The 144179-nt window shown below is 47.6% G+C and overlaps 4 protein-coding genes and 2 long non-coding RNA genes across 9 annotated transcripts; 2 read left to right on the top strand and 4 right to left on the bottom strand.

Annotated features, from left to right (window-relative positions):
* The first annotated feature begins 999 nt into the window (after positions 1-999).
* LOC125945589 (uncharacterized) lies at positions 1000-13773 on the top strand. The gene is made up of 2 exons (XR_007467032.1): positions 1000-6635; positions 7053-13773. It is a non-coding gene; the product is annotated as an uncharacterized LOC125945589 (long non-coding RNA).
* On the bottom strand, positions 10093-41169 carry LOC125945588 (uncharacterized). 2 transcript variants are annotated; one of them, XR_007467031.1, is made up of 3 exons: positions 39854-41169; positions 36961-37097; positions 10093-19616 (listed from the first exon to the last, which is right to left on the bottom strand). It is a non-coding gene; the product is annotated as an uncharacterized LOC125945588 (long non-coding RNA). The 2 variants fall into 2 exon arrangements; XR_007467030.1 differs by lacking the exon at positions 10093-19616 and adding an exon at positions 24316-24422.
* LOC119453272 (G-protein coupled receptor Mth2-like) lies at positions 27691-46259 on the top strand. Its single transcript, XM_037715297.2, is given in 4 exon segments — positions 27691-27863; positions 41559-42178; positions 43876-44649; positions 44651-46259. Coding segments are annotated over 3 exon segments (2394 nt in total). The 5' UTR covers positions 27691-27863; positions 41559-41563; the 3' UTR covers positions 45656-46259.
* Positions 46260-49887: 3628 nt separating this feature from the next.
* Positions 49888-105429, bottom strand: LOC119453273 (transmembrane protein 94). Of its 3 annotated transcripts, none has more exons than XM_049667680.1 (22): positions 105258-105429; positions 101987-102166; positions 100466-100688; positions 95379-95578; positions 93315-93436; positions 92406-92499; positions 90522-90620; positions 87957-88204; positions 86361-86598; positions 84704-84787; positions 82736-82806; positions 81714-81849; positions 80913-81031; positions 77148-77310; positions 74301-74509; positions 73250-73427; positions 71126-71380; positions 69842-69984; positions 66821-66918; positions 64919-65012; positions 59708-59872; positions 49888-58452 (listed from the first exon to the last, which is right to left on the bottom strand). In XM_049667680.1, the coding sequence occupies exons 1-22, from the start codon at positions 105279-105281 to the stop codon at positions 58380-58382; spliced, it is 3216 nt and encodes a 1071-aa protein (XP_049523637.1). In that variant the 5' UTR covers positions 105282-105429; the 3' UTR covers positions 49888-58379. The 3 variants fall into 3 exon arrangements, with proteins under 3 accessions (XP_049523637.1, XP_037571226.1, XP_049523636.1); XM_037715298.2 differs by having other exon boundaries at positions 80913-80995; positions 95379-95581; XM_049667679.1 differs by having other exon boundaries at positions 95379-95581.
* A 23510-nt stretch (positions 105430-128939) lies between these two features.
* Positions 128940-133761, bottom strand: LOC119453275 (V-type proton ATPase 16 kDa proteolipid subunit c). Its single transcript, XM_037715301.2, has 3 exons — positions 133713-133761; positions 131211-131467; positions 128940-129268 (listed from the first exon to the last, which is right to left on the bottom strand). The coding sequence occupies exons 2-3, from the start codon at positions 131409-131411 to the stop codon at positions 128951-128953; spliced, it is 519 nt and encodes a 172-aa protein (XP_037571229.1). The 5' UTR covers positions 131412-131467; positions 133713-133761; the 3' UTR covers positions 128940-128950.
* Positions 133762-137334: 3573 nt separating this feature from the next.
* Positions 137335-139638, bottom strand: LOC119453276 (V-type proton ATPase 16 kDa proteolipid subunit c). Its single transcript, XM_037715303.2, has 2 exons — positions 139232-139638; positions 137335-138180 (listed from the first exon to the last, which is right to left on the bottom strand). The coding sequence occupies exons 1-2, from the start codon at positions 139477-139479 to the stop codon at positions 137967-137969; spliced, it is 462 nt and encodes a 153-aa protein (XP_037571231.1). The 5' UTR covers positions 139480-139638; the 3' UTR covers positions 137335-137966.
* Between the last annotated feature and the right edge of the window lie 4541 nt (positions 139639-144179).

The raw sequence follows: 144179 nt of genomic DNA on the forward strand, positions 1-144179 counted from the left end.
CGGAAAGTTCGGCAGAGTTGGCAGCTATGCTGACCGAGTGCAACATTTAAGAATAATTAACGATTTCCATCAAAGCCGCGACGACACCGCGCAACATTAATCTTGTTTGTTTGTTTGTTTGTTTGTTTGTTTGTGTCTGCGTGTGTGTAGCCTGTTGCCAACGGCTGGCAGCTTCCGCGCTGTGCGCCATGAAAAATGGAACTAGCAGGTGGTCTTTGTCTTTTTTACTCTCCTGACCGGAATTTCCGGGTTCATTTGTACTGACAGAACGACTGAACGAGCCGGCGACGGAAGTAGGAAGAGATAGGAAAAAAAAAAAAAAAAGAAGAGAAGGAGATTAACAGAACGGTGTATACACACACAGTGCTCATTCTCGGGGGCCAATTAGAGAGGCTCGGAAACGAACGACGTCGTTAAAAGAACCGAGTCACGAGACAATGTGCGTTCCAAATCGTGTACAAAGGAGACGCGAGAGTAACGTCGCCGCGCGCCGCGATAATATTTCTTTCCCTAATGAAGTTCCTTTCGGTTCCCGGAGTGCCTGTTTTAATTTTACCATTCGTCTTAGCCTCGTGAGCCGTGGGCTTTGTTAGCTTTTACGAGAACGATAATAGAGAGACTGGTCTGGGATTGGAATGTCATCTTTGGAACACCGCGGCAACGATCTATTTGGATTAATGTATACACGGATCTTGAAGCAGTACCCGAACTAAACTGTCGGCTTTGAATTTTTTTACGTTAGATGAAGGTCCTGGACATCGGAACTCTAGAAAAAATAATGTCGAGCCTCAGATAATTCTAAGTAACTCACTGTAATATCTTTTTATACGAGCCAGTTTCTGTTTAGCTTCCCAGTAGGTGTGTGTGTGTGTGTGTGTGTGTGTGTGTGTGTGTGTGTGTGTGTGTGTGTGTGTGTGTGTGTGTGTGTGTGTGTGTGTGTGTGTGTGTGTGTGTGTGTGTGTGTGTGTGTGTGTGTGTGTGTTCAGTCATGTTGCAGGATATGGTCACGTGGGAGCGGAACATAGTCACGTGTCGGCGCTTGCTCCGGTTCCCTTGGTCGTCTGTTACGCTGCTGCTTCGGGCCGCATAACGGTTAGCAGCATAGCAGACGACCGAGCGTACCAGATGGAATGCCAGGACGTAACGACGTTATGTTACCACGTGACCACCTCCTACGTCATAATCGAACACACATCCACAGCTCACCGGTAAAGAAACCGAAGATGGTTCGTAGATATAGGGAGCCTTGAGGAAAAAGCCTGTCGGAGTGCATCAAATCTTTATCGCACAGTGTGCTTCCATGTGTCCGCTCTCATCTCGACTTTGCCTATCGCGTGCGGGCTTCGTTTATTCACCCGCTGTTGATTAGTGTCGTTTTCATGTAGTGGCTCTGTGGTCGGGCGCAGTAACGAGAAAGAAAACAAAAAAGCACGTCTCGTTATTTTTCCGAGGCCCTGCTTCCTTCGTTACAGTTTCCTCTGCGGCTGCTGCGGCGATAGAGTGAGACGCGCGCGTATTCACCGGTCTGGCGCCCACGGCGACTTCCGGGCGTGACGTCACTTCCGCCGGAAGAAGTGCGCGAAGGCGCCGTGGAAGTCGCCCGATTACGTTTCGTATACACGCTCGCGCCTTCTTCGGGCGGCGGTTGCAAGCTGCTGCACCCATGTTGTTCGCAGGAGACCTTGACACGGCCGCGGCGCACTTGTCTGCACGTCCGTATCTTCGTTCTCCAGGACATTTCACAAAGTCGACGGAGCCAGCACGTGTTGCGTATTCATATTTTTTTTTTATCGCACCGCACTTCCGAGAAGGTGGATGACCGATCGGCCTCGGAACATTGCAGGGGCGGCAGCCGTTGTAGACTCTTTCGGTTCTATATAGCCTTTTTTTGTGTTTTCGTTGTTGCTTGAATGAGTACTAAAGAGTAAAACTAAATCAGTGTAACGCTATAGTAAAGTCATACAAATTCATGTATCTTGGCGGAATAAGGTTTGTTATTACTGGAGTCTAGCCAATCACATTATCACGGCAAAAAATGTTGGGAGGCCACAGCGGTACCAGAGCTTCGTCATGGATAACCGAAGGTTGTCTTCGAATTGGCTTAGGAACTCGCTGTTGTACGTAGCCTAGTGGCTATGGTGGTGTGCTGCTTAGCTCGAGGTCGCGGTGGCTGCATTTCGATGGGGGCGAAATGCAGAACACGCTTTTGTACACCAAGATTTGGGTGCATGTTACAGAACCTCAGGTGGTCAAAATTAACACCGTTCGGCCACGTACGCACCACTGTTTTGGGTGGCAAGTATCGCGGACGCTAAAGAGAAAGGTTCAAATTGGCCAGCATGATGATGGTGACGATTTATTGGCGTCCCTTTTGAGGCGGCGCGGTGACAAATAGTCACATATAGCCTGCTTGGGTTTCTCAGGTATGCTGCTATACGTGCTTTTCGTTCTAACATTTTTGTATACATATTTTCAATCATTTTTCTCTTCCTCAAAGTTTCTCTTTCTACCTTGTACCGCTACCTAGGCCTGCACCTATGCCAAGAATGTTCTGCAGGCAGCGGCGCCTGACGGCGAAAGCAAGAAACGCAAGGACATTCGGTACCGTCGATATTGCGGAGCAGACGGTGAAAAAGCGATGCCCGTCTGTTTGCTGAACGCGTAACTGGACCAACACGGTGTTACCTCTCGATACAAATGTTCAGCCGCACCCAGTGCGCTCAATTCGGCGCGTTCGGTGGTGGCCGCTGCTGGCAGCGTATACGTACTATATGGCAGTTCGAAAGCGTACTTCAAAAGCGAGCGCGAAGGGGCCTCGTGATTGACAGTGTAGGTCACGGGCAACGCCACCTCGCGTACTCGTTCGAGATGGTTCGCGTCGAAGGTGTACAAGAGCGTTGGTGGGGGAGGCCGACGGTTCGAGAGGCGTCGACGGGAGCAACGACCTCGGCCGAAGCTCTTCCATCTGGATTCGCTTTATTTGTGTGCGTGTTTTTTTTGGTTTAGTGGGGTTCTCCTGAGCAAACGTGCCGAGCATGGGCGACCTTGCAAAATCCTCTCTGCTGACAGCAGTCTGGTCTGTTCAGCTGCCCCGGCTTGGCTGCGAGAATGGATTATTTCTCTACCAAGACAGATAAATCTTGCAGGCAGAGGCAGTGTTATAGAAGTAGTAGGAACGCATTTGGCGCACTACCAATACATAGAGAGCACATTCGTTGCAGTCGTTTGAAAACAGTGCAACGCTTTCACTGTAACGTTGCCGATTGGTCAAAACTAGAGCGCAATTACGTGCAGGTGGCACGTTTTCCGAGATGACAGACGACCCGACCTGAGTGCTGTAGCCTCGCCCAACAAAAATACGTCTGCTTCCGCTTAGGGTTCTTTCTGTATACGGGCACGTCACAAAGCTCACCGCCGCTTCCTCGGCCATCTTTGAGAACTCCTGACCGAGAACCAGATACTATATGCCGCGAATCGGACGGGTCACGAACAACCCGGTATAGACGACTAGTTTAAGCAGACGGTATATTTGCATCGCCGTATAAGATTGGCGTGAGCTCTAGCGGAAACCGAGAGATCATTCCGGATGACTGCTTAGCAGACGTAACGTTTTTGAGATACAGTTATAAATGACAACGTCCTCGTCTGCTTTATCCGTGGAAATCGAGCAGACGATTCAGGATTTTCGTCTGCACCGTCGCATGCAGCCTGTGGCGCAACTAGTTTTTTTGCGCGGCCTTGCTATGCCTGTCATGCAGGTAACTTCCTTGCTAAGTGTCCCGGGCACGAGCCTGCCGGGTCACGAATAAACGTGCCGACGGGTTTCTATTAGTGTGTGCTACTGGAGGAGAAATGCGTATCATTTGTTTCTGTGTCACTATACGCATGCGCAATGGTACAACCTTAAGCAGATGAATGTTACGCGGAGATGGAAATAAGGCTATGTATGCGTGTACTGTGTGCTCCCTTCAGGGAACGTTGGAAGTGCCCGACGAATGGGAGACTGAAACAACGGTTACTGAAATCGCAATGACCGACCGAAGTGTCCGCACTGTCTATCTTCACCTCCGTTTTATAGACTATCCCCTCTGCCTTCAGCGTCGAGGTAACAGGTTGCTTTGTAACGAACGGCGCATAATAAGCAGACGGGTGGATCTTTCGGTGCAGAAGTGAGCCGTCTGCATCGACCGAAATCGTTAATCTTAATGGTAATCAGTTCCGCATTAACAGTAATCATTATGACTCGTTTCTTGTACTTTAGCGGTCGACAAGCACGGTATATCAGGTAACGTTAGGTTGCATTTAGACAACCACGAGCAGCGACAGCGCCTAACGACAGGCGGCGCTTATTCTGCGTTCCGCTGCGACGTGGTAAAACTGTGCAAAACGCGGTCCCGAAAACGAGTACTCGATTTGTATACAAAGTGAGGAGAGGCACGATTCAGCGTTCTACATCTGCCGTATTGATAATAAAAAATAATAACATATTGCGGTGTGAGCGACGCGAGTGGTGATGTAAGCGGTACTCTATATATCGCATAGCTACCAATCTCAAGTTCTGAAACTGCCGCAGCCAGGGTATTGAACGCGCGACCTCTTTCTGGGCAACAGAGGACGTTCGATAGCACTCGCGGTGGGTAATTACGGCCGAGGATTGCCCATAACTCCGTGTGGAAATGGTTCTCTTCCTGAAAGGCGCCGTCAGTGAGCCTTTACGACGAAGCAAACGGCAAAATGGAATCGGCCGCGGATTGAAATATTGTCGCCCGACTTGTTCCCGAGCGTGTACATACAGATTTCCAGCCCGTTCAAAACGTTTCCTGTCCGGCGTCTCGGAACAACCATGGCGGCGCCATAAACTCGCCTCCTTGAGCAATCCTTGCCGACGGGTATAGCGTGCGCATCGCTAAGTACGGAACGCACGAATTTCAGGCACCCATCGAAGCGGGTCACGACCGCAAGATCGTGCTGTTGCTGCGCCTTGCCGTGGCCGGAATAAGGTACAACATGGTGACGTCTGCACCTATCTGTAGGAACCGGGAGATCGAACAACAACGCCATCATGCGGCAGGTGCGAGCGTGGCCATCATCATCCATCGCGACGGCGTCATTATAACGCGCTCACCGCCACCACCATAACAACCACTGCTAGCGTATACTCCTGGTTGTAGAATCGCGAAACAAACAAAACAAAAACAAAAAAATTATGAAAGAGCCCGCCTTCCTTTCGCTACATCGCCGTCTGCAAGGCATGTTTTTGAACGACTACACACATTTGTCCGTCTGCTCCGGCCAACACGGAACAATCAGAGACAGGCGTTTGATTTTCATGTCTCGGAAACAACTGCTTACAGGGGTCTCCGAAGCTGGCGCATTCGACCTTGCGGCGCCATCTTCCTCCGCTAAATATACTGGGCACGAACTTCTCAACGGGTCACGATCAATCGTGCCGCTAGCGACTTCTCCCCTTGCTCACCCCCCGAGCAGACGCGATGAGGGGTCAGCAGCGACGTCGAACCAAGAGATTACGTCACGACTGGCGGCGGCGTTCCCAGCGACCCCTGCCGGCAGTTGTACACAGCGCGTCCTTCGTTCGAACGCGTGTTTCTGGGCTGTGTGCGTGCGCACGCTGAATCGTACGTATATACTTTGGATTGGCGTAAGAAAAAAAAAAAAAAAAAACAGAATAGATAATAAAAAGGCAAAGCCAAATTCTTCTTTCGCATGGGCCCCGATACAAGCTACACGGAACGAACACGTCCTGTTGGTCGGCGGTCCTTTTTCTCGAAGAGAGATTGTGGGTCGCGAAGAACCTCGTTCGGAAGTCGGAAGTTGTAGCAGACGACGCTTGTTGTTTGCAGTGGCAGACGACGACAAGATGGCGTGCCGGGTGTAGACGGGTAGCTTTCGAGATGGGGTTCGCCGCCTTCCCGAGCACATGATCGAGAATGGCGAGCACGTCACCTTACGTTCTGCGTGAGGGTCATGATGTTGCACTTAGGAGGCGGTGGTGGCGCGCACGCTATCGTTGATATTCTTTGCTTTCGGTTTTTTTTTTCTTTTCTTCTCACAGCTGGGTTCTTGTTGCGTAGATACTGAGGCAATCGAGAGGGCGAGGAATTCCAGCTGTGTCGAGTTAGAAATATTCAAGGGAGATGATAGTGCATGGTACCGTCGGCTGATACTGTTGGCTTCCCAGCCGATAAGCAAAAGCTTGTTTTACAGCTAATGAGTGCTATTTTATTTTATGGATGTATTTATTTCTCGTTCCCAAGAAGGTCGCATTGACACGACGCTCGTTTTGTCGCCGACTGCAGGCAAACGTGTGGCTTTGTTGAATTAAATAACGTACGCGTCCACATGTAACTATTCCCACCGCAGAGATACAAGAGGCTTTTATTGAAATAACCAGTTTTAACATCGCGGAGACCTCAAGTTCCCACAGTACGGTAGTAAATGCACTGCTCTATAACGAATCAAGAAAAAATTTACAGATAAATAACAGAAAAACCAAGTAACACAGTCAACAAGCAGCTTTATCATCGTGTGAGAGGTTAAGCTTCCGAACAGTGCGTGCGTTTGTGCCTAGTCCTAGTCGGCGAACACACATTTCTCTCAGAGAATATTACTAATTCGTAGCATTAGCCTGACTTCTGCCCTTTGGAAACAGGTTCAATGAAGCAGCTTCAATGAAACCATGCATCACACCGAATAACGTGCTTAGTTGCTTTTTTTGCGCGCGCACGAAAGAAAGTGCTACGCTTAGTACGAAGGAGTCGTTGAACAATCCAAAACAAGTTTGTGCACAAACAGTAATGCTTTGTTAACTTAATGCCATTGATTGACAGCCGCGGGTAAATTGGCGGCAGCGAGATGTCGTCTGCGAAGCGTAGCAGACGCTCTAACTCGCCACCAGCGCTAGCGTAGGCGCAGGCAAACAGACGACATATCATAGAGTTTCTCACTAGGGGGAAATCTGGCGCCACCGTCTATGGGAGTTTTCTAACGAGCGCTGTGCCGTCATGGGAAAGAGTGGTATATGGGTGTGCGAGGCTTGTGTTGGCTGGTGTTGTACGATGCTTCGTCTAAAACGTGGATATGGCTGCACATTATAATGGGTTCGTAAAATAAAATCTTCATAAAGGGTTTTCGTTCACCCGTATTACATCTCTCGATAAAGTTTACTCACCTACAATTTATAATCAAGCGAAGAGACGCAAGAACAGACGACAAACCGTTCCACAGCGAGCGCGAATCTGGTCGTCTGTCCTCCAGCTTTAGCGGCCCGCTGATACATCTTACGTTTCATATCATTGTACATCCAATCACGAGTACTCATAATTAAACAAAAGATGTGTTTGTGCAATAATAAAGCTTGTACAGCTATTTAAGTGCTGCTTTAGTATAGGAAATGAATCATTGTGACAGGCGGAACGATGCTAGCCAGGCGCGTCTTGAAGGTGTCCTGGCTCTCCGAGAACGATGTCAATCCGAAGTCACGATATACCGGCATTACCATGCATACCACAGCGCAGCAGCGCCAGACTTCTCTCTAGGTAATATAGTGAGGAACTCTATAGACGATACAATTTCGCTCACGTTGAGAAGAAACTGTGCATTTTAGCACACGGCAACACGGGCTTTTCCAGAGGGAACCAGCGTAGCCGATTCCAATGCTTATTTGTCCGACAAAGGGCATTTGAATGCGGGCCGGGTGCAAGAACGTCAGGTATACTGCCAACCGTTGTTACTCTTTCTACAGGCGAGTCCTTCTTGTTTCTATTGAACATGCGGCACAACTTAAACTTACGCAGTCTTTTTTTTTTTTTTTTCTTGGGTGACGTGCGACAACACATGCATTACCCTGACGTCACCGGTTAGCTTTGCCGTGGTCACCCTTCTCGAACGAGGAATGAAAATACGGTTTTCTCAAAATGCGTTGAGCTGAATGTCGTATAACCAACGCAGGTTTTCCTCTTTTAAGAAACGAACGAAGTCGCTAAGCCGCCATCATTAATCAGTCCGTGGGAGCATAATTGAATGAACGCGCTCTTCGAGGCCGGTTATAAGCCGAGCGTGCCTATAGGTTTCACTATCACAGTGCCCCTCTCATCAGCGCCCCCCCCCCCCCCCCCCCCCTCCTTTGCCCTCCGTTCAACCAGTTTCTTTTTTTCTTCTGTTCGTATCGGCGTTTGTTTGGTTGTTTACCGCGGACATTCCGTACCTATACCCGTGAGTGTAGTTTGGCGCCAAGCAGCAGCGAAGTTTTCTCGCTCAGAGGGATTCTGTATTCAACACACGTAGGCGATTTTCAGAAGCCACGCATACGCTTCCAAGTCGTGCAGACATTCAGGTTTAGAAGCACGCGTCTAGTGCCAGTGCCTAAGGTAAAACGATTTGCGGAACAAGGAATAAACAAAAGATCTTCGCTCGACCGACTCGCAAGTTAGAAGCGCAAGGCAGATATGGCTTTGGAACTTTCGAAAATTGACTGACCAGGTAGCCAGACCATCAACATCATTCATTAGTTGAATATCCGTAGTATGCAGGTACCCGTGATTTCTGTGTGTGCATGCTCTCGTATGCATGAGAATTTTTGGATATACACGCATAATTATGTAAAGTGCCTCTGTTACGTCATATTGTACGTAACCACTGTGTACATTGTATATATTCAGCGTCACCTTATATAATGTAACAATTAGTTTATGTGTAACGGTGCGTTTCTGTGGGTCTATGTGGTTATATATGTTAGTGAAGCCACGTGGACTAACATTTCTTCGAAAACGTGCCGTGCATACTATACTCAGTACTTTGTATATGTTATCGTCCGGGTGGAATTGTGCCGTCATTGCGACTCCAAAGTGTTCATATCGTCTTTTGTCGAAATAAGCTTTTTCTAAACAGATGCATCCGTTCTGTAGAGATGATTGGCGACTTGAATGCGATTAGCAATCTTTCTTATGGGTGCTGCGTAATTTTTGATGGTATGTTTCATACGATAATGATTGTGAAGAGCGACCCAAGTTGGTCCGACCGTTGATATTCTAACTCGGTTCCCTCAACATAGCCGCCCGATGACCCATCTGTTAATGGACTACCCAGTGCCCAAGTTAGCGGGAAAAAGGTTAGGCGTGGACATTTATACATACCTAGAGACATAACGCAAACTTTGTGAACGTTCCAAAGAATGCTAATCGCATTAAAATATACGCACTACACACTGTGGGAATCGATGTTATGCGAAAGAATTTTGTCGGTAGCTGGCTACCGAGCATTGTTTGGGGTTACGCAAGGCAAATCCCCTGGTGGACCAACTTGTTTGTGTCATAGTTGCCTGCAATAATTAGTGATTGCGTGAACCTCTATGGGTTGTGTAATACGAGCAACCACGTTGTGTGCAACGACAGCTGAAGCAAGACGGTGTCTGCATAATTTGTACTGCGACCGTTTTGTGCTCCGGCCGTTTTGAGACATGCCGATTGGCGAGTTCTGCATAGGTACTGGACGGGCGTATAAGCGAGTGAAGCACGGATTGTGACGTCATCAGCGACGTGATATCCGGGACGTCACAAGCGACGTGCCGGCGCTCGGGTTTTGGCGAGCAATTCAGAAAGCGTTTAATTTTGACCTTCATTTTCTCTCCTAATAATCAATCTACTATAGCGAAACAAACTATAATGGTGTCTTGAAGAAAAAACTTATCAGTATTAACTAATTTCGTGTTCAGAAGAGTGCTCCGAAAATTTGCGCTATACAATTTTAGTTCAGATCCGTACGAACAAAAAAGATAAAAAGCGAGATAAACCATCGAAGGATGACTATCAAAGTCAAAAGACAGCTTCTTGGTAACCCTCCTGATATATGCTACTGAGGACACTTATTGACTAACTCTACATATTGGTTAATATTTTGAGTTGTGTAGCTGATGTGACGTTGCACTGGATTCAGAATCGGCGCCCGTTACAAACCGCATTTTAGAAGGCTATAGCGAGGACGCGCGACGTGTACGTGGTATCGGGATGGGCACACCGAGTTGGAAGCTTTTATTTTTCTTTTGTTCCCCATATGCCTTGTGGCAAATCCTCCCGGAAAAAAAAAAGGAAAAAAAAAAAGAGTCACGACCCTTGATTACGCTGTATCCGAGAGCGACCCAGTTAAGTCGGCCATAGCAGCCATTCACGCAAAGTGGAGGGAAGCGTCAAAGAAAGCGTCACTTAGAAAAAAAAAGTACCGCAGTTGACCTTTAAGTGCAGTCTGCATAGTAAATTTGCGTAACAATACCTCTGCTCTGTCCTGCCATCCGCGAGCTGGTCAGCGCGAACAGGATGGAAGAGAACTCGCGTCCTTTTAAAGAACGACGACGAGGTACCCGAAAACGGAGAGCCATTAACGCCAACGCGTTCGAGTGAACGGCCGATGCATGTATGACGCGCTGACTATACGGCAGCCCTTAGTGCGTCTTTAAGAGCATTTGTTATCTTTGTTCGTCGAGCTTGCTCGAGTCAAGCGCGCGTGGCCGCGTTTTTACTTGGTCGTCACCCCCGAACGAATGTGGGGCACGGTCAGTGCTTAAATATCTCTGCTTCGCTCTTTCTTTTTTTATTTTCTACCCTTTTCTCTAGCTACGAACGAAGATGTTATCGTCTTCACCGTGTCATTTTTTTTTTCGCGATGCCGATTGGCTTCTGGTGTTTTTCTTTCGTCTTCCGTCTTCGCAGCGGCAGAAGGAGCACTTCGGAACAGACGACAGGTTGATGAGCAGACGAAAAAGGCAGGAGCAGTTCGGAGCATTTGAGGCTTCGGTGCAGACGACAGGTTGGCTATCGTTTTGAAGACGCACAGACGACGCATTTCAGAAGACTAATGCTATAATTAGGCAAATTACGAGGCGTCGGTGAAACGACAGATATCCTGAGCAGACGATGGCTTGACTGCTAGCGACGATCAGCTGAAATGGGTTGCGTCGGCGAAATGGAACAGACGACGCGCCATAGCTCCTCTTGTTTTCATGCTTATGTCCAAGCAAACATCCTCGCTAGTGACACACTGAGCTGACTTTCCTTTGAGAGGAGACGATAGATTCGCTAGCGATCTGACAACGACCGAGAAGCAGGGCGACGCACTCGGGTGATTAATAAACTGGGACAGCTCACCGCGCGGGTCGAACAGACGATAAAGCCAAAGTGTGCGTATACCATAATCTTGACCAGAGGATGGATGAAGTGCGAACGAAGTCCCAGGCCCAGGCGACAGTTAAGGCTTAGATAAAATGGGTTGGGAGAACGGCAATCAACGCAGACGACGTCGTCTGGCGAAAGCGCAGACGAATGCGTAAGCAGCAACGCACCCGCAAATGTCGTCCGCTAGCGTGACCGCAAACGAGATCGTCTGCGAGACTTTTCCCACGACGTTGGCCGTTGATGACAGCTCGGAACGAGCTCGTTGCAAGACTCGTAAGCGTGCGAACTTGGGAATGCGATTGCGGACATCTTGCTCGTCTGCATCCAACGTGGCCTTCTTCGCGTTTCTCGGCACGAGTTCTTTCTTTTCATTCGGGGCTTTCTTTGTTCGTCGGCAATCCTTGGCCCGAACACGAAACAGGAGGAAAAACAAGGGAAAACGCTGCGAAACTGCTTTGACCCACAAAAAGGAAAGGTGATCATAATGCCTCCCCGCGGCCAACCAACCTACTTTACTTTCAGTGGATAAAATCCAGCATACGACACAAACACCGAGGTTCTAGCTGACGAATAGTGTCTCACACGAAATGCAGGGAAACGAAATGCGCCGGCTACAAGCGACACAGCTGCAACGCGATCGTCTGTTCGCACAGAGATGTCAAAGCGGGCAGCATAAAAAAAAAAAGAAAAAAAGAAAACGAACTTATTCGTCAGAAAGTTGTCAAGAGTCTGATATCTATATCAGTCGCGCTTGACGAGTCAATGTGAGAGTTTCCGTTCCACAAAACGAGAGTACGAACTGCGATGTCACTTTCACATACGGCAGGTGTATATGGCGTACCACGCGCCGCGAACCCATTGCAGACGTGCATGCGCCGTCTGCTACTCACAATACTAGCGCCGTCTGCTACTCACAATACCAACGTCGTCTGCATCACAAATTACGCAGCGTGGCCGCATACGAACATCGTCCGCACAACAAAGGTACTATACAGCGCGCCTGCTCCCTCGCACTTTACCCTAATCACTCTGCCTTCTTGGTATTCCAATGTCCTCCTGCTCTTGTTTTCTCGTGTTCATTCCTTTAATGGAATACGTTATCGCGCGCTAACTTGCCGAGGCCGAAACAGCGCGCCGGACAACGCCCATCGCGAGTCGGTCACACTGACCGCGCATCTGAAATAAAGCCCAGCCACAGCTTTATGGCAGAGACGCGTGGAAGGTGGCCCTATTAGCAACCCCTTCGGGGCTTCCGTATACCAGCTAGGCCTAATGCCTTTCCATTGTTAACGACGTATAGGCGGCGCGGCAGGCCTATCTTTTAGAGTGTGCATTTCGCGAAAGGCGTGGACCGCGCCTCCTTTGGCAATCTGCCGCGCAGGAAACGAAAAAAAAAGAAAAAAAAAGGGGACGGACGGTGTTGTTTCGTGCCGTGCATCAGCGCAAATGGAGGGTGTGCGCATGCCGCTGACGACGCCTTTGTGGTAGCAATCTGGTAGGCCTAACGCGAACGCCCCCACAATGGTGAAATGAAGCGCGGCGTGAACTTCCCACCAACACACGCCGACGCGCGCTATATGCGGAAACCGGGAATCACGAGCTGTAGTGTCGCAAATTCCTTAGAATGCCATTCCGCTTTTTCCTTTTCTTTTTTCAAAGACGAGTAACGTGTTACAGGGAAGTCAGGTTTGAAGATTTGGCGTGGTTACGCAATCCGCGAAGTCTCACTTTTCCCCCGTTGCCTCCATTTTTGTGGCATCGCATGTACGTACTATCCTGTAAGAACCCGCGTCACCTTCTATATAAGCAGCGCCTATAACAGTGAGACATTACATTTGTCTCTGCAACCTGCTAACTCCTCAGGTACCGCGCCTTCTTGCAAGGATATGCGGCTTCGGTATAGCTCAATGGCTATATGGCATTGCGCTAATGATTCTGGCCGCATTCCGATGGGGGCGGAATGGAAAAAAAAAGCCTTCGTGTACCGTGCGTTGGATGCACGTTAAAAGAACCACAGGTGGTCAGAATTGATCCATAGAGAGTCCCCACTAAGGCGTGCTTCATAATCAGACCGTAGTTTTGGCACGGATAAATCCAGAGTTTATTACGCGGGTCCTCTTCTGCTCTCGGCGTGTTCTCGTCGATTGCGATCTCCGATAGGTGTCGTGCCGTGTCCCCCGCTGCAGCGACACCTAGTGCCTTGAGCATGCATTTGCGCAGTGAGCGGCTGTCTTCACACCAGTGACGCTACCTGATATGTACACAGCCGCGACCGTGCCAGTTCTACTTAATATGCGACCAAATAACACTCTTGTTATTATTATTATTATTATTATTATTATTATTATTATTATTATTATTGTTTGATCACGTGAGACCAATAAATACTTAAAAAAACAATTGTACCGAAATATAACAGGAGAACCTTGTTTGACGTGCCAATGTGATCGGAGAAAACAGTATACTGTAAGTGCGATTTTACGGTAATTTCGTGGTCTACGACCTTCTATCGGGCCTTCGCGTTGTGGGCAGTACGCAGTTATAATTCCTCCCTCGAAAGTGAAGAAGAAAAAAAAAAGAGAGAGAGAAAGCCGGGGCAAGTTATCCTGCGAAGCATTCCACAAGCTCGTCTTTCCGCACGCTATAAGAGACTCCAGCCATTTAAGTGCATCTCACGAAAGCCTGGACCGAGATCGCCAACGCTTCCAACACCGACACTCTTCCGTTATATACTGCACGACTTCGTAGATCACCCCATTCTATCTATTCCTTTTTTTCCCCTGTCTCCATATCGTACATCTCGTGCACGACTCCGCGTATACGACACCGTCCGCAGAGAACGACACGCTTTCTTAAAAAGGGAAACCCAGTAGGCTTGTGTGTGCATTCATATACCTGCAGTATGTGGCCTATACCGCGCGTACAACGCTCGGGTGTTTTCTCTGTAGTAGTTCAGACGCGAACGCGACTCCTGGTTCGCACGCATCATTAGCGATTTACTCTTTGTATCCTTCTTTCTTTTTCTCTCTTCTTCTGTATCTCAATGACCTGCCATATATGTGCCTGGTATGCGCGCGATGCTCGTGCGAAAGGAATGGCCTGCCGTTCCCATTGTCCGAATCGTACACTGTATATAGTACGTGGCCTGCGCTTCAAGAGCTCCGTTTGGTGCGGTGGTTCTTTCCTCCTGTTCTTGCCTGGACGTGGAAGGTTCAATGAACTCGAGTTAGTTCCTGCAACTTATAGTAACGTCAAAGACTGGGCTAGTTAACGGCCTCTGCACGATTCCGAAACGTAAGCCGAAGGACAGACGGGAACAAGCGCAGAATGAAAATGAATAACGAAGGAAATTTATACGGAACATCACGGCTACGGCGACTGCATAAATGCGCATGGACAAGTGTCCGTATAATTGCTATCGCAATAAACGAAACTCCAAACAGCGCAGATGAAATGCAAACGAAAACACAATTTGCTATCGCCTTATATACCACGCGTGTTCCCGTATAACGCGTTACATTGGCTACTTTTTTAATTTTGTTTAGGCAGATTAAATGTTCGTTTTAGTTTGACTTGAAACGCCGCGTAAACACTTCTAAGACAGTATATACCACACCGCACAATCCAAGCCAAAATCGCTAGCTGTCGGGTCTCTCGCATGTTCGGTTACTAAATGACCTTGAGACCAAGCAAAAACCTTGTTTTGGTCGTGCCGATTAACCCAAGTGGCCACTTAGTCCCGATATACTGGACGGCATTACGAGTAACTATGATCATTCGGGAAGAGTGCGCGAACTAATTTACACGGCGCGTGAACGGCCCGAATAATATGTTGTCACCGCTCCAAGTCAAGGTGCACGCCGTTCGGCGGCTGGTTGTTGCTGCTGGTCGCTGCATGCGCGCACGCATAATGTACACGCTCGTGTTGTGCACCCGGACAAGCTCCTGACACTCGGAAAAAGACGAGGGTATTCCCACACGCCGTTGCTGCCGCTTCCTGGATTTTCCCCCAGCATCGAGGAAGAGTCTCGACGACCTTATGCTATACCGTCTAGGTTATACGAGTATACTCGTAAAGCCACCGAGGCCGCGGGCTCTTTCCACAGGCTAGATCGAGAGTTTTAGTTGGTCGTCAAACATATTGCGCTTCGCGGATTGCCGGAGGCGCCAAACGCTTACCAGACAAAGAGGCAAATCTCTACCAGGCAAACACGGAAGTATTATAAGACTGCAGTAGCCATGCTTATTCTAATTCGCTGCTGGTGCAAATTTCGGCAGCGGCGTAATCGCGGACGCGTTGCCTTTTTAAATATTTTTTTTTCTCGAAAAGAACATTAGCGGAACACGAAAACGGGTCTCTAAGGCTTTGTGGGTAGAGAAAGCGTCACAAGAAGTCACTATACCAGCGTCCGGTAAACCCGGTATTACGCAAACGCCATTGGAATACCGGACACCGGAATTCCGCTATGCATTGCACACCGGAATACCGGACACGTTAAAACTCTGTCACGACGCAATCGCAGGCCTCTCTGCTCGGTCTGCGTATAATTCATCTCGCGCTGGTTAGCATTAGATAGTTCTATAGGTTGTCCGCAATTGGCGATTTACCGGTTTACCGGAGGGAGCCGTGGACGATAGATGTAAAGCTGGCATCTTGTGCGGCCTTGTTCAACTACAATGTGTTTGAAACATTTTTGTGTCGCATGATCGAGTATGCTCGTCGAAGGAAAATCATGAAGGGACTTCGCGTTAACGATTATGTCGGAACGCCTTGCACCAGCAGTTAAGCAGCATACGGCGGGTTACTGCAGCATTTGATTTGTGTGCTCTCTAGTTAAAGCCTGCGTCACAAGATCTCGCCAGCAGCGTCGCGGCTACCGTGCACAATTCCGGTAAACCGCAAATGATAAGAAGTCGAAAGGGCTGATTAACAGCCAACTGTACCGAACTTCTTGCGTTGGCTAAATTGGTGAAAATATAAATGAGTAATATATACTATTGAAGCAACCTTAGCGAAGCTTTAGGGCTGGCTGTTTATATATATAGTATTATTAACAGCCTTTGAATAGCATCTAAGACGACGCGGTATGGTAGTTAGCTAATACGACGCAAATCCTAAACTATGACCACCGTCACATTCAGAACACCGGGGCCTGGTCTCGGAGGCTATGCCCAGGCCACCACCTGGCTTTCAACGAGCGGTAATGATACCATTTTTTAAATGCGTGAGCATTTCTATGCCTACCCAACGAGGAAACCCGCCCGTCCGTCACGTAAGACGATCGCTTTCAAGATAGGGCCCCCAGCAATCAGCGAATTGACCTTCGTGCTGCCTCTCGCTTCAACGCGAACTAGGCGGCGAGAACGCAGCGCACGCGAAACTTATCAGCGCTCGGCGCACTCTGTCCCCGATCGCAGATGGCTATCAAGATAGGGCCCGCGCGGCCGCACCATACGCAGTCTCCAGGCCGGAGTACGGTCGATCACGGTTCATGATGGTTCGACGCGGATGTATAAGGCGCTAAAGAGCGATAACTGCTTATAATGATCGGAACGTCATCAGCGCACCTGGCGCCGCCACCTGCATTGCTTGCGTCATCGATTCACCTTGCCTTTAGCAATTCGTGTCGCCGCAGCGTTGTCGTTCATACATGGTCGGATCAATGACACCGGGCTTCGTGGAGATGAGTAAGTGGCACAATGCTTACGCATACTTAGAGAACTCTCATAGCAGTTTCTGCGTGATGTTTTTTTTTTCTTCTGTGTATAAAGCGCTCTAGCGATCTTTTTTTCGTTTTTTCTCAAGCACAAGCTTTAGTGCGGACGCTGCCCTATATTAGTGCTGTTTTAAACTACAGCCCTTCTTACGCGGTCCGAAATTTCGTTGCAGTCGGCCTTTAAAATTTGCCAGTTGCAAAGTAATCTCACTCGATCTCGATTTGTTTAAAGGCCCTGTAAAGAGTAATACTAAGATGAGCTGCTTTAGTAAATTACGCGTCTGCAGTAACAAAATAAACACTGGTGCCGCGAAAGGAGGCTGAGCAAGCCAGAAAGGACGCCACAACGAAATTTGACACCGTGCACGGCGACGCTGCCCAGAAGTTCCCGCACACCGTGACGTCATATATTCTGGCGGCATTTTCTAGGGTCAAGTACACTGTTTATCCATAAAGAAGAACTAAGTCGCATATTTAGGACATTAGAGACACAACTTAGTAATGTTCAAAGTACATTCCCTGCGCCAAACCGGCGAAAATACGAGAAAAGTAACGTCGAAATTCGTGACGTCAGACCGAGGAATACCGGCGCGGAGGCTTCGATCAACGAAACCCGGTAATACAACAGCCACCGCCTGTTCTTTCAGTGGTGCAACGATACGGTATAGGGCTCAATTACACGACCGCGCGGACCTGGTAGACATTTTTCATTCCCGCAGGTATCGTATCAAAAGAACCGCCCACGTGACGCGCGTTCTAAAAGCGTCTCCCTGACCCGCGCGGTATTTAATTGAGGCGCCGCGGAATCTCCTACTTTTCGGAAATAGGTACGGATAAGAGTTATATATAAACAGAGCAACGGCAAACAAGCAAAAGAGAGAAAACGAAAAACAAATACAAACACAAAAACACCCTCTTCGCGTGTGGAACGCACCTCGGCAGATGTGCAGAGCCGATAGCAGACGACACCCACCGCCGAATGGGGCCGTGCCTGGCGTAGCAGATGAAAACCCGTCTGTCGGTCGCCGTCTGGTTGCGTGGTTGCAGACGACACGATAGCGGGCGGGTACTAGCAGACGGCACGCAATATCTTGCGGGCCCGTGTTGGTGCGGCTATTTTTGGGGGCGAACGGCGTCGTCCCTAGCGCGCACGCCCCACACAAACGCGCGCTTGTCTGACGTCATGCTACGCCGAGCAGGTCCGGCACGAATATGTCTAACTGCCCGTCGGGACCAGACCAGGTAAATCCGTTTGGAAAAACGCGCTTAAGCTGAGGCAATCTTGAATCTTACACCGTGAAGAAGAGCAAGTGGTCGTGTACGAGCGAGGCAGTTCTCATTCTTTTTTTTCTTTAGTTGCCACCACTCGCGGACCCGTGTCAGTATACCGCCGCCTCAAACGAGAAATGCAGACGACAGGAAAAGAAACGTTAGAGGTGCGCATATGGGCAGACGGACGTCGTCTGCAAACACGGAGAGCAGCAGAAGTGAAGGGGAAAAGAAAACACAAACACAAGCGAAAAAACTCGTTTTCGCTACGTCGTCTTTCGCCGACCACACAGGGCATGCATCTTCGCCGTATCCGTTCCTTGATTCGTACAACCTTGCTACGGGTTACGGTGGATACGCCAATTACGTCAGCGGAGATGGGTCCCCATCCGGCATGGGATGAATTAGCCGCGCATGGCGTAAGGACTATACGTCCATCAGTTGGAGCTATTTGTGCAGCGTAGCAAGAAAAAAGGTCACGAGAATCGGTATACGACGGGCAATAAGTGTTTGGTCCGAACAAATACTTATTACCGCGCCAATCCGTGTTGGGGCATATGACGCACTGGATAGCGGAGCAAACAATCCGTAAGCTAAGATTGGAGCGGAACCAGCGGAGTCGCATTAATGCCTCGCCTACGTAAACGCGTGCGTCTTATTTTAGTGGAAGTTGCAATTGAGGCTTAGACGCTTGTTTCGCCAGTTGTTTACAGTACGCGGAACGATAACAAGGTGAGCCAAGGCTTAGAAACCGATTCCTGTAGAAGAAGATGTGAAATTCACTGTCCAAGCCTGCAATGTTAACCGTTAGTTGAGTGGTTTGTCTATGCATACGTTTATTAGCAGTAATTGGAGCACATTCGACGCGTAATCTGCGCTTTCTTTGGAATAAGAGGATAAAACGGCAGAAAGAGATTAAACGTGGCAAAGAAAAACAAAGCTGCTTCGAAATGTTGCAAGCAGCGACTACCGCTGAACAGCAATGGCGGTCTTAAGAGTAGGTATAGCGGGTGGGAAGCTGCAGGGTGCGGACAACGCTGCCGACAAAACCAGGGGGTGTAATACGAGAAAGCGTCGCATTCCTTCGGTTTCACGGTCGCGCGGCGGCGGCGGCAGCGGAACGCCGGTGGCTGCGTGAGAACGGCCTGCATATCCTTCCAGTGACGCATAAACGCATTTCTTTGTGTTTATTTTTTTATTTCCGCGGCTAGGAGAGAAAGGTCACGGCCGACAGAACAGGACACAATGGAGCCGTGCTCGCTTCCATGCGCGACTACCGCTTGCAAGAACAGGGCGGGATGTTCCGCGCAAGACAAAGATTGGAGATCGGACCGTTGCAGAGAGAGGAAATCGGATTCCCATTTCCGGTTCGACGTGCGCGCTAATCTGCGCTGCGCTCATTTATTCGTCCTCAGTGTAGCGTGACAGAACCGGCGGTGTCCTCCTCCTGCGAAAGAAATAATAAAGAGCGTTGAAACAAAGAAAGAACGCGAGGCCTCCCACGAAGCCGTCTGTTATCCTCGCAAAGTTCAGTTACAGACGACAAGTGTATATGCTTCCATCGGAAAGCCTGTTCGGCTACTTCTGCGACAATTACTCCCGGTTCAAGTGCAGACGACAAGTCTGCTTCCATCGGAAAGTCTATTCGGTTACTTTTGCGGCGACAATTCCTCCCGGTTCAAGTGCAGACAAGTCTGCTGCGTACCCGTTGACATGCTGTTGAAACGAAGCCTTCTAGGTGTCTTCCTTCTACTATGTGGGTGTTGGCTGTTGACTGCTGTCTTGGCAAGTATACTACCACTGGGGCTCCTGTGAATGCCAATATTCTTGACCAATCCCCCAGAACCTGTATGTTCCACCGATTACGTTCCAAAATAGACAAGCAGAAAAGAGACATGAAGTGAAGAACTTTGGCAACAGAAGCAACCGAGTGTGGAGAAAAAAGTGAACAAAACGGTTCCAGAGCGTGCATTCAGCGAGAAGCGTTGAACCTCATAGAAGTGATGACATTTCCAAATGCTGTTGTTTCTGGATACTCAATATATTTATTTATCATTTGTTTGGTCAATACCCCTCGTGGGCATGCGCCGGGTTAAAAGGAATTAACATGAACAATTTTTTTGGCACACATCGAAGAGAACTTCGATTATCACTGATTCACACATACGCGCGGGATATGCCGATTTCTGGCGACTTACGGTTCAATTACAGACGACGATCATGCTGCATTTCTTGACGTGCAATGCTATTTGGCGACGTCTGCTAAATTTCGTGTCAATCTACACGCTAGAAAGATTTAGGACGGATGACTACGGTGTGGTTACAAAGGCCTGATCCATACACCTGATCATACATCTGATCTTAGCTAAAACGGATCCTCAACAAGGAAGAGTTGGCAGAGCGATGTCGTATGCATGCCGAAAGGGCTCGATAACATTTTACTGCCTCGCAAAAAGGTTTATCATGCGCAAATAAATACATGCTCACCGGCAGGTGCGAGTAGCGAGGGCCTGAGCGATCGGCGGGCAGCCATCTTCTATTCCTTTCGGAACGCGGTAGTATGTGGCTATACAGAAAAATTTTTCAGTTTTGTTCGGCGTATTAATGCATTTTTTTCGCTAACACGCCAGTTTGACGTGGTGAGTTTTCGCGGTTTTGTGAGGTCGTGTGACAGACAGGCGAAGTGGGCGTAGCCAGAAAACATTGGACCAATAGCAGAGGCCTAATGGTGAAAAGGCGTCGAATCAGGAATGATTATTTTTCTTTTGTGCGGTTTAATCATGCATAATCAGTGTGTACACGTTATATCAGATGGGGAGCTATCGCGGTTTTCGTGACGCCGCGTGACAGACAGGCGAAGTTGGACACAACGTCTGCGACAAAAGTGCTGCCATTAATACTTCCAACGTCAGACGCTGCAGCGCTCTTTGCAAGCCTTGCTCGAACAGACGTAGCTCCTTGTCCTCGCACGACAGGCCAAAATACATGTCGAGCTGCTCTGCGTGTCTGAGTTGTATTTGACACAAACGAACGGCGGCGTGAAAGGCAGCCGCCTCGCTCTTGCTGTCATGCGCACTGCATATACACACAAATAGTATACGCAGTAACTTTTGACGCGTCCGTCAGTCGACTGTTGCTAGAGTTGCTTTATGTTTCCACTAAATTCAATGGTTGCGCATAGGAGTTCACGCTTGACGAAGCACGCCGTGAAATACCTCTAAGGTGTCACGTAGCAGCAGGCACGGCGTTATCCATCCAAGTCAAGGAAAAACGGGGAGGCTTCAGGAGAGCGTAAATCATCAGAACGGTGTCGTTTGCTCGCAGCCGAAAGAGACTGGATGTCTCCGAGAAAGAAAAAAAGAAAATGGAAATCACACAAATATGGCCGCTTGTATGACCCTCAAAGCAGTGATGGGAAGCCTTCTGGGAAGCAGAAGTCTGCCACGTCAACCACAATCAGTGTCGTCTGGAGCTCGAAAGAGTGGCAAAGCTCTCCAAAAACGTGGAAATAATAAACAAAACTAAAAAAAAAAAAAAAAAATAAGAGTACGTGATTTCCGCATGAAGTTGTACGCTGTTTGCAGAAATTTTTAGCTTAAAATGAGTGTTCATGGGGGGGGGCACTTACAGATAGCTCAAGTGTGCACCATGTTACAACATCACGTCGACTCTCTAACTGCTGTCGATGACGTCAGTTCCCGTACATATCCTGACAGGAAGTGTGTTAGATACCACCCCCCCCCCCCCTTCCACACACACACGAGGACGCTGTTTCTGCGTTAATAAGAGGCGTCGTCTGCATCAACCCAGATCGCGCACGCGTGCCTTCTGCTTGGTGGTGTAGGCCTAGCCACTTCCGATCCACCCCGCAGGCAGAGATCGTTTAACCGAGGAAGTGGCGCAACCTCGTCCGCGTTGTAGTTGCCGTTCTTGGTTCTGTGCGGCCTTAACCGCAAGGCGGCGGTAGCAACAGTCCCCCGCCCCCCTTGCGAGGAAACCTCAATTAAAACGATCCACGGCTTCTCGGAAATGCGAGGGCGCGAGCGCTCGGTGGCATTTCTTTATCGCAGCCACCGACCGCCACGCGCAGCAAAGATCTCTCGTCTAACTAGAACCCAATAGGGGGCGGCTACGTAGCTTGTCTTTTCTGTTTCCATTCCGCCACCGGAGCTTACTTACCCCCCGCTTTATTAAAGGAGCAAGACGACAGGCCATTCACTCCGGGCTTCTTTCATTCCTTCTTTCCCTTCATCGATGAGAGCATCGTCCATAAAAGAAACAAAAGAAGGCACTAGTTATTATTATTTTTTTTTTCACTTCGCACACTAGCCCGGCCGTGCATCGCTGGGCGCGAGAGGAGCATCACACGCCTGTTCGGCCGCCCCCCCTTAAACGAGGCCCCCCTGAATATAGCTAGCAAGCAGCCAGGCATGCTTGACTGTGCGCGCCCGCCGTGGCATAATCGCTTCTCAAAGCGGATGTCTGCGCCGGGCAAGATTTGGGTCACGGGGTTTCTTCGCCGCCGCATCTCCCCCTCTTTTTTTTTTATTATTTCTTTTTTCCTCGTGCTTGTTTCGCATAAGTGTGGTTCTTTGTGTGTTTCTTTGATACTGGCACGTAAAACCCCAGAATTCAATTGTTTTTATTTTTCTTTGATAGTCGTACCGCTTCGCAAGCGACTACTCGCCTTCGCAAGTTTTTTGAGAACTGCTCGCCCGGAGAATATCCCGAGAGAGGGAGATGGAAAGAGAGATTGGGAAAGAGGATGGAATTCATTTGAAGATCTCCCGCGGTCCATACACTGTGCCCTCTCCCACCCAACTCCTCACTTTCGGTCACTGCAGTCGACTCGGAGGTGTACGTATGCGGCCGTGCACCTGTTGTCAGGACTTTCGGTTTCCTCGGCTTTTGTAGCTCGCTATGCGTCGTGTCTTTCTAGCTTTTTTCACGCTTATACTGGACGCCTTCCCTCCCCCCTCAACCCCGCACTATGTAGAAAAAATGGAGAGAAGGAGACTTAAGTTAGAAAAAAACACTTCTGTTACACGCGTGCGACGGTGTGAGGAGTGCGTTCCGTCGTTCTTCTGTTTTCGGTAGCGAGCGTCGTCTTCTGATCTCGTGCTTCGCCGTTGTGCGTCTGCACCCCCCTTTGTTGTGTTTCGCGCGTCGTCTGCTTTGGTCGTCTGGGACGCCTCCATTAGGGTGCCTCGATGCCCAGCGCCGCTGGCATCGAGGCACCCTAGCCTCCATTGGCTCCGCGCGCCGTCTACTCTGGTCGTCTGCGACGCCTCCGTTGGCTTCGCGGTCGTCTGCTCTGGTCGTCTGCGACGCCTCCGTTGGCTTCGCGCGTCGTCTGCTCTGGTCGCCTGCGACGCCTCCGTTGGCTTCGCGCGTCATCTGCTCTGGTGTCTGGGACGCCTCCGACAAGCCCGCTCGTCTGCCAGCCGGTTACGTTCACAACAGAGCCTTTCTTTCCGAGTGAGTGGGAGAAATCTGTCTCTATTGATCCGATGCCACCTGTAGTTTGATAAGGGAGACACAGAACGGCGTTTGCTTTTGAGTCAGCGTTAACAGCGTAATCTTTCCTCTGTCTAGGGGACGCGCTTTTTGTGAGACAGCTGGACCGTGCGACTTGTGCATGTGTTGAAAACGTGTGTTGTTATTGTCTGCCTCGGTTTTCGGTGATCGCAGGAAGACGAGGGGGGATATGACCGACAGATGTCATCATGGTTTTACGCTATCGGACAGGAGTATATAAGAACGCAAGACGCATGCAAAGAAGTTTGGGTTTTCGGGTCCATTCTCGATGACGGATGCACCCGATCGCCTGCGTTGTCACACCCTGTTCATGGCACTTTATTATTATTATTATTTAATGCGATGGTTGACTTCAGAGTCTACCGGTTGCAGACTTGTGCATGAATTATGTCCAAGTCCTATGCAAACAATATAATAGCATAGAAATAGTAATGTTGTCCAGTATACAATATATATATATATATATATATATATATATATATATATATATATATATATATATATATATATATATATATGGCTTGTGGCCCCCTTCTCGAGATATCAACGATGATATCTAACAATTTCACTCACCGTGATCTCACGTGCCTTCCCCGGTGCTTCTTCTTTTTCCCTCTTCATTTTGTCTGATTTCTGACTCCCCGTCTCCGCACATTTGCCTCTGGGAAAATGAAATGGGCACGTTTCGAGAAAACACCCAGGTGCATGCTGGGTTCTACAAGAGAGAAAGAAAAGGAGGTATATCCAAGGAGTGCCGACGCGGGAAGTAAGCTTGACTAGACAAACTAATAATTTCACGGCACCAATCCGCGGCAAGCAGACCGTCGGAAGAGTCGCCGTGCTGCCGACCATGTGATTCGATATGTTCCGGGCGTTATGTTCCGATATGTTCCGGACGAATCGTCGCCTAGCCCGTACGGCGGAGCCGTACGGGTAGGGTGGCTAGAATAGTACGGGCCCGCAACCCACCAAGGTCAAGCTGCTGGGGGGGGGGGGGGGGGGGGGACTTTCGCAGATGTAGGGGCAGGGTCTTTCCCATGCCCGGCGACGGGCCGATGGAAAGTTTTTACTGAGAAGACCTCTTGACTGGATACACCTCCTGTTCAAAGCCTCCGTGTCAATCTTTCCCGGCCCAGGCTTTCAGCTTTTGTCACGTGCACTGAAGCTTTTTCGTTCCCCCAGCTGATTGTGCACCCTTCCTCTTTTTTTTTTTCTTCCTGTCAAAAACACGTGCTTGGTGGCCACCCTGACCGTGCTGCTTCACCGTGACCCCCCCCCCCCCTTCCACACACGCACACAGACACTTTTTGGGGCGGCGGTGGGGGAGTCCTCCCTAGCCACCGGTTCATGAGTCATACAGCTGATTCCCATTTTGAAACTCGTTGGAGACCGAGCGCTAACGCGGCGTGAAACGAAGGAAAACAAACGGGCGTGCCCAAAATGGCTGAAGACGGTGAAATAGAGGAATGGAAGTGGGGGAGGGGGGGGGGGGGGCAACCGACTGAAGGGGCCACACAGCTGATACCAGGTTGGGGGTGTTTGTTCTTCTCTTGCCATTCTTTCGCCCATTTTACCTTTCTTTCCGCACTTCGGTGCTTTGCACCGCCGAAATCACACCAGGTGAGGGGGGGGGGAGGAAAGGGGGTGGTCACGTGTGCCTCCGTCGGAGAGTTGTTTTACGTCTGCTACGCGATGTCCGCGAAGGGCTTGAGTACTTCAACTGCCGTTCTTCAACGGCGTTTGAATATAAGGGGGGTATTAAAGACTTTAAAGCGTGTAACGGGAGATCTCAGGTGCGTTGTGTTTGCCGATTATCTTAGAGCGCAAATTCTGTCCCGCGGCCGGCATCGTGCTAGAAAAAAAAAAAAAAAAACGACAGAAAAGCAGATAAAACGAACGTGCGCACCAAATATCTGACGCACTTCGAAAGAGCGCTCGGGTAGTCTGTTCTACTTCTTCGTCTGGCAAACTACTCCGCCGACGCTTTCACGTTCCCATCAACGCAAACTTCACAGCGTGCGTGAGCAGCCTGTGCACGAGAAGCAACGCTATGTCGTCGCCGAAGGTGCCAAGCTTAAATTCGCCTTTCGAAGAAAACCGCAATCCCCCAGACGGCCAACTGAACAAAAAAAAAAAAAAAAAAAAAAAAGAAAAAGAAAGAAAATAGAGAAAGGTTCCGCTGCACTCGTTTGCAGGGCAATGCTCCCCGCTGTGCACATTCATGAACACCTGTTCTCGGCGACAATGGACGATCTGTAAAGAAAGTTGACGAGCGACAACTGTACACCCCTCTAGACAGAGTTGCCGCTCTGTGCGCAATAACCTCATCCCCTCCCTTTCGAGGAAGACTACCAAAGGGCATCTATCTATCGTTTGCTGCTATCTATCGTGTTCACCGCTTTCGACGACCAACCAATATTGCTTCGTTTGGATGTACCCACCTGTGGCGGATCGAGTCAGTCAGTCGAGCTGACCCAGCAAGACCCGATCTCGCTTATGTGAATCTTGTCAAGTCATTTTACAGGGACAAGTCGGCCCTTGCAAGCCTTGGTCGACCGAACTCTAGCCTCGACGGTGTAGCTCGGTCCGATCTGGTGGCGTTTGCATGAACCAGACGACGACCGGTTTTTCAGCCCCAAGAAGCCGCCCCGACCCGCCGCTTTTGATGAGTTCACGCAAACGTACTTTGATGCAGTGGACGACGACACACCTGCGGTGCATTCATGTTATCCTTGTGACCCCGTGCCACCCGAATCGGTGACCCCGTGCCACCCGAATCGGCGACCCAACCAGAAAAGGGGAAAACCGTTCAAGCACGTCTCCCGATATTACTCCGTGGCATATTTAAGTGGTCGTTCCCTCCGGACCCGTCGAACGTGGACGCCCCATTTGTCAAGAGCGCGAGGTTGTTCCCTTTGTTCACTCTTTGTACTCGCATTGACGAGAAGTGTCTATGTCACTTCAAAATGGCGCTGCCCAATCTCCAGCCCGCCGTCTGCTTCTGGGACGTTGCCGTCTGCTCAAAGTGCAGACGGCAAAATTGATGAGTCAATTATGTCCCTGACAGTGACTAAAGAACAACAGCCTCGAATGAAGCTTCGAATGAATGAAGGCAGCGTGAGGAGCGATGAAGAGCGAAAAAACAGGCACTGCTTCAAACGTAGCACAGCCTCTGAGATCCGCGCAAGCATTTCGCACGATTGCCTTCTGCGGGTTGGACGTGGGCACCTGATTTGCCAGTAAGCGACAGTAATGTGTTCCTTATTCATTCAAATCGCACGCTCTCCTGCGGCTGGACCGGAATACTAAGCGGAAGCTGCCTTTGGACTCATTGTTCCATTCAAGTCATTCAAAGTGAAGAGCCGCGCGCTCACCGGTGAAACTCCGCAACCCGGGGGCCGCTTTTAAACGACTGACCCACCGCACCCGCCCATTACGAAACTCCTCGCGTGTACGTCGCGCGACCTTGCTTGTGGATCGCCTCCGACCGTTCATTCATATGCCAGGGAGGTCGTCCATATTTAGAAAGGGGGCGAGTGAAACTGATTTTTATACAAGCGCGCGCATTGCCCGCTACGGCGGCAACCAGCGGTAGTAGCAAGGGCGTAACGCCACCGATACCACACCAACAGGCGCATACACGCACACACATTCCGAAACCTTCGCAGCGCGTCACTCAAAACAGTCGTTGACGTAAGAACCGCTGCGGTTGTCCGAATGGCCGGCGCCTCTTTCGCGCGGGAAAACGTAGTCAGTAAGCAGCCGAGACAGTTGGCTTCTCAAAACGTCGCGGGCGCGCCTTTCAACTGCAGACCCGTACGTGCCAAGGCGGAAGTCTTCCAAGACAATAGCTGGGTGAGGAGGGAAAAAAAAAGAAGGAAGGCGAGGTGGGGGGGGGGGCTTGAATTGCAAGCCGGAGCTATAATTGCTTCCGCGCCGCTCTTCGCGTGCGCTTGCGTATTGATTGGTGCGCCGGTGTCCGGTGTAACATACATACCCGGGCTCGCTCGCGGCATATTCGAGTCGACGCTCGGATCGTACGGGGCTAAGCGCGGCCCCTTCCCGTGTGCTGTGGTTGTGCGCGTGTGCTTCATCCTTCGAGGACTCCGCTTTATAAGTGATCGCTTCGTGGTCCGTCGCAGCTCGCACGATATCGGTGAGTTATAAGCTACGATGCTCTGATGAGAGGAAGCTTGGCGATCCTAACAGGGACACGAGTAGGAACGAAAAAAAAAAAAAAAGAAGGAACAACGTAAACGCCGAATTCGTTCCCAGTTGTGCCCGTTTTTCTTTAGAACGCTTTCCTTTCAGCAACATTAGCAACATGACTCCCGACCAACTTGCTCAACGTTCCGACGTTCTGATTGGCTCGGATGCTGCACGGAATTTCACATGCAGGCGTACGCTGATTCCTATGATTGTAACTGAAGGCCCCTTCGGAGGTTTCGACATACATGTTGCCCGCGATTGCTGTATTCGTTGCCGGAATACTGTATAAGTATCCAATTACGTTTGGATTGAGTGATTTTGCAACTACGCGGATAGGGGCGCTGTGATCGGGCGTTCGGTGAGAGAAGTTGATGCGGCTATGTTACGATGGGGCAGGCAGACTCGGCACAGATTGGACGAGTCAGGGCGACTGACTGTATGACGGTCCCTATCGAAGATGAAGAAATAACAGTGTTATTGTCGATGTCTCTCCGGCCATCGAAGGTAATTACGCGTGGGCAAGGGGCTTGTAAGCGTTCCAATATAATGAACGTGCACCGACGAGTATTTGTAAAATGCAGTTAAGATACCAAACTAGGTGAATAAGTGAAACCGTCCAACTTGTTGCGCGTACGTGGTGACTTCGTTGTCTTGCTGGCAGGCGGCGGATCTATAGCGAAAAGTGGAATCATGAATGTGTTTATTTAAGCTTTAATATATTTATTATAATGCCGGCATATGTGTGGTTTAGTGCTGAGCTTTGCTTGGCCCAGAGCAAGGTCATTGCTTTCTTGTTGTTTGGCTGCATAAGAGTTCGCTATCCTGAAATCGTATAGCTAAAAAAGCACTGAACTGGATAGCAATTAGTATAGGTAACAAAATAAAAATGATCAAAGCATTTCGCCAATTGGTCGGAACAATAACACATACATAGCATGACATAAAGTTGCAAATATATGCAAGTCATAGGTAACGTAGCCGACGCACGACCTGTGACAAACATGACTATAGCCTCTAATCAAGCTGGAACGGTGATTTAACACTAAAGCGCACGAAAAGTCACTAATGCTGAAAATCATCATTGCATTAACTTAAATCAGAGTAAATGACATTAAAGGTCGTAGCTGCGCAAATGAACGCTTTCTTCACCAGCGCACAATACAGCACCTGCCACTCATAGTCATGCATCTTTGAGCGGCGATATTAGAAGGTACCCCTATCTTTGTACGCACTTGTCCTATGAGAGCTCGATGCATTGTTCGGTTCGTCTAGTAACGAAGGTCCGTAGGTGGTCGGTCCTTCAGTCTCCTCAAAACGCTTGAATATCAGAACGCTGATTTCGATGTCTTGAAAACTCTCAAGTGCTTGCCATTTCCTCGGATTTCATTTCCTGCAAAGGCTAAGCAGATTTATTTGGACATCTGGCGTTTCTACTCTATGAGCCTATTGAAGACAGTAAGAATTTGTCAATGTGGCGAGCACCGTGGTGGCCGGATTGGAGTTACAGTAACTCTATATGCGGGACTTGGACAACAGTGACACCCCGCGCGTGGTGGCTTGTGTAGATTTGCTCGCTAAGCCTTTTCGTGTATATTCGTCTCGTTGAGCACAATGAAAAGGTTCTGCTCATAGTTGAAAACAAGTGCCTCGTCCCCACTTATATTTCAAACACGATGTTGCTTTAGTATAGTTGAAAATGCTTCTTCGACCAGGGGCCGTGTAGCTGCTTAAAAACTGCTGTTCCGCAAGAACTGCTACGTACGCTAAGCACGCAAGCGCTTCGGAAATATCACTTGCAGCCTCCATAAACTGACGCGCTCAATTAATTCCGCCTGGGGCACGCGCAATCATCTCACGCGGAGTGTACACATACAAATTCCAGTTCCCACGAAAAGTGAGATCAGCTCGTTGATTTCGGTCACCGAACCTGCGAGCTATATTATATAATAGCGACTCTTATCGGCCGTGCGAAGAAGACACCCCGCGGGAGAAAAAAAAGAAAAAAAAACCGCGTCTATATAGTCAAACGCTCTCGTTCCCATCGAATCGTGTAAGCGATCCGCGGGCAACGAACCCACGACCTGCAGCATGCTCTTTCCTTATCTCAAGTCTTCTCGAAACGTCCCTATAAACGTTCCCAAGTTCGCAAGCGACGCTCTTCTCAAGGCGCACGAAAGTGAAGGGAACCTTATATAGCTAGCCACAGTCGGTCTCACCAATTCTATGCAGTACAGCAAAGGCTATAATAACTATAATGGCTCGTGTTGAACCAATCAATAATAGGCAACGTGTCCTGGGCTCGTGTTCAGCCAATCAACAGCTCGAGCAGACTGCGTGTTCCACAGAAAGAGGCGAAGGCACTTGCCTATTGTGCTCTGCCAAACCTTATGTGACTACGTCGCGATTAACGGTGGACAATGGGGATGGGGGGGGGGGGGGGGGGGGCTTTTTTTCCTTTTTTAAACAAATCTCTCGTACTGACTATATCAGCGCAGCAAACAAACCAACACGCGCAAATAACAAAATGCAGTATACTGACTCGCCCAAACTGCCACTTCGTTGAAGCACGCATACAGTCGATGACAAAAGTTTACGGACCACGGTATCTGAAAAAAAAAAAAAAAAGTTGAATGTCTCTACGCAGCCACTATCGTGATGTACGACTACCGTTGCGGGCTGCTCGGAAACTCGACGCTTTCTGAGAAACCGTGGTCCGTGAATTTTTTTGTGGTCGACTGTACATCTCTTGTTCTGGTTGTTTGACGCGACCGACAGACTTTCACTGCGGAGCGCGCAGTTTGTGAAATGGAGTGTGTAGCTATAGCTAGGTGGGCACTCAACCTTCCTTTACAGCCCCCCATCCCTCCCACCCCCCAGCTCCCCTCAATTGACCCAGATTCTTTTGCTCTGGGAAACACTGTTCCAGCGGCATTTATTTATTCTTTTTTTTTTCTTCATAAGACCCATTGCCGTAAAGGGAGCTCGCCATATTTCGCCGGTTTACCCGTAGCATCATCTGCCCCGAGAGTTTCGCAATTTTTGTTTTCGAACGCAGCTTTTCTTTCGTTTCTTTCTTTTTTTTTTTTCTCCTTTTTAAGCCTTCTCTACGGGGAAAGCACGCTTAAGAAGCTTCGGTCCCACAAAGGCATTAGACGCAGCAAAATAAAAACCCGACAACGAAATTAGGCAGCAAGCGCAACGGATACGTGAGAAGGAGGTCGAGGGAAGTCCGGGTGGCTCGCTCCGAAGAAAACAGCGAAATTTAGAAGAAACAAGATTTTAAAAAGAAAACAACCGAAAAATGCGTCCTAAAACGAGCGAGCAGACTGAACACCCACCGTGAGATCATAGAGAAATGACAAAATAAAAAGAACTTCTGAGAGCAGGAGACCGCGAAATTAGAGAGAGCGGCGCTCCCTCTCCCTTTAACTCCTGTGTTTGTTTGCCTGCTTGTTTGGGGTGTTCCCTTTAAGATGGCCTCCTCGGAACTTTCAGCGACAGTCCGGGGCCAGCGAGCATATCATTCGAGAAATCCCGAACATTTCGAGGAAGAAGCCGCATATATACACTGATGTGTACACAAACAACGCCAACGGTGACCGCCTCGCTCATGTTTATCGAACCAAGAAGGCGTACACCGATCAGGGGGGAATAATCGAGGGAAACAAACTTGGATCGCCGAAATTACCGATCGAAGCATCTGAAATCGCGAATCGACGTCGCGAAGACGTGGTGAACGGAACTCTTTTTAACAGCGGAGCTGTTTAAGCTTTTCGTTTCCCCGCCTAGCGTTCGCAAAAATAAGCCTTGCGATGACGCCACGTGCGCACAGCTGCGCCTCGCTTCACTTTGCGATAGCCAATCGATAGCTAATCAGTAGCTAATCGATCAATAATCAATAAATTCCGGAAAAAATGCTGGGGATGACTTGGTAGTGCATAGCCCAGCAAAAATGCGTGACCAAAACCTTGCCATAGCCAATCAGTAGGTAATTGATAATCGACCAATAATCAATAAATTCCGGAAAAGCATAACCCGTAAGGCCAGGACCAGCTAGGTGCCGATCAGCGCCGCTGTTTCTTTAGCCTTTCGCGACTAGTGCAAGCTGCGCTAATTTTGTCTTTTTTTTTTTAGGTTCTGAAGAGAAAAAAATAAGCTGACATGTTTAGTTATCATTGTACAATACCGAGGCAACTCTTATTTACCGTGATAGGGGGCGCTTGGATAGCAAAAGACTAAGACTATTATAAAGCCGTATTTCAGCTTTCTTACGACAGCCCTAAGAGGTCCACCTACATTTCCCGTCGAATCTACACGCGTCGTATATTCAGCAAAGGGCAGCGCTGCTGTTGTTGGTTTGAGTGCGTACAACGTTCGCCCTCCCCGTTCCGGTTAGCCCGTTGTGGTTTGGAAGCAAGGCAGGGGTCCAGCTCGACCGTTTGTGACACGTTTTTACTCGCGCCTTCTTTGTGCGTCCATACCCGACTCTCTGAAAGGCAATGCCACCTTTGTTAAAACCCAGCGAGGAAATCGAGTTAGCCTCGGTCGGATAGCTATACCGTTCGCCACGCTATTACGGTTCGAAAGCGTTCCGAACAATTCCAGTTCGATACGGTCAGGTGGGCGACTGTAGCAGGGGGTCTTGCGCTCTGTTATTGCATTAAATAGACCGGGGAGGGGGGGGGGGGGTGCTCTACTGTTAAGGCACTGTTACACACCTTTGCCAAGAGTATTTGGGACAGTTTTGCTGATTTTACGACTCTATAGGACGGACACACACCGTGGCTTAAAACAAGGCAATCTTATTTTGTGCCTATTGCACCCCCCTTATCCACATACATACACAATATGTAATACCGCGTTTTGCATTCAATCAGAATGCGGCCGCCCCCGGCCAAAAAAGATCGAACCCGTTACGATCGTTCTCGGCAACGACACACAGACACCCCCCCCCCCCCCTTCAAATCAGCTCTATTTGGAGTCGGATAGTTCTAGAGTGCACTCAGACGATCTGCCCTTTTGCTTCAGCGAAGCGTCGCGGCAGACTGCTTCACAGAAAAAGTGAAGGTGTCCGCCGACGAGTGATCGATCCAAAAATAACCGTCCCTCAAGTAATGACCATGCTCTCAACGGCAAACAGGCTTCTTTTAAGGCCTGGCCGAGTCACAACTGTGCATTGGACAGAAAAAAAAAAAGAACTAAAAAGAAGAACGAAAAAGTTGCCAAGACGAACAGCTCGTTTCCACCTTCGTCTATACGCGTATATACATGTACAGTTAACGCTGAATCCAAAATAAACAAGCTTTATGGGCCTGCGGCGACCACCGTTTACGCGTCACGGCTTCGCCGTTTCCTCCGAGTGACGTGAAAAAGAAGAAAACGCTGAAAAGAACGCAAGCGGCGGATACACAGTGCAGCTCTCGCTTCGTTCGTCTCCCCCCCCCCCCCCCCCCCCCCCCCCCCCACCCCTGGACAACGTCTTTATTATAGCGCGTCCTCGACCTTGTTCTGACCGCGAGCTCGTGGCCTACGCGTAGCACGCTGTGTACTACTGTAAAGTGCCGATGGGTGCCAAGACAAGTAAGCGATTCGCTTTTGGAAAGTGCGTGTAAAAAAGGCAGCGGGACATACAAAAATTCACCGCCCATATGCAACCCACGTATACAGGTGGTAAACCGGCGAAGCTGAAATGTGCGGCCCCGGTATGAGCCACGTACACGCGATTTCTTCCTATCCTTCTTTGTCGTGTTAGTCATACATTCGTACCCGTCCATGCCAATTTTGGTATATGCCTAGTGAACGAGACGCGAGTTTTCGACAGGTTTCTCGATAGGTTTATTTCCGCCGGTGGGTTTCTGTGGTCGGACCACGAGTTTTTCGGCCTAGGCATATACAGCTTCCCTGTAAAAATGACGACCCACGGTTTGCGTCGTTTCGGTCTGTGCACGGTTGCAGAATCCGAGGGCGCCAGAAAGACGGGCGCCGATCACCGGATACTATAGCTTCGCCTATAATATATGCACGAACAGAAGTCGAGTTGACCCGACCCGATCGTGTTTTACCTCGCGGGTTAGGCCTAGCGGATTAGGCCTAATGGGTTAGGCAAGATGCATGTTGAACATTACCTTTTGCAGGCGAGTTGACCGAACTCACCTCGACGATCGTTCGATACGCTACCCACTAGCGCTTACATGAACCCGATGACCGGATTTCATGTCCCGACAAGTCGACTCGACACGACAATGTATGGTTCACGTAAAGGTAGCTACGGGGAATTCCGCAACGTTTTTTTTTTCTTTTTTTTTTTTGTGTGGACTACGTGGCCGATATAGAGGAGGACACAGGCTTGTCTTACTAGAGCGTCGCAGCATGCACGAACGCGTGTCGGATATAACGAAGTAAATAGAAGTGCTAAGTTCGGGTATAGCGAATAAACCGAGTCGTTTGATAAGCCTTGGGTATATATTCGGGCACTGGCAAAACAGACCCAGCACTTATTTGAGAAAAAAAATAATTAAGAAATTAAGGAGTGCATATATTTCTGGGACGTCCTGCGGAGAACATTAAGTAATCTACAACAGGATCCACGTGTCATAAGGTTTTGGGCAATAAACGAATGATGATGAGTTTCGTCGTGATTTATTTAGGCTTATACGTCCCTCCACTGTATGATATGGCGCTGCAGAATGGCGCGCTACCGTTGCGACCTGTACGACCGACCGGCGTGTACGTACGAGTAGTTTCGTGAATGTATGACCCGGTTTATTGATGAATAAAGTACAACAATGTGTTCCTGAGCGGCTACACAGGGTTGAACCCATGACTGCACTACAAAGAATGTTAAATGACAACGAGGCGCCAGTGCGGCGGACTCATTTCGTGACATATTTTCATTATTTGTGTTTGACCATCGATGATTGTTCGGGAGCGTAATACGTCGAATACATGCAAAAAAAAAAAAAAAAAAAAAACAGATCCAACGCGAAGCTATGTGAAGCGAAGATTTAGTCAAGTGATGTGCATTAGATCCCACACAACTAACGCCGATGCATGCAATTTCGTTTGCTTGCATCCTATGCAACCTATAATCTCATGAAATGTTTATGTTCATCCGCCACAAAGGCCACAACTTTATTCTCGCGTAATCTGTATGTTTATGCATTACGCCGCCCTCAAGCTATGCTGTCATCTGGGGGGCCGAGGGTACTTCAAGCTGCGTTTATGAAGCTTTTACCTCCGGCTTCTTGATTTGTACTGAACGGAAACGTACAGAAAGAAAGAAAGGAAAAATGCAAGGACAAAATGAGATGTATGCACAGCTCGAGGTAAACGTCTGGGAGTTCGCAAAGAAAGGTTCGTTTTGAAAAAAAAAAAAAAAATGCCGCTGACGTTACTTTGCAATGTCGTCTTTCGTGTCGCACTATTTTAAAAACACGGACGTCGGACGGACATTTTACTGGATAGCTCGGGACTTTCCGTAGATTGCGTGGTTCTAAAATAGCGCGGCTCAGTCAGTTTCTTTCTCTCTCCCTCTCGTCTTCTTTTCCCCGTCCCCTTTATGTCTTCAAACTTAACTCGTCGTGGTGAGGTCGACATTTCCCCTGTGGTTTCTCGGGTGGGCGGCGCTGCGAGAATTTATGGAGAAGTCTTATGCGTATATACTATATAACGAAACGGGTTACGGCGACTTCACGGTCAAACGAGCCGTGAATCTTGCGTGGGCTTACGAGCGGGGGCGTTTCACGAAACGTCGAAAGCAAGAAACGCGGCATCAAGAAGATCGAAAGAAGAAGCAGAAAAAAAAAAAAGTTTAACCGGCCTGGCGGCCAGGTCATCTGGGAAGACTAACGATCGTGCTGCATGCTAAACTGTATACTACCCGGCTTCGGTCGACTAAAGCCCCTCCACGACGTTTTCCGCCGAAAGCCCGGAGTAGCGTCGATAAAGGGGCTTTACGGTCGGCTGTCTGGAGACAACTTCTGTTCGGTATCAATTCGCCTCGCAGCAAACAGATGGAAATACGGCGTGGTCAAAGTGTGTACCACGGCCTCAGAGATTTGCGCGCGCCGGCTGAGCAGGCGCGCGTAAATCTCTGAGGCCATGCGTGTACATCATAGTTTGCTACAAGAAGTACTAGAGGAAGCTCTGGTGCTGCGCCTGTCCAGCTGCTACAGGAACTGTGCTTTGTCTAGCCGTCACGCTTATGGGCTTGAGAAACTTTCTTGATGGCGTTTTTTTTTTTTAACCTCAATTTCCAAGAACAGCATAGCCGTTTTCAAAACGCCCTGGCAACGTGACAAGTATCAGCGCACAAAACATCCAAATGAGACGTAGCTGGACAGAACCAAGGTAATGTTTGCCAGCGCTTGGAGATACTCAGATTCTCTTTTGCATTATGCCTAATTGGACTTCTCAAACTTATAATCAACTTATAGTCAACTTCTCAAATATTATAATGATATGCAAATAGTCTATGCGAAAATTGTAGTGCAGCACAAAAAACTCACGATACAGCGTTCTGTTGCTCGATACGTGCTACATAAAAGTTTTTTTCTAAGCACGAGAGAAGCCCCGCGAATACACGCAAAATTGCCGCGCGACTGCCCCCCCCCGAGGCACTTTGCGTGCATGTATTCGCGGGCTTCTTTCATTATTCTGCAAAGTTCTGTTCAGTCACGTTTATGTAACATCAGTAAGACTGCGCACATAACCATCGCCAAAATGACTTTATCGCTGCTTAGGGTTAGCACATTTCTAGACCCGCTCGGCGTCCTGCACACTGCACGTAACTGTCGCAGCGAAGCGTGCGCGTAGTACATGCATACCGGCTGCCACGAGGCTTCCCTGCCCGCGTTAGGCGCTCTTCGTCGTCTTTCTTTTACCCTATCCAATAATTCAAGTTCGGCCGAGCATGTGTTACATAACGCGGTTGTCTGGGGTGGGTCAGTCGTAGCGTTTTTTTTCGGGGGAGAAGACACTGGCGGGAGGGGTCACGGGTATAGCGGCGGCGCCTGTCGAACCAGGCAGGCGGCCGGGATGCTTACCAAACCATGGCCGGCGCGGCCGTTTATAACCACGGCAGCGGGTTCTCGCAGAATCTCGCCCGCTCCTTCTCCCGTACCTCCATCAACGGCCACGCCTGCAGCCGCTGGGATAAGGGTCATATCGAACACCGCGCCGACTGGCGGAGAAAAAAAACAAACAAGACAAAAACAAAAATAAAATTAATAAATAGAAAGCGGGCCACACGCTAACGGCCGCTTAGCATCGCGGCGGACCGTGTCAGTGGGTTACACACGGGCGAAGTGTTGCGCATTTGGGGCCCGTATTTGGTTCGTGAGCAGACGAGAGAACAGATAGGGCGAAGTATCTGTTTTTCGTCTGCCTCTACATTGCAGAAACAGACAAAACAGTTTGGTTCGTTAGCAGACGATACAACAGCTAGGACTAAGTATCTGTGTTGTCTGCTTCTATACATTGCAGAAACAGACGAAACAGCTTGGTTCGTTAGCAGACGATACAACAGCTAGGACTATATAAGTATCTGTTTTTCGTCTGCCTCTACATTGCAGAAACAGACGAAACAGTTTGGTTCGTTAGCAGACGATATGACAGTTAGGACTAAGTATCTGTGTCGTCTGCTTCTCATTATAGGAACATATGAAACAGCATCGGGCACGAGATGACGACGATCAAAGGCAGACGACAGGCGTCGGAAAGTGTTGTACAAGCAGATAGTAGAACAGGTTGTTCCACTCGGGGTCAGACAAGAGAACAGGCGCGAATTACGTACAAAAACGAGACCCGCAGCAGGCAGACAACGCGGGACGCCCGTGTCGTATGTTATTTGTCTCCTGTTTCGTATAATTCGCGCCTTTAATTTCTGTCCACACTAAGCGCATCTAAGCTATACTTGTTACATACAGACAATGGTAATTCTTAAGAGCGGTGCAATACAGATAAGAGTTTTCTTTCTTTTCATTTTCTTCTGGAACGCATAAGGGACCCATTAACACTTGCGACTAGGCGAGGTCGTGCGACCGATTGCGACTGGCGACCAGAAAGCTACTCAAGACGAACGATGTTCACACTGACAAATGCGACCGACGAGTCGCTAAACCGAAATGTCTCACGATATGCCGTTCCAGTGCCTCCTTCAGAGGAGGCACTGGCCGTTCACGTCTGCTTGAAATGTCATCGCCGCGTAAAATAAGCGTCAGCGTATACGGACGTCTTGTTCCTTCGCATCTGATTGGTTCAGCTGTTCTGGGACTGCGGTCGCGCGACTGAAAAATCGAGCAGTGAGCGACTGGCCCGAAACAGTCGCATTTCGAGAAAAGCGACTATTTGCGACTACTTGCGACTGGTCGCATTGCGACTAACTTGGTCGCGCGACCTCGCCTAGTCGCAAGTGTGAATGGGCCCTAATTCACGCCACTGTAACTGCTGATTACCTTATTAATCTCCTGAAATGGCTTCAGCATTGACGGGTTTGAATTCCGCAGTTGGACCACGTACCATACATTATAATACAATTAAACAATTAAGTAGGTAATATTAGATACTTGATAGACAGAACAAAATATTCGATAATGAGTTACTCAGCGATTACAGCACATTTTCTTATGTCCACCGGCGCCAATATGCTGCCGAAAAAAAGAAATACTATGAAGGGCACATAGTATGAACCATGGTCAATGGGAGGTTTTAATTCAGAGCACCAAGGTACCATGTTTCTCATAGTCTCAGTGTTACCCAGGGAACCCAATCAACCAACCAACCAATAAACCAAACAGTCAAAAACAAGCTACCGCTAAAAACAATTCTCAGTCGGAAAAACACTGATTCGGCAAGGTCATGCAGCACAACATCACCCGGCAGGACTCTGACCTTGCAGGTAACCCTTCGTGATCATTATAAGTGCCCCGTCGTTGAGTCAACCGAAATAAATGCGACCTAATTGAGGGGTTAACGGCTGCGGCAGGCCTGTTTGCCGGGCACATAGCCGCCGCATACGTGTATACCCTTAATTCCTGCCGCGAAAAAAAAAAAAAAAAAAAAAAAAACGCAGGGCCATGCACGACCGAGGCAGGAAGCGCGCGTGTCACGTGACTACTATAGCACGTGGGAAAAAGCCCGGCCGTTCGCTCCGTCCGCACGCGTCCGCGCTGCTGCGATGTTATCTATGTGTCCTAAGCGCGTCGTAGGCAGCAGCTGTTTTGGTCGCCGATGGCTCAAGCTACTGAGCGTGCGAGTTTGACGTGCTACGTTGCAGTTTTTTTATTATTATTTTTTTTTTAGCTCGAGCAGAAACGGTTGGCGCCTGAGCCACCGAAGCTTCGGTTTGCTTTTCTCCGCGATGGACGTCACAACGAGTTAAATATATATTTCACTACGTCATTGCTAGCTGTTGCCACGTTTTCGACAGTGTTGTGCCTTGGCTGCCGCTGCAAAGCGTCGCAGATGTCAAGGACTCTTGACCGCTGACGACGTCCTACAATATAATCTTGGAATGCTTAATAGTGTATACTCGAATTCCGCCAATCAGATAGGTAGGTCGTAGCAGTCCTATGGGCCAATCAGAGCTGACAAGATGGCGAATCCGACAGCGTGAATGACGGCGCCATTACTTGTAAGTTATATCGAGCAAGCCGCGTTCTAGTGAAAGCGCTTTTCCGCCCTCGATTTCCTTTTAAACTGCGTACCGATGCAACTCGGTGCCCATCGACTGGCTGGAGCTTGTAAGCGAATGGACTGGGTGTCATCCATTATGCTTGGGAAGCACAGTGTTTGTCAAACGACAGAGTCGGCAGTGTTTAGGTTGGTTAGCTTAACAGGTATACAGAAATCAATTCCTATGGAAGCATCCCGTGTCAAGTGCATGAACACGCCATCAAAATCACACACATATGGCGAAGCCAACAAAATGTAACCTACTTGGGAGAAGCTCTCAGCGCCGCTGGAGTAGACTCGACTGGAGAGCTCAGCCTCGGTGCTCGATTCAAAATTACCTAGGAGCCAAGCGCGTGTAAGACCGTCGAAGGTACAACATTATACAGATGTCATGAAAACACCTAACACAAGGCCCGTACCTATACGCCGAGACCGTGACGTATACCCAAGACGGCCGTCACTACAAATGAAAGAGAGGAAAGCAAACAAACAACAAAAAAGAGATCTAAGCGTAGACTGCACCAGCACTGAAATTCACGGACGCGGCCTGGCGTGACCAAGGAGGCTTAAAAATGTTTGCCGGAGTGGAGCTGCTTCGCCTGTGTTGGTAAGAAACTGCGGGGGCTGCCACGCCAGCAATGTTTTTTTTTTTTTTTTTTTTTTCTTTTAATGACCTCCTTGGTTCAAATCAGCATTCCTCATGAGGTAAACGTAAGGCGCGCGGGCGTGAGTTTTTGCGCGCCTGCAAGCGCACATGTAGTTTGGCCTTTAGATTTAGGTGCACGCTAAAGAATAACCACCGGGTGCCCCACTACGGCGTACCTCATAATCGTTTTAGCACGCAGAACCGCATATTTCTCTCTCTCTCTTTTTTTTTAGTGAAGAGCATTTACGTACAGCATCTTATATATAAACGAATATCTTGAATGTCCTCTGTTTGAATTCTGTTTGCTTGTCTGCTGTTTGCCCACTTTTCGGCACTTCGGACGAGCGTCATATAGTATCACGTGCACATCACTCCTCTGGACGTCCGCTGGTTGGCATGCCTCCGCGATAGCGCCGCTGAAGGCTGATAAACAACCGTGACCGGCATTAATCGCACGGCGCAACCTGGCGCGTCTCTGAAATCATATTGGCGTGATCGAAATACTCGTTGTTGCGGGTGTGTGCACAATAAATGCGCTGGCTGCTGTTCTCAGCTGTGGCGCATTGCCAAATCAGTTCATAAAAAAAAAAAAAAGAAAATTGCTTATTCCAACGGTATTGGCGGAAATAGCCGCGTCTCCAGGGAGTGTTTTCACGAACAAAAACATCCGCAGGACGTGCCGAATGCAATGGAAGCTGCTGGGAAACACTTCACAAAACTTTAGAAGGATATATGACGTATGGGCTTTACATTCTGGTCGATGTTTGCAGGAAAATCACGGCAGGCCTACCCTAGGGCCTACTCCAATAAACTTGAAAAGTGAGCACTGCCGGACGACCGATTCATCGAGTCAAACGAACGAACGCCGGTGCGCCCACCTGTTGGAAGCCGTCAGAAATAAAACGGCACAGCGGATGATTTGGACAATCTGCCACCAAACCACAGAAGTCCGTAAAATAAGTCACAAATTTACAGCCGTTTCAACGACCTTAATACTTCGAATAAAATATAAAAAAAAAGTTTAAGCGTGCTAACTTTTCGAACGCATTTCCGCGCATCGTTGCCAGACACGCACGCACGCACTTGCGGCGCGATACTTTGACTGTTGGCACTTTGTTGTCATGTTTTAACACTACTAACTACTAGTGTTAACATGTTTTAACAGTACTAACTTTCACGTCAACTTACTCATCCGAGGTATAGTGAGGCCTGCTAGAAACTCTTTACGATACGACATCCTAAGGTCCTACTTAAGCCTGCCGTTTCGTTTCCAAGATCGATCGCACGGTGATCTTTAAACACTTCCATCTCTTGTCTTTACAGGAGCCATGGGGAGGCAGCTGGCAGGCCTCGGCGGGGGCACGACGTCTGCTCGTTCCGTCCGGGCAGCCGTCACCGTCCTGCTCATCGCTATCCTGGGCAGCCATCCTTGCCAAGGACAAGGGGACACCGAGGCGAGCCTGGTGCGATGCAACGACACCTGTGCCTCTAGGCTTCTTTCGAAGTTTGCCGACTACGAAAACGGCAGCGGCAGCAACTCGACCGGCGCGCCGACGACGTCGTACTACTCCTACCCGGACAACCCGTTCCAGCGCGCCAACGTTTGTCGCTGCGACGACGCGTGCGTCAAGTTCGGCGACTGCTGCCGGGACGCCCCGGCGCTCCTGGAGGCGGCGTCGTCCGCGTCCGGCGACGGGCCCGTCCTCGAGTGGGAGTGCGTGCGCGTGCGGAGCGACATGCAGGCGACCTGGGTCCGACGCGCCTGCAAGCCCGGATGGGACGGACCCGACGAAGTGCGGCTCCAATGCGAACGCGGCGCCGACGCCCGCGTCACCGACCCAAACGGCATGGCTCCCGTGACGTCGCCGCGGACCAACGTGACGTACGCCAACGTGTACTGCGCCGCCTGCAACGACGACTTGAACGACACCCGCCGCTGGCAGGTGAGACTTTTCTCGGAAAGCCACATTTCTTCTGCACGTGTACAGTCGGCCGAAAAACGTTTACGGGACACGGGATATACGAAGAAAAGCTGAACGGCGCATAGTACAGTGGCTATATTGGCAGCGTTCTGCTGCCGATCACGAGGTCGCTGGTTGCACGAGGTCGCCCCCGTTGCATTTCGAACTTCGAAGGGGGGCGATATGTAAGAACGCTTGTGCACTTAGATTTAAGACGCGTGGTCGAAATTTGTTCGAAGCCCTCCCCTAAGGCATATCTCATATCCCCAATGTTGCTTTGGGACATTAAACCTAATCAATCGAGTTCAATACTTCAATCTGGAGTAGCGTTTGCGACCTTACATCATCATCAGCCTATTTATGTCCACTGCAGGACGAAGGCCTCTCCCTGTGATCTCCAATTTCTCCTGTCTTGCGCTAGCCGATTCCAAGTTGCGCCTGACGACCTTACATAGTGACGCGTTAAATTAGAAGCACGGTTATGCCTTAACAGAGTAGACATTCACATTTATTGTCACACTCGTGTCCCATAGACCGTTGTGGCCGACTGCACTTGCACTTAGCTACAGCATTTAAGGGAACACTTAACCTGATCTATTGAAACGGCGGTTCTTGAAAAAGTGGGAGCCGTAACCTTACTTAACTTTACATTTGCTATGTAGTTCTCAAGCCGAATAATCCTCCTCATGGAACTTGCTCCATTTCAGTCCAGTAACAAGGAAAGTTAGCTGCTTTAAATGTAGACCTGGGGTCAAATTCGCAAGGCTTTCCGTTTTCATTGTCATTGGCTGGCTACCTTTGCTAATGATATGCCTAATGACACAATTGGCATCTTCTTTTATGAAGAGTTTTAGTGTAAGACCTATTTTTGTGAATATGGGCCCTGCTGTTCGTTCCTTTTCATTTTGGCACTCTACGTTCACGACGCCACACACTTGTTAAGACTGCTCAGGTAGTGTGTGATGGCTGAGCAAAAAGCAGTCTGACAGCAACTGGATGAATTCAAGTATCGTGGTGGCTAGCTGTGTATGTGTACTGTAATCGGGATGTGTTGTAACTCCACCATGCCCTGTGTAACCAAATTGCCTGACAGTTTAGTTCGGCAGATCATTTGTGAATGGTACATTTGGCTGAGGTGCAGCAAATGAAACCTTGGATTGAGTTTTCAGCACCCCAGTGCTGAAAACTCAATTTTAGCTGCCTCCAATTAACAAAAACTGTGTAGGCATGTGGCAGTCTAGGACTGAGAAACTGTGCTGTGCTGCATATAAGTTCAAGCTTGCCTCCTTATTAGTCTTTAATGTGGGCCTCATAGTTAGCCTTGCTGAAAGTCTGTCCTGTGCTTTTGCTCCATCTAGTGTGTGCAATTTAGTAGTAATTTGGATGCACAACTACTCGTTGAAGCTTTCCCTAGTGGGTAACCTTTATCATATGGCAAAGTCATGATTGGATCAATTGGCCTTGCTGCAAAGTTAGCACTGGGCCACTGCAGTCACTTGATGTCCATAATGTAGTGATAGCGTACTGTTAACTTTTTACTGTAGTCAGTAGATTTAAATGTGGTTGAATAACTTTAGTAACAGGTTCTCCTAATTATACTAGAGCCATAGTCTGATGTGTGCATGTAAATGAATGGTATAGTGGTGCAGCTGTTTACATACTAATGTGCAATTCTGCAGGTGAACCTTGACTGCAAGGAATTCTACGGCCTCATCAACATGACGGGCGAGGACATTCGAAACAACATTGAGCTGGATCCCACAAACTCCAGTTGGGGTGTGTGGTTTACTGCTCCAGGAGACTACCGACGGTTTTTCGCCTGTGCCTTGGAGTACGCGCCCCAGAACCTGTCCAGCGTGTACACCTGCAATTCTTTTGTGTCGACATGTGATCCCAGCTGGGCCGGCACGGAGACCGAGAGGGAGTGTAAGTCGTACCAGTCTGTGATCAATGTGTATGGCGTGAACTACCGCAATCCAGAGTGCATGGTTTGCAACAATGACACTGCTCCGCACCAGATCTGTGGTTTCTACAGTGACACCAGCTTCGTTAGCCCCCGCGGTTTCAGCTTCAGCATACTCATGGATGTTAGCCCGTCCGCGGGCAACATCGTCGGCAAAAAGAGCCTTTGCAAGAAAGGAGAACTGTACGACCCATTCTACAAGGTCTGCCGGAACGTTCTGTGCGGCATGGCGGGCTACGTCCTTGACGGTGACAAGTGCGTGAGGGATGAAAACGAGAATGAAATCGAGCCGAGGAGCGGCAACGGTACCGTCTTCTACACCCAGGAGTTCCTCGCATGCCGAAAGACGATGTTGAACAAGGGCGAGTACACAATACGGCCCAACGGCTACCTGTACGCCACGCGCTACGACCGTGACTTTGCTCCCGACAGCTACTTGCTGGAAGGTGACCTCCGGGCCCTTGTATGCATCATCTTCAACGGAACCAACTGAGATAGCTAAGTTTTCCAGGACCATGGGCTACGTCTCTGCTGTGGGACTAGGCGTGTCCATCTCCTGCCTCGTGGCCCACCTTCTCGTGTTCTTCATGGTGCCTGACGTGAGGAACCTCTCTGGACAAAACCTTGCCTGCCTCTCGACGTCACTTCTCGTCGCTTACCTGAGCTTCCTGTTTGGCATGATTGGTGAACCGCCCGCCCGAGCTTGCCAGGCGTCGGCTGTCACCACGTACTACTTCTTCCTCGCGTCCTTCTTCTGGATGAGCACGATGGCATTTGACGTGTGGCGGACCCTGCGTGTCGCCACGCGAGAATTGCGGGTCAGCTCCGGTACGCAGTGGCGGCGTTTCTTTTTCTACAGTCTTGCCTCGTGGACCCTTCCCGCCATAATTGTTGGCCTTGCCGTCTTCTTCGATGACCGCTCCTCCGGTATGCCCGATGACTTGAGACCTCTCTTTGGGCGCCATGGCTGCTGGTTTGGGCAGCGGAAGGCTCTTCTCATCTTCTTCGCTGGCCCCGCCGGTGCGTTGATGCTCCTCAATATCACTCTCTTCACCTCGACTGCCGTTATGGTTATCAGTTCGACAAAATCCAGCGTCAAGCGCTCTGGCAGCGCCGCCAGGCGCAACTTCAGTCTCTACGTACGGCTCTCCACCATGATGGGCCTCACCTGGACGCTGGGTCTCGTTGCCGGATACCTTGATGTCGAAGCACTGTGGTACCTCTTTGTCCTCTTCAATGCATTCGAAGGGCTGCTCATATTCCTCTGCTTCTCCTGCACCCGCAAGGTTTGGACATACCTGAGGGACAACGTGCTCATGTGCATCAAGCGCGAGCCGTACCGTACAGGCACACTCAGTTCGGGATCCGGGTACAACTCCAACAGCACCGGAACGACAAGCTCGGGATTCTCGCGCCGGGCGTCGCCCCGCAGCTCGACAAACTACAAGCGCACGGCACCGTACCTTGGCAAGAAGACCAGCATGGACATGTACTAGGACTCCTTTTCTTTTCCCCCCACGACACCCGTTGTTGAGCCAAGTGCGAGTATCGTTACGGTGTTGCTATTTGGCGCACATGAGCACCGCATTCTTGTCATGTGTTGATGCGGAGTTGCCACAAGCCTCATCTTTGCTTCTTCAGTGAAGGCCCTTGTAGCCGCCTCCGTTGATGACGTTATAGTGTTCCTATCCCATGTGTGGTTCCTGAATCTCATCCATGTCGTATTTATCGTTGAGCCATCGATACACCTTTTAACCTATGCTCCCTTAACGGCCAAGTCAGTGACTTCCAAGTCTTCTCAGGACGATTCCATCGTTTATCTCTTTATTTATCACTGTTGTGACGACTTAGGATCATCAGGTGTGTTTCGGACTGCATCGCAGCACCGAGAAGTGGCTAATTGTGGAACAGTTTTATCAATTTACGGCCTGTTTTGTGCCACGGAGGAGACTCCGTTTGCGCGACTGTGAAATACCAAAGTCATGTGGTGTGTGTTGTGTGTATGTGTGCGAGTGCATCAGAAAACTTTCACATCATGTAAATATCTTTACCTGATACTCTTAATACCGACCTTGTAAATAAAGATGTAGATATGTTGAATGGTCTCCTGTGGCTTTTATCCCTTGTTAATATTGCTGTGTAGCTGCTCTATAGAACTAGTGCTTCTTTAGAAGTTTTCATTGTCATGTAGAATTCAGCTTCTAATGTTCCTCATCTTTCTGCCTTTGGGCACACATCTGCAAAGTGCTATCACACAATACAGGATGCAATGTACACCTGTGAGAAAAAGTATACGGACCACGGGGTCGCCGAAAAAACTGAATTTCTTCGTAATTAGCAAGCATAAACTGGAATTGACGAGTACATTGAAAAGTTCGCAATGCCAAGTTTGGACTGCAGTCCTCAATTTCAAGTTGCGTTCAAAGGCCGAGAAAAAAATCGGCTTTATCGTGCAACCCCTGGTCCGTATACTTTTGCTCACGGGTGTACATACCTGCCAAGTCTCCCGGATTTGGACCATTTCTTCCGGTTGTACGGTTGACAGGAAAATTTCTTGGAAATTGCTGTTGTGTCCTGTTCCTGCGTCTAGCGCTTTGTCAGGCCACCTTGGCAAAAAAAAAAAGAAAAAATCCAACCCAATCTAACAGTTGCGATGAACAGTTAGAGGTTCATCGCGCAAAATTAAGAAAGTAGTAGGGAAACCCTATACATGCGCTATTTTGTTAACCGCAGAGCCACTCCTTACGCTGACGGGGTTGTTGGGTGCCCTAGTGGTCCTAGTATAATTAAGCTAGCTAGCGAATGCAGCCTTCTGCAACTAGCAACACTAGACTCTTTCATCGTTCTCCTCAGTGTCAGCCGCTCTGGCATTGCATAGGCCTACGGTCAGTCATGGCTTTAAAAGCAAGGAGCGCTAGCGCAAAAAGTATCAAGTATTTTCAATGTAGTGCTCAGCCAAAGTGACGCTGGGTATTTTGTTGATACCAGAGAGCATTGCAGAGTGCGCACGGCAATTTAACATCGTAAAAAATACGAGGACGCAGTGTCGCTCGTTCAAGTCGCTGGGAAACGTCAACCTCGCAAAATGTGAAAGAAATGGAATTTCTTAAAATCAAACATTATCTGAATAGTTTTTGAACACCTGCCGTGGTTGCTTAGTGGTTTTGGCATTGCGCTGCTAAGTACGAGCTTGCGGGATCAAGTCTTGGCCGCGGCGGCCGCATTTCGTTGGCGGCGAAATGCAAAAGCGCCATTGGGTGCACCTTAAAGAACCCCAGGTGGTCCAAATTAATCTGGAGTCCCCCACTACGGCATGCCTCATAATCAGATGGTGGTTGTGGGACGTAAGACCCGAGAATTTAAATTTTAAAGAATTTTTTAAGGCAAAATTAGCAACAACGAAATGCTTGCAAAAGTGAAACCTTGATGTTCATGTGGTCATTTGTATATCTGTAAGTAAAATTGTAATGAAGTTCATCTGGGAGTACTTGAAAATATCGACATTGGGTGGGGGGGGGGGGGCTGTTACGGACGACCCCCCCCCCCCTCGGTAGGCAGATCTCCCGGATTTAGATTCTCCGAGCTTGGCAGGTATGAATGTAGCAGCGACCTTGTGATCGTTAAGTTAAATTATGGAATTTAATGTCCTCAAAATCTACAGTGGGTTATGAGAGGCGCTGCATATTGGAGGTTCCCTGATTAGTTTTGGCCACCTGGTGTTCTTTAACATGCACCCAAAGCACGGTACGCAAGTGTTATATTTGCATGTAAATAATGAGATCATAAATATAACGCAATGGGGGGCTTTTGGTAACTCAGAAAAAGAAGCAAGAAATAAATATATAGTTAAAACTGGTAACGAAATGGGACATAAGGAAATAGTGGATGTAACGAAGTGAAGTTCACCTTGAAATCCCCGACAAGCTTCATAGAGCGGCACATACATAATGGACATAACGAAACAATTTTGCCTCCCCCTTCAACTTCGTTATAACGAGGTTTTACTTTATTACGATCATAGCGCAATGTGATCCCGAAAGACAAACTGGAAACAATACATAAATGCGGATGCGCACACGGCGCTTTCGTTGTTGCTGCGAATTGCCGTCACAAAATACAGTGAAAGGACGTCCGAGTGCACGCACAATTCACTCGTCACGGCTGACGTCTTTGTCATTGTCAGTGAGAATGATGTCGTCCTCCATGCCACCAAGGTTATTGGACAGGCAGCACTTCAGAACTGACCGTGGCACGTTTGACCACTGCTACGTATGTGGTAGCGATTGTGGTACCGCATAGTGGTTTAGCTCGCTGCCAGAAATAAATAAAGAACAAGAATTCTTAATGTCGGGGTTCATACAGTGCATTTGATTCGGAATTCAAGAACAATTCAAGGACGCCGAAGGCCAAAATTCAAGGAGGGGAAACAAACCTTATGTGTACACATAAATTGAAAATAGCGGAATCTCCATAGCTACAATTTCTTGCAGCTAGGCAGCTGCTTAGTTGGACACATGCTTCAAGCTTTTCAGATCGCTTTTCCAAGTTGACTTTCCCATTGTAATGATGCCAATCGCCTTCTGGTGTGATGGTTAGCAGCGTTCGACTTCATCCAAAGACAATCGTTGTGTTAAAGCCAAACGGCTGAAACTCTCTTTCCACCAGACAACTCAGGAGCCTAGGGCTTGAAAATGGAGCCATGATGGTGGCTCTATTTAACCAACTAGCAAAACAACAAGATAGTGGTACGGCTTAGCCGCTTGATTTGGACTTTGTCTAGCCCCACAATGGCAACGGTGATTTGGTGGCAACGGGTGTTTTAAACAAGTATGTCACTGGTTGATGTAGACATGCCACATTTCAATCCTTTAGCGACACACTCAAAATAAAATATCTTCCCAACGTCGAGTTTACTCGTGTCTATCGTGGACCGAATAAAGTTCACTCACTCACTCTTCCCGACAGACAGCGTCCATGTCTAAGTCACTATGCACAGTTTGTTACTCTGAATGTTCAAAAGTTGCCCCCAACCCCAGTTTTCAAGGAATTCAAGGAGCACATTTATTTTCAGGGGCCACTGAATTTCTTTTCAAATTCTTTTCAAATTCAAGGGTTTTCAAGGATTTGCGCTCGCATATGGCAGCTGCGGTGATCGCAGGACGAGCGATCCAATGTATCCTGACGTCGTGACACATTTACCGCCTCGTTAGCGAAACCAACACTGGTTCATAGAAACTAGTATTATACAGTCAACTATTGACAGTGCTCTCATGCTTGGCAGTATTTTCTTGAGAATTTAGACGGTCTGGACTTTCATTTACCTCCAGAACATGTCAAGTCAAAAATGTTGTGAGTACGCCTTTATGGGAAAACTCTCAATGTGAAAAATTCAAATGTGAACAAGAAACCACGAGGAGCTTCACTTATAGTGCTGATGCACTTTTTACCCTCTCGCATAGCGAGTTCTCGAGGCGAACTTCAGACTCTATGGAGACTTCATTTTTTTTAGCATGGTTTGTGGAAAGCACTTCGCTCTGACCAAAGCCTTTGTGTTCTCTGCTACGATAAACTTGGAATGATAGAGCTGAACAAGTGTTCAGCAGTAGGCACAGCTGCCCAGCAGAATTGCCAGCCAAAGAAGTGTAGCCATTACACGAATCAAAAAACTTAACTGTCACAGGCAGAAAATAAAGTGGCACTGCACCTTGCACCAGCAGAGAAACAACCATTCAATAAGAGAAGGGTGTTGCGTTTATCAGAACAAAAAGTTTTACAACAGCAACACTCTGCTTCAAAACCAAACTAAACACATTGACCAGGAACGTTCGAACAACAACACACTTTCTACTGTCCTTGGCTTCATGCAAGATCAGGTGAGGCACCTACTGTGACACTGAAATACCGTCTAAAAGATCATAACAGAAAGAATCGGTGCAATTGATCGTAAGCAAAGTTGTGCGAGATCAGGTGTCTGGAGTAATGTCTTATGCAATTCAGAATGTCACAGTCACATATGATTAACAAAAACCCAAATTAATCTCAAAATTACTGCAATGGCATCTCTGTGGTCACTTTCACTCTTAATGATATCAGCATGCCAAACATTGTGCAAAATTAGATTGTAAGAAAAATAGACCAGTATTTTCTTGTTTTCCGTAAATTCTTCCAAGTTTCGGAGTATTTTAAGTTAAAAGAGTACTGACACACGTTTTTCAAGGTTATAGAAATGCTACTGCACGCTTCTTGCACGTAAAAGGATCAAACTTGGCAATTATGAACATTGGAAAACACTCATGAGATATTTTAACTTCATACAAAAGTTGGTCTCGAAAGGCCAAACCTGTCGTTATTGACATCATCGTGACACTATGACACAAAGGAAAGTTTGCTGACACTGTGTAGCGATAAAGTTAAGTGTGATGATTCTTAGGTTTCTTGCTGTGCTGTTTTGGAATGTAAAACACAGGAACGCAAACTAACTATATTATCTACCTTTTCTATATGAATAGGTAGCACACACTCTACGAATGTCATGCTCACGTGCATGAAAGAAAACAGTCAGTTTGTGCTCCTGCCTGTGCTTTGTGTTCCCAAAACAGGCTCGGTAAGAAAACCAAGAACATACAACCAACTAGCCCAAGTCGTAGCACTTATAGGTATGATGATGTTGCTTGTAAAACAACAACAACAAAAAAAAAAGGGTATAAGCAAGAGTGCTACGCACATCACTTGTGGCTGCATTCACGTGCGGCATCAGCAGTGATTGGAGGACCGAAACAAAAGTTGGCGTAACATGGCGTCACAGTGCACACACCTCCTGGGTACCAACACAGATATTTTTGCAGAAACAAGCACAAATGCATTTTTCGAGGTACTCCGATGCTTACCAGTGTTTTTTCTAGGGCTTAGAGGATATGTGCCTCCATTCACCGCATAAAAATGACCAAAATATCTTATCAGTACTTCTTTGAAACGCAGGGCCGGTACAATGTAAGGATTTGTTACAAGGGATTCGATATCCTTCGTTATCATTCACCACTTCTGATGGCAATGAAATAGTAGATGGAGCGCTGCTTTGACCACTGCCGAAGCGCGAGAAGGTGAAGAATTTGAATCGTTACGTTATCCCGGCCCGGGCTCGGTGAATAAAGTTGAACTCTGCGGCTTTGGCTATTGCAAGTGTCTTCTATCTAAAGCGTGAGACACTGGCTTCAAAAAGTCCTTCGCCGCCCTCCTGAACCTCTGCAATACAGTCGTGCTCAGCGTAAATGTGGATATGTCAAAGTGAGCTAAATGATACTAGATAGATTGCCATGCTTCACACCTGAAATTTCAGAGGTACAGTGGAGCAATGACAACCCACATTCAGTTGCGAGACTTTTTACACAGTGTGCTAAACAAGCGTCTAGGAGGATGAAATGGCCCAGAAATCCTGCTTTAGAACCAAACACATTGCGTGCGTATGTGATTCGGCACCTAGTAGCTCGAAACATTTCTACGGTAAGAAAACTAACAGTTTGTAAAACACGCACATTAAAGGTCAGTCTGCCCCTCCACCTTTACAGAGGTTTGACAAGGAGCCCCACAAGATTAACCATCTAGTGCTGTACATTGTCAATCACAGTCCAATCACTGACGATCACACTGTCAATAATGTTGCTAGGTTTTCTAATACTACGCACAACACTTGCTGGTACCTCAAGATGCCAGCGATTTCTTGCAAATGGTATTTCTTATCATGGCATCATAGATAACAAGTCACGTCTAAACTACTGGTGCAACGAAAGAGTGATACAACTTTCACTTTGCAAGTGAATGTTGCTTATCAAAGAGACAAAATTTGCCCAGTCAGAACTATGAAGTCACTAAGCCAGATGCTCGTGACATTGGTGCTTTTGTTTCATAGGAGTAATAAGTACACTACACTAAAATGACATTAAAAAAATACCAATGACCTGCTGTGTTCGATTCAGCTCGCGAGAGCCAATTTCCAAGCTGTGTAGTTTTTTATGTGCTGTACAGTGCCTGTACACTTCATCAGGCAGTGCGAAAGTGGGCCAACTTATTATGTGTGGAAAAATTACCCAACTGAACTTGTGTGCAGAATGCTGCTAGAAATTAGGGTATGCGAAGATTAATTCTGGCTAAATTAAAACCAACAGTTAGTTCTGTGACGACGCTGCTTTTTTCAGGACCAAGAGCACTCGCATTTCAATTTTTTTTTAAAGTTTGGGAAGCGCTGAAACAGTCTAAGCTAACAATAAAACAAAAGTTTATAGTAATTAAAAAAAACGCGCTGCAGGCAGTATGTAGCATATTATTCAGTTGGCAACACTGAGGGAAGTGGGCTTGACATGAAGAAAGTGGATTTAGTTACACGTCTAGGAAAATTATGCTCATGAACGGAATTGTGGCTCAAGCACCAATAAAACATTGAGAAAAACTAAACAGCTACTACTGTATAGTACGCTCTTGCTACCACCTCAAAAAATGATGATGATGAAGATGACGGCCAAAGGCTTCTTCCAGAGACCTCAAAATAACTATGAATGTCCTACATAAATCAAACACACCCATGCCTGCAAATTCAAAATCTCGCCATCCATTTTTTGCTATTATCTGCAGCATTTTCCTTCCCTTGGCATCCATTCTGGCACTCACTTGGCACTCACTGGCCTGCCCAACTTCATTTTTTTCATTGTGAATCTCGACCAGAACGTCATCTACGCTGCATCAAGTTCACAAGGCACAGATTCTGACTCTGTGTGAGGCCCAGGTCCAATTCTTGCACTCTTGAGTTCAAGGACCGTAGGCTCCAAGTTTTTCAGAACAAGTTTGCCTAGTACACTTTAGTCACCTACTTCTAAAATGCACACGAAAAAATCTTGCATGAGCTATATTTAAAACAATGATACCTTAAAAAGGAGTTTAGCTGGCATCAAGACTTCCCTAAGATGTATTCAAGCCTCATTTGACATTTGTTTAGAAAAGAAAAGTCGCAGGACGGTTACAAGAGTGTCACGCAGATGTTTAAGCATTAGCTGTGGTGTGGGCTAGGCCTTCTCGTGCCTGATCTCGAGCTCGCCAAATCGCTTGGGGGTCTGAAGGTCCTGCTTCTTCCATGCCATTTCAGCATAAAGGATGTTTTATAGTGTTCTGGTTTAAAGCACTACACTACTATCCAATGCTCGAGTGCTCACTGGCTTTCTAAGCATACACTGGCGCAGCCGGGCAAGTCACCAGCTGCCAGAGCTCTCGTAAACACCATATGTTTAACGCGACGCGGTGGCAAATGGCCGCACCACCACAGCCTCGCGAAGGGGAAGGCAAGGTGTGATCGCACCGCGACAAAGCTTTCACAATATTGTGGGCACAATCGGTGTGTTCCGCTACCAGTGATGTGTGGAAGGTAAGACTACCTGGCGGTGTTACAGGGAACCAAGCTTTACGTCCAGATGACCGAACTGTGCTCTCCCGTTAGAGGAAGTGCACGCGGCGTCACGTGCGCTTCCACCAATGGAGGCACCTTCTGGCGCCTCTCTTGCCTTTCTTGCTGCGGATCACGCCAACGGTGCGAAACCGAAGCAACGAGCTAAGAAAAGCTAACGCTTTAAAAATCTCAAATGGCTTATGGACGTGAAGGATGCCCCAACAAATCAAGCACCTCCTGAAGCGTTTGATCGGACGGGAAGCCAACAACTCTGGAACTGTGACCACTCTCGCTACATGTGTGCCAATGCAGCAGTACTAAAGGCGAGGATAAGAAATGCATAAGGGATTGAATATATTGGGCTAGATGGTGTTCCATGTGTTGCCAATCTTTCTTAGTCCTCGTCTTATGCGCTGCTTTCCCCTTCCAGAGGATAAAAACAAATGCACAATTGTTTCCAACCTGCTAACTACCCTATTTTTGAGTCACATAGACACAAAGCATCTAAAACAGCAATGGAAGTTTAACACGCAACATGTGCTTAGTTGTTATAGCCCAAAAAATGTGTTTGGTTTTCTGTGCGCACATCTTTTATTTAAAACTTTCGTGACTGCTGAAAGTTTCAGAATTACTGGCACTTGCTTTGCAAATAGTTGTGTGCGCTGTTTCAGTTTCTCTAAGCCCTTGACTCTGGTTACTACAGAGGGCTGCAAAGCCGTGTTATAACTGCAACAATGTGCTGCTTAATTTTAACAACACTAAAGAGTCCTGGTTCCTGAGTTGTATTTGTCGTAGTGTTCACATGTGTGCAAGCACAATATGGTTGACATTTTGACCTAAATGACACATTAATAAAAAAAAAAAGGAAACATGCAAATCAAAACCCTTTCACTTGCCAGTCAGCAGCGTATGTATGTTCACTCGTTCCTTGTTCTCGTCAATAGCAGACATCATTAGCTGTACGGTATTTCCATGGAATATCAACGTTGTCACATGACTGGCTACTGGACTTGCACTCTCATAAGTTGCAAACATGCTTTGACAATGCACCTTGCTAACACAGTTCTGTTCAGCATGTGGTCACAGAACCGAGCGAAGGTGCAGCAAGAGCTTCACCATATCAGAAGCCCGAGTCATTCGCCAAGCAACTCACGCCTATGTAGACAGTTCGGAGCAGTGCAGAGTCACCACGTCAAGCCACAGTTATTCCTGGCACCACTCACACCAATGCAAACAGTTCGGCGCAGTACAACAGCCACATTCTGTAGGCGACACCACTCGGCATATTCTGAATGTTGATAACAAGAAGCAAAGACTTCTGTCACATGTCCTGCAATAAAGTCACCTGTCCCATCAAGTGGAAAATATGAGCACACGCAGCACCTGAGCAGCTTCAGACTTTGAAGAAGGTATGATGATACACCTTCGTCTGTAAGTTAACCTCGGGACCTCCTGCATTAACACACAGAAATAGAGAAATCGTCTTCATTGTCATAAACTGAACCTGTTTTATAAAGTTTGTTGCAATTAAATAATGGAGTTGTATTCATAAGCTGTTGGACTTTTTACTTGTACCTTCAACTTTTTAAAGAAACTGCCAAAGGTCGGAAAAGTTCAGTAAAAATGAAGCCTTATGTTTCAAGATTAACTTCACAGAAGAAACAAATATTACAGCACTGCGAACAGTATCAATGCAAAGTGCCCAAAATTGATATATTATAGTAGACTGTTTTGAATTAGACAAATTGTAAACAGGAGAAAAAATCAAGTAAGCAATGTAATGATTTGTGCTTAAACTGTAAACCAATATATCATGTTTGCCTGCTTTAGAGACTCTAAAAGATACAATTTACAGAATTGTACTTTCTGTTTATCTTCTTGAGACATGGCAGTGGATGCGATCTATTTTTGCCACTTTTGTGCAGTGGTAGCAGGGAATAGAGCACAAACATCAAGCTTAGAGTAAATTGAACATTCCGCTAAGCTATATTACTTCAACAAGATGGCGAATTGGGCTAATTCTGTTCTGTCTACTTGTTTTCTGTGTCCCTGTCTACAGTGCGCTTCAATCTAAGTCAAATATATTACTTCAATTTTACTTCCGAGTGATATGTATCGTTACAGAGTATCGCTTTGGTGAAGGCACTACCGTGTTTTACGTGACGTTTGACATGGGGCATGTCGGTAGCAACCTCGAAATGTTTTGTTTTTGTTTCTTGAAATGCCTGTGGCCAATAAATAACTTGTGCATGCAATTCGAGCGGGTGATTCAATCCTTCTCATGAAGAAACGTAGCACGACTGACTTTACAATGTTCAAATATTTAGTTACTCTGTAATTATGATGACTCATCATAAAATGCACACACAGCAACTCTACCACCTTGATTTGCTTTCAGAGGAGTCTCAAGCACCCTGGCATAAAATTACGCATGTTTCACACATGTATCGACAGTCGATCATAATTGGTGTCTGAAGGGGTAATGGTGGCCAGTCATAATGTTGTAAACGTGGTGTCTCAATTAAAAAAAATATATATAAAAAAACTTTAAGAAACATTCAAAGCCCTAAATCAAAATTCTAATTTCAACAGTCGGCGGAACATAAAAGCTTTCTTGACTCACATGCAACAAACTTCATCCAAGCCAGTCTAGCAGTTGCCTATAATGAGCGTATTTCTGTGTTTTCTGTGTATTTTATTAAGGAAACTGATTTCAAGCTGAAGCTTCCCTTTAAAGAAGCACTGAAACACTAATTGAACATAGTAAGAGAACATTTCCCATCTGTAGACAGTGCTTCCATGCAAGGCAAATGTTATTCTACTACAGTTAAACCTCGCTATAACGAACACGGATATAACGAATTATCGGATATAATGAAGTAAACATAAAAATTTCTCGCCAATATTAGCGTGTAGCAAATATATGCATTAACAAATATCAGATATAACGAATGCATTTTCGTGTCAGATACAACTTCGTTATAACGAGGTCCAACTGTACCTGCAGTAGGGAAGCCCACAATATCACATAACAGATTGCTAGCTCTCTTTTCCGGCTTTTGAGGCCCCCAACCTCTATTATGTTCTGCCTATGATGTCATAGACCCGTGCGACAGCCCATAGATGCCAGCCATTGCGTGATTGTTCGTAACTACGGGTTATTCCTGAATGAAAGCTCACACAGGCATGCAGTCCACTCCAACCTTCCAGCAAGCAGGGAAGCGGTGATTGTTAACGCATCCAGCCCATTGTGTCACTGCACTTGTATCGCTCTCAGGATAGCGCTGTCAGACGCATACCTCGAAAGGTCAGTACCAAAAGCACACCGCAGAAAGAAGAAAAAGAAAGAAGAGGATAGGCAGGATGCTGCTATCGGTGCCACCCACCTGAGAGGAACCGATGAGCTGAGAGTGAATGGAAATATGAGGTGTCTTAAGTGGAAAGCAGAACACAGTTTAAGGAGAGGATGGAAAACAGCTCTGCTGTCCATCCTCTTCTTAAACTGTTCTGCTCGGCAATTAGACACCCCGATGAGTCTACACGAACTAGCCCAAATTTCGGTTCTTCTTCTGAACGAGGAATGTAAACACTGCATTCACTTAAATCACCATTGATATTCACTGAAGGACATCGCACTCATTCCAGCATTTTTCTCAGGTTCCAAGAAAAGTTTTTCAGTGCTCCTTTAAGGTCCTCACGTTCTCATCCTTGTCATTGTACGCACATTCTCATCCTGTCATTGCACACATGTTCTTATCCTGTCACTGCAGCGTGCATACCTGTCATGCCACTATGTGCACCTACCCATCCTGTCTCTGCACGTGCATGGCTGTCTTGTCATTTCATGACATACTCTCATGCTGCCATTGCATGTGCATACCTGTCCTGTCACAGTGCGCACATTCTCTCATACTGTCACTGTATGCACATAACTGCCCTGTCATTGTGTGCAGGTTTTAGGCCTGTCGTTGCATGCAGGAACCAGTCCTGTCATTGTGCGCAGATTCTTATCCTGTCATTTATGTTTCCTGTCACTGCTTGCACGTTTTTGGCCTGTCATTGCATGGACATACCTGTCCTGTAATTGTACGCACATATTCATACTGTCGTCGCATGCATGTTCTCGTCCTGTCATTGCATGCACATTGGATGGAACAGAAATGGACCTGCTATAGCATGTGCAACGTCCACGATGCTTGGCCAGTCTTGCAGAGTGAGGCTGCTCATTTCCCATCTTCCTTTTCATCCGCTCACTTCGTCGACAGCAGCTCCCGCTTTCCCAGGGGCGACGGGAAACGTCAAGACAGGACAGAACCGACAAGTCTATGACAAAATTCTACGAATCCTCAAAGCACAACACTGAGACAGCAATGCTGCAAGGCCAGAGGGACACTGTGGGCCTCTAGTGCCCCTTTACGGCCCAGCACGCAGTCTTGAGTTCACAACCTGACAAAGCATCCCCTCCTCCTTTAGCAATGTGGCAGGTCTCAACCTTGATCCGAAAATGCAGTGGTACAACCGTCTTGTGCACCTGTGAGCATCCACTGTACACCTTTGGGAGCCTCGGCAGTAAGCACTGAATCAATCGTGGTGGTACCACTCCACGAGTCTGGTCACTATTCTACGTCACGCACTGTGTATGAGGAACTTTGAAGGTATGGTGCAGCCTTTGTCGGGCGAGCGGCCATCTTGGAAGGCAGTATAGTGTCGGCACAATGTACCGCGAGGGTTCTAGAGAGATCACAGAGCCCGTTTGTCGAGAAGTTTCCAGAACTTATGCAGCAGGGACCTCAGAACGGAGAGTTCATGCCGAGCTTGGTCCCAAAATCGAGCCGGGCCCGCTTTTGCTGCCGACGATTCGCCCTGCGAAGCAAGCAGGAAGAGAGGTTTTAGACTTGTTGAATGAAAGACTGGAAACAAAGGCACAAATTTAAAAAAATAATAAAAAATTTAAGTGTTATGCACTTCTTCACAGTGTTCGTGCAGCGAGTGCCATTGGTAAAGGTGTGATGGCACTATGTGGACGTGGCTACCTTTGACAAACCTTTGGAGTATTGTCCCATTGAGGTAGTATGGTTACGAGTGGTCTAAGTTACTCTATGCAGCCTCTGTACTCTGTACATGATCTGACAGCACTCTGTGAATGGAATCTGAGGTGAAATTGACTGCTCGCTGAGTGAATGTTGTGGTTGCTGACAGGCTGATGTGTTATGTGTTAATCTGTGCATACGTGCTACGTGCAAAAAAATTCAGCTTTGTCACTGAGCTCTCGATTTATATCAACCAATATTTCACCTGAAAATGAAGTAAATGGCCTTAGAAAGAGTCACATTCAAGATATTTTGACAAAATGCTTGGAAAATTGTTTAAAATAAAGTGATAATACAACTGCATGAAAAAGTAAAAATCAACTTATATAGCAAGCTATCTTCTTGCAATTATGTCCCACTACATAAGGCAACCCAATTGTAGTTAAAGAACTCTTTCAGTGCAAACGCAATACCCATTGTTACATGGGTTTAGTTAAAATAAATGCGCATTCAGGGAAACGTAATAAAGAAACTTGCATAAATAAAAGTCTAGCTAAAATCCCAGTTAAGTAAATAAAAGCCAGGTTTGTCACCTAAGCAGCAGCCATGCCTAGTATTTGATACCTCTGGTACGACAACGGATGTTTAACAAGACAGCAGGTCCAGTCAAACAGCACACTGTTCAATTCACTTCATCTCGCAGTTTAACAATGCCCTACTTGTCGTAGGTCCTCCGCTTGTTCAGCTAGGACAGTAACCTGCATCGTCACAGACTTTGATGCTATCTTCTTGAAGCTGTCCTCTGCTTCATCTACATCTGGATTATAACAAGTCTGTCCACTTAATTGTGGCAGAGTACCAGTCTGCACTGATAACTGGAGCATAAGTACCCGTGACGTACTGTTAACCGATGTAACATGATATATAATTGATTTAATAACAAGAATGACTGTGACAGCAACAACAATGTTTATCATTTTGGGAGAGCCGGTTCTAAAGAGGCCTACTTTCTCATCATTCCACAATATAACGACAACAATAAAACAAAAACCGGAATAACAATAATAGAAAACTCCGCAGCTTCTCACCTAATCTCGTGTATCTTGACAACTTCGTTGAGCGGCAGAAGCAAGAGTGTCCAGAGGAACCCTGTGAGCCACACGTACTGTGGCACCATCGGAAGCACCACGTCCAGTGGCTCCGACGCTCGCGCCCAGATGTTGCACGCACAGAAACACAGCTGCAACAGCAACCTAGAAAAGGTTCCCGAGACTTGATGGTGCAACAGCACAAAAAGACAAAGCCGAGAAGTGTCTGGGATGCCGTGGTGCAAATTAAGACGACAGGAAAAGAATAGTTAATAGTTGATTAATTGATTGATTCATTCATGGGGTTTAACGTCCTAAAGCGACACTGGAGCTATGAGATACGCTGTAGTGGAGGGCTTCCAGTTAACATTGAGAACCTAGGGTTCTTTAACGTGCACCTAAACCTAAGTACACTAGCATTTTTGCATTTCATTGTCCTTCGAAATGTGAGCACCATGGCCACTGCGCCATCGCAGGCGGGTGGAACAGAATGGAATGAAAGAGTTGAAGGAAGCAGACGACAGGGGGCCCTGACTTACTACCCATCTAAGCACTCGCGTCGTCTGTTCCTACTGTTGTGTTCCATCTAGCAGATGCTGTTTGGCTCTGCATCCTGTACAGTATAGACCACTTATAACGTAACCGCTTATAGTGCAGGACCGGATATAGTGCGGTCTTTTCAGACTCCCGTTGATTTTCCCATAGCACTCCATGTATACACATATCGCTTATAGTGCAGTTGCGGGAAACGGAATACCGGTTACAGTGCGGCTGCCTGGGAGTACGGAAGTCAGCGGAGACGACGAACGCTCCCCTCAAACGGGCGCCCCAAGGAGTGTTCGAGGAAGAAAGAGAGACGAAGTGGAGGAGAAGGGCACGTGGTGCGAACGAACAGCCAGTGAGGCTGAAAGCAGAATCTTGAGTGTGAGACGTGAAATATCACGGCGCGCATAGCGAGCGAGGGCCACGAAACTGCCAACGCTGGCCGACGCTCGCTTCACGATAACGGCAGTAAACGAAACTTCAGGGAGTGGGCGGCGCCGGCACAGCACGGCGAAGGGCACACGCGGATACCGTGGAATGTGTTGGAGGAGGGCGGCAGGGATGCGGATTTCGCCTCGGCAACTCCACCGCTTCGGTGGCTCCCCTCGCCCTCCCTCGTAGCTCCCTCACTTTCGACTGTCACCGTGCGCGCCTGCCGCCGTGCAGGCGCCGCCGCTCCAGCTGGCCCGGTGCCAGCTCCCCGAAGTTTTGTTTTCTACCGTTATCGGGAAGCGGGCATTTGCCGGCGTGGGCAGTTTCGTCGGCCGGCCTGGGACAGCGTCGCTGCTTCCCTCTGCGCCGTAGCCGCAGCGTGCAAGGTCAACACGTGACTAGAAAGTAGAGGAAGCATAAAGGAGAAAGAAGGGTTCACTGCCATTTTCTACGCGTGGCTACGGTAGCGTGGCTGACACGTCGACACGTACACGCATGTTCCGGCGCAACGCAGAATCGGCGACCTTGCCATTTGAGAGGGTGAAATTTCCGCCGCATTTTTTTTATTTCTTTTTTTTTTGTTCGCACGCGACATTGAGGGGTCACTCCTAAGCTTTTATCTATGGCGGTGCCAGAGCAATGCGGGTCGGAGGCGCCGCCGCGTGATTTGGTTTGAATTAACGAGATTAGACTGTAAATTGAATGCAAATGTTCTAGCCGCATTCCTCGACCGTCGCATACGCATGGCGGCTCGGTGCACATGTTTTGCATATGTGCGGGCCCTGAAAATTGTTGCTTTGGTTATAGTGCGGTACCACTTATAGTGCGGATATTCGTGACTCCGGTGACTTATGTTATAAGCGGTCTACACTGTACTAGCTAAACAAGTGTAACAGCCTTTTCGTTAGATTATACAGGGGAATTTCCGGGAAGTAAGGAAAACAGCAGAAGAGGATGCATAGAAACTGAAGTGCAGGTAATGGACTGATTTTGTTGGACCGAAAAAACACCTTTATATATTTGTGATCCGGGCTGCAGAGTGCATGCATTCGCAGCAAACAGGCAAGTATGAAGAACTGAAACGCACACATAATATTTTATAAACTGCTATACTGCTATGTGACACTCGAAGAAGAAGAGAGAATAGTATATTCAAGTACTACTCATGAGTACTACTTGAGTAAAAGTATGACTAAAGTATGTAGTAGAGTTGAATTCTACACAAAAGTACCTTATTTATATCCTATACTCATTATAAGCATATAGGTACCATTACACCCTGATATTGGTGAGAAAAATTTTAGATTTGCTTTGTTTATCTGATAATTTGTTATATCTGTATTGATTATATGAAAATTCTATTACTAAACTGTTAAATGTGGTTAGACAAGCTTGGCTTACTGTGCAGTTAATTACCTCTATCAAATGACAGGTTTACACATCAAGGTATCTGGGCTCTTGGAAGCATGCAACAAGACTGACTTGACACTGGTGTTGTCTCATGTGTTAGCTGTAGCAGACAACAGCATGCGAGAGCAATGTGCATGCTGCAAAAGAAGTCGTTTCTGTAAACTTTTGCAAAAGATATGCAAGTAATTGCTGCAGTTGCGTCCTAATACTAATTACAGTAGCTCGATTCTTATTACTGTGGTGACTCAATTAGGAGAGAGAGTGAGAGTACTGGCGTCGCTGTTTATTTTTAGCGAGGGTCTGCCAGCCACTGTCCTGTTGCTTGGAACTCGATCTTACATATCTTTAAACAATGAGAGATGGGCCTCAGTGTAGCAATGTTCTGCAGACTAATGAATTCCATTTCTGTTTACTCCACCACACGTGTTAAGTTAAACAATATACAGTAGAACCCCGCTGTTCTGTTCCCGGGTGCTGCGTTTTCCTGGCTGTTACGTCGTTTTCGGCCGGTCCCGGCACAGCTCCCATAGAACCCAATGCATTGGTAACCCCGCTGTTACGTCGCAACTGTGGGACCGTTCCCGCATCATACGTTGCGAACTGCCACACCGCGCCGGCCCGAGCAGCCATTTTGACTTTTCATGTCGCTTGGCTTGGTTGCTTGATGATGGCATTGGCCGCCCAAAGTGCTGGGGGCGACATTTATTACGTATTTTCGGTTTCCGCCAGCAAAAGTATGGCCTTTGATATCCGCTTTTGCTATCTAAAGATGATGTCTATGGCACGTTGCGGCCCTAAAATTGGTTTTGGCTCATAGATGTTCCGTATAAAGTCCAAGGGCGATAACGCCGTCGCCGCGCGCCGTATGCTTTCTTTCGCGCGCGAGATGCAGTCGTCGGCTCTCCTCGCACGCTTTCACTCGCACATACAGCATACGTCATCGTGAAAGCATGCGAGGGAAGCCGCGCGGCCGTATGCTGAATGTGCGAGTGAAAGCGTGCGAGGGGAGCCGACGACCGCGTCTCGCGCGCGAAAGAAAAGCACGGAGGAAGCGCACCTCCTTCCGTTGCGCTCGAGGCACCAGCGAGGGGGGGGGGGATAGTGGGCAGCGTTGTGCTCTGGCATCATACTGCGCGGCGGCGCGCGGTCCCGCGGGCCGTGTCTTGAAAGCAATCTGCGTGGGGGCAGATTCTACACAGTGTAGGTGCGTCTGCAGCTCGTGGCTTTGTGCGTGCTGCGTGTTCTCGGCGCTCAGTTTGGGTTGAAGCGATAGCCAACAGCACGAAGTTCACTTCGCTCGCTTCTGCAGCGGCGCTTAACTGCGCGTGTCTGCGCTCATTGAGTGTGATGTGTTCATGTTTGCCTGTGGGCGCTGACACCATGTTTGTTAATTAGTTAATAACCGAATGTTTACAAGTTTATATAGACTATAAAACTACTATTCTTACTTTGTATAGCTCATCGCAATCGATACTTCGGCTGTCGGGCGAAACTACTTTTTGTCGCACGTAAGAATTAAAATAATATTGTATTTCAGTGCATCTTTTTGTACACACGTGCTCAACATACAGACCCTTAAAGCTACTGCGTTGACATTTACACTTTTTCAGCAGCTATGACTAAGGTCGATGCTGTGTACTGAGCATCTCAGAAGCATTGCGATGCATATTTACTTGATGATGCAATGCCGACTTGCACCAACCGTAGGATGGCTTCGCGTCACTGGTAATTTAGCGTTTGCATTTCTAGCCTACAGCAGAGCTGATGTGCCTGAAACTGACACTTTGATAATCAGATCCCAAGCATCATTGCCTGCTTTAGAAAAATATTAAGCCAATTTCGGAGCAACGGATGCTACTTATAGAAGTGAACATTTCAGCACGCAACATGGTATATTCTGGCCAATGTTATAATCGTTTTGAGCTCTTAAGGTCCGTGCCGCGTCGACACAGTGTACCAGTCGACTGCGAACGTTACAGTCGCAAGCATGTGCGGGAGAATGCACGGCGTGTACAGGAGACGAATGCACGGCCTCCAAGATCAGGTGGCAGGCGCTATCACGTAACGTAATGCCGGGATGTTCGTCGGTGGTGCTGATGTGGCGCGCCCCCTGCAGGTGCTGCACAATCCCCATTGAGGACTGCCGTAGCGTAGAAGTTAAGACGAATTTCGACCAACCAGTGCACCTCAATATAGGCCAGAATCTCAGCGCAAGGTGGCGCTTTTGTATTCTGTTTCAATTAGAATGCAGATGCCACTGCTGGGTACTGAACCTGCAACCTTGTGCTCAGAGGCAGAACGCCCCAGCACTGAATTATAGTGGTTTGGCTGGTTGCATGACCTTTCTGAAAGATGCATATTATTAGCATTATTTCATTCTACCGCATATTATTAGCATTATTTCATTCTACCCAGCAAATATGGAGACTGCGCGAGGCTTTACGCTATGATTTCTTATTATGCTTTACCGGGAGGCCTGAATAACACATCACAGAGATTTTCACCGAATTTAAACACTGCAAATCGCCTGCGGTCTAGTCAAAGTACACTGAAAAATGAAGTGCTTGATGGATTTCAGACTGCTTTGTTTCATTGCAGTTTCGTTTCCCTCTATTCGAACAACAGCTGACCAAATTGCAGGATCCATCTGGCACACATTATCGCAGCTTGGCTTTTGTTACCAGCTGTTCCACGAAACAAGTGAGGAACACTGTGTACTCATAAGGCCAGGACAATACTCGTTAGCAAATGCACTAATAGATGCGTCCAAGTATGGACTGAGGTGCCAATACATGTCTGTGCATGATGCGAGGTGGTGTGACTTACACGGAGAGACTTGTGACAAGCCAGCACCGGTTAGAGGCTGGATTCTTCTTCCACGCTGGCTGTGACCGGTGGACAAAGCTCATGGAGATGGCCACTGGAATGAGGGCAGTGAAGACGGTAACATCAAAGTGTTGCACTGCTTTTAAGCTGTCACTATCAGCACTTGCAGTGCTCGTAACGCTGATAAGGACTAGTCAAGAGTAAAACCTCCATCCCCCATTGTGACCCTCTTTCTTCCCCTCTTCCCCTTCCGTTACGTAGAGTAGCAGGCCAGATGCTCCGTATTCCGGCCGACCTCTACATTTTCAAATCAATAAACTACTTCTTCCTCTCACTGATAAGTGTTAAAAAAAAAAATGTAGAGGGTCACTTAAAGGCCAACCGCAATGCAATTTTGGGCCGCATAGAAAGCCTGGTTTCAGATAGTGTAGATTTACACTATACATTTCCGTTATAAATAAAAGTGGATGCTTCATGAAAAATATGCAGAAATAGATGTTTCAGAAATCGAAATTGCAAAGAATGCTGCCATGATGACAAGAGCAGAAGCAGCACAGGAAACGGGACAGGAATGAGAGACAAACACGGCATTGCGTATGTCTCTCTTTCTTGTCCGGTTTCCTGTGCTGTTTTTTTTCTTCTCAGCATCGTGTACCAACTAGCCCAACAGCAAAATCTCTCCTGAATGCTGCCATAACAGCTTGCCAGAAATGATGCACAACCTAGAACGTTGAGAACCAGTGCGGCTTCTCTGTATTACCTCCGAGATGAGGTGGAGCCCGTGGCGTGCTAAAAATTTCGGAGGCCATGGCCCGAGATCTGCGTCAGATCCACCTACTACCAGTCTGCTTAGGTGCTGCTTAAAGGCTGCTAGTAAGAAAATTAGACAACTACCATCCATCCAGCTTCGCCAAGATTGCGTCAATAGTGTACCCTACTCATTCATAACCAATTTAGCCAAGCTAAAGCTTTGCTACAGTTGGCTTTACAAGCTAAGGCTTAGAGAGGGAGAGAGAGAGAAACAGAATAGAGGAAAGGCAGGGAGGTTAACCAGACGCACACCTAGAATTGACCTTAGGTTTGCGAAGTGCGAGCCATCATGCCAGCTTCACAGTTATTGTAATAATGCCATTGTTGTGCCATCATTGTTATCATCATCATCATATCGTTTCATTAGCCTTGTTGCTGTAGTCATTGGGCCATCTACCACTGTCCTTGGCATGCTTCGCTGCTGCCAAACTGGTTGGACAAAGTATCGCAAGATGTTGCTGCTACCAGTGTTGTTACTGTTGCCCACGTCTCTGGTTTATCTTTGGTAAACCGGTATTTCGTGAAGGATAGTAAGTACACAGACAAGCCAAAATTTCAGGATATTCCTCTTTAACGTCCTTTAACACAACAACCTTTAATTTTCCGTGTGCTTGTGTATATGCGTGAAAGGGAGAGAGGGCAAGGGTGAGAGACACAATTGCATAACTAGGAAGGTGAAGTTGTCCTTCGTAGTCAATTATAGTCCTTAGCGAGCTGAAGGGCAACTACAGTAAGAATCATGTTGCAATTGTACCATGACAAACCAGCTTAGCTCTCGAAATCAAAAGGCAGGGAGTTTAGATAGAACTGCAGCAGTTCAGGAGACGCCCCCATCCTCAAGTTTTCCTTAATTTCACTGGAAAAATCCACAATGACACTGCCGTTGGCATTTCCCTCAATGAACCCAAGTCATGCTGCACATGCACTCTGTATGTGGTGAAATCTGTCTATTGCCTCGCCCGTGCAGGTCTGTTCGTGCAGCGAGATCGTTACATCACCAATAGGACAGCGAGCCTGTGTGCTCTGAAAATCCGCAAAAGTGGCGTTGCAGTCTACTTAACGGCAACGGAAGTAGCCCAAACAATTGCTCACCAAAGTATAGGACTAGAAAGAAGGCAGTGACGTTTTGGCACAGTGCCAGACCAGAGACCCAGGACACAGCTGGCATGCCAGACCCTTCCTCAGAAGACCTGCGTTGGGATACACAAAATAAGAACAAGGGCAGGCCGAAGGCTGTCACAGAAGCACTCTTAAAGCGACTTGACATTGGGCTAGCTGGTGGAACATACTGAAAGACTGTTGCGCTGCAAGGACTTACTCAAAGGCAATACACAACTCACATAGCAGTTATATAGTACAAACACTGGACCGCAAAAGTTTAAAGACCGTGGGATCTGAGAAAAAGCTAAATTTTATAGCAGTTTGTGACCGTAACTAGAAAAACCGTACAAGACTTTGTTGTTCGTATATGCCAGTACATGCTGGAAATTCGAATACCAGGCAGTGTTTCGAGGCTGCGGAGATATTCAGCTTTTGCTCAGATCGACACGTTCCATAACCTTTTGCTTTTGACTGTACTGTCATAATGCGAGCACAGCAGGAAAGTCGAAGACAGGAGAAAAAAAGAGAAACCGGGTACTGACTTCCAACAATGTTTATTGGCACATATATAAGGGTGTGTAGAAAAGATACTAAACAATCCTAGATACCGTAATCACCCAAGGGTCAGAAAATTTCACTGTCCAAAGAACATGTGAGATTGCATATCTCAACCAGTTTTGATGTTTTTAAAATGCATCATACAAAGTGAGCACGTGCTTTTTGGCCAGCGAGATTTCCTGGCACTTGGGTGATACGATACCTTGGATTGCTGTTTTAAAGACAAGGTCTTCCTTGCTGATTTCACACGGGTTTGGTGTATCTGGGATTAGCTATCTTGTAACGACTTCAGGAAGAAAAAAAAAGAAAGGGTCAACCAAGTGCCAACGTTAAAGACGACAAGGTCAACATAATTGCGCATGAAATACAATACTAATAAGATATGAAACTAGTGAATAATGAACATGAAAGAACTACAGAAAGAGACACAATAGAGAGATATAATCAATTTAATCATTGAATCATTCCAACCACCCTATGTGTTGATCTCGTCTTCTTTAGCGTCGACCATTAGTTGACCTTTTCTATTTTTTTTTATTTCCACATACCTGTATAATATGTGTAATCTCTACTGCCAATATAAAGATTGTTGGAAGTCAGCATCTGGTCTGTCTTTTTTCTTGTGTCCTCTTTCACGCCCTGTGAATTTTATGCGATAAATTACCAACTCGCCTAAGCTTCCACCCTTGTTCATGTAGCATATTTCATTTGAATGTGCTGTTAGTACAAAAGTATAACTTGACCTTGAAAGTACTTAGAGGGTACTTAAAGTACTCGAAGTACTTCCTTAATCACCCCAAGAGAGAAGGAAAAAGAATATCTTTGCACCAAGATTGGACAACAGTGAATGCAGATACATGTGTCAGCATCTTGTGTGTTTTTTTCGTCATGAGTAGGGATGTGCGAATACCTAATATAGTCAATGCCCAATCTTACTGATACCTGATTTTTTGGACATGCCCGATAATTTGGACGCCTTCACGCCACGTACCCCATAGAGTCAAGGTATTAAGAACGTCTGATATTTCAGATGCAAAAACCCTTTGCCATCCGATTTTCTGGACTTTTTGCCATAGCTGCAGGTCAGAAACTGCGTTATCGAAGCCGCCACCGCCATTATGATTATCTCGTCGAATTGAACAGGCGCTCTCGCATGCAGATCCACTGGCAGCGGTAGCCACCACTACGACAACGATAGGCCTACCTGCTTCGACGTTTGCTACCAAGCTTCTTGCTGTTTGGTGCCATGTTTTTCGTTAAAACAATTCGCCGCTATCAGCAGTGGCATCGACTCCACCTTTGTAATCCTCTCCGATGGCTTTGAAACTCGGAAAGCACGACACATTGCATAATGCCGGTTCCCGAAAGTCAGCTTTGCCTCAATACAGCAATGTTACGCAAAGTATAGCGGTGAAGCATACCAAGGGTGGGAAGGGGCAAATGTCACGGGACACAGTATGTATTCCTTAATTATACACGCGTGCGTGCACCTGCTACTATCGATTTCCCCCAGATGGTTCAGTCCGGGGACGACATCTATGAGAAGCCAAGGCCAAATGGATGTGTTGCCTCCAGCCGAGGGGCCTTAAAGGTTCAAACATTCAGCAGTGGCTCAACCCCCAGGATCCCCATTTCCCCAGACATGGCTAAGCCACACATGGTTAAGCGCAGGTAGGTCCAGCCCTCGTGTGCTCATGTCCATGGTGCCGCAACACACCAAATGCCTACTGACGCAGACACCCTGGTGGGGAACTAGCTTAGCTGAGAGCTGTTGTACTTAAAGGGGTTTGAAGTCCCTTTTCTTCAAAACTGAGATGACGCTGCAGTATGGTGATGCCTTTCATACTATATTCCTGCAGGAAATGTTTTGAAAGGGACTCAAAAATAACAGAGATATAACGAGTGAAATGTTTATTTTCCCAATTTCTCCATAACACGTCTCCTTACAGTTGTGGCAACGTCGATAGCAATGCCCTGCCCATTGCTTCCTTTATTACTTTTTATTTTTCTCGTGGTGCACTTATCATGACCCTTCGAGGCTAGCCTTTACTAAAAGTGCCCGAGTGACAAAGAAGCGATGGCATGATGAATGGACATATTAACACCTTCGGCATTCCCGTTTGCTAGAAGGTAAGAGGGGCATCCATGTGTGTATGTAACCCTTGGTCATGAATAATCGCCTCATGCTTGGCGCCTACGGGCTTGTTGCATGGGTCCAGACATTGTAGGCGGTACATGATAAGGGCGGCCTTGAAAACTGTAGGAGAGAGCCAGTGATTTTTTCCTTGTGGTACTCCCGGCTGGCATGGAGCGGAATAACATTTGGCTCGCAGGTTCATGGCAGCATTGGTTACAGATTGCTAACATTTTTTTTACCGTGTTCAAAAAAGTGTTGCTGTGCTCCTTTAAAATGAATGAATGAACGAATGAATGAATGAATGAATGAATGCTCACCCTCCATGTGAGAAGAAGGGCCAACACGGGGTGAAGCCACTGGTTTGGCAGGAATGGGTGAGTGCTAGGGCAAAGCACGCCAGTGTGACTAGCACAGATGGGCAGAACTTGGCACAGTAGCAGCAGATGAAGAACAGCACCACCTTTGCATTGCAAAGAAATGAGACATATGTAAAAAGAAAAGATCTAGAAAAGGGGGCACCCTGCACACAGTACAAGGCTTGCCCTTCTAGACGGATGAGGCACACAGATTGTCCCCTATATACTCGGGGACAACTTCGTGCGCCAATGAAGGGAAAACTAAAGCCAAGAAGCTTACACGTGGCACCACTCCTGAATATAGTCCAGTATTCGTCTCATTCGCATATGCTGGGGAACAGAAAACATCTTACTACTGCACTTATAAAGTTAGGAACAAAATATACCACTCCGTGTGGTACATGGATTTTATTTTTCCGCATTGCTCTTCCGCGTTTTGGCAAATGCAGAACTGTTGCAAGTGGCAGGCTATGCTGATTCAGTATCTGGGAGCATCTGACAATTTGGAGGTGATGTCATGACATTGGCTGTGCTGTCAAGTGTTTGCGCCACTACGCAGAGAGTGGTGTTTCTATGTGCATTGGATGTGAAAATGTTATGCTTGCTTGTGCCTGCCATGCCACCACTGACTGCCGCAGAGCTGAGGAGAAGCCTCGCTCATGTGTCTGGCACTGAAGAGTTCAGTATAACCATAAAGCACCTAAAAAGGGTTGTTACAAGTTTGAATTGCATGTGAATCTCATAAAATTTCAGCAAGAGCTTGACGCACTCATAACTTCAGTGTACTGTTTCGCTGTAATGACAGCGAACAATTCAACACTGCCAAAAGTGTAAGTTAAGAATTGAACTCTTTACAGGGCAGACTTGTGCCCAGAAAGACACGGAATGCTCAAATCACAAGAGTGCGAAAGTGTGCTAGTTGGTTGAGCAACATTCTCAGATATAACGAATTATTTTTAATTCCCCATCTTAGTTCTATTGAATTAACGAAACCTCGATATAACGAAATTCTCGATATAACGAAGTTATTCGTTGCAAGTACAACTTTGTTATAGGGAGGTTTGACTGCAGTGATAATCCAGTGAAAAACAGTCACTGGCAAAAAAAAAAAAAAAAAAAAAAGAGAGAAATGTACGTGCAACAACATAGGGATTTGCCACAACGGTGTATGACTGTACGCAGCTTCGCTACACAGCACGCCGTGGATCGTCCGGCGAGGTCCACCTCGGGGACCCCAAAACGCACCTGTCGGTTGACGCGTGGGTGGCTCTTGCCTGTCGCCGTGGTCATGACGCGGGGGTTGTCGTGGGCGCTGCCCCCGAACACAAGCGCCAGCGCCAGTGCGGGCAACAGTGCCCCCAGCAGCCACAACAGCTGGGCAGGTGACAGTGCGGGCGGCAACGCCACCAGCGCCGCGAGCGTCTGCACCAAGGTCAGGCTCAAGCAGCAGCAGAGCAGGAACTGCATGGCACTGCGCACTGCTTGGCTGAAGTGGCGAGCCTGCACACATTGTGGTGGTTGTCACCATCAGTGTTCGAAGATCGTTCTGTTTCTATTGCAGAAACGGGAGCAAGAGCAAAAGGCTGCTAGGCCTAGCCAAAACTCCTGCTCCTAGAACATTTTGTTGGGCGAGTTGGTTCACAACTGAAAAGAAAGACAGAAGCGTGAAAGAAACAAGGACAAGATGAGCTATCATGAATGTGATACTCCATGCTGGTCTCGTGCCCGTCATCAAGAATGTGATACCCCATGATGGTCTTGTGCTCGTTGTGAATGTCACACCCCATGCTGGTCTTGTGCTGTACCTATAAATATCATGTTTCTTCAATAAAGTTCCCTAGTTGGAAGTAGGTGCCAGTCCTGTGCACTCGTCTCGTCCTTGTATCTTTCACGCTTCTGTTTTATTCTGCTTTTGTCGGCGTTCAGCCATTGCCCCTGCTGTGGTGCTAATCATATTTTTCTCGTGCCACTATAAGGACCTCAAATAGGAGTGTTACGTGAGCAGTAGGGTTACAGTTAAATAAAGAATAATAATGACACGTAAAGACATTATACAGATAGGTACACTTGAAACTCGTTATAACGAAGTCACATCCGACACGAAATACCTTTGTTATGCCCAATATTTGTTATCAATATTTGTTATCCCTGATATCGACGAGAAACCTTCAAGCATTACTTCGATATGCCGAGGTTCTAGTGTAAGTGTTCATCTTTTCTTTCATGTAAGTAATAGCTTTGAATGCTTCTCCTTTCATCTGTTATAGTGTTGTCATAGTATTTGTCAGGTAATTGACAACTGCCACTGAACGATGTTAATGTATTGTTAGTAGCAATAGAACGAAACCCTTTAACAATTCTGATGGGTCCTGGGAAGTGTCTATATATTTGTGTGTATGTATTGCACTGCTAACGGCATACAAGGAGCTCTTTCATCACCGAAATCATGCCTGCAAAGGTAAAGACAAAACGCTATAGAATAACAATTGCTCCCAAAACTGGGTAATCTCACTGTCAGATTATATTTGTAAGGCATACAAAGTAAAGCGAAAATTACAACGCTGCCATCTACAAGCAAAACAAAAAGGAGGTCAAGGAAAAAAGATTTCAGTGAAACTTTTGGCGCATTCTGTAACATGTGATGGCAGATTGATACTGATCTGAATGCAAGTCATTGATGGCAGCATCAAACAAGAAATGTCTGCAGGCAATGCGAACAAAGTTTAACTGATTGATTGACTGGTGGGTTTAAATGTACCGAAGCAAAGAATGTCGTAGTGGAGGGCTTAGAATCAATTTTGATCACCTGGTGTCCTTTAACATGCAAACAGAAGCCTGTGCTAATGCTTCTGCATTAGCACTGGCTTCTCTAGCTTAGCACCTCTACATGCTTGCAGCACTAACGAAGCAATGGAACATCTTATTTGGAGCACGAATAGGCACACATGCACTGTAAAAGTTCTGTTTAGGTACAGTAATGCCTCGCTGGGCGGAGCAAATATTTCGCAGTACAAACCGGCTTGCTTGTAATTTTAAACTCGAAGAGTGAACCTCAGTTACTCTAAATGAACCAGATGCACCCGCATGCAGACATATCTACATGTTCCTCGAGCCTTCATATACCTGGGCCACCATCTTCATTCGCCTAGGTTGCTCTCACGACTCTCATAGCGAGTACACAAATGCGATGGAAGGAGCCGCAGGTGACTTTAGATCGGTTCTTCCATCCTGGATCATTAGTAAATGCCAGAACAGAGAAAGAAAAATGTTTTTCAAAGCAGCATCTTCCGAAGGTGAGCAAGTGAGCGAGTATCAGCTTATTCTGCCAGCATGCGGCACAAATCGAGAGGAAAGTTTGAGTGGGCTCACCTCCCAGATGAGATGATAGAGGCTGAGGCTTTTCTCCCGGGGGCTGCTCAGCACGCAGGGCAATGAACCCAGGGTGTGTGCCAGGGCCCGGGGGGTCACCGACACCCTGGTCGACGGCAGTGGTGATGGTGCGAACTGCCGTGCACACAACTGCGGGGCCAGAGGTTCCAGTGCTATGCTGAATTCGTAGAGGAAAAGAAAGAAAAAAAAGTATTGCTTTCTTTCCCTTCGACAGAAACTGAATAACAGAACATTGGTTATTTGAATGGATGGCATGTGGCAGCACTAGAGGAACACTAAAGGTGAACACTAAAGTCGAGACAAAGTGGGAAAACTAGTTAAGCAAGAAATACCTGAGCTACTGAGTACTAATTTACTTACTTTTTGAGCACTGCTATCCAGGTTACACACTTCGACGCAGCGAAGTGAGTTTCACGAATTCACTTACCGCTGAGTGCATTCTACAGCGAGCATCCCTAAACCTTTCAGCGTGACAGCCTGTGAATGACACCAATGACAAAGTGAACTCGCTCAAAGTGACACTAAATACCGTATTTATTCGATTCTAAGGCGAGGGTGCAGTTCGGGGACCCAAGAAAAAAAAAACATGTACACTAATATAAGGCGACATAGAGTAGCCGGCAGATTATTCAGACTCGGCAAGGATTGCCTGAAATGCTGAATTACTAACACAGCCAGAACGCAAAATGGCAAACATCAATTACGGGGGGGGGGGGGGGGGCAGGGAAGGGAGCTTCACCACGCGGAATGTGAGTTAGTATCCTCAAATTTCTCCTTACAGTGTGACTTCACGGCATAGCGGCGCGCGATGCCATAAAGCCACACTGTAAGGAGACATTCGCAACGCCGTGAAGCCACACCTAAAGGCAAAATTCGTGTAGAAGACGGTGGGAGGGGGGTGACTTTGAGGCTAACGATTGTGGGGAGAAACCTCGCCTTATATTCGTATAAATACAGTATGTCCGCCTGAGAGGGCTATCATTCGGCCACTTCAAAAGCATTTCCTCGGGTGCAACTTTTATTCCTTCACCTGCAGTCGGCCTGCAGGAAGACAGGCAGGTTGTAGAGGCTGGCGGCGCTGCCAATGCAGCCAACCACCTCGCCGTACTCCTGCATGATGCGCACCATCTCCAGGGTGGCCTCGGGCGTGCAGTCCGTGAACAGGGACACAAGCAGGGGCACGTTGTCCACGTGCTCAATGTGTGGCCGGATGTTCTCGATGCCCCGGGGCAGCTTGGCCTGCAGCGGCATTCGACAAGGTGTGAGAAGTGTGTGGCGGTGACGGATCGGCACAATACCCCCGTTTTTTACAGCGTAAGCTGTTATGGGCTCATTCCAAAAGCAGTTTCGGTTCGCGATGGTGTCTGCCGCCGCCTCCGCTGGCGGCGGCCGGTGTCCGTAACCGCTATCGCCGGAAATGCGAAAAAAAAAAACTACCTGGTTCCCGCCGGCATTGAACCCGCACCCGCTGCGTGGGAGTCAAATACTCTACCACTGAGCCACGCAAGCGCTTGTTGTCAGGCAGCGGAAAAATGCCTTATAAACACGCCCTAGGCAGATGCGCAGGCGCAGACGACGAGATGCGGTTCAGACGAGGGGCGCAATCAACGCGATCCCGAGCCTCCGCCAGTATGGTGGCGCCATCTAGTTAAGGTGCCTGCAAACGCAGCGTGACCGACATGCAAGTTGCATCTAGCAGTTGCATGCTGCATGTAACTGGACCTGGTTAACTCAAGCAGGCTAGGTGACTACTTGTCACCAGCCCGTTTTGAAGATTCCAATAAACAATCATGATCATCATTATCAACAACAACGTACCGTGCCACAGGTCAAGGGATGTGAGATGTGCGCCACGTATTCTGGATACCTCGTGATACATGTTATGGCGTCTCCTCACAAGGTACGTGTCGGGTGTCACCGATCTCGGGGGCGTGCCGGTGTTATGAGAGATGAGGTAACATGATTTAATGAAACAAACCCCAAAAGCAAACGTCCCAACTAAAACGTAACTAGAAATAATAAACAAACTAAATATAACATATATATGTGGCTCTCGGCCGTATACAAAACTATCAGCTAATAGAGCTGTCCTTTAAGCCAGTCTTAGCCCTACTCTTTTCTTAGTTGGACACTTTCGGCCTATCTGGCTGCGTCGCTGTTTGAGCGGAATGTTCTCACGCTTTAGCGCTGACTCTTGTGGATCCTTTTCTTTTTCTTGTTGCATGTACTCAAAAAACGCCAACGTCTCATCCTTCAACATGCTCAAATCTTTCGCTATCGCCGCCAAACGTTCCCACTCCATCTCTGCAAGTCTCGAGTATCGGTGACTGGGCTGAAATAGAATCCTGGAGTGGATCCTGGCAGGCTCGCCAATTGTAGTGGTTCTTGTCACTGATCTCGGAGGCGAGAATGTTTAAGAGAAGGACTCAGAAACGTATGACGGCACAGCACACATGATTTAATAGGAGCAAACTAAAAAAGCAAAAATCCCAACAAAAATATAACTGAGAATAATAAATAAAGTATAATAAATAAAGTATAGGCTATACTATACTATCAGCTAATTGAGCTGTCCCTTTAAGCCAGTCTTAATCCTACACTCCTCACAGTCTAACAAGTCTGGCCTGTCAGGCTACGTCGCCGCTTACGTGGAATATCCTCACGCTTCTTGACGCTGACTCGTGGGGTTTTTCGTCCAAGTCACGTCGTGTCTCTTTCGGAGTCGTTGCTTCCTGACGATCTTTACGACGTCGTCGCCTTGGTGGACGCCTGCTTGTCCCGGTCGCTGATGCTGACGTCGCAGACAGACCTGACGCTTTAGGCCTAACGACGTGTTCAGCCGTTGCTTCCGTCCGGCTCCTTTCTCAAGTGCCGACATGGCGTCCCGGGGATTATCGAACGCGCTAGGTCTGCCGAAGAAGGGGGATCCTCTCTAGAGTGCCCGGCCCTGCTGTGTGATGCTGCAGCTGGTCCAAGGAGCCTTACTCGAACGTTCTCTGAGGTCGACGGCTGCACCTCGGACTGCCAGCATCACGGACTCGACCGAACCTCCAAGTCTCCCGTTGCCAGTGCGTTGCTGACGATGCGACCTTCCTGGCCCAGAACCACGTCGACAATCCCTGCTCAGCGTCTCTTCACTCTCGATTACGCCTGGGTCACGTGCCTCGAGGTCTCGTGCCGTTCGGAACGCTCCGTTCACCTCGTCCTCTTCTTTCTTTTCTCTCGCCACAGGCCTCTTACTCATGACAGTATGAACCGCTGCTGAAGAAGCGAATCGTAGAGCTACGTGCGCGGCTACAACTAGGCATCATCGGGCTCAGCAGACTGCTGTGCAGAGAGCATTACAAGCCGCAGCTCGTCGTCGACGCCGGCTGGACAGTTCAGATCATTCTCATCAAAACAAGGTGAAGAGACTTTGCCGCGAAGACCCTGTTGTGCGTGGTGCCGAAATTGCTACTCTTAAGCCGCTCGCTCCATCAGCTTACACTGTGACTGTGCCGCGTGTGCCGCGCAGGCCTGTGACTTTTTATTCTTCATGGTGCAGTAAAACCCGCGCCATGTCCCCCCCCTTGTGCATCAAGTACAAAAAACACCAGCTGTTCTTCAACAATAAATAAATCCTGGGGTTTTACGTGCCATAATGACGATCCCATTATGAGGTGCCCTGTAGCAGGCACTACAGATTAATTTTGACCCCCTGGGGTTAAGCACCCAAATATTAGCACACAAACATTTCTGTATTTTGCTCCCACCGAGATGCGGCTGGGATTGGATTCCACTGACACAGTACGCAGTCGATCTCTTTGTATTTTGGATTCCCCAGCTACTCATATTCACCTACAGCCTCACACACAGAAGACATTTGACACTAGCTCACCCGATTGGAGATGTCGAAGGCAACTGGTGCTCCCCTGTCGGTGCTGCTTTCGGTGGCACTGCTCGGAGAAGGGCACGCCGAGTCACCGTGAGTCCACAGAGGGTCAGACTCGTCGCCGCTCGCATTTCCTCCTGCGGTGTCTCCCGTCCTGTTGGCACTCGTACTAGGAAAAAGGAATGATAGCATTCTTTTCCAACGAGACATATATCACGCGGTATATATCAAGCGACAATGTTTATCTTCTTTCTTTTTTTCCCTAGTCTTTCGTTTATTGTAGTTTGCTGCCTTTTTTTATGTTTCTCTTCTATATTTGATACGTTATTTCTTTTCACATGTTTCCTTTCAATATATTAACCGAGGAGCCTGTTGCAGTCTGGCTGTCGGACCATCTGCCTGTATACCACCTGTAGTCCACTCACTGTATGTTGAATGAATAATAAACTGAAACTGCGAGCTGCCATCAGTCTATGGCAATATGATAAAGAAGACAACCACTGCCTATGGACAAGCAGTGGCACCGACGCCGTGTTGCGTGCATCAGTTGCTCGAGCTTGGAGACTGTGTAATGCCTCGTGTATCAATCTAGCCGTCATCGGCACAGAGTTCTGTAAAAAAAGTTACTATAGCAGAATCTTTCGTTAGTGTCTACGGGAGCCAAAACCAGCCAGTGTGGAAAATGATGGTTAGTACCTGTGGATTTGGCTAAACGTCATCCCCCATGTAACATTTAGGTAGCACACAATTTGCATGCACAATTATGTAACTGACGACTTATACAATACTGAATTTACCTTTTCACTTCTAAAGTCACAGGCATTGTGCCCTTTCTGGTGGCAGTCGCCAGTTAGCTCTCTTTCTCCTCTCTGCGATTGTTTTATGTATGCAAATCGAATAATAATAACAACAAGTAACACTAAAATGTTTATACATCTTTGGCCTACCTATGTGTATGACTTGAGTATGAATAAAGCGTAACACATTTGAAAGGAAATACAGTGTTAAAAAGAAATAGGGTGTGATAAACTGCTTCATCTAAAAGCATCTAAAATAGTATGTTGATGAAGTGACGATGAAGGTATAATTGAGAAGTTTTTTAAAGCGTAAGCTGTTATGGGCTCATTCCAATAGCCGTTTCGGGTTGCGATGATGCCGCCAGCCAGCGTCCCCGCGTAACCGCTATCGCCAGAAACGCGAAAAAAGTACCCGATTCCCGCCGGGATCTAACCAGAGCCCGCTGCGTGGGAGCCGGATACTCTACCACTGAGCCACGCAGGCGCTTCCTATCGGGCCACCGAAAATACCCTATTTAAGACAAACGCAGGGTGTGACGACTCGAGCCTCCGCCAGTATGGTGGCGCCATCTAGGTAAGTTGCCTGCAAACACAGCGTCCGCAGGCGCAGACGACCAATGTTACTAGACGACGATATGCGATTCAGACGAGGTGCGTAATCAACGCGTTCCTGAGCTGCCAAGCCTCCGCCAGTATGGTGGCGCCATCTAGTTAATGTACCTGCAACGCGGTGCGCCCGACATGTAAGTCGACGCTGGGCGGACAGTTCAGATCGTTCTTGTCAAAACGAGGCGAACAGACTGCCGCGAAGATCCTGTTGTGTGTGGTGCCCAAATTGGAGCTACTCTTGAGCCGCTCCACCAGCTTACGCTGTGACTGTGCTGCATGTGCCGCGCAGGCCTGTGACTTTTTTTTTTCCCCCAATGTGCCTGATGTGTGATTTTAAACACTCTGTAAAAGAAATTACGGAATGAAACGTGTATAACATGAAAGAACACAATGAATCCTTCGTTATACAGGTCATTTCGTTATAGAGGCGTTTGATTATATTTAACTTTTTATAATTTTTTGTCCTTAGACCACCACATATTTTGAACTTCAATATAACAGAGTGTGTTTATACGCGATTTAAATGTAATGAAATTCCACTGTCGCCGCAAAGGAATACCAAAGCAATAAACAGAAACAGTTGCGTACGCAGATGGTCAGAAGGTCGAATTACATGTGGTTGCATGTGAACGCAAGCCTCAAACACCGTGTTGCATGGCAAAAGCGGCTGTCACGGTGGAGCAGAATCATTGCCAGTTGTGGCTAATGCAGCTGGTCATGGCCTGCGGATTCGCCCCCCCGTGACGTGCACCACCCAATTTCGGAGGTAATAACTGGCTTGTGGTGAAGACACAGTGCATTGTGCATTCATATCGTCTCATTCTATGCGGCGTATAGTTTTGTATTCCGAACGTGCGTTGTGTCAGCGCTCAGTTTGGTGGTTTTTTAGTGGTCAACTAGTTATCCCTGCCTAGTGTGGCAACAACAGTAATCTTCCCACCCATACAGTCATGGCGGTCGTGTAATCTCAAGTTTCGGAGATGCGTTAAAGTGAGAGGCAGATGAGTTCATTCCCCTCTGCCTGCACTCTTCAACACGCCAGCGTTGTAGTAGTGAGTGTTCGCTGTCCTCCAGTGAGATCCGTTCACGTCTGCCTTTGCGTGCCTGCCACCATGCTTTTCAATTTAATTAGCAAGAGATTGTTTAATGCAATTTATACGGCCGATAAGACAACAGACCTTCGCGTAGTTGTCTAATACGTTGCTATCACTATCAATGCTTTGCCTCTCGGGTGAAACTGCGACCTCCTTACTCATAAAACTAGTACTAGAAATAATGCGTACCAGCTACCAAAATTTTGGATGCCATACCAGATCTTGCTTCATTTTTCAGACACTACACACTTGCACAAAGTTACAAATTTACAACAAACATGGCTGCTGTGAGCAACAGCTTGTTGCCCGTCCTCACTTTCATGCAATTTTAAAGCGAAGTTTTCTTTGTGGAGCCTGACGGGTTTTTATACTGCATTGGCCGGATTGTGTGGAGGCCTGTCAGCTGATAGCATCGTCCCACTGCGGGCGACGCGGCGAAGTGGACGCGAAAGCTTTGCAGGCTTCACTTTGACCGCTGATGTGAAATTGACACAGCATTAAACCGTATCTTGGGCCGCTGACTCTCACATTCAAAGAAATAACAATTTTTCTCATTAAAATTAATTTTTTTCTGAGTGCCCGACAATTAAGGAAAATTTTAAGGCCACTTCCGTGAGAGAAAAATTCGATGGCGACTACTTGTTTGCATAACAAGGTAAAATTTCAGTATAATGAAATTTTTATACACAAGGAAGTAAAGTGCTGATTCTGCCAACTTCATCATATTGAGGTTAACTGTACAATACAATGTAGATATTGTTGTTTCCGAGAATAGCCGAAGACATGCTGCAAGAAGCAACACTGGTAGCTAGGCAGCAACATTGTGTGATGTCGTGCTAAGCTAAAGTGAAGAAAACCTTTATTGAAAAACCAGTCTTTCTTCTAGAGCTATCTGCTACCCCTTCACCCGCCAAACTAACGCATTCAACTGTGCCTCAAACGGGTCCATGTGTGGTACGAAGGTGCTGCATAATAATCAAATAATCAATCGTACGTTACTTCGATAGGAGACATAAAAAAAAAATTGCAGTTGCAAGCCTCGCTGTTCTGATAGCAGATATAAGAAACTGTTTGGGCATGTTGGTAAGACATGAAAGAAACTTTATGTGCATAAGACAAGGACAGAGAAGACGTGTGTCTTAGCCTGTTCTCTGTCCTCATCTTGTGCGCATAAAGTTTCTTGTAGATGCAAGCCTAGCTGTTAACACGCACACATGCACTCGTCAACGTGCACTAACGCACGTGGCTTACCGGAATCGCTCGGAACTCACCGAGACTGCGGCGAATCACCGTAGCGACCGCCAATCACTTCGGAGTGCACCAGGTTGGGGGCGCTGATGCTCCGCGGTGGAGCCTGCGTGCCGAACCAGTGCAAATCTTTGAATGCAAGCTGAAAAAAGGTGAAATGACATGTTGTAAAGGTTTGACAACAATTGACGATGTGATGGCAATCTTTAACTGTCTGCTACGAATTCGTTGCATGCCAAATTACAGCTCGAGCTTTAGGCTCATTTAAAGGGGCACTCAAGAATGATACCATGGAAATCTACAATACAGTGGAATCTCGTTGATACGATTCTGCACAATATGTTTTTGGGGATAATATGTTGTTTTCTTATATACCATTTCTTTTTCTTATTCAGGATCATGTTTGGATAATACAATTTTCGGATGACATGTTTTATTTTCCGGTTCCCGTGAAGATCGTATCGAGATTACACTGTAGTTGGTATTGTATTTTCATGCGTCTGACCACACCATACATTATACACCTTTAGTTATAAACCTTTTTAAAGTTAAAAAAAAAAAAAAGCTAAGGAGATGTATACAAAAATGCTAGATAAAAATATGTATAGCATACCCGATTAAATCAAGCAGGCTAGGTGACTATTTGTCACTGCCCCGTATCAAAGGTGATGCCATTAAATCATCACCATCATCATTTAATGATGCTCTTGCAATTGAGGCCAAGACCCAACACTTAGGGCCAAGATTCGCCATAAAAAATTACGCACACCTTGCATTTTACAATTTTGTTTTTTATAGGGACATGCACATGTAACATGACGTACGCTCGTCGACTTGCCGTCCACGATGCTGACTCCGTGAGGGTCGCCTGCCACCACAGCCAGGTTACTCGAGGGAACGGATGTCACACTCCTGGCCGACATCTGTGATTGGTGGCAGGTTGACGCATTGCTGTCGGTCCTGAGAAAAAATTTTTGCCATTTGCGAAACGTGGCGGCATGCAGCGGGTGCAGCTGCAGTGTTTCTGTAACAGGCATTTCTGGAAAATGCTGGCATGATACAACAGCTAAGTTGAGATTTAGTCAACGTGATGCGTAAATAACTCAGGCTGGCTTCATTTACGTGATTAGTCTTGACAATCACTGATACATATTGGTTTTGAGGGGGCTTAGAAAAAGTTTAATGAGACCAGTGCAAGCTCCAGGCATTAACGGTCAGAGGAGAAAGACCAATGCAATATCCTCAGTCGCAGTGGTATCACACAGGTGATGCAGAGCAAACAAAATGTAGTACACCTCTGTTTCACATTCGCCAGGAACTTTCTGTACAAGCTACGCACACAGCCATAGGAGGCTTGGGGTGAAGCTCGCGTACAGTGTTGTTGTGGTGTTGCCCACAGGCAACAAACTTACTGATGAAAACATTTGCACAAAATATGTTCTTTTCTTTTCGTTGAATAGGTGGTGTCCAAACCCATGCCCTAATCGTGGCGCCCTCTGGATTAAAAAAGATAATGTGGATCTCGAAGGCTATGCTTTCGCTGGTTGCACGCGACGGAGGAAGCTATTGTGGGAGCCGGAAACATGTCGCAGACGTCAAGTTTCGGACACCACCTATGTCGCTAATCTCAGTGTACTTTGCGCACTTGGCAAAAAATAAACAATGCATTTCCTCCGGCTATTTCGATGTCTCGTCCTTGGCTCTAACAGTGAACAGGTGCTCACTGTCGGAGACAAGCATTTGTTAACTTTAGTGTCATTCGGGTGCTGTTTTCCATTTCAGGTACAACAATTTTTTTCTTCGAGGTGCTGGCGGCAGAGTGAGATGCGTGGTATGTGGGCCTCACCTGTGCCGGTCGCTGAGCAGAGAGACGTGGCAGTTCCAGCCAGATTCGAGGCCCATCTTCTCAGAGAAGCCCTGTGACAATAAGTGAGAGTGCAGACATGTGAAAACGCATAGTCACAACAACTTTTGAAAAGGCAGAAATGAAGGAGGAAAGCACAGTCAAATAGCTAAGGGCCAAACTCCCCTAAATTTATAAAATGAAGGCACAGAATCTGGGGAGTTGATGTGTTTAATCACTTGTAGCGACCATGTGAAACTGACAATGAGGCCTAGAAAAGCATAGGAGAAATGAACTGCTCATTTAATTCAATTGTAGAAATAACTAAGAATGTGGATGAAATCTGTGGCAAGTTCCCTACTATCAATAAAAAAAAAAGAAAAAGAGGGAAATGAAGGCAGGGGGTCGAACCGAACTGAAACTAAACCGAAAACCAGAGCTGAACCGTCATTCTCAGCTGAACCAGAACCGAACCGCTATTTTTCCGTCATCTTGTAGCTGAACCCAAACCAGAACTTATTAGAGGAACTATTCCAATCTGGTTATGACAAATGGTTCAGAAGGCCCTGTAGACCCAATGAAGGGCATGTCAGAAGCGAAACGTTGGACAAATGCTGAAATCCCACCTGCAGTCGGCAAACGATTCCCGTGCTAACACTCAAATTACTTCAAATAACTTCCAACTCATTTCTGACACTCATTATGTTGTTATGTTTTGTGCAATCAAGGCTGGCTTTTATGCGGTAAAAATGTGGGCTCTTTGTGGGTCTCGTACAAAGGGTCAATAACCATTCTGTTCAACTTCTTATTCTGTTTTAATGCTGTACGCGGTCGGCCTGTGTGTGCAGTTGTAATGCAACTGTACACTCACGAGAGAAATCTATAGCGTTGAAATTCCTGACGCTCATTGCGGTTGTGTTTGGCATCAGGTGTGACGTCAATGCTTCATGTGACAATGACGGTGAAACAGGAATGAAAAAGCCTCTGTTGAATCTACAGAGCAAATAAGTACGCGATTAATAAATAAAAATGTTTTTTCAAACTGCAAGGAATTATCAGCATTGCCTAAGTTTCTACTACTTGGTAGAGGTACAGTTGGTAGTAGGCCATTGGTGTAGGTTACCGCAAGTTTGCGAAATAGGACAATTAAACTGGAAGAAACAGCACAGTAATTTCAAACCGTTATGAACCCGTGTGAACCGGTTCAAACTGGTTCAAATCGTTATATTTTTTTTGCTCCGTAGCTGAACCGGAACTGAACCCGAAAACTTTTCGGTTCGACACCCTGAATGAAAGCGGAAGAAAAGGGAACTTGCTGCCGGTGGGAGTCGAACCCACAACCTCCGTGCAATGCATGCGATGCTCTACCAGTTGAGCTACGGTGGTAGCTGCGCCACCCCATCCACTTACTTGGGTTATTGTGTATGTTCCCAAGATCTGACCCAGGGAGTGTTAGACATCGCCACACGCAACCATGGCGATGAATGTGTGAAATTATTTGAACTGCGGTGGTGTCAGCTACTCAGAAGTCAGGCCAGACTTGGCCCCAGGTGAGAGCCACCACTTCAGTGTCACATTTGTAGATTAAAATTAAAAGCTTTTGAGGCAAGTCTGTGGTGACACGCTATTCATCTGGAAAAGAGCGTAACTGATGCAAGCCCCGTACACAGTTTGGATCTCAGACATGTGCAGTGGCGACGATGTTATTTCTTTGGAGCCACAAAACATTTGGGGCTCCTATTTTAGAACTCTATTATTTCGGTACAAGCTTTGAGGACAAAACTTCATGCTCTCTGAAACCGCGAGTAACCCTTCCTCTTAGTAGAACTGCATAAATTATAACATCAAAAACAGTGACCATGACAACAACGATGACAACCGCAACAAGAGCAGCAGTTAACACAACAACGACGACAGCACAGCAGCAGCAACAACGCCGTGATGCTTGTTAAAAGGTGACTGTGCACCTACCCGGCTACGCAGTTCATTCTCCTTGGAGAAGTGAACAAACCGGATGCAGGCATCTTCGAGCTGCTCCACAAGCTTCACAAAGTCCTGCACCAAGACCACGAATTGAGTTTTTTAGAGCAACTAACAGTAGAATAATGCAAACATTAAGCACATATTGAGGAAACAAGGGCAGCTTCCAAATTGCAACAAAGTCTATCATTCAAAGCAACAAGCTTTTAATGATGGGATTGAGTGTAAACTATTAAATACGAACCAATGTCCTCTGGTAATATAAGCAGGGTGCTGACCAGGAGAGAGCTCTGCGAGTGTTCAGATAAGAAAGTTTTGTTCAATGACAGAACTACCTAATTGTTCAAGCCGAGAGGCGTTCATTCATTCTAAGCAAGTGCTGTTCTTTGACGCACATCTAATGTTGACTTTGCAACCTGTTCAGGAGCATGCTGGGTCATTGATGCAATTCACAATGCTGCTTGGCTAGCCTCTGCTCTCACCTAATGCAGCTGAACATGTAAAGATAGTCTTGAATGTCTAAAGCCATTACTTGCTGATACACTCAACCTAATGCTCTTTCTCAGCTTTGTTGAGTGAAGGGAAGCTTATTATTGACTCAAGTAACCAGCTGCTATTCAACCAGACTGCTCTGTGATAACTTTAAAGAGCAGTTGTTGGTTCAGAGATGCCTACTCACTTCAGTGCCTTCCAGTGAACATTGAAAGATTAAATTATCGCTTGGAAATTGTTAAACGACAACTTCATCAGCTGCCCTCAGCTTGGCAAAGTCGAGGAGCAGTGTCGCGTTGCGCTACATTTATGAATATGGTCACGAGGCTCCTGGAAAAATTGTGAGAAGCTGGCAGTTCTCTGGAAGAAAGAGGCAATTTTCCATGGTAAGGTGCAGGCCTCATACTGCTTGGTAATGACTGCATCATCTTGGTGACTGCAGCAGTGACCACACCAATGAAACAGAATGCACCGTCTTAAACACGAAAAAAAAAGCAAAATTTTTAATGTGACTGCAAGGCTCTTGGGAGATCATTCAACATTAGCAGTTCTATGATGAAAGAAGCGCTCTTCAATGGATCACTTGTGCGAGCAAACATATGCTTATCTGGCAGAGCTGGTGCTGCTTGGTGATGACCCCACCACTAATTAAACTGGCCACCACATTGCTGACCACACCAATGAAACACACTGTTCTTTAACAAAAACCATAATGTGATTGACACCACTACAATGGCAAGGAAGTTTCCTAAAACACATGCCCCCTCGAGAAATGTTCAAGACCTGCACGTGCGTTAGAGACCAGCAGCGGTACACTGACCTCACAGGCTTAGAAGAAAACAAATTGACATCCCAGTAAAATACTCAAAGCGTGGTAAAAATACTCATTTGACGCTATGTATACAGTTACTGGAGGAAGAACATTCCACTCCCTTATTGTTCGAGGAAAAATGAAAAGCAAAGAGTGCCAGCCATACAAAAAAAAAAAGATTCGTAAAATTTTAAGCTATGGCTCCTTCTCTACGAGATGTATGACAGTGGCCTAATATACGTTTCTTTCAGAATAACAAACATTTTGCCGCGGTCCCCTGAAGTTCATTGTACTGAGATTTCACTGCACCAAACACCAGAACAAATGGCGGGTGAATGAACTGACCGGGCAGGCCTGGTACTGCATGGTGACCATGCCGATGAACACCTGGTTCCTGAGCCGCTCCACGGTGGCCTCCAGGGCCTGCTCCCGGCCGGCCGCGTCCATCACCATCGTCTCCTCGTCGTGGCACACGGAGTCCGTGCTCAGGTGGTGGCTCTGCGTCTTGTCGGCCTCCGGACCAACGCTTAGGGTCAGCGCCGCTCCGCCCACCTTCTTGCCGGATGAGCGAAACAGGTGACTACTGCATGATGTGCGAGCACGAAATGCCACTGTAGTCTCTGAGCATTGGAACACAGTGGCAGAGTGACAGAGCAGGTGCACTGTAGTGTCCAGAAGAGTTGAGGAGCATGCAAGTTCGAGTACACTCTCATGGCTGTAACAGCGTGAATGGACCAGGGATGATCTGTTCTTCTTCTTGGGTGATCTCTTTAGAAGATGCTTTACCTTTCAAGAGATTTCGTATGTCTAGCGCTGGATGCACCGGCATCTATGAGACGCATCATTGATGATACAGTGCCAGGCATGCTGTAGCCCACAGACGCCGACATGTCCAGCACTACAGTCACACAGAATCTTGCGAAACTGAAGCTATCCCCGAAAGTGATCATCCAAGAATACTGCCTTAGGACACCGATGAGAAGGCGGCAACATGTGCAGTTTTCGAGTCATGAATCTGCAACTACCTTGCCCGGCCCTTTGTTTTTCTGAGCCTACATTTTAGTACTTCATTGCTTAGCAAATACAGCAGAACCTCATTCACACGTTTCTGAAAAAAAAAAAAGCGATATAAGAACATACTAACTGGGAAAATGTACGATCTGAAGCAACTAAAAATCTGACAGGCTCAACTTTAGTTGACATCTACGTAATGCGAAGGGTTGTGCAAACCGTTGTGGTACGAGATGCTGACGTGCGTCGAGCTGGTGAGGCTCCGGTAGCCTGAGACACGTTTTATTGTTTTCCTACTGCATAGTGTTTTAGGATGGTGACAGGAAACCGAAACGAAATCGCGCTGGTAGCTGACACCGGATGCCACCGGAGCGAAACGTGACACTCACATCGTGCTGCCTGCAGCAGGGAACTGTGGCGCGTTTGTGTTACTGCTGACTAAAAGCGTGCAGTACGCTTCCAACGGCGCTAGGCCCCGTGTGCTGTAAAACAGATAGGTGAAGATGCTTATCGCAATAAGGTTGCCACTGGTGATAGCAATTCCTCCAGCTCCGAACTCCTTTTTGGCAACAGTAGCAGATCACATTGCCATCTCTTTAAGAACAACTTCTTCGAAATGCACCTAACGTCGTCCTCGTCCACTACTATGTTGCCCGTTGCTGCCTCTGAAATACGTGCACAGATGGCACAACTGTATTGGTGCCATTTGTGTCGAGTAGGGACAACTAGGTTGTGGCTACGTCCTCTGTTCCTGGTCCAATCTAACAAATGACGCTTGCTGTCTCTCATCCAATGTTGATCAAAGACATTTAGACAAAAACTCCATGCTCAAAACCTAAACTCGGCAAGAAAAAAGGAAGATTTCAGGCAACATGAGTCTGTAAAGGGTTATGTGCTGTTGGAGTTAAACACAGAAAGCTCTGTGTGTACCTATCAGGTGGAAGCTGTAGGTAGCTGCCTTCGAGAGCCGGGTTGAGAAGCAGCGATGGCAGCAGTGGAGCGTAGGCGAATGCCAAGCAATAGGAGGTTAGGCTGGACCGCTGGTAGAAGTCCAGAATCCGCTTGCGGTCGGAGTCGCTCAGGGGACACAGGTCTCGGCCGTCCCAGTACTCGGAGCACATGTCCAGAACCAGGTCTGCGGTGCCTTGGGTGAACATCTGCAGCGTTCCTGACAGTGCCTGCAGGTTGCACGTTCAGACAGGATGAGGGACTATCACCAGTGGCAACAAAAGTCCGATTCACAGAAGGAAATGCCTTGTTACGTCGAAAACTGGTACAGAAGGACATGCTGGGAAAGTGGTTAAACTAAACAGTACAGTATAGACCACTTATAATGTAACCGCTTATAGTGCAGGACCGGATATAATACGGTCTTTTCAAACTCCCGTTAATTTTCCCATAGCACTCTATGTATATGCGTTTCGCTGATTGTGCAGTTGCGGGAGACGAAATACCGGTTATAATGCGGCTGCCTGGAAGTTCGGCAGTCAACCGAAACGGTGACCGCTTCTCTAAAGCCGCAGTATACTCCGACGTAACGCGCGCGTCGAGCTCTACGATGTCACAGTGGCGAACAACCGGCGTCTGTACTCCAACGATACGACGCAACCGGCGTGTCCGGCGCTGTCAGGTGCGCTTAAACGTTGTTGGCACGTGAATAGCTTCGTTCCTATTTTTTACCCGCCATGCCGAGCCGCGCCAGCCACGCATCCCAGCATTCTTCGTGCGGAGCGGGCAGAATGACGCAATGGCGGGGGTGTGCGAAAGCGCGTCCGCCGCCGTGGCTCTCCCCGGTGGGTAGGCTCGGCCGCCTGGGCCACCCGGAGTAGACCGCCACCCTCCGGTAGCCTTGCATGCGCGAGATTCAGCCACGATCACCGGCTCACCCTCGCACGCATTCACTCGCAACATGCAGCATACTGCGCGCAGTGACGATTTTATCGGCCTTGGACTTCATACGAAACCTCACGGCAATAGCGATGGCAGAAATGCGCCTGGAGTGTCCAGATAATTGCTATCGCAATAAAATCGTTGTTTTGGTTATAGTGTGGTACCGCTTAAAGTGCGGATATTCGCGACACCGGCGACTTACGTTATAAGCGGTCTACACTGTACTGTAAACTTCCGTTAATTCGATTATGATGGGACCGACAAAATCGATCAAATCATCCGGTGGGCCGAATTAAACAAGATGCATAAAAAAAACACGCTGCCAATTCACTTGGCAGTATTTTCCAGAGTCAAACACCCTCTGAATCAAATGTGCGGATACTTTCTAAGTGTACAAAGCAGTAAACTAACGTAGAAATTACATTGAAGCTCTTAAACAAGGTAGAAATCTAATATGCACTCGATTTCATTGCAAGAAAAATATACGTTTAGCACATTGGCGGCCGGTTCCCTAAAAGCAGCTTTGCCACACAATTTTTTTAAAGGTCAGCTTTGCTGCAGTACATTGGTGTCATGAGGTAATGCATACAAATGCCGTGAAGGCGGATTTGGTTTCGTATCCAATTGCCCCCCACGCAGCCAATTTTCGGCTCAAATTTCATGAAAAAAAAAAAAAAAGGATGCATGTTAGGATCGGGCAAATACCCTAATCTCACATTGTGATGTACGGTTATTGCTTGAAAATCTTTTAGGGGCTGGCCGAAAATAGGTGTTTTCGACGGGTCGTGACATGTTCAATGCATTCACTATCCCCTAAGCTCCGATGAGACAGACACTGCACCTATTGGCATCGCCACAGGGGTAAGGCACATGCTTTCTGGCTGGCCAAGATCGAATTACGCGGCGAAAGCCAATTTTAGGATTGAAATAATGAAAGTTTGGGTCCACAAAAATGCATGGGCACCGGCCGAGACCTGCGGTCGGGATTGAATTAAACAAAAAATTGAAATAACAGGGGTCGAATTAACGAAAGTCTACAGTACTGTGAGTGCTATCAGGTGCCTGACATTTTATTTCAGCATTGCCATATGTTGGGCGTGCCGGTAAACTGAAAGCATATTTAGCGCCAGCAAACAAGGACATTTAAAAGTGCAAGGCATAAAATGCAAGGCATTTTATTTCCTTTCTAAAATTTCTTTTAGGGGTCAACAGCAGTGATATGTACACATTTTCTTATTAGATAAGTAACTGACAAATTAAAGCAATAATCTTTTGAGACGTGCATGTACTGCAAAATAATGTCATATTACGGGCTGATAAAAAAGATTCCAACCAGTAAAGTACGGTTAAAGAAATGTTCTGGTATGCAAAAACAAGTTCATTGAGTAAGAGTTCCATATAGCAGTCTAATTAATTATATATAGTTTAATTTCTTGACATCACATTTTGCCCAAATCTTATTTCATGTCCTTGTATATAAACAGTTGATCGATGTTGGTGATGACTGCAAGTTCATTACACTCCGAAGCTGAAGGTGTACTTTAACGGTCCAGCACACCAGTTATAACACAGACCAGGCAAGCTTTTAGAATCTCAAGAGCTTACCTCTTTTACGACGGCACAGCACATGCTGGGAAAAGGCATCTTGAGGCGTGGAAAGTTGAGCGACCGGGCCAGCCTGCCTTTCTGGACCACTTCTGGTTGCTGCAGCAATGGAAACGGCAATGAGAAAGTGACAGGAATTTGTGACTCATGCGCACATCGTGCGAACGATCTGGTTGGAGGTAAGTTGTCATACTGAGCCATTCCCTTTTCTTTCTATAACGAGTGCGCACCACTGAAAGCTGTGACATCACAAATCTTTTGTAATGACGTTGCACCACGTTTGAAACCAGCTTCCTGCATCACACGAGGATAGAAGTGCCTCAGACCTAGTCCCTTTCAAGGCTTCTAGAAGTGGCTAGACTATCCCTTTCGGTCTCTACCAGGCTTAGTCACTCAGACTAGTCACTTCCAGTCACCAAGCAATGCTGCATTCACACAGTCAGCATCACTTACACAGCTGCAGTGCACTCAACAGTTCGTCATACTACGTGATCACAAGCTATGTTAAGCTGGTGGCCTGTGACATTATGTAATCCTCAAGACTCTTTAAAAGCCAAAGACCAGACTGGTTGCAGTAAATGAGGATACGATTAGTTATTCACAGTGGGCTGGAAAAAACAAACTTTCATACTACAACTACTACAGGTGAATAGCTACTCAACACATTAATAAAAAAAAAAAAGAAACGAAACTTTCATGTCACAACTTTTTTCAAGTATGCACATAAACCTACCAGACAATTAGCTTTGGCACCCTTTAGAAACATTAAAGCCCTAATGCAAAGCAAATAATAGTGTTTAGTGCAGCAAAGCAATGCACGGGCTGTGAGAAGCACCATAGTGGAGGGCTCCGGATTAATGTTGGCCACCTGGGGTGTGATTTAATGTGCTCCTGAATTTATGTCCGCGAATGTTTTTGCATTCTGCCATCATAGTAATGCGGACGCAAGAGATGGGAATCGAACCCGGGACCTTGTGTTCAGCAGCAAAACACAATGTCCTCTGCGTTTTTACGGTGGGTGCATCCCTTATTTTCCCACAAAGATTCACTTGACAACTATATACTGTCTTCCACATTCTTACTTTGTCCTGTTATTTTGTATTGTGTTGACTCCTAAATGTACCAGCTAGCCTGTATCAATGCTGCCGTTCTGTGTAGTGGTTCCCTTTAGAAACGTTTAGGGACTCATCACAGTGATGTAATGGCTATGGTGTTTTGCTGAGCACATGGTTAAGGTTCAGTTTCCAGCTGCGACAGCAGCATTTCTATGGGGGCAGAACGCAAAAGAATGCAAGAAATCCTGTGTACTTATATTTAGGAACAGTGAACTAGAATATACAAGTAGTGAACTACTGAGCCACGAGCATCATGTCTTCTTGTGCATGTGGCACGAAGTGGTGCTTGTTCAGCAGCATTGTCATTGCTGAATATTTAACGCGTCTAACCCTAGCTCTAACCACGACCGATCTGGAGCGCATGTCTGGCCAGACGCAAGATGCACGCTATGGACCGGCCATGCTCTATCGCACGACGCAATTCACCGTGATGCATCTTCAATAGTTGGTGACTAAAGCGTCACCACTACTGCCGACTCAAAACGCATCACGAGGAGAGGCACAGTTGCACCACTCAAAAAAAGGTTCTAGTAGTACACTCTAATTTAGGTGCACGTTAAAGAGCCACCGGTGGTCAAAATAATTCAAAGCCGTCCAATGCAGCATCTCTCATAGCCCCAGAGTTGACTTCTAGATCTAGGAGAGGTGAGTGAAGTGACATCAGATGATGCATGGCTCAGTAATAAATGACTCGGGAGATCTGCACAACGAAAACTGTGCATTATAAAACCACGAAGGAACATTAGAAAGGCCAGTTGGCCAGACTGACCACATGCCTGAAGAGTGCCACGTGTTGAAGGTGCTGGTATGCTTCAACAGCTCGCTCTGTGAAACCCATCTGGACCGCCAGATCGCAGAGGCACCTGGTGGCAAGACCAGAAACTATATTTTCAATGTGCCGCAGACAACTTGGTTTCTGTGAGGAACTACCTTACTCCGGAAATTTTCGCAAGTCCTTAACTTCAGCAAAGCCTATTAGGCCATAACTATGAAAGTCGGGGGGGGGGGGGGGGGGAGAGACATCTAGTTACACAAGTTCTGTTTTCATACAGTTGTCCTAGGTAGCGCTAAAACGACAAGGACACACATACGAACGCCAATATACATGGCCACACACGACATCGGCATAGCGCCGCATGTTGTCGATCTTGTGTCTGTCCTTGTCTTTTCAGTGCTTCTTAGTGTTTAGTTATGCCTTGTTTAGTAGGTTGCAGAACACTGGACTTCTGTTAAATGGGGGTTAATTTGGGTTTAATAAGAATTGGGGTACAAGAACAGGTGTGGCTACACGGCAATAGGTATGTAGAGTGTTCAGACAGGAGAGTCGCGGAGCCGGAGGGTCAGACGTAACTTCATATTTCGTCTGACGAAGTTCACAGAGGAGGAGGAGGAGGGTTGCACAGACAGAGGAAGTGGAGAATTCAGAAGGAGCCCTCGGCCAGCCCAGCCAGCGTGAAACATAGCCGCATGGGATGATAGCGCCATCTCACGATCCCTTTTCATAACACTTAGGATCCCAGTATGACAGACCAACTGGCCCGAATTGTTGCCTTTGTCTGTTTTAACACATCGCACCCAACCAGATGCATAACCAAACTAGGTGTCTGCAGCCAAGTAGAGTAGATCTCAACAAAACATAAGCAGCAATGATGGGGAACCAGCCTAATGACAGCCTCACCGCTTGTTGACAACAGGAACAGCCGACTCATTGTGGAGGCTCTCACAAGCGATGTGGTCACAGAAGCGGGCGTACTTCTCCTGGGTGGCCGGGTTGCAAGTGTTGAGCAGGATGCTCAGGCCCTAGAAAATGTTTAAAAAGTCACTGTGATGTCAGAAAGTCATGTACAATGATGCAAAACTGTGAAAATAGCATGGTCGACTTACAGCACTTCTTTCTAAATTAGCTTAATGCTTGTTAGATGTGGGCGAACAGTGACTTTTGAGGCTGCGAGTAGAATACGAATTGAATAATGTCAGAAAGAAATCGAGTCAAATATAGAGTACTTTTCTAATTTTTTTTGAACAAGCAACATTTTTTTTCGTCATTAATATAAAGAAATGTCGAAATCCTATTCTTGCAAGGTTAGTAAAGCTTCTGTCATTACACTGCACGTTATGAAGTATGGCTTACTAAAAAGCAAAAATGGAGTGCTAAGAACAAATATAGGCAGTTTGCCCTATTCTCAGGATTCTTCAGAGATCATACTTGGTCGTCGGTTATCAGAACGAAGTTCAACAAGGTGGACATATGAGCCCGTTGGTACCTGACTATGCATTTGAGGCTAAGCCAGGTATGGGCACTATTTAAAGCAGACAGATTTGATACATTATAAGCCACTGGGAGATATACCACTTTTTTGGAGAGGTGCAATACTTGCACCAGAACAACAAGAATTTCATTTAGGCAGTAAACCAGGGCATCTTCTTAGTTTTTTTTTTTTTTCATTTAGGACGCGGTCATGGATAGAACTTTTAAAACGGCAATCTAGGGCAGAATTCTTGAACGATCACTTTCATGAGACTTTGCGTGACTCCGCACTGGACGCCTCGACATCTATGGGCGACAGCATTCCTGGTGCTGGTCCTTAATGGTGCACTTGGCACTGCGAGAGAAATGGCGTCAGCCATGGAAATTGATGCATTCCGTACCGAGTCAAGCGTAATCTCACGAAAGTGTTCTTATCACTGAAAGTGATCGTTTGAGAATGCCATACCTGTTTTTACTACCCAGTTAAGGAGTTACATTAGTGCTTGCTTTCTTCTTTATTTTAAACATTAAAAATTTTTAGACAATCTTGTAAAGTAATTGAGGCTCAGTGTGGTCATGGGTGGAGCATGGCGGAAATCATTCTGCATGAGCACTGTGACAGCCATAAAAAGGTGGGGAATGCTTTGCGGGCCCGCCAGGTAAGACGTGGCATTTGACTGGCAATACCAACTTAGTTATTCAAAATTTCTTTGACTGGAAATGTTTGCAAGGAGAAGCCTCCCTTTAACACCAGACATGTTTCAAAGCTTTCTTAACCCTTCACAGTCACCAGTATTTACCCACTTTGTGGTCAGTCTGGTCAGGAACCATTTCGCGCATTTTGGGCAACATGCGCACAGTAACTGATTTATTGCTAAAAATTTGTTTCGTTCCTGAGACTTTTGCACAGTGTAATCTCCAGCCAGCATCATGTTGTGGGTGATCACCACTGGAAACGTTTTCTCTAGGGTCCTTATCATTGCTGTCTTCTTCAGTTCTCTCATCCGAGGATGTTTGCTGGTTGCCTGAAGGTGAAATACATCCCTCCTCGGCACTAAAATCGTCTTAAGGTTCTTTAACTCTTGCAAGTTCTTTCCACAAAACACACACGTGTGAAAACATTGACATCCTCTGGGTGCTTCGTGCCACAACAAGCATGTATCAATTACTTCAAATGTGCAACTAAAAAGTGCTGCCCTCTTGCTCAGATGTTGCTTAGTGCAATTATTATTAGTTGAAAAAATTCCTGAGAGATACCAGTGCATGCAAGCGCGCGTGCACGCCAAGCATTTCCTGACATCTGACTGGAACCGATATGTATACATGCTGGAAAGGGCCCAACACATGACTGCCATGGGTTAACATGTTTTTTTAAAACATTGTGTGCGAAAAATTTGCAAATCTGAAAGAAAGTTCAGCAATTTCAAGCACATTTCTTGGAATTAACTTGGGGGAGTGAAGGGTAAGCCCTCCGAGAGAAGACTGCCCACTCACAAGTGGCTTAAGGTTGTTGATGTAGTCCTTCCACTGGGGGTCATCGAACTGGACCCCGAAGGCCGACAGCATGCTATGAGTCAGGTCCAGCACCTCAACGTGGGTACCCGGATGGTACATGTGGTCCGGCGCGTCGTAGCCCGACAAGCCTCCTGACTCGTGCCTCAGTGGGCCGTTGTCAACGGTCAGTCCCTTGCCCCCTGCTGGTAATGGAATGCATGCGAAAATGACGACAAACCGACGCAATGTGACATACTTATCCTGAGCTCCTGAGACATTTACTGCTAACAGGCGGAAACAAGAGGCACTTTCACAAGTAGGTGTGTAACATGTAATGCCTCGGTACGCAACCTGGTTATTTGGTTTCTAGCCTGTGTACTAGGCAAATGACATAGTATTGTATGGTTTTAGTGGCTACAGTAGTAAAGTTCTTGGAAACTCGATGTATTCTATGATGCCGTGGTCCACAAACTTTTGTGGTTGACTGTACAAACCAGGGGAGTGAACAGCATCAAGAACGGTGAGAGAGAAAGAAAACAACGCCATGTCCTGTGATACTTGCTCACAAATATGTAGTGGCTCGACAGGTAAGCAAACGCACACAATGAATCCCAGGAGAGTTGTGCAACGCCCCACATTTTCTGTATGCTGAATTAAATACGTACTACATTAAGCTTTAAAGATGCAAGTAAGAAATAAATGATGATAGATGTAATTGGATATGTACGTTTTGGAAAATAACTGCTTTTGATTTAGCGCGAGAGATGCCATACAGCACTTTCGCAGGTACTACTTGCACGAGGAGAGCATGACATGCTGACTAAACCTTTAGCCCAAGAGACACTCAATACATAGCCTGCACAGGCTTTCTGAAACACAAAGAAATAAAAGAGGATCCCCTGACTCCAGAGACCCTTTGATTCCCTAGACTAAAATACTACTGTGAATAGCAGCCATGGTCACTCAACTTTTTGAAATGTTTAGAAATACCTTGTAATCCTGAGAACTCTCTGCATTCTAATAAAAATACAGGGTGTTTCAGCGAACACTTTCAAAAATTCTTAAAGGTTGCCTGTGGCAGATAACACAATTCTAGTTAATGAACTGGTCTGCTCGAAGAGGCGGACATTACTTGCGCAAGAAATTGAAATGCATAATCGAATAATTAACAAAAATTCAATAATGAAGTTTTTAACTAATTACCTGATGGCCCATATTGCAATTTACAATTTGTAGCCATGGAGTTCGCAAGGCAGATCCACTTGGAACAAATTCTCGGGATGACACCAGTTTCGAGATATGAATTCCCGAACTTTGAGGAGAAATGCATTGGCGTTCCAGCTAGTTTCTTACCAAAATGTCGCTTTATACATCGAAGCACAAAATTAACTGGAACGCCAACGCATTTCTTCTCAAAGTTAGGGAATTATTATCTCGAAACTGGTGTCATCCTGAGAATTAATTCCAAGTGGATCCGCCTTGCGAACTCCACGGCTACAAATTGTAAATTGCAATATGGCCCATCAGATAATTAGTTAAAAACTAAATTAGTGAATTTTTGTTATTTAGTCAATTATGCATTGCAATGTTTTGTGTAAGTAATGTCTGCCTCTTCGAGTAGACCAGCTCATTAACTAGAATTGGGCTATCTGCCACAGGCAACCTTAAATAAATTTTGAAAGTGTTCGCTGAAACACCCTGTATATTTCACACCATTCCTCAAGCTATAATCATCTTTTATCTAGTGTGCTTTCTATTTTAATGCGAAAGAATTATATGTCCCATGAAGCAGAAAAGCTGGCATTATCCACAACGAGTGGCAGGAAAAATCATAAGCTTAGAAATGGTTTTAGGCGCAAAAAATAAGACACGGACAACAGAATAAAGGACACGGACTGGCGCACCAGTCCGTGTCCTTTATTTTGTTGTCCGTGTCTTACTTTTTGCGCCTAAAACAATTTATAGCCATGCACCAACTAGTCCGACAGCAGACGTTACAAAGCTATCATAAGCATCTTGTATATTTGTATCTGAAAAGTTAGAACAAGTTAGAGTAAGGTGACTTAAGCGAACTAAGGTGAAGTGAAGTGAATGAAGGTGAATTAAAGTGGATTAAGATTAGGGGTGTGCAAATGGTGATTTTTGAGACCGAATCGAATACAAATCAAATAGTGCCAAAAACGAATCGAATCGACTATTGAATACTTTTCGAACAGCTTTCAAATAATTAACAGCTGTTATCACAATTTATACAGAACGATGTTCACATCTCAGTATTCTTAACTTAAAAGCCGGCAAGTTTCTGTCATTGCATAGTACGTCATGAAGAGTTGTTTACTAAAAACACAAATGAAACATTAGAACCCAACGAGTAAATTCTTCGCATGCACAGGGCTCTTCAGAGAGTGCGAATGATCGCTGTACAGCCTGTAAAGTATGGCTACCTAAGCGATGTAACCTGCTTTACTGCGCAAGTTCTCATGTTTTATGTCTATACCATGGGTTCTCAAAGTGGGTTCGGTGGAACCCTGGGGTTCTGCAGGCCCCTGCTCGGGGTTCCACGAGCCACTGATAAATTTTCCATCATCTCGCGCTCGCCAAGTGGCTAAAACGACGAGCACGAGGTGCGCTCGATCCACACAACCTCCATTACCCATGCCCGAGTGTCAAAAAGCACATCACAGTGCATAACGGCAACGCGTGAACTGCACAATAAATCCGCAACCAGCTTGTAGCCACCCAACCACCGAAAACGGGCAGCCATGGGCAGTGCGCCTAAGCTTTGGCACTGGAATCTCCGAGGCCGTAACTTAGCACCATGCGCATTTCTCCCGTTTGTAGACAGGGTAGGTGCTGATAGCGTGCGCACGGCCGTATACGTCGGCAGAATAAAAAAATACGCAAATGCACGCTGCAATAGAGCAAAAACAGCACCGGCGTCCAAAAACGAAGCGGCGCAGTCCGCATTGCTATGGTCCTCAGCGACAATCGTACGCGATACGTGACTGGCAGCAACGCCGAAACGCCTCATGTCTAATTGTGCCCCCAAAGCCTTTATTCTTGCGTTAATCGTCGCGCATAACACCGCGTTGGCGGCTAGCCGCCTGCCTTCATAAGTGCGTACTCGCCATCTATGGTCGCGTCGATAGCCACTACAGTTTCGTCCACAGTGGTAGCAGCAAACAGTAGTTTCGTTTTGACTCGGTGCGCGCATCGGCTGCGTGCGTAGTCGCCATCCATGATCGCTTCGATAGCGACCGTAGTTTCATGCGAACTTGTTGGAGCAAACGGTAGTTTCGTTTTGACTTGGTGTGCGCGTTGGCCGCCTGCCTACTGAACCACAAGGTCGCCGTCTATGATCGCGTCGATAACGGCTGTGGTTTCGTCCGCAGCGGTTGCGGCAAGCAGTAGTTTCACTGTGACTCGGTGCAAAGCTGTCGAAGATGAAGAGCACCGGCTACATCGCGATGGGCGGACAATTTGTTGGCGACCAGCTCACTAGCGAAAAAATAATCGGGATGTGCACGGCAGTGAAAAGCGTGTCTCAGATGAAGACCCGCGCCGCGGCCGCGCTGCGAAGGATGTTGGGAGGCCTTCGCCGCTGCTAGCTCTAATCAGTCATGAGATGAAGAGCACCGGCTACATCGCGATGGGCGGACAATTTGTTGGCGACCAGCTCACTAGTGAAAAAATAATCGGGATGTGCGCGGCAGTGAAAAGCGTGTCTCAGATGAAGACCCGCGCCGCGGCCGCGCTGCAAAGGATGTTGGGAGGCCTTCGCCGCTGCTAGCTCTAATCAGTCATGAGATGAGAATTTCAGCTTCCGTGCTGCTCTTGTGCCAAATAGAAGCAAGACTTGCTGATTCATTCAGCAAATAAAAGCATGTTGATGTAGTAAGCATTCATTTGTCTTGATACCCAGTATAATTTGACATTCGGTTAAGGACATTTTAATTCGGTTGATTCGGGGGGGGGGGGGGGGGGGTTTCCTTGGAGCTTCATGAAGCTTAGCAGGGTTCCCTGGCATGAACATGCATGAGAACCCCTGGTCTATACTATTACCGCGGGAGTGAAAGTTTACTGTAATTTTGCTCCAATTTTATGCTTATTTGGGTGCAGTTGATGTTTTGAAATATTAGAAACGTATTTGCAAAATATTTGCATTTATGAATAGTGACAATACCATTTGTTACTCAAAAGTTTTGAATATTCGTATGCCCCTAATTAAGATGCATTAAAGTGGATTAAGGTGACTTAACGTGGATTAAGGTAGATTAAGGTGGATTAGGGTAGATTAAGATGGAATAATGTGGATTAAGGCGGCTTTCAGATTAAAACCACTTAGCATACTTAAGTGACTGTCAATCTTTTTTTTTTAACATTGCCACTCACTACTTTCTATTCGAAAATGCTATGCAACCTGATATGCACATGTCATTTGTGGCCTAAATGTACTGGGAGCTTAGCATTGAAAAAAAGAAAACACATGCAAGACAGATGACAATTATTGCTTGGGGGGCCAAGATAAGCACCAAAAGGGTGCAAATTTTTCTTGGAGTGTGGCGCTCCCAGGAAACACAGAATGAACTCTAGTGCCTCCTAAACAACACTGGAAAACTCCCCAAAAACGCAAAAACACACCTCAAACAATCGTTTACGCGACACCTCCTTCACTCAACAAGTAGCACCTCAAGCCTACATTATATCTTAAAATGTAATCCTTCGCCATAGCCAAGCAGGAGGTCTCTTTGCACAATCCCACACACACTTTTCACTTTGCACAAGTATGCTGTCAGGATTGACGGGCCTACACTTCGGCTAGCACTCTTCATTACCGAGCTTCACGCATCGCTCGGTGGCCCTCTGTGTCCACCACCACATAACACACACTGCCCCCTGCCAGTCCCAGTGCCACCACCTCGTGCCCCGTCTGGCAACTACAGTGCCCCGTGCAACACTTGCACCATCTCTTGGTGCTCCGCCTAGCTACTTGCATGGATCAAACCTGCCCTCCCACACGGTGACAAAACGTTACAGTTGCTGAATCACCCCATCAGGTGTGTCACAAATTTTCAAAGCCGGCTCACCCTCAAGCATCGAGTCACCGGCTCCAGGTGTAGTTGGTCCGTCCTCCGTTACAATGTCGGAACTAGCATCGAAGTGGCCCGAGTTACGGACGTTGCCCGAGCCACCAAAGTTGGATGTGTGACTGTTGCTACCTCGTGACCGTGGCGGCTTGAGGAAGAACACTTTTTCTGGCGTTGGGTTCGGCCACGACAGAATCCCCTTTTTGTCGACGCAGCACAGAGTCTGAAAAATGGTTGGCAGGAATCACTTGAGAAAGGTTTCAACTTCCACACGGCAAGACTTTATTGCGATACCAATTATACAGATGCTCTAACCGTCGCCACCACCTTGCTGTCACGTGTGGATGCGCGCGCACGGTCTGCGTCTGGAGGTTGCCAGAGACGTGCAGTGCATTTGGCTGCAAATGCAACGAAGCCAAGTGGGCGCATCGTCACGCTCCGCTCAATAGGCCCTACTGGAGCCAGGGGCTGTGTCCGGACTTCCGTTGTTGGCATGAGCGCTGTGCGCACACGTTATCAGCATTCCTGCTGAGCAGTTGCCGCACCGTAGTGCATACACTGGTCAGAGCAAGACCGACAGTAGGCATCAAGCTAAATCTATCTATAATCCTTTCCTTTGGGTGCTAAGAAAGGCTGGTGGCTTTTCTGGTGGTCTAATCTCCTGCACCACTGAGGTGCAATGCCTGTGACGCTACTGACAGTTCTCCGAGACGCCTTCAGCGCAATGCTGAACTTTGCTACCTTTTTTAAGGCGTCGCCTTCGGACGAAACTGCCAATTGATTTTTTTTTAGAAGCACATGGAGCACCTGAGCAACGTGACAAAGAAGGAAGCTCCTCTTTCAAGTGCCCTCGTCGAACATGTTAAAATGGCCAATCGCAAGATCAACAGGGACCGGGCTTCCGTTGTCACAAAGAAGAGGAACTAGGTGTGACGGCAAATATGGATAACAGAAAAGAAAATGGCTGAATCTAAATGATGGTAATCCCCCACCTGCTTATGCAAAGATGCCTAACAACACTGCTAAAGTGAACATGGCATGATATACTGTGTAACATGCACCGAGACTACTGTTTATTTCATTCTGTTTCTCTTCGGCAAGTCCTACTTGTCATATTTATTTGAATGTAAGGTGAGGCTTTTTTTCCGAGAATCCTTACTCTAGAACATTGCACTGTCTCTCACCGATTATGGCTTCTAGACCTTCTGCAGAATTAAACAATAAACATCAGTCGACAGTCAGTGCTCTACCTTGTCTGTTCGGGTGCCCCGTCTTCGCACTGAAGATAGCCCCACGTTTCAAGCCAATTTGTTTAACAAATAAGGCTCCCTGATGGAAGCTGAAACGGCTTTATTATTTTTTTTAGCCTTTAACCACACCTCTTCGGATGGCGTTCAGTTTTATTTCCTGGAAATACGAGTTTGCGAGTGCTCAAATTTTTTAAGTAAATGAAAACAACGAACGGGTGCTCTCACAAGGAAACTGAAAGTGGACAGGACCGTGTTACGCAAGAAGGCTCACCGTGACACTGCCCAGGACATGCAGGAGGCTGGAGGTCCTCCACAGATGCGGCGCCTTGCCGCGCAACAGCGACAAGAACAGCGGCCGGACATGGCCCCATGACAGATCCAAGCTGTCGGGGTGCGTCGACTCCACCTCGTCCGCTTCTTCGAAGAGGTCGTCGTGGGCCTGCTGGATGGCCTGTAAGGTGAGCAGTGTGACTGGCGTTTATTCGACAACCTGAGCAACCCAAGCAACCTGTTTGGCAGCCTGCACCTTCGTTTCGCCTTTCAATGCAGTGATAGGGAAGTTTTCAGATTACGATAGCACTTGTTGACTGAATGCATTGTTTAGTGAGTCAGTGAGTGAGTGATTGAGTCTGAGTGACCGAGTCAGTTGGTCAGTCTGTTTGACACGTTGATTAAACTGAATGACTGATTCGTTCACTTTCTTAAGTTTCCACTGTGGTAACTGAGTGAGTGTGTGTGAGCACCGAGCTTTGATTGTGAAACTTGACAAAGAGAATTTCAGAATTATTTTCGCAGCTACAATTCAACCCTAATATAACGGAGTAGGTAAAATTGGCATTTACATTGTAGTATTGAAATATTGCTACACTAAAATTTAACCACGAATGCAAAGAAGTACAGTCACTGGCCAATTTTTCTTGCATGGAAGGAGCCACAAAGAAAGCCTGAATAATCAGGAAGACTGTAAAGACTAAATTTAGATGAAAAAATATCAATTTAAAAAAATTTGATAGTCTCTTCACAGTGGCCATATGGCAATGAGATGGATGGATGGATTAGTGCCTTTAGGGCGCGCGCTAGCACGCAGCGGGCCGCTCCCACGTCGGGACAGAGAGGCCGAGCCTCTCCGCCGCGTCACGGGCCCGTTGGACAGCCCATAACTGTTCTTCGAGGTTGGGGCTGCGTAGAACCGCATCCCAACGTGAAGAAGTGTTGCTTTTATCGCCGCGTAACGCAGGACACCGCCAGAGCATGTGAGGTAAGCTCGCTAAGTCATTGCATAGTGCACATGCATTTGTTGTCTGAATTTCGGGGTACATTTTGTGAAGAAGTAGGGGGTTTGGGTATACCCCCGTCTGTAGAAGCCTTAGTGTTAAAGCCTGAGGTCTATTGAGTTTACAATGTGGGAGGGGGTAGATCCTACGAGCCAAGTAAAAGTGCTTAGATAGTTCGTTGTACGAGGAAGGAGAGTCCCGATGGTCAGTATCCCCAACGTCACACTGCCCGGTACTCGTAGCTAAACTGTTGATAATCCCTCGCGCAGCATTGTGTGCCGACTCATTGAGGTTGGGTGGGGCACCCTTGATCTGTCCCATGTGGGCTGGAAACCAAATCACTGTGTGTGGCTTGATCTGCTTGCTTCCTAGTATCCCTAGGGCTCGCTCGGATATGGTTCCTTTGGCAAATGCCCGAACGGCTGATCTCGAGTCACTGTAGATTGATGTCCTCTTGTCGTCCAATAAGGCCATCGCTATTGCAGCCTGCTCTGCGGTCTCAGAGGACGTCCGAATCGAGATTGCGTTCATTACTTTATTTTCATGGTCTACGCTAACCGCAATGGCATGGCCAATGAGAAAGCCCCCAAAAAATATCATCATAAAAAGAAAAAAATGTCGCAGTTTTGCCCAAAAGGTGAAGCATCAATTGCGATAGCAAATTAGTAGAGAGCTATTCGGAGTAGGGATAGTAGTTTTATCGGCTGCATAAGCTTGAACACATTCACTTACTGACTGAATTAACAAGCGTGGTGTAAGCGCGCACAAGCAAACATGAATAGATCACACTCGATGACTGCAGACAACCACTCTCAAAACGCTGGCAGCAAGTGCAGCCGCCACAGCGAGCGAAGGTTTGTGCGGTCTATCGCTTCACCGGAAACTGAGCGGCCGAATGCACAGTGCATACAAAGGTCAGAGCCGTGTGGAGATTGCTTGCAAGATACGGCGCGTGCGACAACACTGGCAGCCCGTACCGGCGCAAACATATAATCAAGAACCAAGCGCAAAGCGCAAAGTACATGAATGCATTTGTTGGCAGAGTAGAAGCCCCCCCCCCCCCCCCCTCCCTCCTGCACTGTCTTCCCACTTTGCTCCTTTTGCATGGGAGATTGCGTCGCCAGTTCCCCTTGCCCCCGGTTGCAAGATACGCATTTGGTGCTGCAGCAAAGCGTCGCCCCCATCTCTCCCTCCCATACCACCACGGCGTTTCGCGCCACAGAAGTCGCATTTGCTTCTGCCGTGCGTTCGCTCTCCGTGATAGCACGCGTCCCACGCACGCATTCACTCGCACATACCGCGAGCGGCGACGATTTTATCGCCCTTCAACTTTATACAGAACCTCACGGCGACTGCGACGCCAATGGCAAAAATCTGCTTGCAGTGTCCATATAATTGCTATCGCAATAAAACAGATCCAACGCACTGTGGTGATCGGTGTAAGCGAAACTTTCGTGTCTACTCCGCCGCTGTGGCATGACAACATTACCTTCATTGTCGCTTACAGAGGCACGACATCAAAAATTATGTTTACCTCATCAAATAGTGCTCCACACAGTCCGACCAATCTAGCATCAAAACCCATCGGACACCAGAAAGGAAGTTCTTTAAAGTTACGTGAAAGCGAGGTGACGGGCGACAACCTGAATGTTGCCAACTTTATTCATGGTGTCATGTTTGCTGTTATGCGACATCCTGCTCGTATGCCCGAAAAATCGAGGAAGATCAGAATATCAAGAATGCAGAATGCAAGAATTCAGAATGCAGAATATCAAACACACTATGAATTGTACGAAGGAAGATGTCGTTCTTCATAGGCAGCCATAAAGTCCTAGTCTGAGAGTGATGACGATGGACATTAGGTGAATAAATTTCCATTCAGTGAAGGTGAAGTTCGCTGGTTTAGTCTTCTCCTTATTGCCATATCTGGAGGCATGCTACGTTTTTCTTGCTAAAAAAAAAAAAAAAAAAATCAGGTGCGCATTCGCTTTCTACTTTGGTTAGGAGCTCTAACATCATTTCTACGTTGGTTTTCTACTTTGAACCCATATAAAATGGGTGCACATTCGATTCGGGGACGTGTTAGAATTGGCGCGCAAATATTGCCAAGTGAATCAGCGGTGTGTTTCGGCATTTTTTCTGCCTCTTGTTTAATTTGATCCACCGGATAATTCAACCAGTTTCATTGGTCCCGTCAGGGTCAAATTAACGGAAGTCGACTGCGCTTAGCTTCCGGCTATTCTTTGTGACAGAGGTGGCAGGACTGACCGTGTGCTCCTGTGTGGCCACCATGAGGTGGAGCCTGGCCGTGCCGAGCGCATGCAGACCTAACCAGAGTGCGGGCAGCTGACAGCGGCAGCAGGGGCAAGATGGCCAGGGCGGGCTGCAGCACCAACTCCTTCACGCTGCCCGCTCGGTCCCCCAGGTAACGCCAGTGGGCCAGCTTCAGCACAGTCGTCAGGACCTGACACGAAAGGAAAAGTCGTGAGCATCCGAAGGTGTAGCAGAAAGCTACAACAGAAACCCACAAGGAAAGCTTTGCAGTTTTACAGTAAAACCTCGTTAACTCAGGAAATCGGATAATTCGGACTTGTCCTCTGGTCCCGGCAGGCATATGCATTATTTAGTGCAATCAAACTCTCGCTGATTCGGACACGTTTGGCAGTGTGTCGATTAATTCGGACAACTCTCGGAGCTCGGTGAGCGACGCAAAAGAGCCACTTATAACATAACCGCTTATAGTGCAGGACCGGATATAGTGCGGTCTTTTCAGACTCCCGTTAATTTTCCCATAGCACTCCATGTACAGTGGAATCTCAATGATACGATCACGGCTAATGCGAATTTCCGGATGATACAAATTTTTCCATGGTCCCGGCCGAGCCCCATTACTTTGCAACGTGCTAGAGAACGGTTGTTACGAATCAATTTTCGACCCGTGTCGGTTATACGAATAAACGCCGCCCCACCGAAGGCCGTGAAAGAGAACAGTGTGCAGTCACGCGCTTTCTCCCTTTCTGTTTTGGTGCGGACACGCGGACGCGGCGCCGGACAGCGCGGAGGCCGCGACTGGGCACGAAGAGTTTGAAGTGGTGGCGCTTTTGTTGCTTTTGTGCTTTTCCTCCTTTTCCTCATGCCATCGGCCGGACGGAGTGGCTGCTGTGCTTTGGGCCGCGTTCTTTGTGTTTGCGCCATTTTGCCTAGTTGCAGCGAGCTATGTCTACCGAGATACGATCTCGGCTGTTTCGCACGGCCGTACGCCGAGGAGCGGGAGCCTCCGTTGGTGCGTCTTCCGTCGACTGCGTTATCGGTGCCGATGGCACAGGGCGATTGTCTGTTTCGCTGCCGGAGTGACATGGTGCAAGATAGCACGGCACATTCAGTCGGGTGCTTCTCCGCTTCTCCCGCTAATCGCTGTATTTTTCTTGCCGTAGGAGGCTTGCACTTCCGCTTCCGTATTCCGAAGGTGTGCTTCGTCCAAAATTTCTTCTCCAACGAGCGACGATCCATCACTAACCTGGGAGCTCTCAGTAATCCGAATTCTGCGTGTCAAGTGAAGACGCCGGCGTGGCTTACGAAGCAGACAACTGCGGTTGCCATCTTGCTGCTGTCACAGCAGCAACCAATGGAGAGACGCCTTTCAGCACGGCAGCCAATCGGAGGCCCGCTTTCACCGGAGGGCCCGTGTGACTACCTATCGCAGACCCGCGCTTCTTTTGCGTTTGTGCATTTGTTACAAGATGGCAACTACGGACGAATTGAGAAGCGGAACAACAAAACTTTGAGCTTTCGAATGATACCAAGATGGCGGCGCTCGGTGGCGGGAAATACGAGATATGACTCCGTGAACTGCGGTGATTTTGCGCGATTTAAAGCTGTTTTCTCACCCTGCGCACTGAAGAATTAATCTTTTTCGAGCACTTTTAGTGCGTTTTCAGCCAAACCATTTTGATACAGCATAGATTAGGCGTTGCAGATACCGAAACGCGTGGTTTTCAAAAATAGATTTTTCTAGCGATTTTCGCGATCTGATCCCCACGTCCCCCCTTAATTTGGCTAGTTTTAATTGGGTTTCGATGATACGAATTTTGGCTAATACGAATATTTTTCGTGACCCCGTGAGATTCGTATCATCGAGATTCCACTGTATACACGTATCGCTTATAGTGCAGTTGCGGGAAACGAAATACCAGTTACAGTGCGGCTGCCTGGGAGTACGGAAGTCAACGGAGACGGCGAAAGCTCCCCTCAAACGGGCGCCCCAAGGAGTGCTCGAGGAAGAAAGAGAGACGAAGTATAGGAGAAGCGCACGTGGTGCGAACGAACAGCCAGTGACATTGAAACCAGAATCTTGAGTGTGAGTCGTGAAATATGACGGCGCGCATAGCGAGCGAGGGCCACGAAACTGCCAAGGCCGGCCAACGCGCGCTTCACGATAACGGCAGTAAACGAAACTTCAGGGAGTGGGCGGCGCCGGCACTGCACGGAGAAGGGCGCACGCGGAGACCGTGGAATGTGAGGGAGGAGCGCGACAGGGAAGCTTATTTCGCCTCGGCAACTCCGCCGCTTCGGTGGCCCCCCTCGCCCTCCCTCGTAGCTCCCTCACTTTCGACTGTCACCGTGCGCGCCCGCTGGCCGGCCCGGCGCCAGCTTCCCGAAGTTTCGTTTTCTGCCGTTATAGGGAAGCGGGCGTTTGCCGGCGTGGGCAGTTTCGTTGGGCGGCCTGGGACAGCGCCGCTGCTTCCCGCTTCGCCGTAGCCGCAGCGTGCAAGGTCAACACGTGACTAGAAAGTAGAGAAAGCATAAAGGAGAAAGAAGGGTTCACTGCCATTTTCTACGCTTGGCTACGGTAGGCTACGGTAGCGTGGCTGAGACGTCAGCACGTACACGCATGTTCCGGCGCAACGCAGAATCGGCGACCTTGCCATTTGAGAGAGGGTGAAATTTCCGCCGCATTTTTTTCTTTTTTTTGTTTTGTTCGTGCGCGACATTGAGGGGTCTCTCCTAAGCTTTTACTCTATGGCGGTGCCAGAGCAATGCCCGTCGGAGGCGCCGCCACGTGATTTGGTTCTAATTAACGAGATTCAACTTAGATTGAATGCAAATGTTCTAGCCGCATTCCTCGACTGTCGCATACGCGTGGCGGCTCGGTGCACATGTTTTGCATATGTGTGGGCCTTGAAAATTGTTGCTTTGGTTATAGTGCGGTACCACTTATAGTGCGGATATTCGCGACTCCAGCGACTTACGCTATAAGCGGTCTACACTGTAGAACGGCGCTAGGGTCCAACCGAAACGAAGTGGCGGAGTCTGCATCGCCATAGTCACCAGCGGAAATCGTACGTGAATGACAGCAATGCCGGATCACTGCGTCCCTATTTGTGCTTTTAAAACCTTTATTTTTGCGTTTACTGCCGCGCATAACACCGCGTCGACCATGTGTGTTCATAACTGCGTAGTTGCCAACCATGATCACGTCGACAGTGACTACGGTTGCAGCAAAAAGTAGTTTTGTTTTCACTGGGTGCGTGCGTCGGCCACATGCCTTCAGAAATGCAAGGTCGCCATCCATCGCGTCGATAGTGGCCGCAGTTTTGTCCGTAGTGGTTGCAGCAAACAGTAGTTTTGTTCTAACTTCGTGCAAAGCTATCAAGGAAGAGCACCGGCTACATTGTGATCGACGAAAGATCTGTTGGCGACCAGCTCACTGGCGAAAAAATAAGTGGGATGTACGATGTACGCGCGGTAGTGAAAAGCGCATATCAGGTGAAGTCGCACGCCGCGGCCGCACCGCGAAGGAAGTCACGAGGCCTTCGCCGCTACGAGCACTAATCAATCGCGAGATGAGAATTGCAGCTTCTGCACTGCTTTTGTGCAAAATAGAAACATGATTTGCTGATTCATTCAGTAAATAAAAGCGTGTTGACGTAGCAAGCATCTGTTCATTGTGTTCTTGATACCCTCGATAATTCGACATTTGGTTAATTTAAACACTTTTTTTTGCTCCCCTGAAATCCGAATTGATGAGATTTTACTGCAGAAACAATTTTACCTGGTCCAGGGGATAGAAACCAGCACCACTGCTTCTTCGGGGCATTCGCTTTACCAACTGGGACGCTAGCCGGTGGCAGAGTGGATAGGAGTGAATTAATTATCAAATAAAAGCGTGAGAACAGCGAAGAAGAGGTTCTCATGTTCTAATGAAATTGACAACAGGTTATGCTGAAATCTGCAAGACAGAGGAATGAACTTGATGAACGCTGACGTTCGGCCTTGTTATTAAGACATACTTAGGATTGTTTAAGAGCACTGACAACCAGGACATGCAGACACACACTAGCGCTTGTGCATCCACTTGCCTGTTCCTCGTTGTCAATGTAGTTGAAAAATCCTAAGACAGTGGAAGTTCTGCGAGAGGCAATGCTATAAAGCTATGATCAAACTACAAAGGAAGCCCACACAGGTTTCTTTGTAGCTTTACATTACTTCAAACCCCAGATCAGGTCAAATTTTGCTTAAACCACCCAGCTTTCTTTCCGAGGACTCTTTCGTTAACGAGAAAGCCACCATGGCAGGTAGGACACACAGCACTACTGTGAGATAAAGAAAAATAAAATTACGGGGTTCAACATTCCAAAGCAGCACACTGACTCCGAGGGACACCGCAGTCACGGCGTAAGTGTATCGCACTGGGGGCTTCGGATTAGTCTTGACTGCCTGGGGTTCTTCCACACGTGCCTAAATCGAAGTGTACGAGTGTGCTTGCCTTTTGCCCCAATCGAAATACGGCTGCCGAGGCTGGGAATTGAACCCATAACCTCACTGTGATCAGAAACTGAATGCTGGTTTCTATCCCCTGGACCAGGTAAAATTGTTTCTGCAGTAAAATCTCATCAATTCGGATTTCAGGGGAGCAAAAAAAAGTGTTTAAATTAACCAAATGTCGAATTATCGAGGCCTCTTCAATTTGTCATCCACGATTGTCCGGGACTGCCCGAGGCGTTGCGTACACGACACACTGGCTGAAAAAAGTGCATCCGGCAGTCCTGGGCAGCCCGGGATGGATGAACAAAGAGGGCTACTGAGTCACCGCAATGTGGGTGCTTCGAGATACCGGTGCAGGTAGAAACTTTGAGAATCCGGCAAAAGAGAGACGGGAAACGACAGGAGAAAGGCTCACGAGAATGCCGATCACGGTTCTCTCGAGGTAAGTGCTGTTGACGTGGTGCAGCTCCTTGGCGAACATCGACACGGGCCGCATGAGCGAGTTCTCCAGGCAAAGCCTGCAAGGCAAATGAACGGAAGTCTGAGCCGCACGCACAGGCACAGATGGATAAGAAGGGTCCTGATGTTTGGCTAAGTGGTGCCAGAATTCTGAGCAGTAAGGCTTTGCCGTTATGACAGCCTTCTCCACGTACAGTCGTGCATCGTTATAACGAAGTCGCACCTGGAACGAAAACGTCTTCGTTATATAATGATATTCTTTATAAGCATATATTTGTTACACGCTGATATCGGCAATAAAGAATTTAGATTTATTTTGTTATATCTATTATTCATTATATCCTTGTTTGTTATTTAAAGTCCACTGAAGCACAAGGAAAGTAGAGCTCTCAGGACCGAACAGCATTGTCAAGGAGACTCAAAAAAACAGTCCATAGGGAATATGTATCAATTTGTAACATGCACACAGTGTGGCAGTGTTATTACAGTCGCACTTTGATATAACAAACACGGGTATAACGAATTATTGGATATAATGAAGTAATAATGAAGGAAATACAAAATTGAATAATTTTTTTCCAGATATCAGCGTGTACCAGGTGTGTGATGTACTTGAGGACATTAGGACGATTTCACAAAGAGCAACGATATTTCAGGTAAGAATAATAGTATTTGTTCCAAGTTTTTTACACTGTTTCTCTTAACTACTCTTGGAGGGACAGTTGAATAAAATAATTTTTAGTCTCAATTATTGACTGAATTGGGCTTCGATAATGGCTCTTTGCTCGAGTCAGATAGTGTGTGCTAATGATGAGCGGTGCTTCAAAAACAGCAACATTTGGCCGGTTTTTAAAACTTTGTGACTGCTTGTTAGTCTTCTCTTTCAGCGCCCCTTATACATAGTAGAGTACCACGTTTATACAGTCTATTTTCGTTAATTCAACCCTGACAGAACAAAGAAAATTGATCGAATTATCTGGCGGGTTGAATTAAACAGATGCAGAAAAAACGCCAAAACACAACTAATTTGGCAGTATTTTCCCGAATCTAATGCGCCCCCGAATCAAATGAGCGCCCACTTTCTATGCGCGCAAAGTAGAAAAGTAACGTAGAAATAACATTAAAGCACTTAACAAAAGTAGTAATCTAACGTGCACCCGATATTTTAGCAAGGAAAATGGGCAAGGGTCTAATATGTGTCGCACAATGACGGCCGATTTTCGAAAGTCAGCTTCGCCGCACAATATTTTAAAGTCAGCTTTGCCGCAGTGCATTTCCGTTATGTGGCAAAGCATACAAACGCCGCAAAGGCGGTTTTTGTTTTGTATCCGATTGCACAGCGCAGGAAATTTACGGCCCAATTTTCTTGAAAAAAAAAAAAAGAATGCGTGCGTTCAAATCCAATAAATACTGTAATCCGACATTTTGAGGGTCGGTTGTTGCTAGAAGGTCTTTCTAGGGCTGATTGGTCAAGTTAAAATTATTCGACTCCCTTCCCACTCTTTATTCAGCAATGAACAATTTTAGGATTGAAATAACGAAAGCTTAGGCCCATAGAAATGCATCGATCCCAGCTGGGACCTTAGGTAAGAATGGAATCAACCAAATATTCAAATTAACTGGAGTCAAGTTAACAGAAGTCTACTGTATTAGCAACTAAGAGAGAGAGAGAGAGAGAGAAATAACTTTATTTAGGAAAAATATAGTTAAGGGGGCCGGAGGGTGGGTCCTTAGTCTAGGACTCCAGTGGCCACCGCCACGCGCCGCGCCTGGTCGAGGAAGCTCAATTGAGTCTCCAGGTCAGTCCGGGCGAGGATGGCTGCCCAAGGCTCCCTAAAGGAATTTTGTGCTAAAAGGGGTGAATTTGAATTTTGGGGTCGTGATTGGCACTCCCATGTCACATGGGGCAAGGATGGCCTCCCCCCACACCAGGGGCATTGACTGGCATATCTGGTTGGCCAGATGGCATGCCATCGCCCCAGATGTGGGTAGGTGTTTGTCTGGATTTTTCTGTATAGCCGAACCTCCTCCACTGTTAATTGCGGGTTCCACTTTAGGGGTGACATGGCTACTGAAGTTCACAAGTAGCCACCCTTGGATTGCACAGGCAAACAAATCAATTGCTCAGGAGTGGCGCCTAATGATATTGTGCACAGAAAGCTTGGATGTTGACTCTTAAGCTACCGTGCAATGTCCATAATTGGATTTTCAGCGTTCTCACTCATCATGGCCTCCACCTGCTGGAGAAGCTGAACCGCCTGAACGGCGTCCATCCACTGGTAGCACTTATTTTTTATTTTCATACATGACAATTGGCCATAGACTGTTTTCATACAAAAAAAGAAGGAATTTGGCGACATTTAAGGAGGTAGCAATGTCCAAGTCGCCGTGGTCAAACTGTAAGGCAACTAGGACAGCGTACAACTTCATTTCCTCTGTCAGATTGGAAGCCGATACCCTGGAATAACTGTGCTGGCTAAGTGATGGAGGGATGGTGAAGATGAAGTTTGGTGCCTAGACAGAATAAGAATGATGGCGGTTAGGGCAATTTGAAGTCACGTTCTCAAATACCTAGTGTACCTGGTATAGTACTTGCAGTGAATATTGGATAGAAGGAAGGTACTTTCCTGTCAGATGTGACTTTATTGTAACAAGGTTTGACTGGGCAAGCAATCAAAATAAACACAAAAGTAGAACAAACAGAATAAGAATTGAATAAGTAGTACAAAAATCCGAACAAACACAAAAGCATGAGTGCAAAACAATTAACTGTGGCACTTATGAACTAGTAGCAGTTAATAAGCAAACACTTATTAATCAGTCCTTCGACTTAGTTACGATAGTTTTGCATCTTAGGCGCGAGCGGCGAGTCCGTACCTGAAGAACTTCAGGTAAGGCACTTCCAGCATGACAAAGCGGCGAGGCTCGACCGGCCGTCGCAGCCGAGCCCCCGTGAAGGTGGCACAGGTTCCGATGCCTGTCTCTGGGGCAAATGTCTCTTTCTCTTCCAGAACCAGTGGTGATTCTTTGCCCTGCGTGTATAGAAGAAGAGGGGATGCATAGATGAGCTGTAGAGTGCGGAGTCACGAAGATGTCTCAGGGCCAGTGTGGTTTCATGCTACCGCAAATCTAGGGCAGGATAAAAAAACTGATATAAATAAAGTTAGACAAACTCAAATTCCATTAATTTTGCCAGAAGACCGGATTAACGAAAAAAGTTGTTTACAACACAAATGTTTACAAGAGTTGTTTGTAAGCTTTACAAAAGTTGTTTGGCAGCGATTATTGTAAAAGGCAGAGAACAGTGAAAAGAGGTGTCACTTGTATGCTCTTTCTGCGTTAACTATGTGCGTAGCCATACACCTCAGGTTAAAAGGGGCCCTAAACCACCCCTTGGGCTTGGTGAAAAAGCGTAGTCCACAGATAGCCTACGCTGCTGTGAACATCTCAGCCAAATTTTGTAGTCGTGCATGGCGCGTGGATCTCGAAAGCGAAGTGGGAAGTCACCTTTCACTCATACACTCTCTTTTCAACAGAAAACTGCTCCTGAATCTTTTCAGGACACTTTATTTCGTAATATAGCAGATTACAATTCGTAGCTGCTATTGGCCAATAGCTGACATCAATCAAGAAGGGTGTTTGGATCAGTGTGCTTCTTCTACTGTTACTGTGTATATTTATTGACGAAGTTTAATGAACAGGTTGAAGTAAGCTCAAATCTGCTTTTGTATTTCGATAATTACGTACTTCCGGAAGACGCTGACTATCGTCTGCTCACGCTCGGCTGCCCGTGCAGGCATTAAAGTTCGGCCACCCTGCTCATCGGTGTCGTAGCCATCGGGTCTCAATAATTTAAACTAGTTTTGACCACTCAACTAGCCTCGAACCACGCGAAACATAAGGTCAGACCACCCGCACGCCGGCCAGTGCATGCTCGTTCCTGGCCGCTCCTGGTTAGACACCTTGGCAGACTTTACTTCGCAATGAGCTATTGAGGGCACTTCAAACACGCAAGTTGGATGTGGCTACTATCCATCGGTCAAGATGGTGCAGGACGAAGCCAGTCCACACCACGTAGCACAGCTAGACAGGAGCATATACGCGCGAGCGCGCACTCTAGCCCTGTCGTGCACAAAGCAAACGCCGCAGTTGCACGTAGCTGCGGTCTGCTACGTAAAGTAGACACTGCGGCTGCCACGGGTGCTGCGATGAGTCCGCTGGCTGAGTGCACTGCGGCTCGCCTGAGGACAACCGCGACGTCATAAGCGCCACAATCGGAAATAGTGGCATCTACGTGAACATCCAAAATAAAATTTGAACTGCACGCCACAGTGACGTTCAGTAGACGGAGCGTTGTGGGCACACTCCGCTCCGCCGTAGCCCTTGCAGTGTACATCATTGAAGGAGCGGAAGCACCGTGAATGGTAGGTTTGCCAATAACTCCGCTTTTACTTAACTCTTTTTGTACCACGCCCACTGGGCATCGTTAGCTCTCTATCGATGCTTTGAAACACCGCTTTCGAGACCTTCCGCACCGCTCACGGACATACTGCGTTATCAGACGTGAAGGAGGAGAGCTATATTTTAGTTTTCTAAGCAGTTCGCTTTTTTTCCACGAGGCGGTGATTTTTAAACATGCTCTGAAGTTTCGCGATCGTCAAAGCAGGAACGGCGCGTGTGCTTTGGGAGTTCGCACATATCGCGATTCCGCTGCCTCTGCGGCTGATCTTATCGATACATCGAATAGCAGCGAGTCAGAGGACACTGAATTTTCGTCAGGCTTTGAGTCTGAAAGCGACGACGACGCAAACCAGCCTGAAACATCGATGGCCACAGCCCGACACGTCCAACTGTAGTGCTTGCAGTTAAATTTTTGTATCGAAATACCTGTTCAATGAAAATTTTTGATTTTTTCGGAGATAGCGCCTAATAGACGGCAATACATTTTGTATATCTCATAATTTTCGTAACATTTTTTTCTTAGTAGATACAAGTGTGTCTTTGCAAACTTTGTTCAATTTTAACGCACAATCTTGATTTTACCAATTTATATCTTTTTCATAGATCTCACTAATAAAGCTTTTATGCGTGAAAAGTGCATTCATTTTAATGCAATAGCATTAAGGACCCCGTGTCGCAGAAAATCCAGCGTCGGCGTCGGTGTCAGTGGCGGAGAAAATCATCCTGAACCAGCCCGACCGCGCAGGCCCTCCACGTGGCACAAGGTGCTAGTGAACAAAATTTGAATATCTCACAGTGAAATCCGCCAGAAAAATGGTCGGATTGTAATTTGAATGTACGAGAGAACATAATTCTGTTACGAGGAAACTCAAACACAAACCCGTTTTCTAGCATTTCTACCATACCAACAGCGGCGCGCTTGAGTAGGTTACTTGCGAAAATCATATCCAGATGGCGCTCGCATCCTCGGCAGGTCAAATTGGGACTTGGCCTGCCTAATGCATTTTGGACATGCGCGCGCATTGGGGCAATAGCGAACAATTAATAAAATAATAAAGAAAAAGGTCCTAGGGCCTTCACATTTTAACATAAGACGACTTATATTGCCCCTGAAAAAACATCTTCCCAGCAATGCATTTCTGTTTAATAGTAAAGCCGACTTTAAGGGGATCGGCATAAGCTTGGTCTTTGTAAGCTGGCTTTCCCACGTTCTGTGGTAGAGTGAAGCCTACTCATAAAGAAAAATGCGATCCAAATGGGCCCATAGTGCTATCGCGTTCCACTCTTAAAGGCGAAGCTTAAGTGTCCTCCAATTTTTCGCTTTCTGTTTATTTATTACATTAAATATTGAGTGCAGTAGTTCCTCAAAAAAAAAAAATACATCTGCCGTACCATACAAAAAACATCTATTTTCCCCATGGTAGGAAAAGAGTTAATGAAATAACTACTGCCTTGATAATAACTCAAAGCTCTTTAACAGGCTGATATTATCTGGGGGAAAAAATAGCATGATATTTGTGCAAATAAGGTATTATTGCCACTTTGTGTCAAAACAGTTGGGAAGATTCATTAGGCATTTCGTGACTATGTACACTCGACATCACTGTGTACAGAACTGAGAAAACTGTAAAAGTCGTCGGTACCCGCTCGGACGTAAGGAACTGCGTGGAAATGGGATCAAGAAAAAGCATGACCGAAATGCTGACACTTTGAAGGGAAAGGACGCAACAGGTGAAAAAAAAAGTAAGACCAGACTTAGTCGCTATCAAGTTGTTGCCCATCATAAGGTCAACAAGATATGTAGACCAGGATAAGTCAATGTATCCCGCTATAACACTGTCACATACTCATAGTCATACTTCACGAACATCCGACGAATGTAATAATCTCCCCATACCATGATTTAACATTTGTGACCTATAAAATTGCACTAAATATTGTCACCTAACGTGATTGCAATTGTGTTTTTGTGTTCTTCTATTTTATTTTGTTGTTTTTGTTTTGTAACGATGACCTTTTATCTTTTCCCTATATTTTTGAGTATTTTTGTTCAACATTCAAGCTCTTTTTTTCTTCCAAAAATGCATTCTCAATTATGAGCTGTATTTGATTTTTCTTCTTTTCTCCTACCCTCCCTTCAATTATTTACCCATATGTACCCCAAATGGCCTGAACACACAGCATTACACAAGAGGAAATAGTTACGAGGTGTGCGCACTCCTAATTGCATACTCCTTGTATGTATGGCTTCAGAACGGCACAACAAGGAAGACGAAAAGACGAAAGAACACACGAACACAAGCGCGGCGCTTGTGTTTGTGTGTTCTTTCGTCTTTTCGTCTTCCTTGTTGCGCCATTCTGAAGCCATGCATCCGTACCAACTCGCCCAATTGTCAGTGCTACTCCTTGTATGTAGCCCACCTTTATACCACGTTACCTAGTGTATTAACAGTAAATAAATACAGTGGAATCTCGTTGATACAATACTCACGGGAACCTGAAAATAAAACGTATCATCCGAAAATCGTATCATCCAACTTATTATATCCAACTAAATTGTACTGTCGGGAAAATAAAAAAAAATTAAAAATGCACTATCCCGAAAAACGTATTATGCAGAATCGTATCAATGAGGTTTCACTGTAGATGGATAAATAAATAGATGTATAGCAAATTGTTGATAGAAATTCAATTTCCTTTCTGTGAAGAGATAGTGACGTGGTAAATAGCTCTTTGTTTATCCTCTTTGTTGTAGTCTCAACATGCTGTTCCGTACGTTCGAGTGAGACAACACTTAAATTTAAGCCCCCCCAGATGGCACTACCCACGAGCCAAAACTAAATCCAGTCCAAAGCAACTCACCTTTGTGAGCAGGCTGCACTTTCCCGGCACCTGGTGTCCCGGCCGGACGACCACCACGTCCCCTTCGACCAGCAGGTGCACGGGCACATTGACCAGCTTCTCGTCGCGCACGGCCCACTGCAGGCTGATGCACGGTGACGCTGGCTGGAACAGCGGAGCATAGTCCGAGGTGCTCCAGGGCGCCTCGTCACCGCTTCCGTGGCCCAACGTGTCTTTGCAAGCAAGAGTAAAGGAAAGGTGAAGAAGTGCGGAAAATCGCAAGAGTATCTGAATAAAGAGTCACCTAACGACTCATCATCATATGGCCATAATCATCATTATCACATTGGACTTCATAGCATCATGGACACCGTCAACATCCTCTTCATCATAATTTTTGTCATTTTCAGGGGGATCAAAGCATCATCATCCCGCTCAACATTGTCATGATCATCATGGACACCAAAGCGGAGCATCATCATGTGATGTCGTTACTCCGACACACCCACTGTGTGCACATCAGAAAGCACTGTGGCGCCATCTGTGGACCCTAGCAAGGCTAGCAACCCAGATTCGACGAAGTGGTTATATGTAGACAAACAACTGCTCTCACATTTAAAATACATTGTGTTCATAGAAAGCAGCGGTCGGGCATGCCATAGAATGTTGCAACAGTACAGTAAAACGCAAACAGCAATGCCGTGTGTATGCTTTTAAATTGGCTCCCACATGATGTTGTGCACTGCAGAAACTTCTGGCCCAAGAGTAGTTATTGTTAATTGAAAAAAGTTAAAACAGATGACTTGCATTTTATGTCATTGCAGATGCCATAGTGTCAAACCACTAGCTTGCTGAACTACAGAACACTGCACCAATCTGCTTATCTTCCGATTGCCTTCAGAAGCACAGCGGAGGCTATGAATGCATGGTTTGCCAATATGGCATCCATGCCATACATGCGAGCCGTCTTGTTTATCGAAAGCACTAGAGAATTCCCCACTGCAAACTTCTACACAATGTTTTTCTGAAGTAAAAGAATTCGAATTAAAGGATGACAACCACAAACCTCTGATACCATCGACAGTGTGGTGTGAGTACAAATGGAAATTAGAAAGGGAAGTCTGACCTTTCCTAGCAAATTTATCTGCTGCTGATAAATCATTAATGTGTCTATTTGCACAAAAACAAATGTTGAGAGCTATGCTCAACAGCATATGCTGAAGGGCCACATTTTGCATGATGATTTTCGAAAAAAATTACCAGCACCTGAGTAGGGCTGTGTTCTTTCAAAACACTACGACGATTTTAAAAGAGGTACATAACTGTACTCGGTAGCAACGTAAGAATGTAGTGGTTACACCGCTGTCTAACTTGCGCTGCGAATTTCTGTAGATGTCCCAACCAAAAACATTGCTCCTTTCTGTGATGGCCCGGCGATGGCAAACTTCTTGCACTCTGGCGGTCATCGCATCCTGGAGATTGGACTGCAGCCAAAGCCCACAAGCGTGCCCACATTGCTCAACCCCGTGGAACGAATGGACGTTCGCCACCTCATCTGGACCCGTGTAGGTAGGCAGGTGAACTGCAAATGTCGTCTTCTCGTGGCGGGGATGCCGTCTGTGAGCCCAGAAGCGTATCATACATGGACAAGTTCCAACATATGTACCCGGATACCCCTAGACTTCATACTTGCCGCCGACTTAGCTGCCCCGCTTTAATCCCTCCTACTTTTTACCTAGGATTGCGGGCCCTTCCTATCAGAAATAAACAACAACAAACTTTTCGCAATGTTAGTGTCCCTCTGGATCTACTGGTATGTAGCGGAGTGCGGAGGCACAGAGGGCAGTTGCAGTGCCCTTTTTATTTCGTTTTGGCAGAGGTTCTGTTGAATTCTTAGGTTGTGACAAAGTACAGTTTGTAGAAGGATAGCGAAATGGTTACGTTAGAAGTGATCTACTGAAAGCAGCATGCAAACAGACGAGGATGAATCACTCGTCCTACATTTTTTCTTAGTTGTTCTGATCTGTTTGTGCACTGCTTGATGTCTTTGGGGCATAGCTAATGCGTTGAGTGTTCTTCCAGCAATTCAAGCCGGCGGTAGGTATGTGGCTTGTCCAAGTACTAGTTACGATTAGCAAACAGAAGGCAGGACAAGGGTGACGTACTGGCCAATGTGTTGACCATGGCCTGGGCGCGGTGCCTCATTTCCATGTGACGTAATCTCGTCTCCCAGATCACGAGGATGACATTGAGCGCCAGCACGCAGATGAGGAACAGAGAGTCGCCAACCAGCACGGGTCCCCTGCAATAAAACCGGGCCACGTGTAAACAATTCCCGCCCGTTCCTTCCAGCACCGTAAGAAGATAGTCAATATGACATTACTTTTAAGTGTAAAGAATTCTTTGACTCATTCCAGACACCTTGCAGGAGTTAGGTTCCTGTCTCGCATCAATTCAGACCTCTTCAATAGAAAAGAAATACCAGTCCGATTGTGGGATCAAACCACGGCCACCCAGCCCACCAGCCAGATGCTCTAACTGTGAGGCCACATTTGCACGTATCTTTGTCTCGTGCCAATGGCAGCTAGCTATTTGTGATGATTGGTGCTCGTGTGAAGCCGCGCAGCACATACAAAAGCAGATATGTGTGCATCCATGACAGCACGTGCAAAAGCACATGGGCGTGAAAGCACGGCAACATGAGCATGCACTCCAGTTTTCATTTGGCCAAAATGAAATGCAGGAACAACAGTGGTTCATGCCACAATCTACGACCACGTGAAGCTTGTACTACCAAACAAAAAATCAAATTATGGGGTTTTACGTGCCAAAACCACGATCTGATTATGAGGCACGCCGTAGTGGGGGACTTCAGAAATTTGGACCACCTGGGGTTATTTAACGTGCACATAAATCTAAGTACACGGGTGTTTTGTCATTTCGCCCTCATTGAGATGCGGCCGCCGTGGCCGGGATTCGATCCCGCGACCTCGTGTTAAGCAGCCCAACACCATAGCCACTGAGCAACCACGCCGGGTTGTACTACCATACAACTTTCTTTCTAAGAAACTCGTGTTTCATTTGTGCTTCAAGATACAGTGGTGTGGAGGACAATTTTTCCCTTCCATATTCTCTGAATTATGCCCTTCACCGTGTGCATGCAAGAGCCTTGTTACTGGTTTTGTTTATTTGATCTGACATATTTTACGTATTTGGTCTTATATTGTTATTTCTGCATATGCCGTTACGTGATGATATTGGCGATAAATATGTTAGATTTAGTTTATTATATCTACTAATTCATTCTCAAACGCTATTGACTCCCTTTCTCAGCCTGCGCAAAGGAGCCAATCGCGGCCGAGAAATTTGATCACGATTGGGCTTGATCACGATTGAAAGTGCCCCGTGAGTAATGCTAATCTTTTAGGGGGCTACCCGAGCCTCTAGGGCCCACTTGTGGATCCGCCAGTGTGTGAGGCACATTTTTATGATGACTGAGCAGAGTGAGTGACATCTGCAAGTTTAAAAATTTTGAAAGTGCGAGTGTAAAAACCATCTTGTAGTACTGCAAACACGTTTTTGATATCCTGGTGCCAAGACACAACGGAACCATCTGTAAAGATAATTATGAGGACGTTCGTCACACTTGGTTGTCGTGCAACGCGATGAAGAAAAGGACACAAGAAAAGCAGTCAGACTCGTGATGAAAAATCCAAACTACATTTATGAAAACTCCGAAAACCAAATTACATCCAGACAGAACGTTAAGACACATGACATGATATACATACTAAGGCTATAAGAACCAAAGCTGCCGTGAGTCCTACAAACAAACAGTTCAAGAGAGCTCATGGTATGGTGTACAAGAAACCAGAGGTTGCCTGAAGGAGGGGCGATGACGTGACGATGTAGAACATGCCTCGATGTTGGATGGTGAGGAGATGGCTCTTGACGAACCCGAGACGACCAGCTCAGCAGTCAGCCTGCATCCAAGCCGCAGTGCACTGTTGCAGGAATGGTCAGCTCACTCAGCGGACAGCTTGCGCTGAGCCGCAGTGCTCGGCGCATGTGCGGCCATTAGCCAGGCCACCAACGGTGCTCCGCTAAACAGCTGACCGAGGAGACACCTTGCCCGTGATCCGCAATGCTCGTGGCAAGCGGTAGCACAGCAGGCCACGCCACGCACTGAGCTGCAGTACTCGTGCAGGCCTACGCCTTGGCCAAGGGCAACGGTCGGGCGGCAGCTCTGTGGACGGTCACGTTCCTTGGAGCCTTGATTGTCGGCGTCCGAAACGTCGGCCTGCTGTCTTCCGTCTCCCGCTGACTAGCTGCGCTGACTAGGCACGTCTCGCCACAAAGCATTTCATCACGTGCTCACCATACCTGCCCCCCCCCCCCCTAATCGTGGTACGACGCATCTTCGGAATACCACTGGGCCATCGCTGATTTGGCGAGATTACTCACATGCGTGATCCAATCCCGAAAGAACCTGTGCACACTTCGTTGTTTTCTTTCACTCATCACACCCCCCATCCATAAACAATTTTTTTTTTCACTGTCCAAGAGAGCAACAGGACGAAGAACTCTGAAATTTATTTCGTTGGCTACTCCTCAAATGGACGTCCAAAAGGATCACTTACCCTCCAAGGGAGTAGGCCACCACAAATGCCACCACTTCGAAGAGCAGCAAAACCACACTCGGCCACCGGAAGATAGAGTGCGGGTTGTTGTGGTGGAATGACTCCCCGAGCCATGTCACCTGGCATTCCCTATGCTGAATGACAATACAGAGACGGCCATGAGGAGCGTAGCAGGAAATAACTAATTGAAACATGTACAATGCCGCTGGAAACATTTCTTCACGAGCAAACATTTCTGTCTCAAAAGTACGAGATTCTGTGAATAAGTAAAGAGATTAAAAATGATGTCCATTCACAAGTTGCATGTAATCTGCAGCACATTTGCAACAACAGCTCGTGCTCTTGCAATTTCTTGAGGTCTACGCATCTCAAACAAATTAGTATAGCATGTTCTAGGCACTTTGGTCATGTGTGCCAGAGAGCACAGCTGAAAGTTCAGTAGCATTTTTCACAAGGTTGTGGTTAAGAATGATGTATGCACTCCTGATATGATTTTGCAGAGCTACATAATGGAAGAACGTACCTTAGTTAACCCCAACTTATTCACCTTTCATTTGTCCACGTTATTATGTCTCCGCAGTGCTATCCATGGCTAACATTCAATGCAGACACGAGTGTTGGTCCTACGGCATTCCCTGAACAAGCCCGAAATTTATTCTTAGAGTCCGAACATCTGAGAATGCTTACTCCTTTTCCTCTACAGACATCTGACTGGCATCGCATAGGTGTCGGCACGACTACTCTCTTGTTACGATGTGCTCTCTCGCTCAGCATTTAGTCAGTCCTCACTGTAATGTGCACTGACCCCTTAATTTTCACAAGAAAAGTTGTTTGTCGGCCGATTTCATTATTGAGCACTTTAAGCACCAGCTCAGAGGTGTGTCTCTTAAGCAACTCCTCATTATAAGAATTTCTCAGCACGCAGCGAAGTGCAGTGACTTCAGATGGAGATTCAGTGCTGCTGCCCCTCTATTAGCAGTCGACGTGCTGCATCCAGCAGAGGAACCTTTATGTATAAGTGATACACATATACTTCACTTGTGCGTGATGTCAAAGCTATACTATGCTGCCTACTTAGCAGGCAGTGTCGCAGAAGCCCTGTAAGTAGTGTGGTCATGGAAGTCTCACATTGCAGAGTAGTCGCTTATGATTTGAGGTGCTTTCAACAGAATAACTATTTCCCATGCTACAAATCCAACTTGCGGGGTTAAGATTATGTGACATCATGTGTTATTTGTGCACCTTTGTGCTTCCAGGATGTGACGCACTATGTTTTGGTCGTGAGCCCAAACGGTTCGCCATGGTCGCTGGTTGCATAAATGTGCCAATTCGTTTGTTTGATGGCAAATAGGTTCAGTACATGATGCAAATCTTTCTTTCATAAATGGCGCATCATTTCTTGGTCGCGAATGCGAGCCATGTGAGATCTCTCCAAGAGAACCTTCTTAGTGTTGCCTGCAATTTATGAAACGAAGTACATGTATATTCCTCTAGCATACTCCTGTAAGAATGTGTTTCTGACATCCCTGTTGCGTATGCAACGTCTATTTCATTTCTGCGCTTCGCTTAAACGGTCTGCAGAAGATGGGCCGGCAGTATTCTTCAATAAATGAAACACTCACCTTAAACTGTTGCAGTTCCGTTTTGAGGCTGTGATGCAGACGTCGCAGAGCCTCTGCCGTTGTCAAACCAGAGGGCTCCATGATCGAGACGTCTGCTACTGCTGCCTTAGCGGGTTTCCTCGCACCAGCTCTTTTTTCACACAGGCATTACGACGCGGCCGGGAGTCATGACCCCGTAATCAAGGCTCTGGACACAAGAAAGGAACGCCGCGAGGTCCGCGATCGTTATCTTATCGCCGGGCGCCGACCGGCAAATACGCGCCGTTTGTAGCAAGGAGTTCACAGACTGACCGCGGAACTGAAGATCGGTGTGTCGCAAAACATGTAGTACGTACGTTTGTTTATCAACTGTTCGATGCACTTGCGGTTCGTGTTTACATATGTAGCGGTATGAGAAAGCTCAACAAAGGCAAGGAAATCGTCGATCGGTGAAAAAAGAAAAAGCACCGTGCTTGCGAGACACAATTAGTCGTCGGGAATGTGGCACGAAGAGCTGTGGCACGGGCCAGTGAACGAGACGGTAGTACACGATCGTCTCGAGCGAATGCGTTCAAAACACCGGTAGAACTGAAGTACTAGACCATTCTCACTTGCTATCGTTTGGAGGCCCACGAAATCAGCGTGAAGCAAGTTATATCGGTCGGTTATCGTACTGGTAATCGCTAAATGATCAGCTATTGATCACCCGCGGATATGGTGCTCGGTCGACAAACAACGCACTACGCACCGGTACGCCGTATCGCACCCCGGTCGATTGCGTTACTACGAGCGTGTTCAGTCTAACGGACCGGAATGAACTGCAAGAATAGCCCCGGTTTATTGAAGCAAGGGACGCCGCCAAGAAATATACGTTGGGAATTACGAAAGAACGGAAACTCCTCGACACGGACGGACACTCGAGCTCTCGGAACCCCGAACAATGACGCCTTGGTCAACTGACATTTCGCAAACGTAGAGAGCTTGACGAGGACCTTACCGCACTGGCGGATCCCCGTGCCATAGAGACGTCAAAGGAAGTGTCCCATTGAAAGGTTATTAACTGCGCGACAACTGAGTTATGAAAGCTGTCTGCTAGTTTTTATTTCTGGTCAGTGGCAAACGCCATGCTGCTTTGTGTGCACGACTGGCGCGACACGCGCGGCGAAATCTTGATATTAAACCAAACATTTTTCACTCTTTACAGTTTCTTTAGAATTTTAGTTTTACTTTGCATTATTATTATAAATTAGTTTTGACACCTTGCATAAAAAATTGAATTACGTCATTTTACTTGCATTTATGCAAGATTTTTTATCTTTTGTTGAGCCGCCATTTTGTGTAGGACTTTTTGGTTACCTGCTTTGCTCCAGCTTGTATTCGACCAAGAAATCGATAGCGAGTACTATTGAATGCGTAGCGGAGTTTGTTCACTCTACCGGACAGTATTTGTTACTTCGTTTTCGTAATTTACGGTGCCGTAGGTAATCACAAGCAAGCAGTGGCGCACCGACCGGAGGGGGGGGGGGTCGGGGTTGTAACCCCCCCCCCCCCTCTTTTGTGTAACCCCTTTTCCTTCCTTGCGCCTTTGAGTACTGCAACCAAGCTGTAAGACGCGCAATCGACTTCACACTCGCAAAGTTGCGCAAAAAGGCGCATTTTTTGACAATTTCCCGTGAAGAAATTGAAATTAGTGTTGTTCAGATGGTATTGGCAAACTAAGGCAAACTGTCAGCCCCCCCTCCCCCCCCCCTCCCCCCACCCGGCAGAGATCATGGGTGCGCAACTGCAAGCAGGGGACACAGCGACCACGCGCATATTAGGTTTCGAAACGCTATGGGTTTCACGGCCACAGCCTGCCCAAGTCCGAACATGCTCAATACCCACTACACTCAGTTTACCATCCCTCTGGGTATTCGCTGTATCAACTGAAACGCGCTGAAATCCAGGGGCCGTATTCTGAAACGTTCGCCTAGGCGAAATTTCTTTTTTCGCTTTCAGGCGTGCGCCGATTGGCTGTTTTAGCAAAATTGGATGAGCTGATTGGGTGGTTGAGCCCGACGTCATTCAATTTGCTCAACCAGCCAATCAGCGCGCATGCTGATTTCGCCTAGGCGAAATTTCGCCTAGGCGAGCGTTTCAGAATACGGCCCCAGGTGTCACTATCATTCACTATTTTGGACGTTAGGTTAGCACGCAAGAAGTAATTAGTTATCAAAGTGTGGCGATGGGCTGCCCACGTTTATTACTGGTGCTGTGGGACTTCTGCCATTTAAATTTTGCTATGTCCTACACTTGAACGTTTACTTGAATGTATAGGAGCACGTCTTTAATCGCCGAGGAGGAAGGAAAGTGCTGCATCTGATGCCTAACTTGCCATGTGAGCCAAATCAAGCATGAGGAGGGCATGAATGGCATGTTCGGGGAGACTACTCAGAAAAAGTACGAAATGCGGAAGGTACTCAAAACCTCCCGAATTTTCATTCATTGGAAGCCGGCTAATTAAGCCAACCAAAAAGCCAGGCTCCAGCTCATTTGCGACCATCTTGTCCCCTCGGAAGCTCTAGCGCGGCGTTTGTTCACCGATATCAAGTGATGCTCAACGTGCTGCAAGCGACCGAAATAGGCGAGGAAGATGTTTTGGGAGGCTGGATCGCGGATGGTGTCCTTTGATGCATGTCAGTACCAGATGCAGGTGTCCGGAATGTTACGCTGCTAGAGATGTCGACTTCGCTTTAAAAAAGAAGCAAGCTTGAGTGTCTGCGGGAGCTAAAAACATTTCATGCTTTTAGCTCCCGTGGTCGGCGACCTTCAAGTGACCTTGAGCCAAAAGCCAGAGCCATTATCCGGGTACTCCAACGTGAATGAAACGAGAACATCTAGGTATCGTTGCGAGGGCAAAACTTAATCATCCGGGCAACCCCTCCAAAAAAAAAAAAAAGCGGTCTCTGGCCCCCAACCATTTGTGCAGGACCGCATTACACACGCTAGTTACTGCCCAAACAAGTTACAAAAAATATTGCATCCGAGTTCTTCCTATTGTTTGTTTGCAATATCACAGAAGCTGTATAACTTCTAGTACGCTGAAGTTTTATTTGTCATTTCCAATAGCGACGTTCAAAAGGCAAATACAGGGCACCATACACTTGTTTGTCATTTTTTGGCGCTAGGACAGGGTTGCCTGTGCTCTTTTCAACGCCAGCGGTCCGTGAGTTCCGCGGCGCGGGTTTTGCGCCGGCTCCTTCGAGAGATGGCGCCACGCTGCGTGACCAGGCCGGCAGCATCCGGCGCGCCGCGGATGGCTGTTTGACCGAGACAAGACTTGCAATGAGGTTCTGTCTGTGACAGGAAACGATTGCGTCCATATGGACCAGTGCACAATATGGCGAGGTGCGGTGTGGTGTGGAGGGGTGTGCCGTTGCGAACGTGCACTACACCAGCATCATCTCCAACCAACCTGCCTTGCCGGTAGCCATTTCATTCTTACATCTACTCTCGATTATGGGAGAGTCAGCATTTTCTTTTCTTTCTTTTTTGCCTCTCTAATTGTCGTACAACAATCGAGGTCGCGCGCGCAGCCCTTCGTAGTAACTGGCACCTGCGGCCACGTCACTCACCGTTGTCACATGCCAGTGCCATAAGTAGTTTACGTAGTAAAGAGGCGACAGGAAGCTTGTTTACGTGTGTCGCTGTAACAGAAAAATAATTGGCAATTTAAGGGTAAATTCGAGAGAAGTGCATTAGCATTACGTTGCACCTCCTTGAGGTCCTGGATCCATGATTTAAACCATGTTCACCACATTGCAAAGTGTCCAGGAGCTCACAGAACACACGTCCTGCCTTTTCAAGGAGCGAAGGGCAGCTGACGATGGTCCGGAGAAGATCACCGTCACTTGCACTATACAGGGTGTCCCACGTAACTTGCACCAAACTTTAAGAACACGCGAATGCCACGTAGCTGGACAGAACCAAGGTAATGTTGTTTGGCGTCGCTTGGAGGTACTCGAATTATTTTTTACATTCCGCCTAATTACATAATTAGTCCTAATAATGAATCAACTTCTCAAATATTATAATTAGACGAAAAGTGTACACGAGAAAATTAGAGCAACATGAAAAACTCCCCGATACAGCTTTCTGTCGTTCAATACGTGCTACATAAGTGTTCTTCCGAGCGTGAAAGAAGCTCAAGTGCCTCGAGGTGCCAGTCGCGCGGCAATTTTAGGGAACCCCAAGTCGTCGTAATTAATCTGTAGACCTTCCCTTACGGCCTCTCTTGCATGTGCTACCTTGAAACGGCGTATCTCATTTATATTCCCCACGTTCCTTGAAGCCTAATTCGTCAGGCGCACAGCTGGACGTGGCGAGTCCCGTTAATGTGATAGAGAACGGGCCAAGTTGGTTTAGATGCGTATAATTGTGAATAAGTTCACGAGAGAAGTTGCCGAAGCATTCCACGTAAAATGCACGTCTGATTCCTGCGCGAGTGCTTTGCCTGTACCACTAAGAACGAATGTGAGTTTGTTCTAAAGCCTTAAATTTATGAAACTATCTCAGTCGTGGTTCTTTCTGTTGGTTATCTTGCCTTATTCTTCTGGTGGTGTTAACGCAATGTTTGCACGAGGGAAAACAATTCAAGGAGCACTTAGTTATCCCTACGTGGATGAATGAGAAAGCATTGCGGCCACGTCAGCCCAAGCGCTGCGACGTCCGGTGGCGCCACTGGCGGAGTCACGTGACTCTATAGCGGCCCCGTCAGCAGAAGCGCCACGACGTGACGTGACGTGACCAACGGCGTTCGTCAGAAGGTATGCGCAGAGCGTTCGACTCCCACCAAAGGTCGTGGGTTCAAGTGCCTTAATTAACCCTATCTTAATTACCCGTGCTTTAATTATCTTTGTCTTAATATCAGAGGTCGTGGGTTCGACTCCCACCAAAGGTCGAGGACGTTCGTAGTCTCTTTGGATCATCGTGTGCTCACGCGAACGCCAGATTTTCCGCATCATGAGCCTTATAATGCTTTCGAATTAATAATCACGTGACCACGGTTCATGCTTAACAGGGTGTACGTGTATACCTGCAATAAAATTTTAGTTGGCATATAGTGGGCGCATTTGTGTGTCCGTGGTCTTGCTCATCATATTGCCGAGCGTTTTTTTGCGCCACTTACAGTAATTGCGAGTCTCGTTTTATTGTTTCACCGTGAGAACATGATGAGCGCCACGATGAGGCCGTACAGCCCGAGCACCTCGGCGAAGATGAGTATGAGCACCATGCCGACGAACAGGCGCGGCTGCTGGGCGCAGCCTCGCACGCAGGCGTCGCCCACGTTGCCTATGGCGAACCCGGCCGCCATGCCGCTCACGCCGACGCTCAGGCCGGCGCCCAGGTGCATGAAGGAGGTGTACAGCTTGTAGTGGGCGCTCAGGCCGCTGGACACGAGCACGGCCACCACCAGGCCGTAGATGGCGATGATGCCAGCCATGACCACGGGTATCAGCGACTTCATGATCAGCTGCGTGGGAAAGGTCAAAGTATAGAAACGACGATGGCGTTCACTTTCCACCAGAGAGGCTTTGAGGAGAGACAGAATGAGTGAAAGTTGAACAATTTAATCGGTACAGGCGTCCGTGTTATTGTGAAAGACAGGAATCGGAAGTATAGGAACGGCGGAGACTTTTATCGGACATGCGAGAGACAGCTTCCTACAATTTTTCATGGACAGAAAACAGCTACAGCATTTTCAGCCGGAACGGGATCGGATAGACTTAGAACGGCTGAAAGTTGAACAAGATAATCGATGTAGGTATCCGTGTTAATGTGAAAGACAGGCGTGTAAACACGGACACGAGAAGGAACGCGACAAGGACAACACAAGCCCAAGTGAATACAAGTCGGTTTGAAGACGTTTATGATCAGCCAGAATTGGCTCCAATGTCTACAAGTACTCAGGACGCCCAGGAAACGCATTTTTGTAAACGTCAAGAAGACGTCTTGCGACAAATGGAGAGAATACGTCTTTTTAAGCGGTTTCATGCCTACTTCGACAGCGCCATTGTTTTGTAATAAATATTTTCGTTCTACTTGCGTCCGCGTGTGGACGCCTCCCTTTCATTGCCATATGGACGGGAGAGACAGAGAAAGAACTCGACAATGAGAGCATGATTAGATCCTCTGGCGGATCCCGTTCCCCTTCCAAACATGCCGGTATACTTAATTTCTTGTGACGCATGGTTTGGTCTTGGCATATACATATATAAATGGCGCGCAATAAAAGAAAAAAAAATATTGCGCTGACAAAACAAACGTGCAGTGCGCTCCCGCCCCCATTTCTCTATTGTACAACAAAGCGTAGCAAATAATGCCGCAAGAACGTCAGAAAATACATGCATGACAAGTCCACGTACTGCATGCATATTCACCATACTAGAGCACTGCACGGGCCGAGTTTTTCAGCTCGGGCCCCCACCTGAGCCCGACCAATAGTTTTACGGTGAGACCCGGTCCCGGCCCGGTCCCGGAAATAATATACGTTGCCCGCCCGGCCCGCCACCCCTTTACCTTAGGCCCGAGCCCGGCCCGTGGCCGGCTCGAAACCGTCCCGAGACCGAAAAAGACATGTTTTTCAGAGTCGAGACACGTGAGGAGAACTCGCTGCACGTTACATGCACACCACCAGAAAGTCCGAGCCCGGCCCGGGCCCGGGTCAAAAAGCATATGGTGTGTCCGAGCCCGTGAAAAAACTGCCTTACCCAGCGCGGCCCGGGCTTTGGGGTACGCCCGAACCTGTGCAGTGCTCTATAAGGTGCTCCAGAAAGGCTGGCCACTTTCCCTGTTTGTAACTTTTATATAACAGTGTGCAAATCAGAGTCTCCATCTCCATCTGTCGACCGCCCCTTTCTTTATTTTGAACAAATGCAATCACTTCCAAGATCATTTTGTTGTATGCGATAATAATATAGCTTCGCACAAATCAGTCTTGGTGAACCATCGATAAATGTTGCTGCATTTGCTATCCATACCCATGGTAGCCAGTGCCAAAGGTCAAAGGAGGGAGGGGGACGGACGGACGGGACGGTTTGGACGATTCCCACCAAACATAAGGGGCGGGGACTCCGGAACTCCCCAGAGTTCCCTCTACAGCAAATTTCGTTAGAAACTCTATGCTGTAGACCCCCACAGACTGTCCTGATAAAACAATATACTTGAGGGAATTCCGGCGCTATGACATACTAGTTTAGATACCATGCATGGGAGTAATGGGCAATGCATGGTTCTGTCTCATCATCATTCACGTGACTTCAGACGCTCTTGTGCGTGGCGTTATTATACGAATCGCCTTTTTCTCAACGATCAATCTGCAAAGACACAAAGCCCCGTTTCAAAGGGGATGTCATTAGGGAAGACCTGTCGATCGTCATCGCGATCATCTCGTTTGGTGTATGTATTCCTCTTACCTGGGGCTTCATCACCGACATGGCGGCGATGCCGGAGCCGGCCTTGGCCGTGCCGTACGCGGCGCCCAGGGCGCACAGAGCCATGGCGGACACGGCGCCCATGATGCCGAAGATGGGCGCGTACAGGGGCTCGCGCTGGTCCTCGTCCGACAGAGCCACCAGGGCGGTCACGACGGCACCTTCCGGGACGTTGGCGGCCATGTCGACGGTGCTTTGGCAAGCCTTCCCGTGGAGTGTATACCTTCGGCTTACAGGGCCTGCGGGACGCGGGGGCAGATAGTTAAAAGAGGCACTGCGGGCCGCGATCTCGAAACCGGCCAGGCGGTTCCCGCTTCTTCTTCTTCCTCTAACTCGGCGACGCGGGACGCACGCTTTGCAGCCCCGCTGTTAGAGTGCCCTTACATTCACGGTGAATTATGCAACTTTGGCACGCCAATACCGGCCCTGTTAAACAAACAAAAATACTTTTCTTTTAATACTTCATCCCCAACCTCCCTGCCTTTCTTTGTTTCTCTCTCTCTCCTAATTTCTCTTATCAAGCCTGCCGCCATCTAATAGGATAGAAGAGGCCACGGGCACAGTTTGGGAGAGAGAGAGAGAGAAACAAATAGGCGAGCAACGATCTAAAGAATATATATGTTTATTCACTTGTTGATGACTCATTGGCCTGTTTCGAGGAATGGGCTAAGGGGAAGTGAATAAATATCCCCTTCAGTCACGGTGTGCACATTTGTGTACGCGACTTACTTTTCCCATTTCTTTGCAGTTTGCAGTTGTGGCAACGAATAGATCACAAAAAATGAAGGTTAGGGTATAAGTTGAACGTTCTGGTTGCCTCAAATACCTTCCTTTTATTTCTGAGGGAGATCTATCGCCACCGAAGATCGCTTTGGAGAAGGCACTACAGCGTTTGACAGGAGGTGTGCCGTGTGACGTTTCTGTAGCGATTGCGAAATATTTTCTTTTTCTTTCTAGTTAATAGCTTGCAACCAATAATTAACTTGTGCAAGTAATTCACGCTAGTGACGCAATTCTTTTTTACGAAGGAGCGTATCATTACTGAGTGCAGAGTAGATACTTAATCACTCTGTAATTATGGTGGCTCATCATAAAATGCAGAAAGATTCATTCTACCACCTTGACTTGCTCTTATTGGAGTCTGCAGCACCTTGGCATAAAATTATGTAAATTTCATACATTTATCGACAGTCGATTATAATTCCTGGCTGAAGGGGATATAAACGTCTAGCTATACAGCGGGAGTGATGCCGCATTTCCAATTAGGAAGGAGCCTCAGACGGCAGAACAGGACCACACTTGGCGAGCCGTATACAGTAGCTCTATAGACCCTTTTCACGGTGGTCCTACGAACGCCGCCATGTTTAATTACGTGGGGACGCCTCCATGGACTGCCTCAGATGCCTCCGTCGCCTCCGTCCGCGTTTACAATGCATGTGCACGAAGCCGGTGTGTTTTCTTTCGGCGGGTATCGTCGACGGTGACTGGTTGGACGACACGAAGCTTTGGCCACAGCTTCAGAGAACACCTAAGCGCTTTCGGAGCTCGTGCGAGCAGCGTATACGGTGCTTGTACTAAAAGCGGGGCTAGAAATGTATTCCAAGCGGTGCATACTTTTCGCTCCTGGATTAAATCAGGATCAGTGTATTTTGCTCTTCCTTCTTTACTTGGCAAAAACTTTGAAGCAGCGGATTGCCATGTTTCTGACTAAATACTATTCCCTGTCGAGGTCACTATCTGATTCTTCTGCCTAATCGCTCGCGGGTGTGCTTTGTTGCGGTTGATTTGTTCTTGCCACGCACAAGGCTCGGAAGGTATAGATGTTCTCTCTTAGTAACAGCTTGTAGCAAAGACGTATTGTCGGTATAGTTCTTCCCCTACTCCGTGGACAGTCAAGAATAATTGAGCTTCGTACATTTGTGTGCTGTTGGCCCATAGTCCGTCATCCGCGCGTCGGCTGAGTGATCCTAGAGTACGCCGATTCACTTATTCTTAATACGTGGGCGATAGAGTGGGCATAAGTTTGAGTGCGAGTTGGGCTGGATATGTGAAGATGAAGTGTGAGAAACTGAGCGTAGGAACTCGCTCGCTTAGTAAATCAATCAATCAATATATATATATATATATATATATATATATATATAATCATATCATAAGAAGCCAACAAACAATGACACCAAGGAAATCATAGGAAAACATAGTACAATTACTTGTACTTACTAATTGAATTAAAGAAATGATAAATTAATGGAAATGAAAATGGATGAAAAAAACAACTGTCCGAGATATATATATATATATATATATATATATATATATAGAGAGAGAGAGAGAGAGAGAGATAGGAGATTTCCTTTACAGTAAACGTAGAAGGCTCGACCTGAGCTTGAACGCTCTAGCCCGCTACTCGGCACCGGGTGACAGGGTAGATAGAATACCTAAGAACACCAAGGGCGCGTTAAACGAGACCAAAACTTTACCTACCAGTGAGGCGTCGAGCTGGACGCTTGTTCTTCAATATGGCGGTGCGTGCGCGGGAGCTTCTCGTCAACGACGTTTACTGCTGCGTTTCCGCACGGCGGCAGCATACCGTGAGCCCGGCCTCACGATGACGATGCACGAAAAATGTAGACGGGGGTGGCGAGCAAAGGCCTTCTTCTTCTTGAAGAACCTTTTGTAAGAACGGAATGCGGCCAAAGAACTTGTCACGTGGTCCTCGCTCTCTCGCGCGTGCATGGACTCGCATCATGAACGCACGTGCGAGAGAACTAAACAGCGCTTGCATGTAGGCTCCCTAGAGCGAACACTCCAGTCCCATGCCAGCATGCACGTACGGGGACGTTATTTTCGGTAAAGCCCCTTGATCGGACGCTCTTCCGAGCGGAAGACGTCATGCAGTGGCTTTAATTTTGGGGCCTCGCCTACTCCTGCCGCCCGATGTCATGCTGTTTAGCGTCGATTTGTGCTGTTCGGCTCATCGTGAACAATGATATCTGTTTCGTGAACGCTGCGCCGAGTCTTGTTGCGATAGCAATTATACGGGCCCCGAGGCGCCGTCACTGGTGGCGCCGTCGTGGTGCAGGTAGTCCTGCCATCCATGGCACGCGCGTGGCCTGCGTGTGTGGAGGGTTAGAAGCGCTCCACAGGCCAGAGAGGCGCAATGCGTTTTGATGCAAAACCGGCGAATCCAATTCACGCATTAGTTTTATCCTGCGGAGTAATTGCGTATACAGTGCCGTCCGCTGCTGTGTAGAGCGCGCGAGCGGCCGGCTTTGCTCTGCAGGGCGACGCCTGGTGGCAGTTGCTGGGTCCGAGATAGTGTGCCAAGGAGTATGCGCGGCCTAATAGACATGCAAAACTGCTTTTGACGAGTGGCGATGTTGAAAAGCGCCTTTGTTCACCGTAATCTGCACTCGGTCTGAGGGCGCTTGCGGCACCGCAAATGCTACAGAATGAAGAGTACTTCCGTTCGGGCCGTGCTCTGTTCCGCAACTTTCTAACGGATGATGGACACGGTGCTCGCTGACCTAAAATGGCAAACCTGTCTCGTCTACCTTGATGATGTGGTCGCATTTTCCGGCAGCTTTTCCGGACATCTTAAGCGACTGCGGCAAGTGATCGAGGCAATCCGATCGGCTAACCTCACGTTAAAGCCTCAGAAATGTCACTTCGGTTATGGAGAACTGAAGTTCCTTGGACATGTAAGCGCGGAAGGCGTCTGTCCCGATCCCGAGAAAACTGCCGCTGTAGCTGCTTTTCCGACTCCGACCACCAAGAAATGCGTTCGACGCTTCCTGGGACTGTGCGCACACTACCAGCGCTTTATACGCAATTTTTCTAAAATTGCCGAACCACTTACTCGTCTCACTAGAGACGACACGCCGTTCATCTGGAGCTCTGAACAAGAAGCAGCTTTCGCCGAGCTTCGACACCGCCTGGCATCGCCCCCTGTTCTTGGGCATTTCGACGAGGACGCCGATACAGAAATTCATACTGACGCCAGTAACGTCGGTCTGGGTGAGGTGCTCGTACAGCGGCAGCAGAACGGCGAAAGGGTCATAGCTTACTCCAGTCGCACCCTATCACGACCTGAGTCCAATTACACTACCACGGAGAAAGAGTGTCTTGCCGTCGTATGGGCACTTGCCAAGTTTCGACCTTACCTCTATGGCCGCCCATTCAAGGTCGTGACGGATCATCACTCCTTGTGCTGGCTGGCAAACCTGAGAGATCCTTCTGGATGACTGGCACGGTGGAGCCTGCGCCTGCAGCAATACGATATGACCATCGTGTACAAGTCAGGCCGCACACACGACGATGCCGACACATTGTCGCGCGCACCTGTTGAACCTGCCGATCAACACATCGAAGACAACAGCGCTTTTCTCGGCGCCATAACCGTGGCAGACCTATCGACACGGCAGTGAGAAGACTGTGAATCGCGACCTATAATTGAACACCTATAATGCCGCAACTTATCTCTGCCCCCGCAAATTGCTCGTGGACTGTCGTCGTTTTGTTTAGGACACGACGTCCTATATACAAGACGAATTCTGCTGCCAGCAACAAAACCTACTTTTTGTCGTACCAGCAGAGCTTCGTGACGAAATCCTGTTCGCATGCCACGACGAGCCTGCGTCTGGCCACTTGCGTTTCACTCGAACCCTTGCTAGGGTACGGAAATCGTACTACTGGCCGAAACTCGCCACTTGTGTTAAACGATACGTCCAAGCCTGCCGTGAATGCCAGCGCCGAAAGTCGCCGAATGTGAAGCCTGCGGGATTGCTGAATCCTATCGAGCCGCCTCGAGGGCCCTTTGATCAAGTCGGCATGGACCTCCTGGGCCAGTTTCCGTTGTCTACTTGGGGAAACAAGCGGATAATCATCGCCACAGACTATTCAACCCGCTATGCTGAAACAAAGGCTCTTTCTAAAGGCACGTACAGCTTCTGAGGTTGCACAGTTTTTCGTACAGAACATCGTACTACATCATGGCGCCCCATCCTGTGTCATCATAGATCGAGGAGTGGCGTTTACGGCAAGGCTGCTTGAAGAAGTTTTTGAACTGAGTTACACCACGCACCGAAAGACGACTGGTTATCACCTTCAAGCAAACGGCTTGGCCGAAAGGCTTAACAAAACGATGACCGACATGCTGTCGATGTACATAGACATGCAGTATAAGACGTGGCACGAGGTACTGCCGCACGTCGCGTGTGCGTACAACACCGCTACGCAAGAGACCACACGCTTCACGCCGTTTTCTCTTGTTTACGGTCGTGAAGTTCAGACGATGTTAGAAGCCACGTTACCATGTAGCAATTATGACAATCTTGATGAAGACACCGAGCGTTTCTGGCAGCGTGCCGAGGAAGCACGCCAACTGGCTCGCGTGAACATAAGGAAACAACAGTGTATTGACGCGCGACACTACAACTTCCGCCACCGACAAGTTGAGTACCAACCGGGTGACCAAGTGTTATAGTTTGGACCCCCGTCCGCCTGTAAAGGCCTTTCGAAAATAAATTGTTAGTCGGTACTTCGGTCCTTACAAAGTGTTTCGGCGAGTGAGTGACCTCAATTATGAAACTCTTCTGGACGGCACCCAGCCAGCACGACGCCGACAACCGCGGCCCGAGATTGTGCACGTCGTGCTATTAAAACCACATGGCACACCATAATAGTCGTGGTTTCCGGACCATTACGTTTGTCCTGGGACAAGTCTTTCGGCCCGTCAATGTTTTGTTTAGCATTGAGTCGATGCTCTTCTGGGAGGAGGGGTAATGCCATGCGCTTGTGCCTCTTGCTCCCAGAAGACGACGAGGACGGTCTAGGTCACGAGCTAGCGCCTTGGTATTTTGCCGGTACTGCGCTGCCCCTTCGACGACTCGGACTTACTTTAACCGCCTCCTTTAGAAGTCGCCTGTCTATTAAACATGACAATATGATGCAAATTTAGCATTGTATCTTACCTCAACTGGCTGCACACACCGTAATGATGTAAACCTGGCAATGGAAGCGAAACAGTTCAGATGTAAATTGCCACGCGAGAAAAAAATGCTAGAAAAATGGTGGAAGAAAGCAATCGTTCCCCCGCAATTCACAAACAAAAAAAGATGTGGTTTATTTTCTCACATGCCTAAATAAAAGTAACAAGAAAACAAACGTAGGAACTTGTCAACATCACACCAATCCCTATCAACACTTGCCTTCAGAAAGCACAAAAAAAAGAACAAAAACAAAAAGCCCAGAAACACTAACAGGGGCGAGGGCATACCATGCGAACGGCTGCGGTAAGCCTGTTCCAGTCCTTAACTCTGCATTGTTGCAATCAATGTTCCCACGTCTTACCTATAGCTTCAAGCTGTGGCAGTCTGATCCGCTCGTTACACGCATGCAGCCACTTCAAGGTCGGACAACACGGAACAGCACACCTTTGGACAGAGGCTCCCCACAGTTTGATGACATTGTTCGGGTCACAACACACATTGGACTGATTCGTTGTCAGTTCACAGTCCGCACGCAGTTAACAGCGTCCACAAAGAAAAAAAAAAAAAAAAAAAACCGTTGTCTGTGGTGTTCACTTCTACGAGAGCTTTTGGGGTCGTGCCTTCTAACAGTTCAAAAGGCACCCCTCTTGAAGTCTTATGGCCACTCACGCACCATCTCTTGACTAGCAGTTCTTTCGGCTCGGCGGTCGACGAGGCATGTTATTCGAGTTGTGAAAGTGCCCTCCGGCTAACGTGAGTACATGATCAGCGCCACGATGAGCCCGTACAGGCCCAAGACCTCGGCGAAGATGAGGATCAGGATCATGCCGACGAAGAGCCGAGGTTGCTGAGCCGTACCGCGGACACCAGCGTCCCCGACAATGCCGATGGCGAAGCCTGCAGCCAAGCCACTGAGACCGACGCTCAGCCCAGCTCCCAGGTGCAGGAAGGACTGGTACAGCCTGCACGAACGGTTGAGAGCGCGGAGTCGGCAAGAACAGAGCAAAATGGTAGTCGTCCGGGAGCACAACCACTGATTATTTAGACGAATATGACCGATTAGGACATTTATGAACTCAGCTATCGTTTTTTTAAACATTTTTTTGGCACAGTGAGGTGTTTTAAGTGACTTGTCACGTGTTTTCCGGTTTGGTTACTCAAAAACTGCCGCTGAGCAAGGGGGGGGGGGGGGCTATTCTGTAAGTGTCCACCTAGTGGACATGTCCATTTCGTCTGTTGCTGAAGTGCTGATGGAAGGCGCCTGTTTCCTGCTGACGCGTATGCCAGCCTAGCCAATCAGAACTTCAGAAGCTGACGAAATGGATATGTCCACTACGTGGACACTTACAGAATACCCCCCCCCCCCCCCCCCCCACACACACACACACACACATTCTGTGACGGTGGGTAGTTATTGTAAACTTTCGGCTAGACGCGCTGCTTCGTAGCGCAAGAACGGACAGACAAATAACAAGATTGATGGGACGCTGCACGACGTCTTGTCTGGACGTCCGGCCATTCTCACCTTGTTACCTACCTGCCCCATGCTACACTACGTAGCAGCGTACCTACAGCCATGCCGTAACTGCGCTGTCGTCAACCAAGTGCATCACAGCCAATTAAGGCTAAGAAAAGGTGCATGAAAAGCACTTAAAAGTTGCTAGGATTGCTCACTTTCGAGCACAATATAACGTTTATCTATCTGTAAACCAACAATTAAACCCCAACCGAAGTTCGTTAGCGAAGTTTCAGCTCCCCCTGTATAGGAGCGCTCGTTATGCTGTGCGGCAGGGTTGTCACGCGAGGACTCGGTCACACGTAGTCGAAGCGTCTGGGAAGTTCGAAGAAGCTGTGCGTTCGCCTATGCGGCGTTTAACATCGCCAGTGTATCCTTACCGCGTAAAAAATTAGTGCAGCCAGCTTGAAGCTTCTTCTACAAGTCCACACCTACGTACGTGTCTCTATAGGTGAAGACAACACCCGCGAAGAGCGGTGCGCGTGCTACATGTATACCTGTAGGCAGAGCTGAGCGCGCTGGAGATGAGCACAGCCACGACGAGTCCGTAGATGGCGATGATGCCGGCCATGACGACCGGGATGATGGACTTCATGATGAGCTCGGGCCGCATGATCGACATGGCCGCGATGCCCGTGCCGGACTTGGCGGTGCCGTACGCGGCGCCCAGGGCGCTGAACGCGATCGCAGCCACGGCGCCCATGATGCCGAAGAAGGGCGCGTACGGGGGCTCCTTGTCCTCCATGCCGGCGCTCACTCCTCGCCCCGCTGCCGGTCTCGCATCAAGGCGTGCTCCTCCTACTCGACTTGGGACCTCGCGGCAGCAGCGGACGTCGTCGAAGCTTCGCTACGGTTCGCCGCAAACCGCCGCGTTCCTGCGTCTTCCTTTTCCTCTTTTCGCCTGTGGTACGCGCACGCTGGCAGAAGGCGGACCCATGGTTTTTAGCCCTTTGCCCGCTAGAACGCGCCCGTGTTTTCTTGCTTTCCTGGCGACGGCGATGGTGATAGTGCGGTGAAATTCGTCTGCATCGAGAGATCGCGGCGCGGGATTAATTGTTAGGGGATTGTTAGGTGCGTCTTCTCAAAGCAAGCTATAGCGCAAAAAGAAAGGGTTGTAAAGGTATATCACTGCAGCAGAGAAGTGTGGGGGGAGGAACGCTTTTATGAAGTGATTGTACGTAAAAAAATTTGCGTAGCTTGCACTGGAGGGGCAATGCTAAAGAGACAGCGGAGCTTATGGGCACCTAGCTAGCCCTGGCTTTTGGGGTAGGCTAAGCACTACCAAGTCATCCCCAGCATTTCCCGGAATTTACTGGTTATTGGTCGATTATCGATTAGCCATTGATTGGCAATCGATGGACTATCGATGACTGACTAAGGTTAAGTAGTCCCAACCATGCTTAGCTAGACTTGGCCAGGCTCAGCTTCGCTAGTTCACAGGGGTACGTGCCACTGCCTTGGACCCTTTGTGCATAACCGCCAGGATCGGCCCAGGATCGCCAGGATCGGCCTCGACCCTTGGGCACAGCGACAGGAAGGTTTGCGATGCCATCCAGAATTTCATTGCAGGGTCAGAAAGATTTAGACTACAAAATCAGAGCTTAAGGTTCGGTTATAGTTTTACAAAATCTATGATTAGCTGTATTTTTTTAGCTTTCATTTACTCATTTATTCTATTAAAACCATTAGATATAATCTACATGTTAATTTCATATACGTACCTATTCCCAAATTTTGTTTGTATTATTTTATAATTCTCATTTCTTACGGTTATATCGAACTACCCGATTCTTGGCCAATACCCCAGAGTGGGTATGTGCCAGTACCCATCTAGACTCTACACCTACTACACCGACCACCAAGCATTCAGGCTAGGACAAAGTTTAGGCACTTGATATAATTATTCAGTGCTCAACGGTTCACTGATTATGGTTTCGACCGTGGATTGACCGGTGACATCACTGGTGGCTTTACTGCTGGGTTCTCCGGCTATAGGGCAGGACAAGCCCAATGTGCGTCATCGCTGACGTCAAAGCGCAGTCGTGGAAGAACCTAGGTGCGCTGTTCCTGGAATCCGAGAGCCGAATTTGTCAATCCATACGTTATCGCACATTGTTCATCGGTGCTCTACCAGGCCTGAAGGGTCCCATAGCTAGACTGCTATCTGGGCGTTTAATAACAGCTTTGCGCTGCAAATAAAGTCATAGGTCACTCTTTGAGACGCCGTATTAGAACTGCACTGCCTTCGGAATTACCCCCCCCCCCCCCCCCCCCCCGAAATGGTCAAATACCCAGCAGGAAAAAAAAAAGAGTTTACATTCGACAAGAGCGCTTCACACCACGGGCTTCGCATTAAAGAAACGCAAGTTTAGCCCCAGGGCGAAGGATTCAAAGTGATAGCAATGCCTATAGCGTTGTGCTACAGCTTTTCGCACTGTGTCCTAGCAATACACGGAGTTGACATAGGACGACGCAGCACGCGAGAGAGTGAAAAAAAAAAGGATCACCGACGATTACGATATTCCCTAATGCGAAATTTGAGCGCAAATCGTTTCATTTCGCGATATATTGAAAGGCGCGGACAATCTGTCTCGTGCGGCACGTTGCGAACCGAGCGAAGTGTGGCGCGACTGTCTCGCTAATCGGGAGATCGCTAGAGGCAGCGCGTGGCTCACGCTCGGGCGCGATTCACAGAAGCCGCCGCAGAAAGACCTCCGCTCCTGCAGCACCTTGTTTCCATAATTGCTATCGCTGGATGCGCTCGCCGCATGCAATCGATGAACAGACGACGCGAGCTACTCTGGCGCCATCTCGTAGCGGTCGTCGCCGCCGAGGCGGCACTACGGTTTTATTCTCACGCTTTCGTCATGTACTCTCCTCCTCCGCTTTGCTCCACGCGCCCCTTCGCTATCGCCGTCTTTCATCCTCCGCTGCACTCCATGTTCGCACTTTCATCCTTCGTTGGGCTCGTTTGCTCGGTTACGCCGAGGACGCCGACGCTCGCCGCCGAACTGGTGCCTAAGAGCTACGCTTTAAGACATTTTCAATGAGCATAAGGATGACTTAATTTGGAGGAGTGGTTGCCTCTCCAGGGGCATTCATGCGCCATCTTGGCTACGACGTCCCTCTCAATCAACACGATCTGGTCCCAGGGGCAGGAGCTGGAGAGCAGCGGCTCCCACTGCTCCTGCGTTTGCGGGGTCAACTAAAATATAGGGTCAACTGCTGCTGTGCGCCGTGGCAAATACCAGGTGTGTCAAAACGCTGGCGCGGTGAAGAGCGCCGGCTTATACACCGTGATGGTGAACCAGGTGGCACCGACGGAATACCGTCAGCGTCTGCCAGATTCCAACGTATGGATTAGATGTATTTAGTTTGGCATTTTCTGTCCTTTCTGCTCACACCCATGTATGCACCACGGTATCGTATGTACACAGCTGCTTAGCAAGAATGCCGAATGTGTGTGCAGACAACGCTCATGCCAGCAGCGGAAGGCAAAACGCTGCCCAGAAGCCGGCGGAGCGGGAAGACGTTTTATTGCGACAGCAATAATACAGACGCGCGAGTCATATTCACGCCGCCGCCATTGTCATGCGGTCCCGCTGACGACGCACGCGCAGTTCGAATGCACCGAGGGTTTTTAGAGGGTCTCCAAAGACGCGGAGCAAATTTGGCTGCAAAAACGATGAAGCGAAGTGAACGATTGGCTCCTCTATGATTGCCTCAAGATGCTAAAAGTTGTGGAATTCCTCAACAAGGTGGAATTATACGGTCCGAAATGATACCCCCGGTTAGCACCCAGACTATAGGGTAAGAAAACCATTGGATGCGCTATGGCCACCATCGCCATTGCCATTATCCTCAGGCTTGGCCTCTCGCGCGCACGTTCCTCGTGCACGAAGAAGAAGAAGCAGACAAGCAATGACGTCGGCCGCACGTCGCCCGAGCGCTCCGAAGGAGACGTCCAGCGGGCCCAAGAGGAGCACCAGCGAGGTTGGTGTCAGCGCGAGCCGAAGCAGCCCCGCGTCCCACGACGAGTCGGCGGACGAGGCGTTCGAGTTGCCGCCGGAAACGGTGACACCGGAAACGGTGACTCCGACCCCCGTCGGGGCATTGCCCGACGAGCCCAGGGAGTTCCGGCAGGAGCACTCAAGTGGCACCCCGCATTCAGCCAAGTCCTCGACTGTGAGTTGGTGGCGTCAGTTCGTCATTGAACTTTTTCAAAATCTCGCTTAGGGAGACTTATATGGACATTCTAGGCGCATTTCTGCCGTCGCCGTCGCTGGATGTTCCGCGTGAAGTCCAATGGTGATAAGATCGTCGCCGCACACCGTATGCTGTATGTGCGAGTGAAAGCGCGCGTAAGAGCGGGAATCCGACAGGAAACGCGCTGTCTTTCGTCGTGGAAAAGGCTGTGGGGGGATGGGAGGGAGGGAGGGAGGTGGGCGACGTTGTTCTCCGACAGCAACTGCGTATTTCGCGAACGCGCGCATGGGGAACCGACGATCGCGGCAGAATCTCGCGCGTGCAGGGAGGGAAGCGGGGAGGCAGCGCGGGAGGGAGGGGGGGGGGGCGTTCTCCGACAGCAACTGCGTATTTCGCGAACGCGCGCATGGGGAAACGACGATCGCGATAGCAGGGAGGGAAGCGGGGAGGCAGCGAGGGAGAGGGGGCTCAGTCATCCACTTAATTCGCTTAGTCATCCGCTTAGTTCGCTTTATCATCCATCTTAATTCGCTTAATCATCCATCTTGTTTGCTTACGGGGTGTCATTGATGATGATAGTGATTGTACCTTTCGTGTCGTCGGCGCGTTTTCGCTCAAGGAAATTGAAGGTCGACTGAACGACGAGACATGTAAGGCTTTCACTTTAATAAATCGAAAGCACCGAAGAAAGTGTTCAAGTCCCGAATCTCAAATGGACGGCGAGCACTAAGTTGACAAGTGCAGCTCGTCTCTGGTAAGCACAGCAAAAGAAGCTGGGGGCCTGTACATGTACGGCTCGTCTTTGGCAACATTGGTACCAACAGCTAGGACGCGTACAGGTTAAGCTTGTTATTTTAGGAGCTGAATAGACACTTGAGGAAAATCAAATGAATATGTGATTACAAGAAATGGCACGGTAAGCCAAAAATATGAGCGGCGCATCCATCCTTTGGAGATAATGGCGACGTTAATGGTTAGCTATCTATTTAATGATGTGTAATTGGTGATATCTTTCATATGTTGTGATGGTTATTCATACCTAGTGACTAACCCACAGTGGTTGCTTAGTGGCTATGGTGTTGGGCTGCTAAGCACGAGGTCGCGGGATAGAATCGCGGCCACGGCGGCCGCATTTCGATGGGGGCGAAATGCGAAAACACCCGTGTACTTAGATTTAGGTGTACGTTAAAGAACCCCAGTTGGTCAAAATTAATCTGGGGTCCCCCATTGCAGCGTGCC

The sequence above is a fragment of the Dermacentor silvarum genome, chromosome 5, assembly GCF_013339745.2.
Source record: "Dermacentor silvarum isolate Dsil-2018 chromosome 5, BIME_Dsil_1.4, whole genome shotgun sequence".
Lineage (NCBI taxonomy): Eukaryota > Metazoa > Arthropoda > Arachnida > Ixodida > Ixodidae > Dermacentor > Dermacentor silvarum.

Bases quoted from the DNA above. Each gene is read 5' to 3' on its own strand.
- LOC119453273 (XM_049667679.1), bottom strand. From the start codon at position 105,281: ATGGTGGCCACACAGGAGCACACG. The intron at 102,167-105,257 runs GTCAGTCCTGCC...CTCACCTTACAG, and splicing joins TGGCCACACAGGAGCACACG to GCCATCCAGCAGGCCCACGA. The intron at 100,689-101,986 runs GTGAGCCTTCTT...ACCATTTTTCAG, and splicing joins ATGTCCTGGGCAGTGTCACG to ACTCTGTGCTGCGTCGACAA.
- LOC119453275 (XM_037715301.2), bottom strand. From the start codon at position 131,411: ATGGCCGCCAACGTCCCGGAAGGTGCCGTCGTGACCGCCCTGGTGGCT. The intron at 129,269-131,210 runs GTAAGAGGAATA...TTTCCCACGCAG, and splicing joins TGTCGGTGATGAAGCCCCAG to CTGATCATGAAGTCGCTGAT.
- LOC119453276 (XM_037715303.2), bottom strand. From the start codon at position 139,479: ATGGAGGACAAGGAGCCCCCGTACGCGCCCTTCTTCGGCATCATGGGC. The intron at 138,181-139,231 runs GTATACATGTAG...CCGTTCGTGCAG, and splicing joins GCGCTCAGCTCTGCCTACAG to GCTGTACCAGTCCTTCCTGC.